This window comes from Emydura macquarii, unplaced genomic scaffold, assembly GCF_026122565.2.
Source record: "Emydura macquarii macquarii isolate MOO-44397 ecotype Brisbane River unplaced genomic scaffold, CSIRO-AGI_Emac_v2 contig_2207, whole genome shotgun sequence".
NCBI classification, from domain to species: Eukaryota; Metazoa; Chordata; order Testudines; family Chelidae; genus Emydura; species Emydura macquarii.
The window spans coordinates 307,514-426,200 of record NW_027132344.1 but is presented as its reverse complement, the minus strand read 5'-3'; the positions used below and the strand labels follow the sequence as shown (position 1 = coordinate 426,200).

General features: G+C 42.3%; 1 protein-coding gene across 1 annotated transcript; it reads right to left on the bottom strand.

Moving 5' to 3' along the window:
• Window positions 1-3,000: 3,000 nt before the first annotated feature.
• Window positions 3,001-62,680, bottom strand: TUBGCP5 (tubulin gamma complex component 5). Its single transcript, XM_067559963.1, has 23 exons — window positions 62,532-62,680; window positions 59,618-59,671; window positions 59,429-59,537; window positions 57,433-57,529; window positions 42,352-42,431; window positions 41,415-41,553; window positions 40,216-40,333; window positions 39,021-39,110; window positions 34,529-34,622; window positions 33,941-34,187; window positions 33,544-33,746; window positions 32,877-32,992; window positions 30,018-30,286; window positions 28,777-28,975; window positions 27,346-27,534; window positions 25,577-25,759; window positions 24,942-25,026; window positions 24,709-24,829; window positions 22,949-23,127; window positions 21,841-21,966; window positions 10,365-10,453; window positions 6,623-6,723; window positions 3,001-5,044 (listed from the first exon to the last, which is right to left on the bottom strand). The coding sequence occupies exons 1-23, from the start codon at window positions 62,678-62,680 to the stop codon at window positions 4,998-5,000; spliced, it is 3,084 nt and encodes a 1,027-aa protein (XP_067416064.1). The 3' UTR covers window positions 3,001-4,997.
• Between the last annotated feature and the right edge of the window lie 56,007 nt (window positions 62,681-118,687).

Here is a 118,687-nt window from a genome sequence, read left to right as displayed (position 1 = left end):
TTAATTGATTTTTATCCACCATTGACCAGATGCTTTCGCTGACCCATCCACAATATCTAGAGGTTACAATTAATTCAGAACCTGTACACGCAATTTTTAAATTGTTCCTCCCAAAGCTTATTCTTATGCATTTGTCTATGTAAAGCATAATCTGAGATTTTATCTTCTGCTAGTTATCCTCCTGGAATTCCTCAGTTCTAGTCTTATGAGCCTGCACATTTTGCAGCAAGCAATTTTTAACATCTCTCTTCCTAGTAACGGTTCCTGAGGCATCAAGCTAGTAACCTCTTTTGCTGAGAATCGACCATTTATTCATATTCTTGACCAATTTTTTTTCCTCCAACCAGATTTCCACTCTACTAAGTTTCCTTAAATAACCCTTTTGTGAAAGACTATAAAAATCCTTTGGAAAGTCAGAGTAAATTATCTATCAACCAATTATCCTTATTCTCAAATATTTTGTTAATGGGATCAAAGATATCTAACAGCTGAGAGAGAGACATCTCCTTTCAGAAGCTATGCTGGTTTGTCATCATATTAAAGGCATATCTATATGCTTCTAAACTGATTTTTCTGGTGCTGAAATAGGATTTACTAGTCTAAATCTGTCTCCCTCTTGGGTCAGGGACTGCCTACATTGAAGAGAGCTTTTTTCCTAAGATTCTTAAGTAACTACCAATAGGGATGTCTTTATAAGGCAGTTGTTGAGGTAAGGAAGACTTAGGTCTTGTTTTTCCTGAGGGCTTTTGCCACTACCTCTCTGTAGACAAAGAAAAAAGAGGAACACTGGAAAGTTTGTTGTTTTATTGTGAACTTCACCTATTGCAAATGATTGGGGTGAACAAGATAGGGAAACAAAAAATTAGATCGAAAAAAAGGCAATTGGTTTCATAGCTGTTATCACACTATTTCATTTTTAATTTATTTTGTAGGTCACAACCAGTTATTCTCTCATATCAGGTTTATTATGGTCTTGGACATCCTGACTTCATTTACACAGACATGCAGATTCCTTATTTATGATCTATTACAGCAGCTCTCTGCTGCTTTTTTTCTGGGTCTTAAAATACTGGAGATGTAGCCAGCTGTGGATGACACGCATCTCTGATAATTCTATGCAATAGCCTCTATTTTTCTCAACTCTATCGTTTTCACCAGTTGACTACCCTTTCTCTAATTAGAGAACTGCTTCTTCAGTGTCTTGCTTTCTACTTCTTGCTCCTTTTACTTTGGGTCAGTGTCGCTCAGGGTTCCCTCTTGGGCCCTGTGCTTGCTTTCTGCATCTTATCCCTGAGTATCCTCATCCACTCTTCTGTCTTCAGTTATCTTCTCTCTACTGACCTCTCCCTCTCTGTTCAATCCCACATTTGCCACTTAAACTAAAGTTTAAACCCTTGTCTAGCCACAATCGGTCTGCCAACTACAGCAGCCCTCTTTTACAAGGCCCTTTACTGCTTCACTTCCCCTTAAACATCAGTTTCAAATACTTTGTCTTCATTTTCCAGGCCCCACACAAATACTACTTCTGCATACATCTTATTTCTGGGTACTTGTCATTTTACTATTTTGATCCTATACTCAACCAGTTCCCTCTCCTTTTCTATACTCCCTTTCCCTCCCTATGCTCAGAAATGGCCTCTCTGGACCTATAAACGCTGTCACCTCCCTCTCCTCCGCCACCAACATTTTCTCAGTCATTCACACCATGCTCCTTTCACTATAAACTATGTGTAGTTTATAATAAATTCTTCTGGAGGTTATATTGTTAGAGTGGAAGCTTTTCAGGAGGCAGGTCTTTTCTCATGTTTTTAAAACACGGATTGGGACACTATAAAAACAATAGTCTCTACATACTCTTGAGAGGACTAACTGATCTGCACAAGCAAGTTCAGAAAATCAAATTCTGGCATCTAGTGGAATTTTCCTGGAACAGAGTGAGTTTCAAAATAGAAGTCACCTTTTGAAAGTTTGGAGTGTTCTGCAGATATTCTTTTTGAAAAACTTTCCCTTCCCCAGACAGGACCTTTTATGACATGGGAGGTGTCATAATAATTAGGCCTACAAATTTATCCCACTTGTGAGTCTCACTGTGGGAAAGTGGATAGACGTTTACTAAGTGTTTCAATAACCTATTAAAATAATAATAGTTGAGAGGAAGTGGTGCAAGAAAGGGAGACTAATTTAGACGTAACAAGAAGATCCACTGATGTAACACAAGGACTGCATTAAGATCATGCTTAGTAAACAAGAGAAATGTGACTGGAAATCAATGAACTAAAATTGGTGTAAGAAATTAGACCTATTGGTGGACAAAATAAATAGGGGATGAGCTCTTCTGCCCCTCACTCCCTTTTGGGGTTTTGAAAAGGAGACAACTTTTGGGGGGAAATTAAAAGAAGCTGTCTGCCAACAACTGCTTCGGTGACCTTCACTATCATGGCTTCAACCCACATACTCCTTGGACCTAGGGATCCACTGTGATGCCCAAGGACCATCATCTGAATGGCAAGAGATGTCTTGACCCAATTAGTCCAAAAAAAAAAAAAGGGACCTACATGACATCATCTCCACTGCCTCTGGCTGAAACCCAAACATCACCAGGGATGTGAGACTTTGTCACATCTCCCTCCCCTTGTATGTTCTTTTCCTATCCCTCTGTGCCTGTATATTTTGCAACAGTGCTATGAACCTGTAAGTAAAGAGGCAGTTAAAAGCAATGTCCTAAGTACTCCAGTGCTAGTACTACACTGAGATCTCTGTATACCAAACCCTGTTATCTTGCTTAAAAATTTCAGATTGGACAATAATAGAGTCATATAAAACACAGTTGATTCTGGGCCTATATTAATACAACAGAAGCCAGCCTATGAGCCAAATCCCTTTTTCATGGTCAGAGAGAGACCAAGCAAGCACACACAGGCACACCCAACTCTCCCTCTCAAAAAAAAAATAAAAAAATCAGCTCTAGTTTTTCCATGACTAGAGCTGTCCTATCTGAAATCCTATTTGAAGGGGGCATGGTGAAGCCTAATGGAACAAAAGGCCCTCACCCTCAAATGAGGGAGAGGCCACAGAGCCAATGAATCAGTTAAAGTATGGGACAACAAATGATGAAAGTGGGAGTTACAAGTGTAAATAAAGAGAACCAGATTGGGACACTGAGCAGAAAATCCTGCACAACACTCTCTGCTCTGCAAAGGAGTAGATATTTTGGCAGGGATGGGAACTCTCAAAGCAGCCACTCTCCACAATGCGCACCTGGGCTGCTCCCAATGATTTTTCCAAGGGAAGTTAGTGTTGACTGTGGAGGGGACTCAGAAGTTAATGCTGCATCAAATGTGGCAGGTAGTTTGGTTTTGTTCACCTACTTAGGTAAATGTAATACCTAAAGCAGATTGAGAGAAAATAAAGTTAATACTTGGGTGGAGCTAGGAGTAACCAACATATATAGAAAACCACCACCAGTCATATTCAGTCAAGTTTTTAAAGTACAGAATGCAAAATATACAACTACTAGTTATACAGCCAAACAGTATATGAATATACCTGAACCAGTGCAAGCAACTCCATATACAGCATGCTAAGACTAGTGTTATTAAACTGGACAAGCAACATTTATTGATATATCAAATACAAATACACTGTAGAGCAGAGTATATCCTGATGGGAAGGGACCTAGGTGAAACGACTGTACAAATTACCTTTGATGATACCCTAGCTTCAAAGGAGGTCCCTCCAGAAGTCTGAGACACAGTTGTAAAAGGGAAGCTGTGGTATAGGTTTTGCTTAGACAACATCCTCAGCCAAGTCACAAACTAACATAGAACATACTAGAGGGCACCAACAGTTTGCCTGTGTACAACACATAAATGTTGCCAGCTTTCTCGCTTCTTGGTGTTGCTCTTAAAGTCCCTGTCTCCTTGAATCATGTAATTACATGAACATTTCAGCTTTTATTTAAAAAAAATACTAAGTGTCTAGCCCCCACGTTTGCAGAGGAAAACCTGGAAATATGAAGCCTAAATGCTTAGGGTTGGCGAAACTGTTTTCCTATGCTCAGACAGACACAAAAGCCTTTGAAAACTTGGGAAGTCCATGATTCTGTTTCAGCAGAAGCACAGATGCAAAAGTAGCATTCCAGTCAATCTACAGGCTCTTCTATTATTATTTATTTAAAGAAGGTGACAGGACAAGGCTGCTATTTCCAGGATCAGAGGCTGTTTCTCTGCAGGTGGTAAGAAAGAACTGAGTGGCAGTTGAAGATACTCCACCTTTTCTGCCCTTGAGACAGGGTAGCACAAGGATATGCAGGGCACATGTGTGACCGTAATGAACACTACTGGTTAAAAGATCCTGATTTGCTGGGCATGAGGCGCATGCACATGAAGAGTGAGATCCACATTGACAGACACTTGAATTACCAGTATTAGAGGCTGGGTCACAAGAGACTAGGAAGCTGGAGAAAGAACAGGTCACTGTGAAAAGGACTAGAAAAACAAGGGAAGGGAAGGAGTTGTGAACAAAGTTTTCTTATCCTCTGCAGTTATAGTATATTATACATTTGTGCTTTTGATCCTAGTTAAAAATGGCAAGCATTTAACATTTCTTACAAAATTAATGGGAACTATTTTAAAGACTTAATCAGCAAATACTCTGTTTAACAAAATAGTAAATAATTCCTTCTTCACAAGAAGAAACATTTCATGTATTTTCAAATCAGCTACTTTTACATGACAGTATGAATCTGATGTTATAGCATACTAACACATAGGAAAAAATACATCCACAATCAGTACTTATTAAATACTGTACATCACCATTTACAGTTTCAAACATTTTACAGTTTCAAACAGTCAATGAAAGGAAATGATATCAACTGCCATTTATCTACATATACATGGATTTCAGTATAAAATGCTCATTTTAAATAAACAGTGTTGAAGGTAAATGCTGCAGGAGTTCAGTTCTTGAGTAGTTCAATGCACTTTGGTCTTTTGTTAACTTTGTTCCATTCCAGCCATGAGTGACAAGGCTAAAGACTCCACTGTGAACCAAAACATAAAAAAAATTAAACATTTAAAATATTGTTTATGTCACTCTGCAAAGGTTTACTGAAGTCTGTTTTATAGCTTACAAGGCATATGAGATACCTTTTATTATTCAAATTACAGAATCTGAGTTTTTGAGTCCCTGCATCAGGCATTTTCAATTTTATCAATTTCATTATACAATATCTGAAATAATGAGGGGCCAGCTGAAGAGAGTTAATTCCTTTCAGATGTTTGTGTGGAACCTTAGCCTTAGCAAAAGGTGCAAAACTGAATAAATGTATCTTTGTCCTTTGTAAATGAACAGTGTAAAAACATCTACACTGAGAATAACCCCACCAGTCAAAAGATCCAATAATATAGAATAAAATTCTGCTTTAATTTATATCAGTTCAAATACAGAATAAATTCATATACTAGGTCCACTGTTTGAAGTGATCTGCTCTACTCTCATATTTATGCTCTTGAAATTACAACCATGGCACCGTTTGTATTCTCTGTCACTGTGAGAAGCCAGTATCATTTAAAAGAAACCAATTTGTGTTATTCTTGCACCAGTACCCATATCATCACATATTTATCATCCAAATATGCACCTATTATTTAGGCAACTATTTTATTTCTAACTTTAGATATATTCAGTGGGTGCAACATTTACACTGAAAAAGTATAGCAGTAGTTAAAGGTCTGTGAGGCTGCTGCACAAAGATGATGTTCTCACTACCAGTTGAAGTGTTTAAGAATAGTGAGGTTCTGCCAATGTTTGTGGCATGTTAAAATTGTCATGGCCAATATAAACTGGAACTCTTGATTCCTATCATATGTAACCACTAAAATACAAGTTCCTAAAGCAGGCCCTGCCTTCATTTTCCTGTGAACCCCCATACAAAACTATAATGCTACATACAATATAATATACCACCACTAAAAGCTACTGAATTGCTAAAATAGAACTTGGCATCTTATGTCACCCATTTTAGGCTGCCCATTCTGATATCATAAAACAAACATAGTAATTCTGTTGAGCCTATAGCAGGCACTACAACATCTGAATTAATGAAAAGAATATGCAATCTATGTTTGACAGTGATTAGGTCTGATTACAAATCATCTTTTTGTCACAAATTCAACATCAGCCATTGTAAATTATGTGTAGTTAAATAACTGATCACCAAATACTTTTATTTTATTCTAAGTGGCATGTGAATTCCTTTGGCAACCTTAGGATTTATGATTGATGCCAATCATCATTTACATGCCCCTTCTCAGGGTATTAGGCAAAATGAAGGAAGTTTTGCTGTTCATAAACAAAGTGTAGCACAAATGCTCTAAAGAATTTTGTTAAATTGTTTTATTAAAAGGGAATAGAAAATGCTTTGCCAATCTCGGACTATGGACATGCACTTGAAACTTGTTCTTACACAAGATAAAATTCAATTTAAAGCACATTAAACATTAAAACAGCCTCACTACTCCTACAAACTCAGAAAAGCCTACTTTCCATAAGAAGCTTATCAATTTGAAGTGTTAGTATATGAGAAACCTATAGTTTTAAAATTGTTCTGTATACTCACAATGAGGAAAAGAGCCTCTACAGACTGCTTTGTTTAGAACTGTTACTAGAAACATGTGACAATTTTTAAAATCTGATTCCATCTTCTCTATGGATTCCATCCTAAGAAAGAAATGCAGTTTAATTTAAACAAATATAAAACTGATAAATACCTACATATATAGGTACAATAAGATGACGTATCCTTTCTTTCTAATAATAAATAAAAATGGGTGCTTTGTGTATTCTAAGCTCTTTCAGGCAGAAATCATCTTTCAGTTGTGTGTGTACACAGTACCTAGCACAATAGGGCCCCAGTACTTGACTGGGATTTCTAGGCATTATCACAACACAAATAATGAATAATGAGCTACCCCACCTTCTGATATGCTGATATGCTAACAGCTATTAGGAGTACAGCTACTGGTCCTGTGTAGGAAACCTATTTTATTTGATGTGCTCTCAAGTTCTACACTGCTTCAAAGCCCAAAGCTAGAGAACTACTTGGTGACTAGCTCCTCTTTTTCCTTGACATGGGGGATGGGTTCCACAGGCAAAATTTTAAAAGTCTTGATCTGCTAAATATTTATCCTGTTGAATTGTATTTGCTACTAGTATAGTACATGAAGTTATAAAATATTGTTGTAAATGCTACTAGAACATGTTGTGAGATGGGAACCACCTGAAACAGCTTTTCAGGTACCACAATGAAGTGGCCAGACATGCTGCTAATGGGCCATCAAGGAAAGATTCCACTACCAGGAATTGTTTACAGGCAGGGCTTCACTGTAGGACACAGGTGAGCAATGGGGTTGCTTGACCAATGGGAAGCAGCCACCACATCACATGCATGGACCGTTCTAGCAAGCTGAAACAGACTACAAAAGGGGGAGCATGACATCATCACTGGGCTCCATCCCCATTCAACGGAACACCTGAAAGGTCGTATGTAAGACAAAAGGACTTTGAAATGGGGAGGGAAGTCCCAGGCAGGGAAGGGTACCCAGCCTGCATTTAAGAAACTGCTTGTACCAGCTAAGGGTAAGACATTGCTAATTCAAGAGCTTGTTAGTGTGTAGAACTTAGACTGTGATCATATGTTTATTTCATTTGGTAACTACTTTCAATCTCTTTACACTTGCCACCTATAATCAATTAAACTCTATTTTTCAGTAGTTAATAAACTTGTGTAATGTTTTATCTTAACCAATGTGTTTTTGCTTGGTGTTTAGACAAACTACTCAGTCATAAAAGCTAGTGCATGTTCCTTCCACTTCGAGGGAAGGTGGGACTGGATAATCATCACTGGTCAGGCTTTTTGACCAGGGTAGAAGGTATAGTCCTGTAGTCCTGGGTTGAGGAGCCAGCTGGAGTTTCTCTACTGTTGGTTCATGAGCGGCTGGAAAGCGTTCATTGAACTAAGATGGATGTGGTCCCTGCCTGTGGAGGGCTGTGTAAATGCAATACCTGCCAGGAGTTTGTGGCCTGTCACAGCATCACACTGTGAGAGAAAGCCCAAGCTGGTCAGACAGAGGGCTCAGTGGTATCCCAGCTACCAGGCAGTACCCCAGGAGTTCTGCATCCCATCACAGAGTTGGATTCCCAGAGCTGGATAACTGACTCATATACACACCAGCACCAAAAACAAAGTCTTGAAAGTTAGGGGGTGGATTATGACTTCAATGGGAACAGTTAGTTCAGCACTGAGCCCTCCTGAAAATCCTGCCTTAGAGAAATTTCTCATCTTGTGCCTGAGAATACACAGTATGTATATGGGGGGATAAAAAAAATTGAAGTTATCTTCATGCAACGCAAGTATCTTGCTTAGAAGTTTGTAAGACTTAATATTTTTGGTACAATGGGAGTCCTGCACATTTTCAGTGAAATCCTGGCTCAACTGAAGTCAAAGGCAAAACTTCCATTGATTTTAACAGAACCAGGATTTCGCCTTCTGAGACCTAAGACGAAGTTACTCTCATAATCAGTCTACATCAAAAAGGAAGATTTACCAAGGAGCAAATAACAAAAGGAAGTTTAACTTTTTCTCCCTTCTCTTGCCTTTTTACCAGACCAGAATGAGTCCTTATTGGTTAAGCCCACAGTTCTCATAAACCAAGTAAATGAATGTCAGTTTCCAGTGCCTGTGATTTTAAGCTAAGTCTTATACAAAAAATATAAATACAAGCATGACCATTGAGACTTTCGTTTTATTAATCTGTAACAAAACTTGATGAGGAAAATAATACGACTTCCCTATGTTATTAGCCTACTGCAGTCTTACAAAACTTTTTTTTTTTTTTTTAATATACCGGCTGTCATGCTGTCTGGATAAGGGGGGCCCCTGAGGTGTATTCAGGAGCTCCGATTACTCCTTTCTACACCAGTCTCGCGTTGGGGGTGTCATGCGGGCTGGCTTGAGTGGGGGGGCATTTAGTATATTGGGTGACATCAGTATGGCAGAATCATAATAATCCATGTGGGATATGCCATGTCAGGTACTGTTGGGAAGGTTATAATGTGCTCAGTAAGATAATAATACTTATGTTCATGTGTGATATTTGAAATGGAAGTTATAGATGTATTTGAGATGTCTGTGTTTCAAATTGTTCTGCCTGGGCAACACCCTAGATAGGAAGGCTGCAGAACAATGGCCTGCATAATGGCCCATTAAGGCATTCCCAGAGGGAGAGGCCAGCATCACCACTGAGTCACCAGAACCTGCTTACGTGACTCTGGACTCCGGGGCAGGCAGCCTGCCTAATGAAGCATCAGGACTGTCCCATGTGACTATGGACCCCAGGCACACCGGAGGAGTCACCAGGATTGGCCCATGTGACTATGGACTCCATTTTGAGTCTTGTGACTGCCCACAGGCCGCATGGCCGGGGAGGGGGTTTATAAGATCAAACCACAGGATCCATCTTTGTCTTTGCTCCTGTCCAGTCTGCAGACACACACCTACCTCTGGATCAATTCATCTTGCAACTGAACCGAAGGACCTAGACCCATCCAGGTACTGGATGTGAACCAGAGGGGACTATACAAGCCTGCAACTCCACAATTCTTCCAGAAACCTGAAGTATATGGACTTTTAATCATTTGTACATCTGTGATTCACTTTAACCCTTTAACATTTCTCTCATGGTTTATTTCTTTCTTTTTACAATAAACCTTTAGTTTAGATACTAAAGGACTGGCTGCCGGCATGGTATTTTAGATAAGATCCAAACTTATATTGATCTGGTGCTGTGGCTGACCCCTTGGGGTCAGAGGGAACCTTTTGAGCAAAGAGCAGAGAGTTCTAGTAACTGGCCTCTTTGCTGGACCTGGTGCTGGTTTGGGAGCCTAGAGCTGAAATGCAGTGAAGGGGGCTGTGGGCATTTGTGGACTGGCTTCTTGATACCCAGTGAGGGGTAATCAGAAGCAGTTCGTGGCTGGTTGGGAAGCTGGGCTTCAGTGTCACCCACCAGCGTGGGGAGAATCTGCTCTCCTTTTGCAGCCTGCCCTGACCTTGGCATTGTCAGTTGGCTACCCTGGGCACGGGTTGTATCACACCGGCCACCTTTTTCACTGAAAAACATTCCAATTATACAACGAAAAGGTGCTTGCAGCTGATAAACTCCAGCTCAATCCTTATTAACAAAAGGCCATGTAATCTTTAGTCTCTTCCACTAAACATGCATCGAAGAAAAAGATATATACCCTCAAATATAAACACTGGAGCTGTGAAATCATCACATTATAAAACATTGACATATACCTACCTCCAAGCCCCCAAACCAGCCTGCCAACGATCTGCAAACATCAGCACTAAATTCAGCACTTTCATTATCGCTTCTTTCACAAAACTAACCTAAGATGATAATGGGAAAAAAATGTAAGTAACTGTGGTCAGGATTTTATTTTTAAATTCAGTAAGTACTTTACCAGGCCATGAGATGACAACACTCCATACTATTTAAATTAAGGTTCAAATTAAAACAACCTTCAGGATACACTCTAAATCTACCAGCTACAATAGGTGCTTTGTTTACTGGATTAACTGTTCAATTAATTCTGTGGTTGACTATTTTGACAATACCTAATGCACCTAGTATTTGGGACAAAATATTACAGTGCTACCCCATATACCAAGTGTATGACCTCTGAAGTGCCAAAGTTTCAGATGTTGACATTTAAAACACCATCAATGAGTCAAACTGCAGGTGATAATGAAATATTTCTTGGCCCTATTTATATTTTGTATAAATCAGTGCATCATATTAGTTGCTTTCCAACCATTGTAGGAAACTTTTAATTCTAGTTAATGTAGATTATACAATCTGATACATTTAAATACACTACTCATAATAACTAAAACTGTTGCAAACAGGTGTGGTTTTCAACCTTTTTTCATTTGTGGACTCCTAAAAAATTTCAAATGGCAGTGCTGGCCCCTTTGGAAATCTTAGACATAGTCTGTGGCCCCCCAAGGGTCTGCAGACCACAGGCTGAAAACCACTGCTCTACAATATAACAATTCAACAACGTAGTAGAGCTCTATCATGAGTGGCACCTTCCTTCACATTCCAACTTCATGCTACCCCAGTAGACATAATCTTGAATATTTTTTTAAACATCTCAAACAGCTTGTTTTAATCCATTAAGATTTTTTGGGGAGGGCGGGGGGAAGGGAGAACAACTTCCAGAAATGGTTACTCACCCTCTGCAGTAACTATGGCTCTTTGAGATGTGCCTCCCTATAGGTGTTCCACTCTAGGTGCACTTGCGTCCTACACCTTTGATCAAATATTTCTCATAGCTGTGTCTGTTCAGCCCAAACATGCGTGTTACTCAGTCTCATGCTCCCTGCTGTTGTTATATACCAGCACACAGGCAAACCACCCTCTATTCCTTCTCTACTGCGAAGCTCCGTAGTACAGAACTCCAAAGCACAGGGAAAGCACAGCAGGTAGTGGTGTACCCAGAGGGACACATTTCACTCTAAGTGACTACCAAACAGTTCCCTTTAAGGAGGAGGATCCTTCAGAGTCGAGTCCAGTATTGAAGAAAGTATAGCTAAGCCCCACACATCATCGGAAGTCAAGTTATGATTTATTTGCACAGCACTTAGCAAAGGTTTGTACAGAGTTCAAGTCGCAGCTCTACTTATTTCACTGATGGGAACATTTTTGTGAAAGGCTATAGAAGTGGAAACAGATCTTGTAGAGTGACTTCATATGTTCGAGTGTGCTTGGAGATTACAAGATTGCATTAGCTGTTGCTACCAATCAGATATCCACTTGGAAAGTCTTTGTATAGGGACTGCAGCCCATTTTGATCTATGTGCAATCGAGATAAATAATTTGGGAGTTTTTCTGAATGGTTTAGTCCTGCCAAGATAAAAGGCCAGGGCTTTTCTGACATCAAGTGTATGTAACACCACCTCTTCTTTGTCTAGTTGAGGTTTAGGGCAGGAAGATTGGGAGGTGGATGGGTTAAGTTAATATTGAACTCTGAAGATATTTTTGATAAAAACTTGGGATATGGTCATAATGTGACCTTGTCTTTGAAAAATAATGTGAAAGAGGGGCCCTTATGGCATACTCCTATTTCACCTAACTCATCAAGCTGATGTGATAGCTACCAGAAATACTGTTTTCATCGACAAATGGAAGAGTGAGTAGGTAACCATCAGTTCAAACAGAGACCTTGTAGGACATTTAAGGATCAGACTGAGGTCCCCTACTAGTGTAGGATGTTTGACTGGTGAAAAGAGATGGCCACGCCCCCTGAGGAACCTCATCGTCACTGAGTGGGTGAATACAGAATAACCTTCTATTGAAGAATGGAAAGGAATGGTTACTTACCGCAACCGTGGTTCTTCAAGATGCAATGCAGACTTGTATCCCATATAGATGTGTGCATGTGCAGTGCACCAGAGCCAGAAAATTTTACCTAGCAGTACCCATAGAGGGGTGGAACTCGCACCTCATGACCATACCCCCTCCTCTGGCTACACAAAGCAGAGCCTCCCCGACCACACTCAGTTCCTTTGCACAGAACACCCTCCGATGCAGGGGCGATGGAGGGTGGGTTGTGGAATACATATCTGCATCTGATCTCAAAGAAGCACAGTTGAAGAAGAAGAAATGGTTACTTACTTTAAGCAGAAGCAGCTATATATTACACTTAGGTGACTCACAAGCAGTAGCCACCATAGTAGGAGGGACACAGAGTCTACCTAAACAAGGATTGCAGGACCACTTACCAAAACTTACATCCACCCTTGAAGATGCAATAATGGCATAATGGTTTGTAAATGTATGTATGGAACACCACATAGCAGCCCTGCAAATGTCCTGTATTGAGATGATATTGAGGAATGCTATTGACATTGCTTGCACATCCATAGAACGAGCTTGTACCTGTTAAGGAGGCATAGACACAGCTATTTCATATGCAGTCTTGATACAATGTCTCCAAGGATACTTTGTCTAAAAGGAGACTCTGCCATTAGAGCATGCAACTCTCACACTCTTCTTGCAGATGTTATCATTACGAGGAATGCAGTTCTTGGACACAAAAGCAGAAAGGGACAAGATGCCAGGGGCTTGCATGGAGGTCCCATTAAAGCTGTTAGAACCATGGTAAGGTCCCAAAGAGGAACCAGCTCTCAAACCAAAGTATGGAGACAAAAACTCTTTTAAGAATCTTGTTACTACAGTATTGGAGAAGACTGATCTTCCCTGAATGGGGGAATGCAATACCAATATCACTGCCAGATGCACTCTCAATAAGCTAAGCTCAAGTCCCGACAACTGAAGGTGCAACAAGTACTGCAAGATGTCCTGGAAGGAAGTCAGGGTTGGTTGAATTCCAGGGGCCAACCACTACATCGAAAACAGCTTACATTTTGCTGAGTAGGCCATTCTGGTAGAGGGCTTTCTACTGTTGAATGGGACCTGTAGAACAACTGCTGAACACTGCTCTTCCTCCTCATTTAGCTAAGAAGCAGCCATGCCATGATGCAGGGAGCTGATTGTGGTATGCAAGGTGCATCCGTGACTGTCTGCAAGTAGGTCGAGATGGAAAGGAAAGGGGTATGGGAGGCTGAATTGACAATGCAACAAGGTTGGAGAACTAGTATTGCCTTGGCCACACTGGGGCAATGGGAATGACCTGGGGGATGATGGGATGGAGTGGGGGAAAGCATACAGGACCGCAGACTGCCAGGTGAGATGGAAACCATTGGATAGGGAGCTGGACTGAGGCTCTCTCTAGAGCAGAACAGATGTATGTTTACTGTTGTCCTTAGTGGCAAACAGGTCAATTGTTGGAACGCCCCAAGTTCAAAAGAGGACATTTGTTTTCAAAGACCACTTGTGATTCAGGGAAAAATTCCTGCTGAGAATAGTCCGCGAGATGATTCTAGACCCTGGACAAGTGGTTGACTATCAGTGATACTCTCTTCAATGCAGAACTGCCACAACCTGGTAGCCTCTTGGCAGACCACCATGGAGTGTTATCCCCTTTGCCTGTTCACATAATACATTGCGGTGATATTGTCGGTAAGGTAAGCATGTGAACCAATGAGCCCCCACTATAGTCCAGAATAGCGTGATATGTACTGTAGATGGCCCGAAACTCCAGCACTTTGATGTGCAGTAAGGCCTCCTGCTCTGACCACAGACCCTGCACTTACAGTGACCTATGATGGGCTACCCCCAACCCATCTGGGAGGCATCAGTAACAGACCTGTCCAAGGAGTGAAGAGTCGGACTGTAAACTGTCCTGAGCCACATCTGAAAGGGGCAAAGATGCAACCTTGCAAACTGGACCACCTGCATGTCAGTAGACATATAGCCCAAGAGCCTCAGGCACATCAAAGGTATCATGGAAGGCTGAGGTTGCAGGCTGAGGGAAAGGTGGTGAATGACTGAAAACTGTCCGCCAACAGAAATGCTCTGAAACTTGGAGAGTCTATTAGGGCCCCAGTGAATTCTATTTTTTGAGTGGGGACCAAAGGTGACTTTTTGGTGTCTAGGATGAGACCCAGATGGTTGAGCAAGCACAGTGTAATATCGATGTCCTCTCTGGACCTGCCTCTCAGTAACCAGTCGTCCATATCTGGGAAGATGCGGATTCCTTTCTTCCTGAGGTACGCTGTCACCATAACCATGCATTTGGTAAAAACCCCAGGGGCAGAAGAGAGGGCAATGGGCAACACCATATACTGAAAATGGCGCTCTTCCACAACAAATCAAAGGAACTTTCTGTGGCTCAGTAAAATTGCCACATGAAATTAGGTCCAAGGCAGCAAACCAGTCATTCTGAGACAACATGGGTAGGGTAGTTGATACAGAGACCATTTGGAACCTGTTGTATTGGATGGTGATGAAGGTTGAGAATGGGCCTTACCTCTCCCCTGGATCTGGGCACCAGAGAGCACCAGGAATAGAAGCTATGAGCCCGGTGTTCCAGCAGAACCTCCTCCACCACTCCCAAAGCCAGTAGAGAGTGAATCTGCCCAAGGAGCAGTATCTCATGAGAGGGGTTCCTGAAAAGCGATGGGGAGGGATGGACAAAACTGGATGGCATAGCCCAATCTGATAGTGTCTAGCACCTAGTTGTCAGTGGTGATCAAGACCCATGCATTGTGAAAGGCAACTAACCTGTCTCCAAACAGAAGGGACAGGGAGAAAGAAGTGATGACTGGAACACTGCTCTGAACCAAGGAATCAAAATGGATGATTAAGGAGTGCCAGGGGAGGGCACGTGGACTGGCCAAACCCCAGACCCAACCACCTCCTCCTACGGAATCTATGCCTCTCGCTGGGTAGTCCTGCTGTCTTAGAGGAGGGAAAGGGTGCCCAAATGTGCATTGCAGATGATTCTGCTGCTGCTGACTACCATAGTGGTGCCTCCACACTGCTGGCATATATACTCCCAAGGACCAGCGGGTAGCTCTAGAGTCCTTGAAGAAGCACAAAGTTTCCTCTCTCTTATCCAAAAACAGCACTTGGCCATCAAAGGGTAAATCCTCTATTGCCTGCTGCACACTGGGAGCAATGCCCAAATTCTGCAAGGAAGCCCTTCTCATGGTCACTGCTGAGGCCATCAGTCTGGCTGAAAATTTCGCGATGTCCAGCACGTACTGCAATGAAGTCTTAGTCACCAAGCAGCCTTTGGTGACACATATCTGAAATTCTTCTCTTGAGGTTTAGCGCAGCTGGTCTGCAAACTTAGACATAGCTGTCCAGTTCACAAAGTCATACCTAGCCAGCCATGCCCACTGGTTAGCAATCTGCAAGGAAGATAAGGTGTAAATCTTCCTGCCCATCAAGTCCATTCATTTGGAGTCCTTATCCTTGAGAGTGGACTTGAACCTGCCCTGCCAGCTTCTATCATTCACCGCAGTTACAACCAGGGAATGTGGGGCTTGATGGGAGTAAAAACCTTCACATCCCTCCACCCAAATGAAGTAGCAGTTTTCCATGTGCTGTGCTGCAGGCAGTACTGAAGCCAGTGTGCTCCAGATGCCCTCAGCAGGCTCAAGGAGCACATCTTTAATAATGAGGGTGACTTTCCCAGGGGTAGATAGCTGCAGAATATCCACTAACTAGTGGGTGTTCTCCTGAAAGAACACCACTTGAATACCCTGGAAAGCAGCCATGCACTGCAAAAGGACCTAGTATGACTTGAAATCCTCCAGTAACGAAAGGCGACAAAGAGCCAGGCACTGTGGAATCATCTAGGGACGAAGATGAAGTGGTTAATTGTGACAGAGCCAGATCTTGCTCCAGGACTGATGGACTTGGATGGGACAACTCTGGAAGCTCTGTGAGGGGAAGGCTCACTCGGTACCTGGGCCTGTGGCAAATCAACAGGTGCCACCACAGACCAGGTCAGGGCTCTCATTTTCAAGCAAGACAAGGAGTGGGAACTCCATGATCAAGAAGTGTGCGATGGATTCCATGGAGGGCCACCGGTATGGATAGGGATTTGGTGGCCAGCAGGCGCCAGGCCAGGGGCCCCCGTCCCAACTGCAAGGTGAAGGCCACTCCTGGTACCCATAGTGGTTCATGAATGGCCCCCGATGTGGCTCAGGTGGTGGAGAGCAAGAGGAGGAAGATCCTGACCTGGACGCTGAAGAGTGCTGGGCTTCAGGGGATAAAGGTGGATCAGCCCTGAGGATGCAAGCAATCGGCCCAACTCATCCATAGACCAAAATAAAGAGAGAGCTGGTGCTGAAAGCAGAAATGTACCTGCAGCACCAAGTACGCCTCCTTTATTTCTGGTTCTGAATGTGGTGTCGACCCCAAAGTTGGCAGTGGTACAGAGGTAACTGACAAAACTGAAGTGGAGGATAGTGAATGCTGACACGGTAACATTGGTGGCACCAGCTGCAGGGGTGCTGAAGATACTCCCAGTGCCAGAGAGGTCCTTCGTGCAGAACCCAGCACCAGCCCCATTTCCACTGACTGAAAAGGAAAAACAAGGTTACTTACCAGTAAATAGAGGGGTAGCCGTGTTAGTCTGTATAAAGCAACAACAACAAGAGTCCTGTAGCACTTTAAAGACTAACAAATTTAATTTCTGCAGGCATAAAAATCAAATCAGACAGAAAAAATAATAATATCCATAAACCAGTCAGAGAGCACTTCAATCTCCCAGGACACACTGTCATTGACTTGAAAGTTGCCATACTTCTACAAAAAAACTTTAAAAACAGACTTCAAAGAGAAACTGCTGAGCTAAAAATCATCTGCAAACTTGACACAATCAAACTGGGTCTGAATCAGGACTTGGAATGGTTTTCTCATTACAAGAAGTAATTGTCACTGTTCACACATTCTCACCTCCTAATCAATGATTGTGAATAGTTCTCAACTACTCTAACTGAATGGACTTTGCTTTTATCTACCTTCCCCATTGTTGTTACTTACCCTTGGATATGTATATATATAACTCCTATGTGATTTCTATTCCTTACATCTGACAAAGTGGGTTACAGCCCACGAAAGGTTATGCCTGCAGAAATTAAATTTGTTAGTCTTTAAAGTGCTACAGGACTCTCGCTGTTTTTACGAGTAACTGATGTTCTTCGAGATGTGTTGCTCATGTCCATTCCACTATAAGTGTGTGTACGCCGCCATGCACAGCTACCAGAACTTTTTTCCCCTTAGCAGATCCTGTAGTGCCGGCTCTGGTGCCCCCTGGAGTCCCGCATGCATGCCACGGTATATGAGGCACTGCCAGCCCTATGACCCCTCAGTTCCTTCTTTCTGCCCGTGGTGGTTACTGGAACTGCCTGTGCTTGCACTGCAAGTGCTTCATTCCCCATGTTTAAACTTTAGACAAGTTTTTTTGGGGTTAGTTAGTTACTTAGATATAATAAGTGCTGTAGTGGTAGTTAGAGACTTAAAGATAGTCTAGCTCAGACTTTACCAGGTGCAGGTATGCTCCGGTGTCACGGCTTCAAGCCATGCACGTTCAGCAGGAATGCTTTCCCGCTAGCTGGCCCCTGCTGCCTGAGGTGTGGAGGGGAAGCCTTTCGTGGAAGGAGAGAGGCTTTCAGACCCGGAAATTCCACCTGGAAGCCTGGCTCATAGAGCCCCAAGCTGGCTCCAAGCCATATATACCACAACATGCACGTGGGACTCCAGGGGGCACAAGAACTGGCCCTACGGGATCTGCTTAGGGGAAAAAAGTTCCGGTAGCCGTGCACAGAGGTGTGCACACACCTATAGTGGAATGGACATGAGAAATCACTCAAAGAAGAACATTGGGGTACAGCACTGACAGACCCACAGGTTGAGCAGCCTGCCTAGCCAACAGAGCTATAGAGAAAGCAGCCCTGGCAAAGTCCTGGATCAAGATGAGGTAAGGACAGAAAAGCAGAGGAGGTCTATTGCCACCTGATACACCACCAGCGTGAAAAGATACAGTGCCAGCATTGCCCTCATCAGTACTGAATTCAATAGATGTCCCAGGGCTGGAACTGGAGACAAGAGTACAGGATCTCTATCCTCCTTGTGCAGTACTAGGGAGCAGTTGATGGGACCTCCTCTATCCTGCACACTGGCATTCACCCCATTCTGATCTGCGCTCCTTCTGGAGGAGGGAACAAGTCCTCATGCAACCTGGAGTGGCCTCAGTCAGTCTTATGCAACCTTTTCCTCGATGCTCTTGATAGGAAATGACTCCTCCATCTCCTTAGAGGCACCAGATCCAGGAAACAAAGCAGAAGCACTCATAGAATCCAAGGGCAACCTTTGGTCTGACTAGGGCCTTGGTACCAAAGCAGGATGCATGGCCTGTTTGAGCACATAGTGCTTCAGACAAAGATCCCCCACTATCTGAGTCCATTTGGTGAATGATCTGAAAACTGAACCCTGCTCCTCACTGTAGACTTCGTGTAGGCACAGCAAGCATCTATGCAGGTATTGTTGTTGGGGATTGCTCACCCACACTACGGACAATTTTTAAACTCTGGTGAGGCATCACCAGGTGAATACTTAAACTACAGGTAAGTAACACTAAAAATCTAACTAACACTGTACTAAGGGTAGTAATTAACTATATACAACTAGAAAAGTCACTAAAATTAGAGGGATTGTGAGGTGAAAACCACACAGAGCTCCAACTCTAGCCACAGGTGATAAGAAGAAACTGATGGGGGTTGGGGCAGCACTGCTCATATAGCCAAAGAAGGGGCTATGGCCAGAAGGCACAAGTGTCACCCCTCTACAGGTACTGCTAGGCAAAATTCTCCAGCTCCAGTGTGCTAGGCACGCACACATCTAAATGGAATACACGGCTGCATCTGCTCGAAGAAGTCACAAAGATGAATGTCGACTGGACTCTAATGGAACTCAGTAACAGCCCCGTTTTTAAAGTTGTAGAATGTAGTTGACTATATCTGAAAGCAATGAGATTATCAGTGGAATGTGTTTAAGGCCACACCAGCAGGCAAATGTTGTCCATTTTTGTAAGTGTAGCACATAGATCGGGGGGCCAAACTTATTGATCTCCAGAGACCTCCTCCCCCCTTCCTGCTGGGCAGAATCCTCTAGTCCCACTACCCTGCCATAGGGCAGAAGCTCTGAGCTCTCCACCCCAGTCTGGTAGGTGAAGAACAGGGGGCTCTATGAACTGCACTTTAACTGTAAAAGAACCACATGCGGTTCACGAGTCCCAGTTTGGCCACTCCTGGCATAGATGGTTTTCTGCTGTGTAATACCACTGTCTACTTTCTCTGAACAGGTAACCTCTAATCCAATGGACCATTGACCAGCCATGCTTTGAGTTAAAGAATCCCAAGACAAGGGTGAAGGATCTTCACACCTTCCCAGGAGAGTAGATGAGGAGTGATTTGGAGAATGAACGATGAGTAAACAGCCAAGTGCACCAGTCTATCCCTGTGATAGGTGGTCCGAGGCCCCAGAGAATTGCTGGTGATAAGCTGCCCAAGGGTCCCAGTATGGCCAAGAAAGTGGTGCATAGGGCAGGGTGGAGGCATCCATGTGTGCTCATACCAGCGAGAAGGTGGTTGTGGACAGCTCTCATGAGTGAGATCAACTTCCTCAGAGACCTCTAGAAAAGACGATGGAATGAAGAATCTTGGACAAATATTTTGAGAGACCAAGGCAAGATCTTCATCAGAATCCTTTTTAAGTCACTCTAAAGTGGTGGAGCACTGGAAAAAACATGAGGTGAAACAGTTAGTACCTGCTGAATGTCCAGAGATCTGGAGGTCCTCAGTATTGAGTGTATATCAGAGCTGAGCAATGGTGAGGTGGGCATCTCGTACACAGTAAGGCCTCAGGAAAAGCAAAACTCCTGCAGTATTGACAGTGTTGTTGGTACTGTGTCCAAGGCCTGTGCCAAAAGGATAGTACTGAAAGTACCATGAATCTCAACTGCTCTGATGGGAGTCAAGATGGAGCCTGAGCAGGTTCCTTCGGTACCAAATGAAAAGAGATAACACTCTTCTTGCTACCTCACTTTGTTGATGGTATCTATGACCTCTCAGAGCCTGGGACTTTATAGTCTTTAGGCTTAATCATATTCTCAGTACCTGAGGGATCAAACAGCCTTATGGGTATTGGATTGGACAGCAGTAGGTGCTTAGGTCACTGAAGTAATTGGAGACTGCGACTCCTTTGAGACAGATTCCCTACCTGGAAAACTCAAGGAATGGTCTCTGGGAGTTTTATGAGAGGAATCTTAGGTTTACCTCTTAGCTGCTCTCAAGAAGTGCGGTTCAGACACAGTGGCTGCAGCAGACTTTACTCAGAGACCAGTGTACCGGAGGATGGGGGGGGCGAGAGCAGTCTCCCGACCAGCATCAGAGGCTGGGCATAGTGTGATCTCCATTGTGAGACCCTGAAGTTTGATGTTCCTGTTTTTTTCTGGCTTTAGATTTTAATGCCAGAGAGAAGTTGCACTTTTAGAAAATATGAGATTCCCCAAGGCATCTGGTGTACCAGGAGTGTCAGTCACTCCCCAAAACTGCTCCCTGGTATGACAGGCAACATCTGAAATCAGGAGAAGTGGGCATGCCCTCCCAGTAAAGTAAAAACTCCCAGAAGAGGAGAAACTATCAGTCATATATATAAAACAAAATTAAAAAAAGGCAAAAACAAAATATTTTCAAAAAAGCCAAAAACAGCTAAAACGACTACTAAGTACTAACTACTAACCATACTAAGAACAACTATAATAAACTAAATACTAAAAGAGCTAAGGGGACACAGTTGGGGTAAAACAATGCAGACAACGGATAAGGTTTCATCTCAGGCTGATGTGGGTGAGAAGGAAATGATGGTTTGCTCACGCAGTGTTATGTAACAGCATGGAGCAGGAGACTGAGTAACATGCTTGCACAGGCCAAATGAGAAAATCTCTGATCAAAGGCACAGGGGGGCGCGCAAAAGCACCTAAAGTGAAGCACCCATAGGGACACTACTCAAAGAATCATCATAAATTACCACATCTTCTAGCCATAGGTGACCCATGTACAATTTGAAATAGAACTGAACTTATAATTAGAGAAACAATTCTGAATGGGAAGCAAATGCAGGTTTACAAGGAAAATGAGTATCAACTGTACCTCTGGAAAGGCTACTGCCTCTCCATAATATCTATAAATTACCATATATAAAAAACAACATATACTGGATGATTTATAATGACAAACATTTTCTCCCTTGTTAAACTGAAAATACCATTTATTCAGTTTTACTTTACACATACCTTTTCTCTCAGCAGGCAGCGATCATGGATTGTAGACAGATATCTATAATGAATTTTAATCAGTTGATCTAAATCTTTGGCTTCTTCTACCTGGTGCTGAAATTCCAAACCTGTACTGTGAAGAATCTTTAAAAGAAAAAAGCCAGGAGTATTAACATGAATACCATACCTTCATGACTGGAATCCCCAGAGTTCTCTTCTCTATCCTGCCTGGGGATGTTCCAGGCTCTTAGAATCTGAACCTCAATTATTTCCTCACTCCACCCCTCTCCCATCATTACTTTGAGATTCAGCCTTAGGGTCACCACCCATATAACTAAAAACTCAACTCCCTTCAGCTTGTCATTAATATTCTTTAATGCAATAAAGATGCTGCTGTTGTACCATGGACTGAATATGCTACTTCAGTAGGTGCTGATTCAGGGCATGCTACCATTAGAAATCCCAGCTCCTGAAGGTCTAGAAATCAAGAGACGGATTGGAAATAGAACTCAGAACCTCTTGCATAGCACAGAGCATCATCATTAAGGAAGTGGGCCAGCTTCCATCTGTTCTCTTTTCAAAAAGTGTATTAACACAGAATTGCAATTCACATACAGTAGTAGGGTAAGTCTGGGTCTACGCAGGTTCTTGCTTCATTTAAGAAAATATAAACTTATGGAAATGGACATTAGTTAACTTCCAAAGACACCTATGTAAAGACACACAATTTTTGCAGTAATGCTATTATGAGAGGAGAATACTGAAATCTTACTGAAATCTATTATTTCTTTTGACATTAACACCCTTTCTTCATAAACCTTTGGGGTGAAAAGTCAACACTTTTCTTCAAGGCTACTAATATCAAAGAACTGTGCATCATAAAGACTCCTAAAAATCTATTTAATATTTACTGATTTAAGATGTCCTATTTAAAATTCAAACAACCAACATATTTTAAATATACATTCCTTTTTAGTTCAGATTTAAACACTGAACAAAATAGACATTAAGTGAAGACATTACTTATTTACATATGCTTAGTCCGAAGTTGTTTTGAATTATTAGCTATATTAGGACTACAGTTAGAAATTCCTACAATACATAAGATTATTGTAGAAAGACGTACCCTGGTCATGATGTAATTGTGCAAGCTGTTGACAAAATGCATGAGTTTTACTCTTAAGAGGAACATGCGATGAATTTGTTGTTTTATAGGCTCTGTTTGTGATCCAAACTGAGGAACTGTCTCTTGTTCTAATGGAGGTCCTTCCTTAAGCTGTGGTTTTTCTGTAGCATTTACTAGTTCTAAAAATAGAGAGAAAAAAGTTTGGGTGAATATTTATAAAATAGGTATTAACTGCATTTAAATATTAATTAAAACTAAAATGTATCCTTTTTTGTCAGTCATCAGATCAATATATTGAAATACCTTTTATCCTTTAATTCAAATACATTATCAGTAGCTACATAGCAAACATACATTAAAATAGCAACTGGGAGGGGATATTATGATGCAGTTAGTTAATGTTTGCTACATGTTAAAGATAGAAAGTGTTATGTAAGTGCCAATGTTTATATTTTTAAAATTACATGATCATAAACAGTTACTGCCACAAAGGGGAGAACACTTCAAAGTCCGGTCATACCCTTACAAATAAAAATTCATTCTAGCAAATTAGAAAGTACAGTTCTCAATACTTTCTATGATCCGATAGGGTTACAAAAGTCTTTAGGTGAAATCTGAGCCCCATCACTTTCATTCTCTGGATGACACAGTTATTCATTTTCAAAGATTAACCAGACTGGACTGCTTTATATAAAACTATGAACACCAAAAGGCCATGGAAGTGGAATATTGGAAAAATCCCCCCCTCCAACACTCCCACACACCCTACTGACCCCTGACCACACCATTAAGGAGCCCATAGCACTTTCTGCCAGCACAGTGAAATTAAACAGCAACTCCGAGTACGCATTCTGACCTACACAAATTTACTTTGTAGTTTCAAAAGGGTAAGTAACTCTTTTCACAACTATTTAGGACAGGAAGTAATGTTACTGGTAAAATCATGGGCTGTATTTGACTATGCATTAGAATATGATGCACAGGACTTCCTTCAGTAGCTATGGTTGAAGAATGAACTAGCAACAAGTCTCAGACATTTAAAAAACAAATGAAAAAACCTAACTATAGCTGACTTAAGTTATGGTAGATGGTAGGCGTCCTTTGCACATAAAGGTAGACTGACTAATTCTGTATTTGATGCCTAGAGATACCAGACCACAGTGACAGGTGCAAAATAAATGCCTTGATAAATATAGGCAGCTATGGGACTGAATTTAATAGGTGTGTTAAATAAGAAACAGATATGATGAATTCTGTAAAGCCATCAATGACTCAACTAGTTTACAATCTCTTATCCTGGATACATACATCCACTATCACAAATGAGAGAAAATTGTCATCCATATGGATGGACACTGCCCCCAGCAATGTCAATTTTACTTCAAAACTTGACTTCTAAAATCATTTAACTGGTATACATATCAGGAAAGGATTCTCACCATGGGCCTTATCCAAAGATCAATGAAGTCAATGGAAAGACTCCCATTTATTTTAGTGGGTTTAGATCAGGTCCCATGTGAGTTTCACACTGCTCCACTAAGCAAAATTAGTTTAGCAACTATCCTTCTCAGTACCTTGTAAATGCTACAAAGAGTAGCTATTATGCTGCAATACTGACTTTTCAAAAAGGCTGACATAATATTGGGTGTATTCAAACAGCTGTCAATAGCATGGATACCAATATACCATAAAACAAGACCCTTATATTTTCAGTTATACAGATTTAAGTTTAAATATTTCTTGTTCAAAAAATTTCTTACCATCAAATCGTAAAACATCTAAGCTATACTTGGCCCACTTAATTTGTAATAAGAGAAGGAACACTTGATTGTAAATTTTTTGACATTCTAAACTTATAACTATATCCACGGGCCAAGGGACCTAAAGATGGAAAAACACAAAAAAGAGAACTTAATTTGATGGAGCAATTTGTTGTTACTGTTCTTCAAACGTATTTTAAAATTAAAGCAAAAGAAACATTATATTATTTTACCTTGTAGCTCAACGTTAAGCCATCCAAAGTATGGACAGGGAGTTTCTTCTTTGTTGTATCAACATTTTCAAAAGATATAGACAGCCTACAAAAAGAAACAAATTCTCTAGTTGCCAATAGTTTGCTCTAAACTGATGGTTATCCTGAACCATTTTGTTTTAATCTGTTATTGCTAAATATCAATAATCAGATTTAACTTGGTAGGGAAAGATTTGTAAAGATACCTCTGCTCCAAGCTTTGTAAAAAGATTGTATAACAGAATTACTAATGAAGACACTATTGCAAATGAATATATAGGAGAGTTTATTGTGGAGGAAAACAAAAACAAATGTGTACAGGTAAAATTTGGTTCTAGCGCACAGATTAATTAATGCACTGATATTTTAAGTAGACAATAATCATATGCTTATTACACCATACTGCATTTTGAATACTCTACAAATAGTTTCTAACTCAAAACGTAGTGTCAGAATGACCCAAAGAGGTTGAAATTACAGCTATATTGATGACTAAGATCACAATAGAGTCTAATATTTATGTATTTCATAAACCTATCATTTTAACAGGAAGAGAGAAAGCATTTTATTTTTCCCCCCTTTCACTTTTACTCTAAACTTCATTCTATGCATTTTACCTTGAACTGTCGTCTGGGTAACGTTGTCCAACTGCTTCCTGGAGTTGGACATTTAGAAATGATACATTCTGCCAAGTTTCCTTTTCTCTTATTTTATCAAAAATAGATGTGTAAAAATCATACATAGTATCACCAGCTTCAAGCAAGAAAAAGTTTCTCATTGCCTGCAAGTATTCTACCAGCCTAAACAGGGAATACAAATACACAAATATCTCTTCAACCTGCATTATAAATCTTCCTTTAACATAAAATGCCATGTTACATAACCTTTAAAAGTCACCTCACAACAACTCCCGACTGAATTCCATACTCCACTGAAATCTATTATACATATTTTTTCACATATAAATCATTTAAGCCCCAGATGTAGCAAAATACTTAACCATGTGCTTAGCTCAAAACACAGAGTAGTACCATTGACTTCATTAGGACTACTTATGTACCTAAGCACTTTTCTGGATCAGGCCCTTAGTTCCCAAGAACAGCTTTATGAGGGGAAATATTGCATCTCTCTAACTGCAGAACCTGAAAAAATTCCATCTTTACTAGGAGTTTTGCTTAAGTAAGAGCTTGAGTATCAGTTCCCTATCTGTTAAAAAAAAAAAGGGGGGGGGGGGGGAAGGGTAATAGTACTTTCCTATTTCACATGAGTGCTGTGAGCATGGATACATTTAAAGACTGTGAGGCACTTAGATACTAGGGTGATAGGGGCTATATGAGTACCTTAAATAGAAAGGTGGTGACCTGGGACCAGCTGAGAGGTCATGAGATCAGGCCACTTTACTCAACATAGCATTAGTGTTAATTAGTGTTAATGTAAAGGCCAAATTCCAATTTAGGTAATCACATTCTGTCTTCCTAAAATTTCTCTTATATTTTCAGCTGACTATGTGAAACCCTGGTTTCACTGAAGTCAGTAATAGCTTTGACATTGACTTAAATTGGCCCAGGATTTTACGCATCGTTCTTTCTAGAAATATATCCATTTGTCAATTTTTTTACTCAATTTTAATACTTCTCTACATAGAAGTATTTAATACCATAATCTAGAGTATGAATTAAGAAGTTTGTTTCCCTTTAAACATTTTTTAATTAAAGCAAAAGCTGTATTGAAATAGAATGATTTTATCAATCTGCTACACTTTACTTTTTCCTTTGCTTATCATTATTATTTGTATTACGATAGTGCTTAGAGACCCAATCTAAGACTGGACACCCATTGTGCTACCTGGTGTACAAATATATAGTAAAAAATGGTTCCTATAAAAAAAGACCTTACAAACTAGGGGCTTGTCTACACTTAAAACACTATAGCGGCACAGTAGTGCATCTGTGCTTCAGCATAGATGCTACCTACGCCGACTGGAGGGAGTGCAGGTAATGCACTTCTCTGAGAGGTGGTAGCTAGGTTTTCCATCAACCTAGTGCTATCTACATGGGGATTTAGGTCATCTTAAATATGCCACTTCTGAGTGTGGATTTTTCACATCCGAGTGACACAATTATGCCAACATAATTGTCTAGTGTACACTAGGCTTAAGTACAAAGGAACAGAACACAAAAGAACAATGAACAGAGTGATGGTTTGAAAATGTTATAATTTGTTAATGCTTTTTGTTATTGTTTATCACAGCAAAATTAGAAGAGGAGGGGTTGTAAAAGTTTTCAGTTACAAATCAATTTTCTTAAAATAATTGGTGCTTTTATAGTACAATATACCAATGATAATGGAATACACCTTTTAAGTAGTACCTAATTTCATTTCTTACCTGTAATCCTTCTTTAAAGTTTGCATTAGATTGCCACAGCATTCCAGATATTGTTTATCTATGTGAGGATAAAGGCAAGATCTCAACGTCAGTTCAAATGTCTGGCATGTCACTGATTCAGAGGATCTATCCACACAAACATCACCACCAGTAAATTTCTCATGAAAGTCACTTTGCTCCAAATACAGCCTTCAATATAAAAAACACTGCTTAGCTGGAGAGGAATGTATCCATATGATACTCACAATGTGTCATACATTTAAAACTTCATGGTCTCATGTAGCTTTTTGCTTAAAAAAATGCATTGAAAAAAGTAGTAAAAATTTCATTCCAGTACTGGTAACTCAATGGATATTAGTATCTTAACTCAGGCAAGCCCATTATTTCGAGTGACTATTCATACAACTTTTGTATGACAAGGCATAAGAGTACTAGTTTGGATGATATGCTATAACCACTTAATCATTCACCGTGTTTATGCCAGTTTTTGTAGTAATTCTGAAAAAGCAATACCAGTACCAATACTGTAGACCTCAATAAATAAGAAAAATATTTGTTTTATATCATCTTTTAAGGCTAGATTGTGGTAAGGCATATCCCTAAACAAGGGGTTAATTGACACAAAAATAATTGTTCCTTTCTTCATTTAGAACAAGCAGTGTGTGATGGGGTAATGTGAGGGGGTGGGAAACTAACAGAGCCGCAATATGAAACTCTTTTTGAGAAACTAGAAAACTTATCTACCTATTCGTATGTAAGGAAAATAAATAACTAACATTCTCACCACTAATTATTACAACCTATGTAAGACTATTAGAGTCAACATACTGCTGCTTTGCTGGTTTCCCAACCCCTCAAATTACCTCATCACATACTGCTAGTTCTAAATGAAGAAAAGAACAATTATTTTTGTGTCAATTAACCCTCTTCCTGGAATGTTTGTTTTAAAGTACTATTAGTACCACATTAGGATTTTGCAAGATACATCTTTGTGATGATCAGCCAAAGAGAAACATGTTGATTCAAATGAAAGATATTTTACATAAGGTGCCATAAAGATTACATTTTACCACAGCATTTGTTCCATCATAATTCGAGAAATTGTATCTAATTTTTTGTAATAAAAATTGCTGTGCTAGAGACAGCTTCCATTTTCTACACTAGAAACATTTAAGTCCTGCTAGATGTAGAAGACATATACAGAACTGTTCTTGAATATTCATTTCAATAATTTATATTTTTAATTAACCCTTGGCCATCCATCAGTTGCCTAGGAGCAATGCTTAGTAGTGCTCTCCTTTAGGCTTGTTCCCGAGGTTGTTTGTTTTAAGCAGCAACAACAAAAGTTTAAGCCTAGCATATTTCACCAGGCTGCGTGTGGCTTCTGACAACACAGAGGTGAGATCAATTATCTTGCAAATATTCAATTACCTAGCAAAGTTAATAGCCAGCAATGGATCATGAACATCATCCAATTCTAAGTGCCTTTCTGCTATAGACTGCATCTTTATCAAACTCTCCTTTGTAGCTTGTTGTTCTGTAATAATATCTGGAACAGATTCTTCCCCGTGCCGCAGACGGGACTGCACAGACTCCAGAAATAGTGTGTACAAACTCTTTCTTTCTGCATCTGAAGCGGATAGTAAAATTTAAGGTAAATACTATTCTAAAAAACAATGTTGATTATACTAGAACAAATTTGAGCAGACTAACATTAAACCGGTTTTGCTTATTATATTTCCATATGCATCATCAACAGTATCTAGGTCATAATTCAACGAAATATTTAAGTACATATATAACTTTAAATATTGATATTAATAAGACTATTTATTGTATACTTAATGTTCGGTACATATTCAAATATCTTGCTGAACTGGGACCTAAAATATTAAATTAGTAATATTTCTGAAAATATTAAACCCTCAGACTATGGGTACAAAGTTAACTTAGCCATTAATACAAAACTTGTTTTTAATGACAGTTTATCCTCCCATGTCAAAAGGGATAACAGACACAAAAAGACATTGCAAAACAGTTCAAAGTCACCTCACAATACATTTAAACAGAAAGGAACTTGTATAACCTACAAATAACTAATTTATATTGTCCCATGTGAAGACAACAGACATCACAGCTCCCACTGCTGTCCTTTGCGTATCATCATTCACAATGGTTATTCCAAATACTCAGCATGCCTATAGTTATGTCAAGCTCATTGGGCAGATCACCAACAGGCTTTCCTCAATCAGGAATCCTATTTATTACCTATCATCCCTAAGCCAATGAACTACTCAGTAATGGGAACTGACTGATTAATCACATAATAAGAAAATAGTTTTATGGTTTGAACAAAGATCTTAAAAAGTGCAAACTTTAACAAGAGATAAATTAAAACAACATATAAGACTAACTTAAAACTGAGCAAAGCAAAGAAATTCTGAATTAAGGTAAAAACTCAATTCTTCTCAGATTGTTGTGTGTGTTGCATGTGTCAGGGGTCTTGGAACAGAACCAGATGTTTCAATCAAATGTGAAGTTACAAACTACATAGTGTTTCTGTTGTTTAGAGTATATAATTCTCCTTGTTATGCTTGCACTAATACATCCTAAATACACAAATGCTGTTAAACACACTGGAGAATAATATTTTACACAACTTCTGTTTTCACCTCTTGATGCAGCTTGCTGTGGAGAATCATCTTTGGATTGCAGGTTCTTCAACAATTGCATGGATTTTCCAGCCATGATTATTTGTTTTAGTACTGGTTTCAGAAAGGAGACCATAGTGTGCTGCCTGCTTGAGGGAGCCTGATCACTGCCAGAGCTGGCACTGGCATTATCACTCATTTTCTCTTCATTCTCCATCTTTTCTGACACACTGTATAATGTGTAAGTAGCATACCAAAAATCCCTGTGATTAACTGGGACATTTTTGTTTCTACAACAGAAAGAGAAAATCATTACACTTTATCCTTTTAAAAACATAAAGCTTCCCTATTAAACAATATAAAACTTTCATGTATATTTCACCTTCCCAAAGCACTACAGAAATGAGAGAATCATAGAAATGCAGAACTGGAAGGAACCTTGAAAAGTCACCAAGTCCAACCCCCTGCATTGAGGCAAGATCAAGTCAACCTAGAGTCTAGAACAGTGTTTCAATTAAATTTGACCACGGAACCCTTTTGGACTCCATAAATAATTGCGGAACCCCCCCGAACTCTTAACAGCATTTCTCACTTCCATTTTCCTTAACCTTGGTACTCTACGCCGAAAAATCCGGGACCTCATCCCTTTTTCGGCGGCGCCGAGAGCAACTGCTCTCTGCAGCGGAGAACAGCTGATCAGCGGCGCAGAGAGCAGCTGCTCGCGGAACCCTAACGGTGTTCCCGTGGAACCCCAGGGTTCTGCGGAACACCAATTGAGAAACACTGGTCTAGACCATCCATGACAGGTGTTTGTCCAACCTGCTCATAAAAGCCTCCAATGATGGGGATTCCATAACCTGCCTTGGAAACCTATTCCAGAGCTTAATTTTCCTCATAGTCAGAAAGTTTTTCCTACCAGCTAACCTAAATTTCCCTTGCTGCAGATTAAGCCCATTACTTCTTGTCCTACCTTCTGCGGACATGGAGAATAATTGATAAGTCTTCTTTATAACAGCCCTTTACATATTTGAAGACTTAGGTGTTCCCCACTCAGTCTTCTTTTCTGAAGACTAAATATGTCCAGGTTTTTTTTAAACCCTTCATCATAGAAGGTTTAGAAAACCTGACCTATCATTTCTGATACTGTCCTCTGAACTCTCTCCAATTTGTCCACATCTTTTCTGAAGTGTGGCACCCAGAACTGGACGCAGTACTACAGATGAAGCCTCACAAGCACCAAGTAGAGTAGGACAATTACCTTCTGTGTCTTACATACAACACTTCTGTTAATACATTCCAGAATGATGTTAGTCTTTTCCATAACTGCATCATGTTGTTGACTCATTTAATTTGTGATTCACTATGACCCCCGGATCCTTTCAGCAATACTACCACCTAGCCAGTTATTCCCCATTTTGTAATTGGGCACTTGATTTTTCCTTTCTAAGTGAAATACTTTGTAACTGTCTTTACTGAATAACACACACAAAGTAATCATTTCACCTATGACTGACGCAGCCATCTCTAGAATGATGGTAACTAACATATTACAGTATCATTGCACAATAGATTAGAACAAGAAACAAAAGACTACTATATAAACTGAAGTCCAGGATAAATGAAGGTAACCAGACCAAGTACTTAAACTGGAATTTATCCATACTGTTAATTATTCAAAGTGCCATGGATCTTTAATAACAAATGGTCAATGCTTTTTGCTTTTAGGGTTATTTAATAAATAAATAAAATAGAAAAACTATACCACCATGTAGGAGTCTCCACACAAATAACTAAAGTGAAACTGTATACCACCATAACTCATGTGTTTCTGCAATACCTCAAATTTAATACTCAACTATAATACTTTAATAGCTTCTGTTTTAGCACATCCTAGTAAAAATAGGTAAAATAATTCTCATGGGAAGTTAAATTTATAGATATCTATAGAGAAGAGTCCTATCCAACTACTGCTATTTAACTGCTAAACATCAAACAAACTGTACATTAATGCCATCTCAAATAGGTGAGAGGTTTTAATTGAAAGTCTTAGACCCAAAGGAAGAAAAATGCAATAAGACGTAAGAAGGATGATTAAGGATTCTGGTAAGAGTTCCGGGGCCAGCAGCTAACCTTTTTTCCACAGTAAACAAAATCTTTGTTTCCACAGGTCATGCAAAGTGCTTAGTTTTTTTTTTTTTTTTAAAGTAATTTCCCTTACTTGTTGAACAGCTTGAAAAAAGCTTGAGCAATGTTGCACAGTGGGAGAAAAAACAATGGCTATAGACAGCTATAACACAAAATTCTAGTACTTCTGCATTTGTTTTCTATTTTAAACTACTGTACTGTAAAAAAAGTGATCATCAAAATGTGATGTGCAAACAGAACTAATTCCTCTAACTGATGATGAAAGGAGTATGCACATAACTCAAGACATTGTTTTCTCTTGTGACACAAGTCAGAAGCATAATTCATGTTTCTGTTCCAAATGGCAATTGGTTTATATCACTCTTACCATGCATTAGGGAAAATGAAGTTATTGTATGTATTTATTTTTATGGGTACATTAATTTTGGAAAAGAGTTAATTGACATTTTTAAAGCTAAACATCTGTGGTTTGCTGGCCAACTTCAAATTTTTAATTTTTCAAAATAAATTTAACTTGTTTCTATACTGTATTAACTACTAGGGTCATTTCATTTCTCCCATGTAAACTAGAGACAGATCAAAAACGGTGGATTTAAAAAAAAGAATCAGATCATTTCTAGTTGCTTTATCAAATGAAATTATTATCATGCCACCATCCAGTTTGTGTCTTGTACAACAGCTATAATGTTTATGTAGGCCATTGTGTTTTGATCTTTTCAAAAACATCATCCCTACCTCTGAATTATAAACTCCTTAGCAGGATCAAACAAGTTACCATGGACAATCCACTCATCCACTGTCTGCAAATATGGCCTTACTGTTTCAACCCAGAGAGAGAACAGGAGGGATACCTGAAATAAATAAAAAGAGTAAAACACCAGTTGTGGGATTTTGTAAAAATTGGGCAAAATTACACATACTTTTTCAAATAAAATAGTTACTATACACTACAGAGAAGCCAATCCAAAGAAATTGTGCAAATATATATTTACAGTATGCATATAGTATACATAATTTTTTTTTTTTTTTAAAACATGACCGGATATAATGTTGAACTAAAAGCAACGCCTTGCAGTAAGTTAAATGTAAGCAGACACTGTGCAACCTTCTCCTTACTGCTTTCTCAATGTCCTTTAGTCCTAACCAGCAACAGTCACTATTTCCAGTCCTAAAGCTCTTTTGAGCACAAACTGCCAGTCATAGAAGATTGTGTGGTTATAATGTAGATAACTGGAAATGAGATAAGATGAGACCAGGACATTTATTTTATTTGTGACCTAACAAACTCTTAAATCAATTCTTCAGTGGTGAAAGGCTAGTGTATTCATCAGCCAATGCTTCACATAAAATCTTAAATTAGCAAATATTCTAGTAACTGTAAGTTTCATAGTAATTGACTTACTGTTTGCTCAGATGCTTCTCCAACATTGTCATATTCAAGAATAGCTTTGTAGAGTGTATTCAGCAAATGAGATGCTCTTACAACATTTCGAGTGTCAGGTGGTACTTCTGCTACCCCTGTGCTGAAAACTTTGTGAAGTACCTTAAGCTGTGCCAGTCGAGATGACAACTTGTCTACTACTATTGAAAGTGTGACTGTTTTATCTGCAAAACCAACAATATACAAAGATAACGTCTAACCAAAGACCCATTTTTAGCAAGTTCATATAATAAAGCTTTTAAAATATTGTATAGCATTTTACACAACTATTTTCATATAATTTAAACTTATTTGTACAAGAGTATATAATTCTCACACATTTCCCTATTATAAATATGAAATATCTTCTATACCGTACCTTTGTTGATTATGCATTTCTCAATTTCAGTAAGTTCTTCTTTGAAACTAATGAAGTACTTGTATAAGGCCCACATAAAAGCTTGGTAGGTTCTAAACGGGGGTTCTGTAGTTTTCTTGGGAGTGGAAATGGCTCCATGTATTACGTTTTCTGAGCTGTGCCCCATCACTTCATCAATGAACTTCTGCAGCCTAAACACAACTTGTCCATACGCTGCTATCTGCTCCAACACTGATCTTAAGCAGTTCTATAATATAAGGTTTTTCAGAATTATCTAATGAATATTAATCCTTTTACAAGACCAGAAATCACAAGATAAATTTAACAGTCATAAAAGATCAAATGAAAATAAGAGACAGTGGAATTATATTTATCACTGAATTATAATTTCTTAAATGGCATCAGCCCACTCAGTTGTGTTTTATTAAATCTGAATATGTTTGCTTAAGTTAAAAACAACTGTGGAAACATCACTACTTTTCCCATAGGAAGTTTAATTTCCTATCCCCCAAATATTCAATCCTTCTAAAGACAGACATATTAAATTATGACTGAATAAAATCAACCCAGGTTGATCAAATAACTTACATGGGTCAAATGAGTTACAACAATGTCATTTCTCACAGTCACTTTTCCTTCGTTCAGCTGAAATATAAAGAGCTTTTTCACCCCTGAAAGAAGCCTGGAAAGCAAGAAAAGGTGAACATGCCACATTCTTAAAAACAGATTAATCATAATTATATGGAGGTAATATACGTCAAATCCTTAAGAGGAAAAATTAGTCTGCTTACCTGAAAACTTCCATTTTTAGGGTAGGTCTACACTCTGAGCTGGATGTGTGATTCCCAGTCCCAGTAGACATACCCATGTTAGCTCTGATCAAGTTAGTGCTAAAAACGGAATATAACCACAGCGGTATGAGCAGCCCACAGTCCATGCCTAGCATCTTCGATGGAATTATACTGGGGGCAGCTAACTCTTCCCACCACTCACACCAATGTGGCTACACACTATTTTTTATGTGATAGTTCAGTCAGAGCTAGCATGGGTATGTCTCCTTAAGCTGGGAATCACATTCCACACTCCAAGTGTAGGAATACCCTTAGAGTCAGAGTTTAAGACCACAGGAGACCATCAGATCATCCAGTCTGAACTCCTATATAATCACAGGCCACTACATACCACCCAGCCCCTACCACATCAAGCCCAACAACCAGAATTAGATGAAAGTACTACAACCCTCAGGAAACAAGTAGAGAACAGGATGGACCAATGTGCACCAATAACCGAGACCCTTGGACTGGCAAGGAACTGATGTAGCGATATAAGTCCAGATGATCCTAGCAAGTGGCCCAGGCCCCATGTTGCAGAGGAAGGTGAAACCCCCCGAGTGTCCCTGCCGATCTACTGTGGGGTAAAATTCCTTTCTGATCCCACATATGGTGATCAGTTCAACCCTGAGCAGATGAGCAAGACCGACTAGCCAAGCACCTAATAAAGGGAATTCCCAGTACCACCTCAAAGCATCAGCCCACCCCATCCAATGTCCCATCTCCAGCAATGGCCATTTTTCTTCAAAGTAATAAGATCCACAGATCCATTACAATGGTACTTCAGCCTGTTTGCAACCTGGGAACAGAACTAGACTGTCAGTCACTGGCAGCATGGAAATGCCCAAATATACTTTGAGGAAAAAACAGGAGAAAATTTTAAAATCCACCTAATGAAAACAACCCGGATCCTTGGATGACAACTTCCATCTCTATTCTGGATGATCCTTTGGTCTCCATGGTCAGACAGATCTGTAAATCATATTACTCAAAGAAAAGATATTTTCAGCTAAGCAAGGGTCAATTTTTCTATTCTTCATGATGCTAAAATCCAGATATGTTACAATGGGATTTTCATAGCAGTGTTCCTCCAGAATGGGAAGTAGGATCATCCTTTAAATATGAACATCCAAAGCTAGGTAAATAATGCATAAATATCTCTCCACCTTCTCCTGGGCACTAAGGCATAGAGAGGACTTGAGCCAAAAGGAAACAAATGGCACTGACCAAGATTTGATAACCAATATGCAGACTTTGGTGAATTAATAGTTATCCAGCAGATCTCCCTATAGGAGACATAACTACTCTGCCTTGAGATTGCCACTGTTCCTAAACACTGGACTTTGATGCTCAGCTAGAGGAAGCATATTTCTTGAATATACTTAGGGAATGAATACTATGGCAGTTTGAGGACTAAATCTAAATTAAAAGTGCATTAGAGAAAGCTCCCAACTTCAAATAAAATAAACCCTCACCTGATTTGACATCGTAATCTGAAACCATGTTAAATTTTTGATTGGGGCACACTGAGGAACCTTCTCACACCAAAAAATGGGAGGCCAGGGCTGACAGTGACTGACAGATCAGGTTCTGCCCCCAACCTGCAAGCAGGCTGAATTCCACTGTAACCCATCTGTGGACTTTAATACGAAGACTGAGACCTAATCAAGGCTTTTTAAGAAAAAAAATGAACCTATCTTGAGCATTACTTTCTGTAAGACATACAATTTTAAAAATCATTTAAGTTTTTTTTTACATTATAATATATAAATAAATATTTATAAATTGGATTTCCAGCCTGACAACTGAGTCCCTAACAATAATTATAGCAAAAAAAAATTTTTAAATTAAAACCACCTGAAATCCTGCCAATGGCAAACCCTTAGGATAAGAAAAGACCTGGACAAACAAGTCTTGAACTTCTCTCTGAAGCTCAATAAACCCAGGTCTGGTAGATTGCTAGAAGAAGAAAGTTCCAGAGATGTGGGCCCTCCAGTGCACATCACAATGTCAGCCAGATCCGAAATGTTTTACATCAAGAACCAATGGACTGTTACTGCTGTGTTAAGACACAGCATAAGAGAAGCAAACCCTCAACTGGCCATATAGATGAACACGATTTGTTGGAGAAGAGTCAACATGGCTTTTGTAAAGGATATCATGCCTCACCAATCTACTAGAATTCTTTGAGGGGGTCAGCAAGCATGTGCACAGGAGGGTTATAGTGTACTTAGATTTTCAGAAAGCCTTTGACAAGGTTCCTTTCCAAAGGCTCATAAGCAAAGTAAGCTGTCATGGGATAAGAGGTAAGGTCCTCTCCAGGATCAGTAACTGGTTAAAAGATAGGAAACAAAGGGTAGGAATAAGTGGTCAGTTTTCAGAATGGAGAGAGGTAAATAGTGGCATCCTCCAGAGGTCTGTACTGGGACCAGCACTGTTCAACATATTCATAAATGATTTGGAAAAAGGGGTAAACAGTGAGCTGGCAAAATTTGCAAATGATACAAAACTACTCGAGAGTTAAGTCCAAAGCAGAAAGGGAACTTACAAAACTGGGTGACTGGGCAACAAAATGGCAGATGAAATTCAATGTTGATAAATGCAAAATAATGCACATTGGAAAACATAATCCCAACTATACATATAAAATGATAGGGTCTAAATTAGCTGTTACCACTCAAGAAAGAGATCTTGGAGTCATTGTGGATAGTTCTCTGAGAACATCCTCTCAATGTGCAGCAACAGTCAAAAAAGCTAACAGAATGTTGGGAATCATTAGGAAAGGAAGATAATAAGGCAGAAAATATCATATTGCCTCTTTATAAATCCATGGTACGCCCATATCTTGAATACTGCATGATCACCCTATCTCGAAAAACATATATTGGAATTGGAGAAGGTACAGAAAAAGGCATCAAAAGTGATTAGGGGTATGGAACAACTTCCATGTGAGGAGAGAGTACTAAAATTAGGACTTTTCAGCTTGGAAAAGAAATGACTAAAGGGGGACATGATAGAGATTTATAAATTCATGACTGATGTGAAGAAAGTAAATAAGGAAGTGTTATTTACTCCATCTTATAACACAAGAAGTAGGGGGTCACCAAATGAAATTAACAGGCAGCAGGTTTAAAATGAACAAAAGGAAGTATTTCTTCACACAATCAATAGTCAACCTGTGGGACTCTTTGACAGAGGATGTTGTGAAGGCCAGGACTGTAACAGGATTCAAAAAAGAATTAGTTAAGTTCATGGAGGATAGATTCATCAATGGCTATGAGCTAGGGTGCAAAATCATGCTCTGAAATATCCCTAGCCTTTGTTTGCCAGAAGCTGAGAATGGGTGATAGGGGGTGGATCACTTGATGGTTACCTGTTCTGTTCATTCCCTCTGAAGCACCTGGCATTGGCTACTGTTGGAAGACAGGATATTGGGCTAAATGAACCACTGTGTGCCAGTATGGTCATTATGTTCTTATAAGGTTTACTAAATTGTAACCTACATCTTAAATTGCACTTGAAAGCCAACAAAGTTCTGAATTGGCAACTGAATTGGCAACATGATGTAGAAATCTAACATTGATACTGCAAAGAATGGATCATTGTGACAATGTAACCATCAGAGAAAAATGGTTGCAACCACTAGGTCAGCTTTGGATGAACAGAGGCATGGTAGCATGACTACATGGCACTGCTGTCACCTGGGAATCCGAGAGCAATAATGGATCCATTGTAACCTAGACTGTAAACCATATTGCTGATGATCAGAAATACATCCCCAGCAGAACACATGATCATTGTCTCCATTCTTTCTTCTAGAGGTTTCCTCTTACCTCATAACTTGAATTAAATTGTGTTAATTGAATTAAAAGTGTTTTTATAGTCGTAAAAATAAAATGATATTTTCTTACTCAATAGATCTGCTCTTGGTTTGTGCATTCAGAGTCCTTTTCACTTAAGTGACAAAAATAAGTTTTTTGTACTGCAGAGCCAACACAGCTATGAAAGAGAGTGAGCTGGCTTATTTTCTCACTTCTGCATTAAAACGGTTAAGAATGTTGCAATTACAGAATCTTTATTACTTGTAATGGTGCACAGATTAGAAAGAACGGATCTCTCTCTTTTCTGGCACTGAAAGTCAACTACAAATCTGTCTCTGATAACTTTTGTATGTTATGATGCAAGATTCTTCTGACATTTGAATATTAAATAAACTTTCATATGCAAGTATCTTAGGGATTTCTGCTTACCAAAGCGTTTCCCGGATAACCTGTGTTTCAGTGACAAGAATTCTTTCTTCTGGCATATATAAGGGATCACTGCTGTACAAGTGTTGGTCCCTAAAAGAAGAATATGTACTAGTAATTAAAAAAGCTGAAATCACAGCTGAAATGTTTACAAATAAGAATCAAACAGTAATCTTAGGGATCATTCCACCCTGATTTACATCTGTGACTTCTAAGACTTCCGTGAAGCTGTGCAGGTTGTAAACAAGAGCAGAGTTTGACTCTAAGCCTTTCTAGAGACAAAATAATATTAAAAGCCATCAAAATATTATCCAATCATAGCCCAACAAACCATTAACTAGCAAATAGTTGAAGTATTAAATTAGAATTTGTTTATTTAGTATTCCAACTCTCAAATGTTTAACTACTTAATATCCAATACTGTACATAGTGGCTATTTTAAATACATTAAATCAAAGAGTAAATATAAATGTTGATAACTAATAATCCCAAAATCCCACCCCACCTCAAAATAATTTGTAAAGGGAATGGAAAGTCCTTCACTTCTAAAAAGAGAGAGATAGGATCAAAGGAAAAAGTTCTACAATTATTCAGAGCCCTTCCATGATTTCTTTATTGGTAGACAGTTTAAAAGATTTTAGTGTAATATGTTAGGATTATTGAAGTTTAGTATTTTAATTCATTTTTATCACTAACAGTATTAGTTATTTATACAACTTCTTAGCTCAAAATTCAATCAACCCAAATATGTTCACTGGCAGTGGATGTGTATGCATACCAAATCACAATTCAGTATTGTCACACAAATGCTAAATTTGTCCAAACTGAGATTTGGAATTTGTGATGGACACAAAAGCATTTGCTTTATGTCACTGAGGAATCCTTCTCAATGTGAGAATTTAACACGTAACACAAAACATTTTATGCATTTTTAGTTAGGAAGAGGAACGTAGCTATGACTGTTCAGCACAATAAGAAAAATTAAAATTATATTGGTTCGTTTTGCTTATTTAATTTTATACATATATATTTTTTAAACTAAATCAGTAATGAATGCTAACTGCATATTTTGGAAGAGCACACACATTTTACACTTTAACAGTATCATAGCTTAAAGAAAATCACTATTTAATCATTAAACCATTATCTGGCTTTATTTAATACAGCGGTGAACATGTAAGTGATCCTTTTTTCTTACCAGACAGCAGCTAAATTGGAATGTAAGTGCAAACTGTGAGAAAAACGAGGTGCTCTTCCTGTCCAGTACTGAGGAACCACGTGTTGTTCCAGCCAGCTGCGTGCATCAGGCTCACCCACTGGTAAGACATTTGATAGTGAGTGAAGAATTTTCATTCATGTAGGGAGGACTTATAAAAGACAGAAAGAAGTCCCACCAATAAGCATCCAAAAATGAATTAGCTTCAGGAGTACAGCTCCATTCAATTAAGTAGCTAATTACTCCTATCTGTTTGCACTTTATTGCATGTGCAGTCCTGGTAATTGCATGTATAAATTAGTTTACCCCAGACAGGTGCCTGACCTTTTGAAAATCAGGCCCTCCAAATAATCCAGAGGTATATTAATATTTATATATCTTTTCATCTTCAGGAAATGTACTTAATTTCAGATAATTGTTTAAACAATACATACAAAACCTATTCGAAAGGTGACTTAAAAAAGTAAAGTGCCAAATACCAGTAAGTTCATCCAATAGAGTCAGAGTGCCCCTAATACTAGGCACTCAGTACATTACCTAAAACTGTTATTTTTCCTAGTTCCAACCCCCATGATATCTAGCCTCATCACAGTTAACCAGCTTCTATTCTAGGTACAATATCCTACCATGCATACTCTCAGAATTTCACAGCTGTCTTGGAAACCTGCTGGAACCAATCTGAAGAGGAGTCATTAGGTGTCCCATTTATTACAAACATTTTTTTTCAAAAATGCTTCATTCATGGAATTATACTATATGCAAGACCACACAATTATTTTTCTTAATACCTGCTTTTATTTCAATGGTTAACATTTAATGACACAAGCTTTGTATTATGTCTAGGTGTATTTAAGTTGCGTTTATTTGATGTGCATTCATTCGTATGTCAGCACAGGCGTGCATGATGTTCACTCACATGGAAATAAATAGAAGTTTTTCCATTGATTTGAATGGAAATTGGCTCATGCTTTCATTACACCTAAAATGAGGCATAACCATTTTACTCTGTTAATGAGTAACTAAAATACACAACCAAAGTGCCTTAACTATAGTGGCAATACCAGAGTCCTTTAATAAAGGACAATAACTATGGAAGAGTTAGGCAGCTACACAAGTGAGTAATTTATTAGGAATCCATTTGTTATGAGATCCCACCATGAAGAGAATTTTGAACAACAAACCTTTCCATGTGACCTGAGATACTGTTTTCTTGTTTTGGTCTTGATCTTCTTGTGGTGTCCTGTCTACTTGAATGCCAGAGTCTTCCCTGCTCAGAGGTTGTTGAGCATCCTCCTCCTCTTCACTTTCTTCAGACCAATCCTGTCAAATATAAAAATATGAAGTAAAATTTTAGTGCAATATATATATGATGGAAGGAAGTATACCCAGTCCTTCTTTACAGGAAAGTCAGTGTAACATATTTATTTTCTGTCTTCCACTATAATAAAAGGTGTGAGGGAAATTAAAAGGAACCCTGAAAATCATTTGATTTTTCCCAAAATTTATTTTATAACACCGTCTAAATTATTTTAAGTTACAGACAACATCAAAATTGTAAGCTTTTTGGAGCAGTGACCTTGTCTTTCTATCTTGTCTTCTATCTGTAAAGCACCTAGTACACTTAAATTCTGCAGCACAAACTCTGGTTCCAGGTGCTTAGTAAGTGACTTCCACCAGTTCAGCAGTCTTGCTTTCTTTAAAATGTCAGCTGCAATCATGTACTGCTTAATAAAACTTTGTATTTAAATGATATCAATAGATTATAGTAAGTTTAGACTGTCAAATTCTAATTTAATTTTAAAATGGTTTATTTTAAAAAAATAAATCTGTATTTAAATTTAAAAAATAAATAAATAAACCTGACCAAAAAATCAGATTTTATTTTTAAAAAACAACTGATTTTGATCCACCATAATACAGTCTCCCCTCCTGTGGTCCAAAACATTATTTAGTTCACTTCCTGACTCTCCACTCTCTAGCAAGAATGTGCCCTGCCATAGCTATTGCTCCCTACATCAACAAGCCATAAATTATTTGCTTTATTGAACATTTGTAATCCTAAATATCGTATATACTGTCTGTAAAAGAGTAGTAAGTCACCTTTAAGATATTACTTACTGGTGTGTCTATGTCAGGACCAAAATCAATTTCTTCACCTTCCATCAAGTACTTTCCCCAGTCAAATTCTTCTTCTTTTTCTAAAAGGAATATAAGTGAGATTCAATATTTTTGTGCTTACTTCCAACTTCTCTAGAAAAATTTCCAAGTCTTGTTATAAAGGTGCAGACTGAAGAGACATTCTTTTCCATTTAAAATGATGTCACTTTCTTTAGCAATATAATATAATTTTCTTTGAAAATTTAAGTGGTGTGATGAATTATCTTCTTGTTTCTTTCCCTACCTATATACATTTCTCCTGAAGTGGTTTTCCAATTTTGTGTTTTATGCTCACACAATATGCCATATGGTGTAATGTCATCCCATTTGCCTGATTTCACTTCTTCCTGCAGCATGTTATATCTGTCTTAGGTCTCAATCTTGCAAAAGACTTGCAAGACTGCATAAACTTCACACAATGTGAATAATCCCATTCTCTTCAGTGGAATTATTCCTGGTGCATAAAGGTTATGTCTACATTCCAAAGAAAAACAGAGTCTCAGAGCCTGGGTCGTCAGAACAGACCAATATGATCAACTAGTCTGACTTCCTCCACAATGCAGGCCACAGAATCCCAACCACCCACTCCTGTAATAAACCTCTAACTTATCACTGAATTATTAAAGTCCTCAAATCATGGTTTAAAGTCTTAAAGGTACAGAGAATCCACCAGCAAGTGAGCCGTGCCCCATGCTACGGAGGAAGGCAAAAAGCCCCCAAAGCCTTTGCCAATCGGCCCTGGGGGAAAATTCCTTCCTGACCTCAAATATGGCGATCAGTTAAACCCTGAGCATGTGGGCAAGACTCACCAGCCAGGCACCCAAAAAGAATTCTCTGTAATAACTCAGAACACACCCCATCAAACGTCCCACCACAGGCCGTTGGCATATCTACCACCAGTAGTCAAAGATCAGTAAGTTGCCAGACTAGGCTGTCCCATCATACCATCCTCACCATAAATTTATCAAGCTCAGTTCTGAAGCCAGCTAGGTTTTTTGCCCCCACTGCTCTCCTTGGTAGGCTACTCCAGAACTTCACTCCTCTGATGGTTAGAAACCTGCACCTAATTTCAAGTCTGAACTTCCTGATGGCCAGTTTATACCCATTAGTTCTTGTGTCCACATTGGCACTGAACTTAAATAATTCTTCTCCTTCCCTGTTATTTATCCTTCTTAAACAATCATATCTCCCCTCAACCTTCTTTTGGTTAGGCTAAACAAGACAAACTCATAATATAAAAGCTCCTAAATAAGTGGGCCAATTTTCCAAAGTACTGAGCACCCAACAGATCCCAATGAAGTCAATTGGAGCTGTTGGATGCTCGTCACTTTTAAAAATGAGACCACTAAGTACCTAACTCCCTTAGGCACATTTAAAAATGTGACCAGTTTATATCCATTTGTTCTTGTGTCCACATTGGCGCTGAACTTAAATAATTCCTCTCCCTCCGTGGTATTTATCCCTCTGATGTATTTACAGAGAGCAATCATATCTCCCCTCAATCTTCCTTTAATTAGGCTAGACAAGCCCAGCTCTTTGAGTCTCCTCTCATAAGGCAGGTTTTCCATTCCGCAGATCATCCTAGTAGCCTCTCTCTGCACTTGTTCCAGTTTAATTTCATCTCACTTAAACATGGGGGACCACACATATTCCAGATGAGGTCTCACCAGTGCCTTCTATAACGGTACTAACTCCTCCCAACCTCTACTGGAAATACCTCGTCTGATGCATCCAAGGACCGCATTAGCTTTTTTCACGGCCACATCATATTGGCAAGCTCATAGTCATCCTGTGATCAACCAATACGCCCAAGACTTTCTCCTCCTCTGTCACTTCCAACTAATGAGTCCCCAGCTTATGGCAAAAATTCATGTTATTAGTCCCTTAATGCATGACCTTGCACTTTCCACTATTACATTTCATCCTATTTCTATTACTCCAGTTTACAAGGTCATCCAGATCTTTCTGTATGATATCCCGATCCTTCTCTGTACTGGCAATGCCTCCCAACTTTGTGTCATCTGCAAACTTTATTAGCACATTCCCACTTTGTGTGTCAAGGTCAGTAATACAAAGGTTAAATAAGATTGGCCCCAAGAATGATCCCTGAGGAACTCCACTAGTAACCTCCCTCCAGCCTGACAGTTCACCTTTCATTATGACCCATTGTAGTCTCCCCTTTAACCAGTTCCTTATCCACCTTTCAATTTTCATATTAATCCCCATCTTTTCCAATTTAACTTATAATTCCCCATGTGGAACCGTATCAAATGCCTTACTGAAATCTAGGTAAATTAAATGCACTGCATTCCTTTTGTCTAAAAAATCTGTTATCTTCTCAAAAAAGATCAGGTTGGTCTGGCATGATCTACCTTTTGTAAAGCCATGTTGTATTTTATCCCAATTACCATTAACCTTGATGTCCATAACTACTTTCTCTTTCAAAATTTTTTCCAAAACCTTGCATACTACTGAGGTCAAACTAACAGGCTTGCAGTTATCCGGATCACTTTTTTCCCTTTCTTTAAAATAGGAACTATGTTAGCAATTCTCCAGTCATAGAGTACAGCCGCTGAGTATACAGTTTCATTAAAAATCCTTGCTAATGGGCTTGCAATTTCATGTGCTAGTTCCTTTAATATTCTTGGATGGAGATTATCCAGCCTCCCCAATTTAGTCCCATTAAGATGTTTGAGTTTGGCTTCTACCTCGGATGTGGTAATTTCTACCCTCTATATCCTCATTCCCATTGTAGGCCCAAAGTTCAATTTTGTTATATTTTTATTGTTAAGGATATTTAAAACACAAGTTACTCTTTTGGGACGTGACAAACCACCACAGCAGTTTCTCAGAAACTTTGTATTTTGGCTATGAAGACCGATCTGCTAACTATTGATAACTTTTTTGAAACCACCATCTATTCATTTGATACCAACTTCTGGTCATTGATTATCCTGTTTGTAAAGTTACCAAAGATCATCTTGTGAAACTGTTGCTATTGTTGAAATACATGTGTTTTAAGATCATTTAAAGTAACATTAGTAAATGTCCTGAAACAGAAAGATTCATTGTTAAATGAATTTACTTTTGTAATAGTAGAGAATGTTTTAGATAAAAAGGGATGTTATTGCTTCTGAAGAACATCTGAGTCTCTCAGTTACAAGTTTTAGTTAAATGTTAAGAGATTAGTGTGTGAATGGATGAGTGAGTGATGTGTGTGCATGAGATGAGGGAGTGACCGAGAAAGGCGCTAGCCTTGAATGTTTAAGAGAATGACGACAACTTTTACGACCCAGCTGGCCGAAGAATGCCCACCCTGATAACCCTGGGGTCCACCTCGAAGGACGAAAACAAGATGAATTCTGATAGATAACAATGGTCAGGCTCGCAAAATATGGGTGGTTGATAATCACACCAGGACGCAGATGCAGCATGATGAAGCAGAACCCATAGAATGGCATAAGAGCTTACCCCTATGAAAAGGGGACAAAAAGATGAGGACTTTGATTTTGGTTCCACAGTCATCCTCCACGAACATCGGTGCGCACTGGCAGATCCCTGCTCCTTCCCTCATGTGTTAGCCATCTGGCCAGCAACTGAGGCTGGTAACTATACTTCATCTTTGTAGAACTTTGTGTGTGTAAGTGTGTGTGTAGGCAAATGCTTTTTGAAATCTTTGTATTCACAATAAACGTGGTGTACTACCTTGCCTCCCAGAATAAGATCCTGCTGTTTATTTTATAAGCATAACATTTTGGTGGAGAATTGCAAAAGGGGGAACATTGGCATACATCTCGATTATTGTGAATCTGGTGTGCACATCATTAAAGAAAGGTGCTTTGTTTTGAAAAATTGCCATGGGTGGGGCATTGTAGCTGCACCAATATTTGCAGTCACCACACGAAGGAGCTTGTGCTACGTGACGGTCACTGATACTCACGCGTTAGGAGTTCGCACTGCTTGCAGTGTGTGTGAACCTACACTGCCAGCATGACAGGAGTTTGCACTATGTGCTATCTACACATTGGAACCCAGGGAATCTGTGCAGAAAAATTTTCTTGACAAAACTGTGTGCACAGAGGCGGATTCACTGTGCAAAACCCTTTCTTTTGCCAAATCCCTGGTATAGGAGCTCATACTGTACCAGAGCTTCGGCAAATACAAAGTGTTTAGGAGAAAACAGGTTAAAAGCCCCTTTCCCATGGGAGAAGACCTTAATCTACCTCATTCCCTGCCCTTTGTCAAAGAAGATACACCTTTTCCCCATATGTTACATGAATTTGGTCACAACCCATGGACAGAACAGGTCCTAGCTGATGTCCATACCATATCCGATCTAGAGGATAAACTGGCACAGTATTTGACAGTATATAATACTTCCAGCTCTAGGAGAAGGGAATCTGCAGCAGTGTGGTTGCTATGCGAAGCATGCAACAATTTGGTCTGCACTTGGCAGAAAACCAGGAAGCAATTACTTCCCTTAATGAAAAAGCAGTTAAGGCAGGCAAGGAAATTGAGCATTGGAAAGCCTCTGCTACAGGGATGCAGAATTAGTTAAATTCCCTCCAAGAAATACTTAGGGAAGGAAAAGAGAAGGAAAGGATTTTAGAAAATGTAGTTAAATCAAAAAGCAGAACTGAAAATGAAAACCAAGCATTACAAAGCATGGTAAAGAAATTAACCCTAGAACAAGCGAGGATTCCTGTTAACCATAGCCGATGCAAATCCCTCATTAAGCATTTAAAGAGAAACCTGGGATTTGCCACCATACAAGTCGCTGCAGTAACCACCGGCAAATGGTCCGAAGGTCCAGGGGATTCCGATTGGGAGGATTTACCATGGGACCCCAGCGAGGAGTGGGATGGCGATATTTGGGAAGAGCCCCCCCAAGCTGACCACCCAAGAGAAGCAACAACAGCTGTCACCCGGAGAGCCACTACTCAAGCTGCCAATGGTAAAAGGTCTGAAACCGTCACCGTTATGCCAGCATCTAACGCCAACATCCAAACTTTGACCAAAACAATAGGACCTCTGAATAAAACAAATTTTTCTAGCTGGATATATCGGGCACTTCAAATAGTAGACTGTGAGAATCTTAATAATGAGCTTGGGTGACTTATGGTTGCAAGTGCCACTCCGGAGATACACGGAATGGCTTTCCAAGCCATCCAGACCCCAGTACCTCCATCTCTGTTAATTCAAAGGTTGGGCACTGAGATAGGTTGTAGATATATCCGAGCACAGACCGTTACTATGTCACAAGAGCCAGGAGAAGACCCGGATAGTTACTTAACTTGGTGGGATCTAATGCAGGTCATGACAGGACAGGTCCAACCAGGACCTGCAGATAGGGTTGATGCAGTGCCATTCGAGGTGGAATCCCTAAGGGATTGTGCTGTGACTCTAATCCCTTATTATTCCATGCGACTCGGGGCGTGGGCCCAGGAGAACTAGCCACCTTGGGAATGTTGCAAGACAGGGTCCTGCAGATTGCACAACACCTTGGACCTATGGACACAGAAGCTGTGGCTGCTATGGAGCCGGTAACATATTCTAATGAAAGTGGGACATGGGGCATTACAGGACAAAAGAAGAAGAATTCCCATGGGCATCCGCAAGAAAAGAAAGAACACAGAAGACAAGGAGGAGGACGGCTGTATCCCAACCTACCCCAAACCAACTTCGAAGGAGACAAGGACAGAGGTAAAACCCCTGAGGAAAGGAGGGAGGATGACATCAACATAGAGGCTCACCAACTAGCCTGGCGACTCCTCCTACAATATGTGGGAGACAAGGAAAGATGGGATAAAGCTCCCACAGAGGACCTGCTTAAAGAGGCACTCCATCTGCAGAGAGAATCTCTGGAGATTGCTGGCATCCTCCCCAGTGCCCCATTACCACCTCCACCCTCACCCTCCCTGATTGATTTTAAAGACTAGGGAGGCCCACTGAACATGGAACCTGCACAGGGAATGGGAGCACAACAGTGGAGGCTTATTGGCAATCATTTATGGGACCCCGGAGGGAGACCATGTGTATATGTTCAGATGGGTAACAAAGCTCCCATAATGGCACTAATTGACACCAGAGACGCAGTGTCACTAATCAAAACCGACCCGGAAGCAGGGACTAAGTCAAAAGCTATCGCTTTAAAATCCTTCCAAGGAAAAGCAAGCAGTGGATGGCAATGAGCACAATTCTCCTTTACAGTACAAGGATTCCAAACCACCAGAGACCTAATTCAAACCTCCAATATGACAAATGATATGATCCTGGGAACTGACTGGTTGTTCAAAAATGATAGTTATTGATTTGCCCAGTGGAGTACTTTGGATAATGGAAGTGCTTCCTGAACGTCAGCAACCTGAAAATTGAAACGTCAACATAATCAGAAGTAAGAAGGGGCACATCGCCACTCTTTCCACAGAGAAAATGGAAGAATGGCAATCCAAATTCCCTAATGTTTGGACCCAAAAGAAAACTGACTGTGGTAAGATTAATACATGCATGAAAATTGTGGGTGAGTTGGTACCGCCACAGAAGCAGTACATGTGTCCAAAAGAAGCCGAGAAACAACTAGTGCAAATCATAGAGGACCTAGAGAAGCAAAGGGTCATTAGAAAAATCAACTCCCCCTTTAATTCACCAATTTGGCCAGTACTAAAGGCAGACGGACAATCCTGGCACCTGACCATAGATTACCAATGAATCAACAAAGGGTCGGTACCCATGGCCCCTATCGTGGCGGATATGACACAGGTCATCCAACGAATACAGGCAACATCCAAGTATTTCTCAGTGATACATCTGGCTAACTGTTTCTTTGCTACACCCTGATTCATAGGATTGCTTCGCATTTACAATTAGGGACCAACAGTTCACTTTCCAGCATTTACCCAAAGGGTTCCAAGACAGCCCCACTATCGCCCACCGACACATAGTGGACATGCTTGACCACCTGGCCCCACAAGAAAGGTCATTCGTGTTTGCCTATGTAGACAATATCCTAATCTTTGGGGAAACTGAGGCACAGGTATGCGCTCTCACAGAGAGTGTGTTGAGCCTGATACAGGAGACGGGATTCAAGGTAAGCCTTGAAAAAGCTCATCTGGTACAATCACAAGCGTATACCTGGGCACAGTGACCAGGCAGGAAGGAAGGCAAGTGGACCAGCGAAAGGTGAAAGCCTTGCTCGAAATGCCAGCCCCCACTGATGCACACTTATAAAGAGTCTTGCTGGGAGGCTTTAATTTCCTCCCATCACACATTTACAAGTATGCTGAAATTACCCTTCCACTGTGGAAATTGCTTAAGAAAAAGACTCAGTGGGAATGGGGACCAGAGCAGGAAACAGCCTTAAGTACACTACTACAAAAAGCTCTGGCAGCCCCAGCCCTAAGGTTTCCCGATGAGTCAAAACCTTTTGTCATCCTCTTAGCAGCTAATGATGTAGCCCTGGCCGCCACATTATTGCAACAAAATGAGAAACAAACTGGTGCCAGTGGCATATGATTAAAAAAAACTGCAAGGTGCCCAGTTGAATTTTGATCCCTGCGAGCGAGAACGCCTAGCAGCTGTATGGGAGGTGCAATCCTTTGAACCACTTACTGGCAATGCACCCATTATGATCCAAAGTACTCACACCCCACTTAAGTATGTGTTGTCCGGAAAGTTAATGGGAGGAAAACACCCAGATGGCACTGTGGATCCTAATTCTGGTAAACCGAGGAGTCACAATGGAGACTATATCTAAGCTGGACATGATCACACATGCCCTGATTGAGAAGAAGTCCAAACACAAGTGCCTGGAGATCACACTTTAGCAAAGAATCACTTGAGTGGAAGCCCCCCCTCTAGAGGAAGTAGATACCATTGGGAAGGAGCAACACATCTGGTTTACTGATGGAAGCTCCATAGTAATCAATGGCAACCGATGGATTAAATACGCTGCCCTAAATTTGGAAGAAGTCATTCAGGGGTATTTGGACCATGGCTCCACGCAGCATGAGTTACATGCAATCTATCAGGTACTACAATGATACAAAGACTCTCCCAGGCCAGCATATGTATATTCAGACAGCAATTTTTGCGTAAAGGGCGTGCAGTAGTGTATGTTTGATTTGCAAAGAAATGATTGGAAGGGGGCAGATGGGAAAGAAATAGCGTATAAAGAAGAATGAAAGTAGATTTATTCCTGGGCTACTAGCCACCCCAAGCTATTAAAGATCTGGCACGTTAAAGCGCACAGAAAAGATTCCAATCCAGAAAGTACATGGAACAATCATGCAGATGCCATTGCTAAACAATACGACATAGCAGTTGTAACTTGGGGACAATTACAAAAAGCCCAGGGCGATAATCCAAAACTGTTTGCTCCCTGGCACACTCCAGGGAGGAGAGAGACAAAAACTGGTATGCACAACTCACCAGTTCATGCATGAAGGAGTAGGAGGAACCCTGAGGAGGTTAAAGCAAGTAGCAGAATGGGAGCGCATTAGAGATGATGTGGAAACCTGGGTCAAAAACTGTATTTGATGTGCCAAAGATAAAACTCGGCCCCCATACAGCCAACCAATGATGCACCAGCACCAGCTGGGACCATGGCATTGGATCCAAATTAGTTTAATTGATAAATTAACTCGGAGCAAAGAGGGATTCCGGTACTTACTTGTGATTATAGATTTATTTTCAGGATGGGTAGAAGCTTTCCCTACTAAGAACAACAGCGCGTGCACTGCTGCCAAGAGGCTGTTTACTGAAGTAGTATGCAGATATGGAACTCCCGAGGTCATTGACTCTGACAACGGAGACGCCTTTGTGGGTGAAGTATTCACAACAATGCTAAATGTTCCCTATCCCATACAGGCCACAGTCCTCAGGACAAGGAATGGTCTGACGCCAATTCCAGCGTAATCTTAACCCCCTAGGGGAACACTCATGTTTATGCATGGGAGGGATACACAGGACTAAAAGTAAACCTGACTAATCTTTCTACGTTAAATGACTACTGGAAGGTGGGAGTAAAAATGGAAGGTTTTCTTGGAGACACCATCTGGAGTATGCATTATCATCATTTGTCTTTTGAGTGGGACGAAGTGATAAAGGCAGGAACAACTCTTAGTTATTATTGGTACTGCCCCTTACCTGATGGGGGAAAATCTAATTTATGGTTCCCAGACACATGCATAGAAACTTGGACAAAGGAATTTGTTTTTATTAGAAATAGCCGTTAATGAAAAAACCTAAATTGTTTAAAACTCAACCTAGTCCCATAAAAGCCCTGGTGAATCCACTGGTAGTGGAAATAAAGGTTAACATGGACTGGACCCGGCTAAATGTATCCAAAATTGAACCTAGATGTTCACCTTATTCACTTCCTAGTCTATTGGCTTTGATAAGAACTCATCAATCCCCCAATGCCAGAGCAAAACGCAATGTCGCTGGCACAGTACTAGGAGGTTTGGGTTTTGGTACTGGACTTATGAACATTGTGGATTTGGAGGAAATTAAAAATAAATTAAGTTCTTTATCACAACTGCCAGATAGCTTGATACAAAGATAGATACACACCAACATAGATTTGGTTCAAATAGGTCTGGAAAACCTAAAAGCCAGATGGAACATGTGGCAATGGTTAAATACCACCACTTGGCTGTTATATAAAAAGCAGATGGAATTGGGGAACAAAACTGCAGCAGCCATGGGATGCCCTGAGATGTAGATTCTCGGTTTGGCTACACTTGAGCATGAGATGTATTGGGCCGTATCTGGGAATATGAGAGTACTAACCCATTTGTTAAAACAGCGAAATATCTTTATTTGATACATATAAACATTAATGGATGCAGTATGTTTCTAGCAGGGTAAAACCTGATTTGTTAACGGGAGAAATTATTGTAAAAATTGCTCACCAACAGTCTGTGGAGGCAGAGTTGTGGAAAGGAAGTCCCCTCCCAATATTGAGCAGGGGAGCCTTCTGATTACCCTAGGTTATGAGTCAGTGGGCTGGGAGAGAGGGAAAACTATTGGACACTCAAGGGTGTAGTGAATGGAGCCCTCAAAAATGGGTATGTTTATCCCTACCTGCCACCTCAGAACCATGCAGTAAGGATGTATCGCTGGGAAACTGTTCTGGGAAGATGGAAATACAAACCAGCCGCCAATAGATGAATGTAAATGTAATGTAATTGTACTTTACATCAGCAATCATACATATTATTTGCCAAAAATAAGAAACATACAAAGAGTTTTAATTTCCCATTTAACAAACTTTTCTGTAAATCTCGACCTAAATTGGTCTGACCTAACTGCCCACCTATTTAAAGAGACCACAGTGATTCAGTTTTTGCAGCAAACACAAAAGAATATTGAAAAACGCACCATCCAAATCTCCCACGCTAATGGAGATACGTTAAGAATTGCCACAGCTGAAAAAGACATCACAGCATATCACTGGTATGTTATTTTCACGGGTTGGTCTCCTATAACCAAAGGCATATTGTCTAGTGCTTTCCATCCATTGTTAATTGTACTAATTCTCAGTTGTGTTTGTTTAATAGGCATGTGTGTTATGTGCTGTTGGATAAAAAGAATGTACACCAAATTGGAACCTCATGCTGGAATCAATTCACAGTACATAACTTTAACACAATTAAAAATGACCCATTCCACTTGAAAAGTTGGAGGTTCAAAAATGGGGATAATGTAGGTCTAAAGTTTGATTTTGTTATATTTTTATTGTTAAGGATATTTAAAACACAAGTTACTCTTTTGGGACGTGACAAACCACCACAGCAGTTTCTCTGAGGCTTTGCATTCTGGCTATGAAGACCGATCTGCTAACTATTGATAACTTTGTTTGAAACTACCATCTGTTCATTTGAGACCAACTTCTGGTCATTGATTATCCTGTTTGTAAAGTTACCAAAGATCATCTTATGAAACTGTTGCTATTGTTGAAGTACATGTGTTTTAAGATCATTTAAAGTAACATTAGTAAATGTCCTGAAACAGAAAGATTCATTGTTAAATGAATTTACTTTTGTAATAGTAGAGAATGTTTTAGATAAAAAGGGATGTTATTGCTTCTGAAGAACATCTGAGTCTCTCAGTTACAAGTTTTAGTTAAATGTTAAGAGATTAGTGTGTGAATGGATGAGTGAGTGATGTGTGTGCATGAGATGAGGGAGTGACCGAGAAAGGCGCCAGCCTTGAACATTTAAGGGAGTGAAGACAACAACTTTTACGTCCCGGCTGGTCGAAGAATGTCCACCTTGATAACCCTGGGGTCCACTGCGAAGGACGAAAACAAGATGAACTGTGATAGATAACAATAGTCATGCTTGCAAAATATGGGTGGTTGATAATCACACCAGAACACAGATGCAGCATGATGAAGCAGAACCCATAGAATGGCATAAGAGCTTACCCCTATGAAAAGGGGACGAAAAGATGAGGACTTTGGTTTTGGTTCTACAATCATCCTCCAGGAGCATCGGTACGCACTGGCAGATCCCTGCTCCCTCCCTCGTGTGTTAGCCACCTGGCCAGTGGACTAAGGATGAGCAACTGAGGCTGGTAACTATACTCCATCTTTGTAGAAGTGTGTGTGTATGCGCGCACATGTGCATGTGTGTGCAATTGCTTTTTGAAATCTTTGTATTCACAATAAACGTGGCATGCTGCCTTGTCCCCCTGAATAAGATCCTGCTGTTTATTTTATAAGAATAACACCATTAGCTACCCTACCGCTAACCCCAAACTCATCATTAGCCTCATTAAAAATGGAGGCAAAGCATTTGTTTAGATATTCGGCCATGCCTAGATGATTCTTTACCTCCACCCCATTCTCAGTGCTTAGTGGTCCCACTTTTTTTTCCTGTTTTCTTCCTATTTATATGGCAATAGAATCTTTTACTATTAGTTTTAATTCCCTTTGCAAGGTCCAACTCTACTTGGCTTTTGGCCTTTCTTACTTTATCTCCACATGTTCTGACCTCCAAGAGGTAGCTTTCCTTGCTGATCCCTCCCATCTTCCATTCTTTGTAGGCTTTCTGCTTTCTCTTAATCACCAGTCTGAAATGCTTACTCATCCAGGTTGGTCTACAGCTCGTCTATGAATTTTTTCCCGTTCCTTGGGATGCAGGCTTCAGATACTTCCTGCAACTTTGACTTGAAGTAATTCCGACCCTTCTCCACCTTTAGGTCCACGAGTTCTTCAGTCCTGTCTACTTCCCCAACTAATTCCAATTTTTTAAAGTTATCCCTTTTGAAGTCCAAGACCCTAGTCACATCTATTTTTGTTTATCCTTCCATTTAGTTTAAACTGAATTAGCTGATGGTCGCTTGAGCCAAGGTTTTCCCCTACAACTAGTTCTTCTATGAGGTCCTCACTACTCACCAATATGAAATCTAAAATGGCATCCCCTCTTGTTGGTTCAATAACTATTTGGTGAAGGAATCCGTCAGCTATCATATCCAGGAAAATCTGGGCCCTGTTATTACTACTAGCACTTGTCCTCCATTCTATATCTGGCAAGTTAAAGTCTCCCATAATCACACAATTCCCAGTAGTACTTACTTCATTAAAAGCCTTAAAGAGCTCTCTATCCATGTCCAAATCAGATCCTGGTAATCTGTAGCACACCCCAAGCACTATCCCAGGGGAAACTCTAGTAGTTTTCTACCCCAATGTGAGTTTTACCTAGACATATTCTGTCTTATCAATTCCATCACTTCTAATTTCTTTACAGTCTACCTCATCATTGATATACAATGCTACTCCACCACCTCTGCCTTTATATCTGTCTTTCCTAAACAGCACATACCCTTCAATACTTGTACACCAGTCATGACTACTATTCCACCAGGTTTCTGGTATCCCTATAATATCTGGTTTCACTTCCTCTACCAGTAGCTCTAGTTCCTCCATTTTATTACCCAGGCTCCTCGCATTGGTATACAGACATCTTAATTTTTACTGTATGGCTTCACTCATGCTCCTTACCTCATTTGGCACAGTTATTCTACTGCCAATATCCCTTATTAGATTCATATCTATACTACCCTTCCTCTTAACATCCATTTTGCTCCCCACCGTGTCCTTTCTTACTTCATTTTTCTCTCTCTCAATGCTAAAAATCAGAATCTTGTCACGCCTTTGTTGTCCTCCTCTAGGGACGGGCAGAATCCTACTGAAGATCACCTGAGCCTTGATTTCCTTAAGAGCCTTCCCCAGCTGGGCATAGTCTCCTTTGATACGTTCCAGCGAGAATCTAGCTATATTATTTGCGCCCACATGAGGGATAATCAGTGGATTCTTTCCCGCTCCCGTTAGGATCCTCTTCAGCCTCAGGTCCACATCCTGCATCTTAGCACCCGGCAGACAGCACACCCTTCTGTTCTCTGGATCAGCTCTGGTTAAGGCCTGTCTGTTCTTCTCAGCAGGGAGTCCCCAATCACGTAGACCTCCCTTTTCTTGGACAGGTGGGGTTTGGGGCTAAAAACAGCAGCCTAGATATTTCCACTTTGGCTGGAGGCCAAGCTTTGAAACCTGGTGAGGATCTCAGAAGCAAGGCTCCAGCCTGAGCGGGAATGTCTGCACTGCTATTTTTAAGCACCACAAGGCCAATTGACCCGGACTCTGCGACTTGGTGCTGCATGTTTTTCTTGGTGGTGTAGATGTACCAAAAGTAACATATAGACAAGTCTTTGCAGGATCAGGAGCCCAGATTGCAAATTATTTAGGGCAGTGATCTTGTCTTTCATTCTGGGTAAAACAATATGCACAAACATAGTGCTATAGATTATTATTTTATTTAAAAATATTTATCACACAACATACATAATACAGTATACTTTAATATAATAGGAAAGTTACTCACCTGTAAATGGAATTCTCCGAGATCATCTCTGCACATTCACACTGTCAGGATGCGCTGATAATGCAGTCCAAGCTGCATCACCAATGCATTCCACGAGTGGGAATGTGCAGAGGCCACTCAAAAAGAATTTTAAGATAGGAGGGTTTTTTCCACTCCAGTTTCTATACTAAAATGTTGTTTCAAGCAAATTTTTTTGGATGGCTATTTTTCAGCATTGCAGTGAATGGCACAGGGAAGTGTGGTATCCCAAACACATTTTTCTCATATGTTCCATTCTTCTCATCCTTTTATTCTTGATCCATTGGGCATTGTCAATGTTCCACCATTTTTTTTGCAATCAGAAGCATGAGGATTGGAAATTGTACAAAACTACAAAATTGGGAGACTAAGGAAATTAATTGTTGGTAAGTTTAGCTGGATAACTAGATGTTGCCAAACTAAAATTGGTAAGAACAGGAAAGCAATATTTTTAATGTAAAATGAAATGATTACATAACTAACCAAACTGCATTATGTCAAGTCACTGCATAAATATCCCATATGATGTTATATGGAAAGTTGTTATTTTTAGATAAGATTTTATTTTTGTTTTTGGCTCAGTTTAATGTAATGAAAGATGTCAGGAAAGACAGTGATAGCAATCCAAGTCCTTTATTTCCTCATGCAGCAGATACAGCAGTAATGCAAGCTTCCTCCAGGCCCACCAATATGCATCAAACCTCACGTGGAGGTGCCTCCAGTGACAGAATATTTCAGTCACTGGCTCCTCTGCTGAGAGGGTGTCAACTGTGACAGTCATTTTAGCACTGTTAACACTGGTTCCCACTTGTGGGAACAGGATGCAGATCACAGGCTCATTTAATACAACACGCCAAACGGCCCTCAGATAGCAACCAACTGAGATGGATTTGAACAAGCAACCCAGATGAGAAAATCCCAACATCAACCATCCCCTGGGCCCCAAACATTCTAGTTTCCAGTGGGTCTTAGATATCTAAGTTAATTAGATACAAGATAGAAACCCAGAAATGATAACCAGCAGAGGATCTTGAAATGAATTAAAACAGCATGCTGTAAGATTGCAAGGGAAAAAGAGTCCTATGACATTGCATCATTTGGCTGTGTTTTTCATTAAAAATATAAAGATCTTGTAACCTACCCACTTCTTTATCTCTTGGCTTTTCCACATAGTTGGTGTTGGAAGGAGAATCAGACAAGCACAGTAAGAGAGATAGTATGGCATAATGAGCATCTGTCTTTAAAAACACAAAAGAAAAAAGTCAATAAGTGGAACAAAATGGTTTAAAGACTAAGAAACGAGAGACTATAACGTTGTATGCCAGAGTATGCAGTAATAGCCCTTACAGCACATCTCAAGTAATGGATATCCTAACTCATATTTTCCAATAGAAACTAAAAATCTAGTAGTCTAAAACTTTAAATTACGCTTAACAAATTTAAATTAAACTTGACAAATTTAAGCACTCCTTGTTCTTGCCTTCCCTCAACTAAAATCGTACACGAGGTTTTAAGGACTCCTCATCCTGTTATTCTAAATGACTTCTGCAAACTCATTTCCTCTATAAAGCCAATGGTTACACAGCTGTGCAGGATTACTAACAGGCCACTTACCCTTTGGGTCTGGAACCATTTGATGATTCCTGCCATCTACATATTTTGACCTTTTTCATTTAAAATAATACCTTTTAAAAGCTGTTTTGGGGCTAGAAGGAAACCATGCACTTCTGGCCTTAAAACTTTGACTCTAATAGAAGGTACCACCAGATCATTTAGTCTGACCTCTTGTATATCACAGGCCACCAATACCACCAGTTATCTGCACAATAAATCCAACAACTAAAATTAGACCAAAGTACTATAGCCCTCAGGAGACTAAACGATTGTGTTCCACAGGCAAAGAATAGGAGAGGGAAAAATATTATAATCAAATTAGTAGAAAAGCAGCCTGGCACTTACCAGGCTGTACTACAATATCACAGCCCTTTCTAAGGCTAACACCACTGCCCTTACAAGAATCTTCCAAAGTACTTTGCTTACAGAATTATCTTTGAGACACACAAGTTCCATGGAGCCAGGCAGCAAGACACCCAAGGTTACCTATTGACAAGAAGCCAGCTACGGTCACCCTAACTACCTTATATGACACTGCTGAGTCCTAAATATAACTTGACATTTCTGAGCATGTAGATTGGCTCGCACTTTAATGACAAAAACTACATAACTAAAAGTACATATGTGCTGAAAATTTCCAGAGGGGAAGTATAGCAATTCAGGGTACATTTGCATTGCTACTGTGTAGTTGTTCCTTTTTCCAAAATGGAGAAGCCTAAACTAGTCCAAAGAAAAGTCACAGTATAGTTAAATCAGAAATGAAGTTAAGGTTCTAAGCACAGACATTAGGAAAACAGAACACACAGCCCTACTAGGGAGTATGACATCCTACAGTGCCTCTAACCAGCTCAGGGGGCCTGCATTTCACAACATCAGCAGCTTTCAGTCTTGAAAGGTCAACCAGAACAGATTCAAAGCAACCACACTGGAACCAGACTGACATAGTCCAAGTGAGAACATACAGTTTTAATCCAGCAGAAGCCCTAAACTGATCTTGAACTCAACACACCAAAGACAGAACTCCTGGGGATGGAAAAAAGACATTCTAAGTAGTAGGGCTGCAACTCTGAAATTTGCACCATCCACAAATATACTCACTCAAAAACCTGGCCAAAATTAGAAAGAATTGCAGAATACCTCATTTTGACCAGACTTTTCCAACTGAAAATTATGAAATCCTGTTCTTTTAAGATGACTGACTAGATTCCCTCTCTGTCCTATCAAAAAGGTTCATGCAACACAGAGTGTAGTGCTCTGTGCCCCTTATCTGCAATATTAATGATATAATTTGAGGCAGGAAGAGTGCGCCCAGACACCATAGTGATGGATGTCCAACAAGTGCATATTTTAACAACAGGGAGAGGGTAGGTTATAATTTTAAAAATCAGCTCAAAGCAGCAATCATGTAGTTTAGTAGCAGTAATGTAACTCACTTCTTCTTTCCAGTCTAAAACTATTACAAAGTGACCACCATCAGGATAAGTGCAATGAAGTTAGAACAAAGAAGAAAAAAAGTTACACACCTTCATTTCTTCAGTGCTTGGAAGTGGTGAGTTCAGAAACTTTTCTATTAGTCTTTTCCAGCTTGCAGCTTTACTGAGGTCTGAATGAACAATCAGCTTTTCATAAATTCTGATTTAAAAATAAATCTCATCAATGAATGCTTCAAATAAACAGAATTAATCCATACAGTAATAATAAAACAAACTTACCCCTCTATTGTCCTCTCTACTTTGTGACTGCTTACATCAAGAAATCGATGAAATCTAGATGAGAAATTAAAACAGAATACAGTTTTTCCATTGTGCAAGGAAGTGTTTAAAAAAACCCTATATGTTAAGAAGAGAAACACCTCATTTGTCAAGTCATATTATATATGAATATAAATATAACCAGCTGAACAAGTTTTGTTAAATATATAAAAACAGGATTAATTCAGCAGTAATACTGCTTTCTACGTGCTTAAAAAAACCCAAGAAATATTTACTAAATATGTACTTTCTATTTCAATGTCCATGAGAAAAACATCTATAATTGATGCCTAAGATAGTAAAATGTGGTGAAAGTTACATTTAGCCATCACATAAAAATGGCTGAGTCCATATGGATATGTCTGATTTTAAGGGGATAGGGGAAAGGTGGGCATTCAGTAAAATGAACAATGGGCTACTCTGTACTTCTGCTAGGTTTTCCCAGAGCTTGAAACTCACCTACTTCCTGGCCAGTAGTGAGCACAAAGCTTTCCTTGATCAGCATGACAACCTAAATCAGAAGTTCTCAAACATTTTTTTGCTGCCCTGCCCCTTTGAAAATATTTCAGGCTCTGATTCCCCCTCCTCCCCCAAAAAAGTGAAAGCAAATTACTGTCCATACTTACAGGATCATACTCATGGTACTGCCACCCTTATTTCTGCACTGCTGCTGGTGGCGGCACTGCCTTCAGAGCTGGCCGGCCAGAGTGGCAGCCACTGGCCAGCCAGTCAGTTCTGAAGGCAGTCTGCTCCCCACTGATGTTTATATGGCCTACAAGGATTTAGGCATGTGCTTAACTTTACACATTGTATGTACTCCCATTGACTTCAAATGGGGCTACTCAGAATGCATTAACCTAAACACATGCATAAATCTTTGCAGAGGCAGGGATTATCTGACAGTAATGAGGAAAGAGCAAAACTGACTACATACTGTCAATTTGGGGAGAGGGGGAGAAATCCCTTTTAAGATTATAATAATTAGAAGAAGTTAAATGCTATATATAGCAATTGGTAAACATTTCAGATGGAAATGTGATTAAACTGACCATGCCTCTTTAATTTTCTAAGGGCATGTCTACACTACAAATTTAAGTTGACATACTTAATTACTGCAGTTTTTCATGCCCACACTACCTTCTTTCTGTTAGTGGTGCTCATCATTGCCAGGAGCGGATACACTGACTTAAACAGGGCAGCGAGGGGGGCTGAGAGTCTGGGCTCTCAACCCCCCGCTCAGCTAACCAGATGGAGCCTGGCTGGTGCCCCAGCTCTCCACCTGCCCCAGGGTGACTGCCCAAATTGTGAGCCTCATGTGGGGTTCACAGCATGGAGCCTACCAGCCTTTGTCAATTTCATGGCTGCCTGAGGCTCAGAGCAGCAGTGGGGTTCACAGCTGAAGCTGTGAAATTGAGAAGAAAGCTGGGGCTGTCAACCTGGGGTGGGTGGGTGGGGGGAAGCAGGGGCTTCCGCTATGAGCCTGGCACCCAGCTGAAAGCCCAGTGCCTGGCTCAATTTCATAGTAGGGAGCCTACCAGCCTTTCTTGTCAATTTCATGGCTCCAGCTGTAAGCCCCACTCTGCAGAGTTGATATGTGAAATTGACAAGAATGACAGCCAATAGCTAATGTTAGAGCTAGTCTACACTTAAAACTGTATCAGTACAGCTGTATCACTGTTAGAGCACTTGTGTAGCCCTGTTACGTCTACAGGAGAGAGTTCCCCTACCAACACAATAAAACCACCTAAACCAGCAGCGGTAGCTATGTCAGCAGAAGAGTGTCTCCCACTGACATAGCACTGTCCACACAAGCGCTTATGTCATCAATACATGTCATTCAGGGGAATGGTTCTCTCACACCCCTGAGCAACCACAGTTTTGCAGCTCTAAGTGCTAGTATAAACAAGGCCCAAGTAGGGCAGTGTGTACAGGGACACTGCATAGCCCTAATTACACCAACATAAGCACTATGTCTCTCGTGGAGGTGGAGTTATGATGTCAGTGTAGTAGGGCACTTACCTTGGCGGGAGCAAGGCTGTAGCATATATACTGACATAATTAGGTAAACATAAGGTGCCTTATGTTGACCTAACTCTGTAGTGAAGGCCAGGCCTCAGATTACAGATTAATAAAGATTATGTTGAACTCATCTCACAAGCATTAAGGTCACAAGCACGTCTGCCTTTTGGAGAGAAATGTACACTCATCTAGGCAGAGCAGTAATCTTGTCTGGTTGGCTTTTTATCTGACATTTCTCAATTTGAAATAGTTGCTTTTTTTTCAATGGGAGTCATTCCTTTTCTTCCCTAACACCATAATGCCTTGATCAGGTCAGGGTGTTGATAGTTTTCCAACATCACTAAGAAAGCAGCTCCTTCCTATGCTGACAGACTGATACAACACGAGGGGCAGCAAGAGATGTGCAGCTGCCTGAACAGCAGCCCCCGCTCCTCTGACAGGTCCCCGCACCTAGTCCCAGCGGGTAATGCCGGATCTGGCTGAGGGAGGAAGTGCGGACAGTCTCACGGGCGCAGGCCCTGGTTTCAGCAAACGGCGGCTTGTGACCGGGCCGCCAGGAGAGCCAAGGGGGTCACAGCAACCTCCGGCCCGCAGGGAAGTGTCGGGGCGGGCTGCGGCTGGCAGACGGCGGAGTGCGAAGGCGGCAGCGCAGACGCGCTGGAGCCGCCCCCCCAGCGTCCCCCACGCCCGGACCGCAGGAGGTCACCGCCCCACACGCACTGCGGGCAGGTGGGGGGAAGCGGAGAAGGGGTAGTAGCTGCTGCTGCTGCTGCCGGAGCCGGCAGGAGAAGCCCAGCCAGGGCGCACAAGCCCCCGCCCAGCCAGCGAGACTCGGAGACACCCGGAGCGCGCCGACCTGAAGTTGGACCAGGCGAAGCTCAGCGCCGTCTGGAAATCGCCGCCGGGCTCCTCCTCCCCGAGGCCGGTCAGGTGCCGGATGAGCGCCCGGACGTGCCGGTCCTGCTCCTGCTCGAAGCGGCTCCAGTGCGCGGGCTGAGCGGCCATGACCCGCAGGGAGAGCGCCCGTTGGGGGCGGGCGGCGGCGCGCGTTAACCGCCGTTTGTTTCTATTCCTCTGTCACCGCGGCATCACTTCTCGCGGAACGTCTCGCGACACCTCCCTTCCTAGTCTCGCGAGATTTCCCACGGTAAAAGCCCCGCCCACCCGATTCTAAAGCAAGGGCTGCGATGGCGTGAGAGTGAGCTGTGCGCATGCGTGAGTTAGGGGGCGGTGGTATAAGTACAGCAGAACATAGGCAAGGCAGCTGGGCAGGGGATGGTCATGGGTCGGGCCCGTGCCCTGCGCACTGATTGGCTATGTTGCCTGCTTAGATTTTTGTCTCCACTTTATCCCACCCAAAGGGACAGAGCTAACAGGACTGGGAAAAAATTGGGAGATCCAGGTTCTGGCTCCCTCAAGGTCTGACTGAGCAAGTTCCTTACTCCATCTGTGTCTCCCTGGCTATCTTTCCCATAGGTCAGGGACCTGCCCTTGAGCATCTCTTGTGGAAGGAGCTGAATTGGCTCAGTGCAAAGTATTATGAATGACAAATACAAAATGGAGTGTGCTGCCACCCTGCTCTTATTTATATGTGGAGAATGGGCTGTAGTTCAAGCTTCTGTTACCTGGGAAGACACCAGTCCTACTGTGCATTGTATGTGGGCAGGCCCCTGTTCCAGAATGGAGCTCCATGGACTTCAACAGGCTTCATGCAGCCCCAGGGCTTAGCCTATGCACAACACATTGCAGGCTTGGCCTCTTTGGGGCAGAGCTATCTCTGTTTATGTATTGGACAGACAGGAGCATGTTGTACATGCTAAAATAACAGCAAATAAGTAGAAATTGCTGTGAGGGAAAAATGAAAAGTAAAAAACAAACATCTGTAAACCTGTATAAGCACTATTAGCCTGATTTAAACTTACTGGGGTATTTTGTTGGTTTTTGTTTTTGTTTTTTTCCAGAGGCAGGAAGTGTGGTTAAAAGACTAAGGCATGTCTGTTTACACAGTTCCTTTGCGCACACTGAGAATTTCGAATTAGGCCTTAAACTTAGAGTGATGGGATCCACTTATGACTGGTGGTGCTTCCTCCTGGCCATCCTTGGTATTAGCTCAGCCAGGCATTGCACCCTCCCCTGGCAGTGTCTTCTGTCCTGTCTCACCCTGTGATCCCTCTTGTTTCAGGAACTGTAGCCTCCTCTTTGTCATAAGTGTTCCCCCTCCAGGTGTGGTGTAACAAAAACTTTCCAGGACATACCATCCCAAGCAGTCTGCTATCCTCTGCCTGGCCTGTGCCACATTTCCAGTGGCTAATAGAGGAACTTGGGCCCACCCTTTACTCCAGGTTCCATGTCGGGGCCCTCCGGTCAGCAGACAAGGCCTGCAGTGTCCTACCTTGCTGCTTTTCCTCTGAGTCTTTTCCTACCTTCTTTGCTGCCCTCCCTCTTTAGGTTTGCCAGCCTCCTAACTCCCTCCTCTCAGGGAGTAACCATGGACTACCCTCTCAGAGGTTCTCACACTGGGGGGTGTGCCCCATGGGGGGACATAGGATGTATTCGGGATGTGTGAGAGGCATTAGGGGAAAAAAAAATACAGTGCACATTTAGAGCTGGGCAGCTGGAGAGGGCGGCTGCTGGCCAGGTACCCAGCTCCAAAGGCAGAGCTGCCAGCTGCCAATACTACACCATGCCACCCTTACATCTCTGGTGCTGCCTTCAAAGCTGGGTGCCCCGGCCGCACTTGCTGCTCTTCACTCTACCTTCAGAGCTGGGTGGCCAGAGAGGTTAGTGTAAACTACTACAAACACAAAGACGGGGCACATGCTCAAATAAGTTTGAGAACCACTACTCTGGTCCCTAATGCTTTCCCTGCTCCAGAGCTTTATACAAGTCCCTTGTTCCCACCCAGCTGAGCCTCATTTAATCAATCCCTGCTCCTTGGGTCCCTTCAGGTGCAGTCCAGGGAGTTGATTGGCCTATGTGGCCACCTTCAGCCCTTCTAGTCCTGTGTGGAGGGGACACCTTATCACAACTGCTTGATGGCCAGCTTTTTGGATGACTTCAGTAACTCATTTCCTAATAAACCCCATCCATCACTTGAACCAGAGGACAAGGAACGCAAACTACACTTTCACCCTGAATTGTTAAGTCCAACCACTGCCGACAAGGGATCATCTTAAGTATTCCCTATTTCTCCTATTACTATGCCCTGTTACTCCTAAATAAATGCTTGTAGCTTTTACATATCTTTACCATTTTTGTAACAGTTCACATCAGTTCAAAACCTCATTGCAGAAGCTCAGCTTTATCAACATTTGGAAAAGTTCCAATGTAAAATCATTTCAATTTTCTGCAGTTGTTTCATTTTTAGTACAGGAAAGAAACAGGTACAGTACATGGAAACAATATTTTAAGAGAATGGATAAAACATCTATTGCAGTATTTTAACAGAAGTTAATGTGAAAATGTGATAAAGTAAAACAAATGTGGGGGCTACGTGCAATAGTAACTGTGTGTGTTTGGTCTTAAATGTATATGAGGAGCTAAACTGATTAAAGTTATGGGCTGTCTGTATAAAGATTAGTAACCACATAAGTAGACGTCAGCAAAGCAACAGGAAGATCCTGTATTTGACCTTTATTCATAACAGGAAGGAGACTGGGATAACATTCTACTACAGTAACTTTTGCAGCACATCATTTTGCTGTCTTAGGCATGACTTTTTTTTCTTTTACTAATAGAGGGTGATCTGGCTGGCAGCTATTGGGAGTATCGTGGTGGTATTTCAGCAATGAAGACATTATGGGATAGAGTTTCAAAATTGGTGCAGTTTACTTCTTTTTTTGTGCCTGGCATTTGCCATCATTTGCATTTACTGCTAGTTGGTTGTCTAAATAACATTTGGGGTCACTAATTAGACATTAAGTAACTGCAGGTCCAATGGAACATTTTTGTAGGGTTCACAAAGGGGAGGTCTGGTGAAGTGTCAGTGGAAAAAATTGGCTTTGTGAAATTAAGCAAGCACTGCCTTCCCATTTCATGGAGAGAGATGTAAGATGAGCTATAAAAAGGCAGAGGTATTTAGAAAGAAACTGTAATGGCCCAAAAGGAATAGGTGTACGTAATTCCCAGAATTAGCCCCACTATCTTTTGTTCAGATAATCAAAGGATCTTTTGTGCTCACCCTTCATCAATGTTTAAATGTGCAAAGTAGAATTTCTACTCAAATACATATTATTCCTGAACTGAAAGAGATCTGCCTCAAATCTTCTAATGAAATAGTTATGACCATTTTCAGCAAAGATATTTATTTTGCACTCTCTGCATAATTCCAAGATATTTGCAACACTCAAAGTTAATGGTACTTAAATATATTTGGACTATAGTTTAGAATGCTAGATAAAATGTTGAATATTTTAAACATATTCTTACAGATCTTATGGATAGATTTATATACCTGTTTATTATTAATACATCTATATGTACACCAATATATCCATCCCAATTAGTCATTCTTTTTATGTTTTCCATGCTTAGTAAGTTAGGACACTAGTAATATTACAGCTGATAAAATAGGTCTAAGTCAATTTGATTTGTATTTATTGAATTCTGGGAAAAGATATTCCTGAAAAATAAAGAAACTTCTATCTAAGGCCCTGTCTGCACTAACACATTTTATGAAACACCACACCTGTAATACACCACTCCCCATTGCGCAGACACCTGGGAGTTGAAAAATTAGGAAAAAGAAAAAGACAAAAATGGCTCTCTACATATGTTACCATCCAACATTAAACCCAGTTCTCTACTTACCTTTCTATGCAGAAATGGTCCCTGTGGTAATGGTATACGTCCTCTGTGGATCCCACCGCAAGGAAGATGAGTGGAGCTTGTTTAGCCTCATTAAGGAGCCCATCATAGTCTCTTTGCAATTGTGCCCCAATCATTATCATCCTAAAGAGAGACAAAAAAAGAGAAGCAAACCATTAGTTGTACAATAGGAAAACAACAAAATATAAAATTATAAGAGTAATAATAAAAACAAACACCTTCCCTATATGAGCATAGCTACCCAAGGGTAGGAGTGTTCATTGTCCTATACCTGGGTCCCCGGCACCGAGTGGATCTTTCATAGTTCTGGGGACTTGGGTTAGTGACTCTGTCATACATCTGCAATGTGAGTGTGAGAGAGTAATAGAAAGTTGCCCCAGCTCCAGCGAGCTGTGCTGGGTCTTGTGGGTGTGATTGAGTAGTTGTCCCTGAAGGGCAGTACTGCCTACTGGTCAGTCCTCTCTGTCACATGACATGGTCTTTAAGAGTTAGGAATGATCTAATATACAAAGCCTGAAGAGATATGGGGAGAGAGGAAAGGGATCCTGGGAAAAAGTGGCATTTAGAAGGAATCCTGTTATTGTGTCTTTAAGGGTATGTCTACACAGCAAAGAAAAAAACAGGGTTACTTACCAGTAACTGTTGTTCTTCGAGATGTGTTGCTCATGTCCATTCCAATATAGGTGAGTGCACGTCAGTGTGCTCGGTTCCCGGAACTTTTTTCCCCTTAGAAGACGCTGTAGGGCCAGCTCTGGTGCCCCCTGGAGTGCCACATGCATGCTGCGGCACATGAGGCACTGCCAGCCCCACACCCCCTCAGTCCCTTCTTTCTGCCAACTCCGGCTGCGGGGACGGGAGGAGGTTGTGGAATGGACATGAGCAACACATCTCGAAGAACAACAGTTACTGGTAAGTAACCCTGTTTTCTACTTCGAGTGATTGCTCATATCCATTCCAATATAAGTGATTAATAAGCAATACCCTAGAGGTGGGTAGGAGTTTCTGGTGAGCTGCCCTCAGCATGGCTCTGCCGAATCCCGCGTCCCCTCTCGCCTGCTGAACAATGGCGTAGTGGGGCGTGAAGGTGTGCACCGACAACCAGGTGGCGGCTTTGCAGATGTCCTGCATGGGCACTCTCTCCAGGAAGGCCGCAGAGGAGGCCTGAGTTCTGGTTGAGTGCACTGTGATGACACCCGGAAACGGCACATTTGCCTGCTCCTAGTAGCACTTGATGCAGGATGTAATCCACGCGGAGATGCGCTGGGCGGAGACAGGTGATCCCTTCATCCGGTCAGCCACTGCGATGAGGAGCTGCGTCGATTTCCGGAGCAGCTTTGTTCTCGATGTAGTGGGCCAGGGCTCGTCCCATGTCTAGCGAATGCCATCTCCGTTCCTCTTCCAAACCGTGCGGTTTGGGAAAAACACAGGGAGAGATTTATCTTGGTTACAATGACATTGGGAAATCACCCTGGGCAGGAAGGCTGGGCGTGGCATCAACTGCACCTTATCCTTATAGAATACTGTATAAGGGGGCTCTGAGGTCAAGGTCCTAATCTCGGAGACCCTCCTGGCTGAGGTAATGGCCCCCAGGAAGGCTACCTTCCATGAAAGCAGGAGCAGAGGGCATGAAGCCATGGGTTCAAAGGGGGACCCCGTGAGTCTAGACAGGACCTGGTTGGAATCCCAGGGAGGCACTGGGTCACGGACCTGCAGATAAAGCCTCTCCACCCCCTTGAGGAACCTGACCGACATGGGATGGGAGAACAGCAATCTCCCCTCTAGCGGCTGATGGAAGTCCAAATTGGCCACTAGTTGAACCTTCAGCGAGGTCAGCGCCAGACTCTGGAGCTTTAGCTGGAGCAGGTACTCCAGGATAGCCTGCAGAGGCGAGAGGCTGGGTAGCCCCAATGAATTTTATGCGTTGCACCAGGGTTAGAATGGACTTCTGCTTGTTTATGAGTAGTCCCAGCCTGCTGCATGTGGGGCAAGTGAGGGTCACACTCTTCTGCACTTGGAACCCGGACCTGCCCCTAATCAGCCAATCGTCCTGGTACGGGAAGATTTGTTCACCCTTTCGCCTCAGGTGGGCCGTTGCTACCGCTATGCATTTGGTGAACACCCTTGGAATATGGCCAAAGGGCAGGGCTGTAAATTGGTACTGGGAGCCAGCCACCGTGATGCGGAAGAAGCGCCTGTGGCTGGGGAGGATGGACACATGAAAGTATGCATCCTTGAGGTCGAGGGCGGCATACCGGTCTCCTGGATCCAGGAAGTATGGGTCGCAGACCCCCCTCTGCTTTTTTAAATGACTTATCTGCTGTCACCCAGCAGGAAATCAGGACTAGAACTCCGGTTTCCTGGGTCAGAGTCCAGTGCTCTATTCACTAGGTCACACCACCTCCCCTTGGGGATGCCCATATGGGATAGAAGGGCCTTAACCTGTTCAGAACAGGACGGGGCGGGTCCTGGAGAGCAGTAGGAGCGCCACTTTCGGGCGCTCTATTAAAATTGTCTCCTATGATTGCCCGACCCCCTGGGGGCCCCTGCTGGGGGGGTGAGGATGAGCCAGGGGGCTAATTCCGTCTCCTAAACCCCCTATTTCTGTAGGGTTGAAAGGGCCTCGGCGGAGGCCTTGTTGCCGCTGCGCCTGGGGCCACGACTGTCGCCTGGAAGCCTGGGGCGTGTACAGGCCCAGGGAGCAAAGCATGGCTTAGAGTCCTTCAGACTGTGCAGCCTTGCATCGGTCCGATCGGAGAAGAGGGCCGACCCATCACAGGGGAGGTCCTGAATTGATTGCTGCCCCTCCTGGGACAGGCCCGAGGATTGCAGCCACGAGCACCTCCTGATGGAAATGGCGGATGCTATGACCTTACCCTCCTAGTCAGCAGTGTCTCTGGACATTTGGAGCGCTGCCTTAGCCACCGTGATTCGTTCATCAGGTGAAGTCGGCAGCCTGGTCCTGGGGCAGGGCCTCAGCAAACCGCCTCAGGGAATCCCACAAGTTAAGATTCTCTCTCCCCGGGAGGGCCTGATGGTTGGCAGTCCTGATTGTGGAGTAATTTAATTTTTTTTTTTTCACAATTCCACAAATTTATGTTGTGTTTGTTCTTGGGAATGGCACCAGGCTGGCCATGCCCGTTCCACTGGTTGGCTGTGCCCACCACTGGGATTCCCGGGGCCGGGTGAGTGAATAGATACTTGAACCCTTCAGCCGGACATGATACTCTTTCTCGGGCACCCTCGACGTAGGGGTGACCGAGGAAAGGGCTTTGCCACAGGGCCTTAACAATTTGAGGACCTTATTGTGGACTGGTAGGGCCGCTCTCGCTAGGTCAGTTACCACCAGTACATTGGAGAGGGTATCAACGTCCTCCAATAACTCTTTGGCCTCCGGCCCCAAGCTAGAGGCCACCCTCTTGAGCAGCTCTTGGTGCGCCCCGAAACCCTCCAGAGGCTCTATGAGGTCCCTGGAGACCACCTTGTCTGGGGTATGGGGTCCAACTCCTCGTCCAAGGAGTGGTGATTGTGGGCCTTCTGCTGTGCCGGGGGCACGGACTGCACCCCTGATGACAGGGTGGATTGGGGCCCTGGTCCCATCTGGGTGCCCCATGGGGCCCAATAAGGCCATTGACCCTGGGGCCAAACCCGGGCTGACTGCCACCTGCTTTGACGCCTTGTGGGGGCGTCAGCTGTCCTGACAACTGTTCCCCCTGTGGGACCCCAAACCACAAGACAGGCGGTGCCGTGGCCGTCCTTGATCCCGGGTGCCGTGCCATACCGGGGACTGACTTCTCGCTGCCTCCGACATTGAGAACAACGAGGATCGCCTCCGTCACCGCGGGCAGTGCCCAGGGATGGAGGTGCACTCCGAAGAATTCTCAGTACCGGAGCCTCAGTACCAAGGACGTTTGCCGCACCACTTACCCCTTGTGATCGAGACCAGTGCCACTCCAAACTCCGCGGTGCCAAGTCTAACTCCGGCAACCGGGTTCCGCGTTGGGGCTTGCGCGGTGCGGGGTCCGCGAATGGCGACCGGGTTCTGGCCTCCTCGGTGTGGGCGAACCCCTCGATGCTGGGGATCTAGAGCAGGAGCTGTCCGGGTGCCGCCTGGCGGACCTCGGCTGGTGTCGCCCCTTGGACTGCGCTACCCCCGGTGGCCGGCTGATGTGAGATCTTCCTCCCCATACCGGGGATCTCCACCGCCCTTCGGGGGGACCCCATGCGGGCTTGCCCCCGGACACCAGCCCCTTCTCCCTTGGCGGGGGGGGGGGGGGCAGAGGTGGCATAGGCAGGCCAACAAGGCTCTTGCTGCCTGAAAACCTCCAGTGTAGACGGCGTCGGCAGGGGCACTCTCCCTTCTCCAGGGGTGGCTCCCTGCTCGGAGATGCAGGCACCGAAGAGGACTGGACGGGCCGTGGCTGGTGCATCTCCGCACTCAACCCTGCCCGTACCGACGGCACAGGGGAGTGTCCGCGCTCTACGCGCTCTCCTCGTCTTCAGCACCGGGGATGCTGCTCCGTGCCAAATCGAATCCGGTGCTCGCGGTGCGCTCTGCACCGAGGTGACACTTGGTGCCAAGGGCACTGCGATAAGAGCAAGGCTTTAAACCTGATCTCTCTGTCCTTCTGATCTCACTGCTTAAAAGCCTTGCATATCTTACTCTTGTCTTTCCTGTTTGCTCCTCCCCCAGGCACTTAAGGTACCGAGCGGGAGGCGGGTTTAAAACCAGGCAGCCAGGACATAGCCCGGCCACCTTAAGTCCCTCAGGGACTTCTTATATAACTGCACTACTTAACAACTACTTAAAACTAACTAGGGTACTTCGACTAACAAAGGGTTTAAAGAAGGGGAATGGCACTTGCAGAGAGCAAGTGCTAGTTCCTTGCCACCGTCACGGGCGGAAAGAAGGAACTGAGGGGGCGTAGGGTCGGCAGTGCCTCATGTGCTGCGGCATGCGCACGGCACTCCAGGGGGCACCGGAGCCGGCCCTACAGGGTCTGCTAAGGGGGAAAACGTTCCGGGAACCGTGCACGCAGCGTGCACTCACCTACAATGAGCAATCACTTGAAGTAGAACTTATGGCTGGCCCATGCCAGCTGACTTGGGCTCAAGGAGCTCAGGCTGCAGGACTGTTTCATTGTTATATACACTTTCAGGCTCAGGCTGCAGCCCAGGTTCTAGGACTCTGTGGTGAGGGAAGGTCCCAGAGCTTGGGCTCCAGCCCTAGCCTGGAAGTCTACACAGCAATGAAACAACCCTGCAGCCTGGCCCGAGTCTGCTGGCCTGGGACAGCCACATGTTTTTCTTTTTTGTGTAGACATACCCTAGGATTCTGGGACCTGGAGCCTTGCAGAGAGGGTGGGGCAAGGCTCCCCTCCCCTCCCCTCCAGTCAATAAGGCAGTGGTTCCCAACCTCTTCTCTGCCCAGGCACACCTTGCTACCTTTATTTATTTTGAGACTCATCACCATATTGTTGCCAAATAAACTCATGAATATTTCACGAGCCAATCCAGAACTGGGCTCGTAGGGTTAAAAATCAAAACAACCATGCATGTTAATATAAGATCGCAATCTGTCTTTTGTGCCAGAATTAACATCTTCAGCAGTGGAAACCAGCATTAAAGCTAAATATAAGAACTCTGGACAAAAACATGGTCAGTGGAGAGAGTGACGTGCACTTGAGAATAATATTTTTGGATGACAAGCACTTAATAATTAAGCATTCCTTCTCATTCCCAAAATAGTCTTCCCATGTGTGTGTAACTTTCTCTGCTGTTTTTAAATGCAATGTAATTAATTAAGTCTCGCTCAGACTATTGCCAACCTCAAGAGATCAAAAAATAAATGAGTTAGAGCACAACAAATCAGGACATTGGCCTCAAAACTTGTAGTTATTTACAAAGATATTATATTGTTTTTTTTCAGTCTGTCTAATGATTGGTGAACGGCCTCTGCCTATCTCAAGAAAGAGAGGGGGTTAGTGCTGCCCATGTTCCCCAATGGATTGACTACAAGGATTTTGGCCCCTGGTGCAGGAGTTCTAACCCCACATCTTCTCCTCCCCTGCTCAGCAATTAATTCTATCCCCCCGCCCCAAGCCTCCAAATCAATCCTGTGTCCTTAGTCTCCAAATTAGTTCTGTCCTTACCCTCCACCAGTCCAGCTCCCACCTCACCCAATTCTGCCCCACCCCCACCTCACATCAGTTCTGCTCCCCCAGCTTTCCCACCTCACACCCAGCCCCCACCCTCCAGTTCAGCTCCACCCCACCTCACTTCTGCTTCTCATAGGGTTCTTCCCCCTCCCAACCCTGGGGGCCTGTAGTGGGGTTCCTGCTCCCCTTCCAGGCTTTGGGTGGGGGTCCAGGCTCTCTTCCCCGTACCCGCTGCTGGCTGCTGCAGGAGGGAGGGGGAAAGGCAGAGGAGCTGATCCATTGCTCACAGGAGTGGAGGGAGGAAGGAGAGGAGAGGGAGATTAAGCTCTGATTGGTTGCTCTGCCCCTGGCAGAGGTAGGGCTGTGAGGCAGACAGCCAATCAGAAGGTGGCTTTCCCCCACCCCAGAGGACTCAAATTTGCTATCTTAACCTTGCTTTGGGGAATGGAATGTGACATATGCATAATATCTGAAAAGGGCCTCGTCAGGTGAGCAAAAGTACAGAATGTGATCCAGCTCCAACACTAATTAAAATACAAGGGAATGTTTTTTGTTCTCCCATGTCGTTTTTCAAAAAATGCGGCAGCATACCTGTTTGGGCCTGACAGTACACCAGTTGGGAAACACTTCAATAAGGAATGAGCTGGGAGAAGGGGCCAGCATGCTAGTCTCCTCCTCCATAGCAACCTACAGACACTGAAAGGAATAAGAAAGCTCCTGCAGTCCCTGACTTAGCAGGGAACAAATACCAGCAGGAAAAGGCAGCCAAATCCTCAGAGCCTGAGGAGTAAGTAGGGCCAGCTGAGGGAAATAAATTGCAACCCAGCCCCAGGAAGAGAGCTGGGGACTCTTGATAAGGACCTGAATAACAACTGTTTGAATTACCTACCACCCAGAAGAGAGCTGAGCCTATTGTAAGAAGATACAGAGATAAATTGCCATGCAGCTCCAGGAAGAGAGCTGGGTAATAATTGTTTGAATTACCCAGCTCTAGGATGAGAACTGAAGCTCCTGCCATGAGAAGCGACTTGAGACAGAGAGAGAACCTGAGGGGATTGGGCACAGAGCTTAAAGGGCAGGCTTCAGAGGAACCTGAGAGTCAGAAATACCTTTTATTTATTTGGTACCTTTTGTTATGGCCCAATTTTGTAGATTTTTGTAATAACCAAGCCATAAAGAGGGTATTATTGAATCAAGCATGCCTGAAGTGGAATTACTGGCTCCCTGAGAAAGGAAACTGAGGCAGGGAATGCTGCAGCACATGCTATCCCAGCAAGAGGCATTACAGTCAGTGCCCTACAACAGTGGGATATGTGCAAGGCCATAGCAGTTGCAGGAAGTGCTGCATGTGAACATGGTGCACCTGAAATACACTGTCTAATGTGTACCATTGCAGCTTACTACAGAGCAAGTTGTACTTTGCCTCCCTCGTGTAGACAAATTTTAACTGATCTGTGGAAATTAAAGGAATAAAATGACATTACCCACTTCAGCTCCAGCAGATAGCAAAAGTCTGACCATCTCCATTACCCCAAACTGCAGTGTCTTCTCTCTGTCTTAGTTAATGGATTTTGGAACCAGAAGTGAGATGCAACAGTTGTGTTCCACATCCTCGAGGATGTTTTCCCCCACCCCCCTACATACAAGTAAGGAGGGTGGCAGATAGCCTAAAGCTGTTATATATCAGCTCTGTGTCACCTGGGGACTTTCCATATATTGGGGGAATACCCCAGGGCTGGATTCACCATTCTCATTGCACAGCCTGTCACATTCATTTATATTCTGGTTTTGCTGTCATCACTTTCTCCACATTGGTTTTAGAGCAAGGACTGCCTCCTGCTCCAGGAAAAGCTTTCAAACCCTTCTTAAGCAAATTTTAGCACATGTTGAGGGTGGGTTAGTGAGTTGCTACAACATATAGATGGCTTTCTTTTCCATACAACCCTTCCTAAATACATTGATTTTGGTCTTTAAAGACAATCTTAAAATTTCTGTTAATTGTAAACCCTCTGGCTCAAGTTTCCATTTCTGATCCTCCTTCCTTTGGAAGTGTGTCTTTTCTCTGTTCCCTGTTGTTAAGATGACACAATTTTGTGCAGTAACACTGTGTCTTACCAGGCTAAAATAATGTGCCATGTCTTCATCTACAGGAGATCCAAAGAAACTGTTGTCAACAGATCATTTCCCCACCACAGAATAAAGTTTCCTATTTCCTATAAAAACAATTTTCTGTCCTCATATTTAGAGAAAGACAAGGTGGGTGAGGTAATATCAAACTTATATTCAGGACTCCTCTATTTTACAAATAGACTTGGACATCTAAACTTCCTCTATCAAATAACAGAGCATCTCCTCTTAATGGGTGTCAACTGATAAATTGTGTATGTGCAATTTGGTACTCTTGGTACTAACAGCAGGGATTCCATAGGCTCTATCCATCCCACCAGATTTTACATTCATGCTTGGTACTGTAGCACTGTATATTAGAGTATGAATCTTAGCAGAAAATGCCTTGCTATTCACAGGGGAGAAAACAACCAAAGGGCAGATCCTTAGTTGGTGTAAATTGTCATAGCTCCCTTGACTTCAGTGAAACTATGATATTTTATACCAGCTAATTATCATCCCGCAAATCCTTTTCTGGCTACTTCTGATAACATCATAGCACAACCAAAAATGAGGACACTGAGAAAGATTTTGGAACTGTTTGCACTAAAATAAATCTTTTTATTTTAGAGGTTAAAGAAGTTATGGCCTGATCTTCAAGGGTGCTGCTATTGAAACCACTGCTCAGTCTCACTCAGGTATAACACCTTAGGGTCTGATTCTCTCCTGCCTTATACTTTTGGATACTCATTTACATCAGTGCAAAGTGAGTGCAAAAGGAGCGTAACATACTACCACCTCCAATAGATTCAATGGTGCAGAATTAGGTTTGTAATGTGCAGGAAATAAAGCTACAGTGATAGATTTCATTTAAAAAATTCAGACTGGTACAAATAAATATTGCACTTCAAGTAAAGGAAGCCAATTTATAAGGGTAGCAAACAGCTGTGTCCTCTTCATCATACCCAGCCGTTGTCTCCCACTCCGCGACAATATCAGAAGTTTTCCACACTGTTTTTCCATGTGGGTCTGTCTGAAATAATCTTTTTCATGGTTCACAGAAGGAGTCCACATAGATTTGAATACATTCCAAAGACCATGATCTAATGCCTGTATTACAGCCACATTTGCTGATTGCTTACATGTATGGAGGAGTCAATTCAGAAATTGTTCTGGTGTGAAAAATGTGTTGTCTATTGTCATGGAGACATTTTTGATGCCACAATGTGACAACATAGAATAATACAGTGAAGGGCTTTTCTTTTTATTCAGCTGAACGGTAGAATCACAGTGTTAGTTAGGGCTCCAGTGCATCTATTTTTTAAACTAATTTCCAGCTACAGAATGGGAGACAAATATTGGCAGGATATTAAATAATTACAATCAAGAACAAAAGTAGTATCAGAGATTAGTTTGAGTTTGTCAACATGCTAACTATTGCTAATGAAAATCTAGCTAGTGACAGAATTGGTGTCTAGTAGATTAAATTGTGCAAATATTTGGTTTATTAAACTCTACACTGATTTAACATCATTCTGTCATGGGGCATAACCCCTGTTGGGCATTATGGCCCTGCAGCCAAGTCCAAATAACCACTCTTCTCAAGGCAATATGACCTAATGGTCAGAGGCAATGGGACTACCCTCCTGTATCAGGCAGTCTAGCCCAGCAGCCAAAGGAGAGTTGTCTGCCACCCAGAGGTCAATTGGCAGCTGGGGTATAGGGACCAAGGCCCTCCCTTCTCCACAAGGTCCCAGTCCAGGGTCCTATCAGCAGTGAGCATATCTGCCCCTGGGTCAGTGGGTATTCCTCCAAAACTTGATGACTTTGTTCTCAATACCACAACCAGATCACTGTCTGGTTCCCTTGGCCTACTTCCTACCCTATCTTCCTGCTCCATAGTCTGCAGGTCCCCTGGTTCTCCAAGGTAGTCAGCAGGCAAAATGCCCAACAACTCCTTCCCCTGGTAAGCATCCCCAGACAGCTGGGTATTCACCTGAGTCTCAGCATGCTTTGTCACTGTGGTCTGGGGCTTTAGCAGCTTCCAGGCAGGCGCCTGCAATAAACATCCTCTCTCCTCCCCAGTCCAGCCCAACTGAGCTGAGCTGAGCTGCGCCCTCTTATACTGTTCCAGTTGGAGCATGCCCAGCAGGTGAGAGGTGGTGTTGCTTCCTCAGTCGATAGTATGGGGTTAACCCCTTCTGACCCAATGAGAGGCAGGTATACCCCATCACACATTCAAACACTTGGGCCAAATTCTACACCTACATCCCACAAATTCCTTTTCAAATCAATGAGAATGAATTCAATGGATTGAGAAAAAATGCAGTTTAGCAAAGAATTGGGCCCCATAACTATTATCAGTAGAAAATAAAATACTTATCCTTTGCATCTTATTTTTAAATAAATATTTTAAATGTGTCATGATTATAGTTGTATTCTGTTCTGCACAAACTGACATTTGTTTTATGTTTTAAAATGTGACTGGCTTCCATATTTCATCCTGAAATTTTAATTTAATTGCTAGTGGACTGATCTTGTGAGTACGTTCTACCAAACACAGTGCTTACTTCTGTAACTGTTGCATTACCATTAAGGGGATTACTCAGTGTGTTTGGAAGTATGACCATTTGAAAGTTTTGGCCTTAAAACAGTAGGAACTTTTATTCATCTAAATGTGATTACTTATAGTTGAATTATAATGTCATTGATTGATAATGTCTTGTGATGCCACTATTTATGTAATATATTAAGATATAAAATTCAAAACATAACATATTATAGTAAAAAATTTACTGGCAAAGCAGAATACAATGGTCTTGGCATATAGGAAAAAATGTCCAAAGAGAAATGGAAGTATTTCTTCTGCATTTACAAAGAGAGTCCTGTAGCACTTTAAAGACTAGCAAATTTAATTTCTTCAGGCATCAGCTTTCGTGGGCTGTAACCCACTTCGCTTACATCTGACGAAGTGAGTTACAGCCCACGAAAGCTTATGCCTACAGAAATTAAATTTATTGGTCTTTAAAGTGCTACAGGACTCTTGTTGTTTTTGCTGTATACAGACTAACATGGCTACCCCTCTGGAACGCTTCTGCATTTAGTTATTCTTAAATCTGAGTTGATTAAGTAAATGGATTTTTTTTCTTGTGATAGTGAAGATTTTATTGATCCAGTGTGATGTAATATAGTGCTCAATAATTACAGCCAGAATGTGGGCTATATTATATAACATATCAATATTTCCACTTTAATTCTCTGAGGAGCTATCTGTATAAATCCTTTCTCTGATAACAGCTCCGGGTGTTTTACTTTTTTTATATACACTTTGGATTCAATCCTTCAAGGTGCTGAACACTCTGACCCTGTTCCAGTAAAGCACTTAAGTATGTGCTTAACGGAATTGAGTTCAGAGTGCTCAGTCCCCTCTAGGATTGAACCCTTTTTAAAGTCCTAATCTTCCTCCCACCAGTCATTTTTACTCATACAAACAGTCCCTGTGATGTCAGTGGGAGCGCTCCCATGAAGGATTGCTCACATAAGCAAAACTTGCAGGGTCAGGCAAACTTATAAGTGATTCCCTCTTGCATTTTAAGTATGCTCTTCATGCTGTGTTCATGAAATAGTCAGGTTGTAGGTTTTCTAGGGATTTTATTATAATTGTCTCAAATATTTGTTACCCTTGCATTTTGCTGTAATGCTGGGAGTACCTTTCCCAGACCTGAAGAAGGGCTCTGTGTGGCTTGAAAGCTTGCCTTTCACCAACAGAAGTTGATCCAACAAAAGATATTACCTCACCAACCTTGTTTGATTTTGACTTTTTTAAAATGTTGTATTATATTATAATAGAAAATAAAAAGTGCTTTCGAAACAAAATAAAAATGCTTCGTTCCAAAAATGTCAAAATGGGACATTTCGACAACACTGGAACATTTTCCCCCTAGTTTTCTTTGAAAACTAAATTCTGGCAAAATCAACTTAATTTTGCAAAGCATTTTGATTTCAACAAAACCACATGTTTTTCCTGACCATCTGTACTCCCCACCCATCCCTCCTGGGGCTGTGTGTGTATGTGAACCACAGTAATGGCTCACCCCACCCAGATATTCCTTCTCTGGCTGACAGAGTCTCTCCTGCCCCTTCTCCCTTATCACATACACTGTGCTGCATAGGAGGACTGGAGGACAGGGGCACCATGTGCATTCTCACCGTATTCCTACTGTGCCTACCATTATTTGGCTATAGGGAGCGTTTCTTTTGCCCCGGGGATGGGAGGAAATAGTATGGTATTTTTATAGGAAAAGGTAAAAATAAAAGAGGACTTATGCTGAATAGCCAAATAAAAAGGTCTGTTAGATCATTCTAGTTCATTCTCCTGCTAGTGCAGGATTGCTTCCTGAAATACTTGATACAATTCAAGATATGGGCATTATTCTCCACTCTTTCACTTCAATTTTACACCAGTGTAACTCCACTGAAGTGGATGGAGTTTTGCTGATGTCAGCCCTGGTAAAAGGGTAGAGAACCATCCTGTCTTGAGTGTTCCAGGAAAGCAACGAAGAGGGTAAACATAAATTTGACAAGAGTCAAGCTCATGGGCGGCGGGTATTAGAGGCTTGGTGAGGCTAAACCTCCCTAAACAGCTTCCTCAGGAAGCTCCTGCTCAGCCTCTGCCCCCATGGCCCCACCCACGCTGCTCTTCTTCCTGCTCTCACTCTGCCTCTTCCCCCTGAGCCCCACCCTCACTCCAGCTCTTCGCCCGAGACCCCACTACCCACGCTGCTCATACCTCTTGGCCCCCTCCCCCACGGCTGTAGTGCATCCTGCTGATGCTGGAGCAATTCAGCTAGGGTCAGTGACAGAGGTGGTGGAGAAGTGTGAGCGGTGGGCGGGGGGCCTCAGAGGAGGGAGTAAACCAGTGTCTTGGAAGAGGAGGTCTGGGGGAAGGTGCTGAGTGGGGCCTGAGGCAGAGTGGGGGTGGAGCTGGGGTGGAGTGTGGGCAGGGCCGTGGGGGAGGAGGCTGAGCGGGGGCAGGGCCTTGGGGGTGGAGCCAGCTTCCTGAAATGCAAGAAGCATGTGCCACCTACTATGGTCAAGCCGCATACATTCACCTTTTTCTCTCTTTCCCTAAGGACCATGGTCACAGAGCACTTATCACAAACAGCAGGAAGTCCACACTGGCTTATAGTTTCTCCCCACCCCGCTCCAATTTCCTCTTTGAAATGGCCTTGCATGGATTACAAGATTTTCATTTGAAAGTGAATGTGCATTTAGAGAATATGGATAAAAAATGCTATCCACAAGATTGGGAAATCTACATCACTCAGATGAACTGATGGGAAATGAATACCCCGAAGTGCACAGAGACACACAGACCCCTTGGTTATTGTACCTGTGTCTGAAGAGGTGGAGGAATCAAAAAAAATAAATAGAATTTTTTTCCAATGAGATATTTGAACCAATTGGGGTTGTGGAACTCTCAAGACCTAACACACTCAGAACTAAAGGACATACAAAGAAACACTGGAACACTCTCCCTTTTTCTTCCTTTCTCAGTCCCAACATTTATGGGGTGTGGAATCCTGCAATCCCTTCACAAGTGAATTTCCCATTATAGTCAATAGGAGTTGTGCATGTGAAGGTCCTGGAGGATCAAGTCCATTTGTTATGTAGTACTTTTTAAAAACCTGAGTCCCTAAAAGCTCTTCTGGTGCTCAACCTCCACCCACCTACCTAAATTCTCTGTTTCCCTTTCCTGCTGACTCAGCATTTTCAGAAATAATTGGAATAAATTTGATTGTTGATTTGTCAGCTCAGCTGTTAGTCTGAGATGGCTGGCATTAACATCTGCCTGAGTGGTTTGCCTATAATTAAGAGTCCTCTGCAAATATTGAAACAAATATGCTTCCTTTTTTCACAAGACCATGAAAACAACAAACAAGACTTTAAGATCCTTTTTCTGGTGGGAATTATGGTCCCCCTACAATTAGAGGGTCACACATGCTGAGGGATAGCTTAGCCAGCTGCATTTAAACAAACAAACAAACTTGAATCTCACACATTAAATCCCTGAACAGCACTAAAATAAATATGTTACATGCATGCCCATTTCCTTTAGATGAAAAGCAATTTACATAGTCATACATTTCTTAGCAATTATATATTGCATGCTAACAATAATCAGGGGCAGATGAGAGGGTTTTTTTTAACTCCATATTTGTTCATGTCTTGTCAGCTCACATTAGACAATCTTTGACTCATAGGGAACTATATTAACTGCATGCATTCCCCTAATGTATTTTTCATAGATTAGTGTGGGAAGGGGACTTTCCAGGCAAATAGGTTGATATAAAAGGCACTGAAGTGGGACTGGAAAGAGAAAATTAGATAAGTAGTAAGATGACAAGCTTGAGAGGAAGATAAGAGAGTGTAGGAGGATATGAGGGCAGAGGATGAAGATTTCCCTCTAAAAAGCTATCTAGGGCTTGATTCTGATCTCACTATTGTAAACCAGGAATACCCTGCTGAAATTGGTGAAGTTACACAGGTATAAGGGAGATCAAAATGAAGCCTGCGCATGTGTCACTGAACAGGACAAAATAGGCCTTTCTCCAGATCACTTCTCTACTTTTGCAACTTGTGTGACCTTTTGTGAGAAGGGGTGCAAATTAGATGTGCATAGTGGACAATTAGAAACAAGTGGTGATGTGTACTTATCTTGAGGCCTTCAGTTCTTATGCAACACTTCTGCCAGGGGGGTAATGGCAGAAAAAAGACCTGGATTCAATATTTTTCAAATCCTTCTTGACAAACAACTAAACCAGCTTGAGCCAAAACCTAGAAACCTGGGAAAACTAAATGCCCCTGTCATGCTGGCTGGATCAGGGGGGCCCTTGAGGTGTATTCAGGGAGCTCTGATTACTCCCTTCTACAACAATTTTGCATGGGGGGTGTCACGCTGGCTGGATTGGTGGGGAGGGGGCATTTAATATATTGTTTGACATCAGTGTGTCAAAATCATAATAATTCATATGAGATATGCCATGTCAGGTACTGTCAGAAAGGCTGTAATGCCCTAAGTAGGATGATGATGTTTATGTTCATGTGTTATATGTGAGATGAAAGTTATAGATATGTTTGATATATCAGCATTTCAAATTGTGCTGTCTGGGTAACGACTCAGACAGGATGGCTGCAAAACAATAGCCTGCTTAATGGCCCATTAAGACATTCCCAGGTGCAAGGGGCCCAGGGGGAGAAGCCAGGGATATACCTGATAAGTCACCATGACTTGCCCATGTGACTCTGGACTCCATTTTGGTTCCTGTGAAATTCCACAGGCAGCATACCTGATGAGGCACCAGGATTGGCCTATGTGACTCTGGACTCCATTTTAGTCCCTGTAAAATTCCACAAGACAGCATGGCCCGGACCCGGGGGTATATAAGGTGGGAAACCATTTTGTCTTTTGTTCCTGTTCAGCTACAGACATATACCTGCCTCTGGATCAATTCACTTGCAACTGAACTGAAGGACTAAGACCCATCCAGATACTGGATGTATGCCAGAGGAACTGTACAAGCCTGCAACTCCACAATTCTCCCAGAAACTTGATGTATATGGACTTTCAATTGCTTGTATGTATCTGATTTGCTTTGACCCTTTAACATTTCTCTTATGGTTTGTTTCTTTCTTTTTATAATAAACCTTTAGTTTTAGTTACTAAAGGATTGGCTGGCAGCGTGGTATTTTGGGTAAGATTCAAACTCATATTGATATGGTGCTGTGGCTAACCCTTTGGGGTCAGGAAGAACCTTTTTAGTAAAGAGCATAGAGTTTAAATAACTGGTCTCTTTACTGGACCTAGTGGCTGATTGGGAGCCAGAGACTGAAATGCAATAAAGGGGGCTGTGTATATTTGTATTTTGGGCTTCTTGATAACCAGTATGGGATATCAGAAGCACTGTTTGTGGCTGGTTGGGAAGTCTGGCTTCAGTGCCACCCACCAGTGTTAGGAGAATCTGCTCTCCGATTCAGAGCCTGCCCTGACCTTGGCATTATCAGGTGGCTGCCCTAGGCATGGAAGGGTCACAGCCCCCTCCCTGGATGCCCTTAACAGGCAGAACTCCTCCAAGTACTCCAAGACTCTGTACAAACAAGGAAATCCTTATTATGGGAAAGGGACATACATAACCTTGGAAAAACACAGTACCAGAATATATGCAAATAAAGAAAAACTTTGGCAGTAGTCCACCTATTTCTGCACCCATTGACAAGAATGCTTCAGAGATGACAGTTCCTTGACTGCCCCAACTCATCCATCCAAAAAACTACATTCAGAGTTTGGATCAACAAATAACAATAGTCCAAATAGCTTCATACAGGTCTGTCTCCAGTCCCATGGGTGCAGTCTGCGTGGTCCCACCAGGAGGCACCACCACCTATCCCAGTTTAGTGATGCAACTTTATTAAGGTGATGGGTAAGTGCGGCTACACCTAAGTCCTCTCCACTCTGTGTCTGTTTTCTATGCTATCTCTAGCTGTAAAGTCCTCTTCTACAATAGGACTCACTACAAAGTCCTCAGTCTGCATTGTTTTTCATAATAAAGTCCTCACAGGAAGAGCACCTAGAACCTTTGAGCAGAATTTTGATTGCTTAGAAATAAACTCCATGCCTGTCTGAGAACCTACAACCCCCCAATATCCAAGTACATGTCTAATTATGATGACTCCCCAAGTGTTACCAGAGTAATTGTGAGTAGGTAGCATATACAAATGAAGCTCTCTATAGCAACACTCTTCTTTTTTCACCATTAGAGGGAGTAGACAGCTCTTTTCTCCTCTGGAGCTTCTTGATATAAGGCTTTCACTTACACAGGCAAAAAGGTTAAGCAGAGCTAGTGTAAGTGGTAGGCTACTTAGGTAGCTGTTCAGGGACCTCATTTTAGAGCAGTTCCTGGATGGTTGGCTGATTACCCCATCTGGGATAGATTCAGGGGACCTGCTGCTTTAAGGCTGTCCATACATCACTGGGAGCAGCACCCTTCTCTAAAGCAGTCAAAGTTGAGCTGCTGGCTTATAGCGCCTCTGAAAATGGGCTGCTACATGTCTCAAGTTAAGTACCCAAAAACAAAGACACCAAAAAGCATTTAGAAAATGTTAGCCTAAGTGATTTGCACAAAACCACACAGCAAATCAGTGGCAGAGCCCACAAGTGGAAGTCTGGAGTCCTGAATCCCAGCACCATGACCCCATTTAAACATGCAGTAATGGTCTCATTCCAGAAATCTCATTATTGACTTTCATTTTAGGAAGAACTGCTGGGCAATGGTTAGCCACACATCTTCAAAATTAAATCCAGTTCAATAAAAAGTTCAAAACTAAATCAGCCTAGGTCCAGTGTGCCTTGTACTATACTTAAACCCCATACTTGATTAACAGATTAGAATGAGGGACACTTAAAAAATCCTTGCAGAATGTAACTGAGACCTGGTCTACACCACAGAATTACAACGCAAGGGAGCTTATGTCGACCTAACTGTGTAAGTGTCTACATTACAATGTTCCTCCCACCAATGTAACTTACCGTTACACTGACTCCACCTCCACAAGTGGTGTAGGGCTTAGTTCAACGTAAATAACTTACGCTGACTTTAATGACCTCCAGGAGGTGTCCCCCAATGCCCCATGGTAACTGCTCTAGCCACCATTTTGAACTCTGTTGTCTGGCAGCCAGGTGCACAGGAACATGCCCCTCCCCTTTTAAAGCCCTGTGAATTTTACATTCCATTTCCTATTTGGTTGACATGGAGAGTCACATAGCAACTGTCCAGCTGACCATGCCAGTTTCATGCAGCAAACGTGCTCCTGCCTGGAGTACTCAGGAGGTGGTGGATCTCCTGGGTCTGTGGGGAGAAAAGACTTTGCAGTCACAGGTCTGATCCAGCCACAGGATCTTCAACATCTATGGCCAGATTGGTCGGGGCATGAGGGAGAAGGGCTACAACAGGGACACTCAGCAGTGCCATGTAAAAATCAAGGAGCTGCGGCATGCTTACCAAAAGGCAAGGGAGTAAAACAGTCACTGTGATGCAGTGCTGCAGACCAGCCTCTTCTACAAGGAGCTGCATGCCATCCTTGGTGGCAACTCCATCACCACACTCAAGGGCCCTGTGGATACTTCAGGGGAGCTGGAGTCAGCAGAATGAATCCTGAGGATGAGGTGTTGGACAAGAAAGAGGAGGAAGAGGAATATGGGGACAGGCGACCGGGGAATCCAGTGGAGCAGTGAGCCAGGGCCTCTTTTTGACTCCTGAGCAGTTGAGCCACTCCCAGCAGTCCAGCACTGGTGAGCCTGATGCAGGGAAAAGAACTTCCAGTAAGTATGCAGTTTGCTTCAATATTGCAGGGACACATCTGTTCATTTACTATTCTTTTTAATCAGGCTAGAAGAGGTAGTGAAATAACCAACAGAGGTAGAGTTGCTATCTGCTTGTCATTCCCCTGTAAAGCTAGGCAGAAGGGGCCCTGCAGAATAGTTTGTTTATGTGCACTGGGATGTCCTGTAAATCCTCCATAGAGATTGAGGAAACTTTCTTGGAAGTAATCTGCAATCCTCTGCTGAAGGTTTCTGGGGAGGGCTGCCTTATTTCTACAACCGCGATAGGATACTATCCCATGCCAGTCAGCCGTTACTTCAGCAGGCACCAAAGCAGCGCACAGGCTAACAACTTATGGACCTGATCTACAGCCTGTCAAGTGCAGGAGTTTCCTTTAAGCCTCTGTTACTCTCAGGAGTGAGATATCAGCTAAAATTACCACTGCCTGTGGAAAATGGTGCCAGTCTTCAGTGCTGTTGCCCCATCCACATATACTGATGCCCCTGGGCTACCTCGCTCCTTATTCTCCCAACTCACTCCCAACCCCCAGGCCGCACTCACCATGGCTGGGACTGCCGCTGTGCTCTATGAATCCAAAGAAGAAGTGAGAATGTTGTGCTTGTAACTTTTGCGGCTCAAGGGAGTATATGTTCTCACAATAATACCTCTGTCTATGTTTCTTTAGTAGTTGCAAATGTGGCCTAGGAAGGTCTCTCCATGCACACCGGCAGAGTGGCTTGGCCAGATAAGGAGGAGAAAGAAGAGGACAAAGGAAGACATGTTCCTGGAGGTCCTGCAAGCCTCAGGAACTTCGGATTCCAAGCACAGGGCTTGGATGATCACGCTCAAGGACAAAATGCAGAGGGATACCGAGGACAGGAGAAACGGGCAGCAAAAGATGATAGCACTGCTCAGGGAACAAACATGCTGTGGTCTCTGATTGAACTTCAGACTGAACAGATCCGTGCTCACCTTCCCCTGCAGCCCATAGAAAGCTGCATTCTTGGACCTCCCTACACTCCCTTCCCCACATAGCACGTGGGGTCCAGGGCAGCAGCACTACCCCTACCACTCCAGCCCACGAGAGAGTACACACAATCACAGCCACACATACACTGTGAGAGATACACAGTATGTGTATGTGAAATGGAAATGACTGTTCTTTCCCCTTCAGAGGTACTTTCCCCTGTATTTATAACGTTTCATTCAGTTTTAAATATGTATGTTTGTATGGGTTCAGAAGAAAAGTCTATTTATGGAAACTTAGTTCATCTTTATTAGTCCACAACATACGGTGGCTAGGGCAGACATCATTCCCAGATAATAGCAATAGGTGCATTTGCAAAGTTCTATTACCACACACACAGCACTCATTACAAGGTTCACAGCAAGGTGCAAAAAACCACAAATGCCAGACACAGCACACTACAGCAACACACATTACTGTGACACATTGATAAACTGGTCCTTCAAAGCCTCCTTGAGCCATATAACTCTCTGTTGAGCTCTTCTTACAACGCTGGGATTTAGCTGCTGAAAATCAACAACCTTGAATTGTTTCTTTCCATGGCACACAGCAAGGAAGCCTGCAGGGCATCGTCATAGTCCGTCTTACAGCTCTGGAAGTACTGCAGGATCAGACGCATTGTGTTTGTAATGCTCATCACAATACTACAATGCAGTGCAGGATCCATTCATCTCACAGATGGCGGACGCACAGGCTTGCAGTGCTTTTGAAAACTGGCATGAAAAGTGATGGGATGCAGATAAAATTATGGATGGAGAAAACGGCGTCACAAGATGTTGAAACCATGTTCCAAGTTACCCCGGCATGACCCATTTGCCCCCATGAGGCATTGTAAACTGTTCCCAAAACACCCTGCACTAGAAGGTGGCAAATTGCACAGTGGGGTAGCTACGCATAGTGCACTGCTCTCTGCATGGATGGAAGCGCTGCTAGCGAGGAAGCACACTGCTGACACAAGGAGCGTAATGTGGATATGCAAAAGTGATTTAATTACCATGATGAGCTGTATGTAAATGTAACTTAGGTTGACTTAATTTTGTAGTGTAGACAAGGCCTGAGTATTATTAAAGGCAGACTTAGGCCCCTGCAGTCCTTATAACAGAGGGAAGCATTCAGTTCCCGGGTGTCCCTCTTAAAAGCAAGTCTTCATGTAGCATTAGTTTTCATGATCACGAGAAAAGTGTAAAGCCTCTAATTTGACATTTGCAGTGGTCCTATATTATTGCTATTATTTGCATTACAATAGCATCTAGGTTCTGCCTACATTGTAATATAAGTCCAGGCTCAGACTCAGGTTTAAGCCAACCCCTGCCTTCTTCTGTCTACACATAAAGCTGACTTGTGCCAGTAAGCCCTCTAGGACTGGGCCCTAGAACCCAGCACCAGGAGTGGGTCCAAGCCAGAATCCCACAATGACTTGGATCCACAGTGCAGTGTGCACACAACTCAGGCCAAGGTCCCCCAGACTTGTGTCCTGAGAGTTCGCCAATACTATCCCACAATCTGATATGGCAGTTGTGGGGCAGGTGACGTCAAGACGCTGGTGTGCATTCTGCCATTGGCGGATACATGCTGCTACCTGCAGCTTGTAATACATTTTGCACTGGGTCATAAATCAGAACTCTTCCACTCACATATTAATAACAAAACATGAAACAAACTTACCAGGCTCTGGGGCTACTTCTGCCTCTTCTGTTTTTGCTCCTGGTTCTACAGTGGGCCTCTCCTCCCAGGAAGGGGTGGGAGGAGGAGGGGGACCAGGACATCAAAATGGAGACCAGGAAGCACAAACAGCAGTTAAACAAATATTTTATTTTTTTTATTTGGTGCTCGCACATTCTTACAAAGACATGCTGGGGTGTCAGAAGGCAGTTGTTACTTCTTTTAGTACATTACACTGTACAAACCAGCCATGCCACAGCATAATGAGTCACCTGTAAACAGTAAAACTATACCTGGGGGAGAGTGAACTGCAGTGCAATGTCTGAAATACAGCTGGGGGTTTGTACACAGTCCAGAATGGGCTGGAGTGGGGAGGACAGGAAGTACAGTTCTTTGAGAATTTGTTTTATCATCTGTGTTTGCACGTAGTCCATAGGTAGGTGGGGTAGGTTCAGGCTCATCGCCTGACTTGGTTCCCTCTGATAAGACCACATCTTGCTCTATGGGAACATGCCAACACTTGCCCAGTACTTGACCTGTTTGCTGCCCTGGGACTCTATCTCTTCACCGACTGAAGTTTTCTTAATCATTGCCTGGGTCCTGCTTCAGTTGGGTCAGGACCCAGGTAGGATGTGAGCCTGTCATGTATCTGTAGGATAGGAGACAGTTCATAGAGAGTCCAGGACACCCGATTGACCACCCTGTACATCCCCTTGTACTTCTGTTGTAACTTGGCACTCACACCCCTCTTCCTTTTGAGATCCATGATCCAAAACAGCGCATTCTCCTTGTATATCTGGACAGACACCCTTAAATCATAGTGTCCCTTCTGTCTCTGGGTTGGCCTGCACTGGGGTTTGTTTCCTGCATAGCTGACAGTGCTGAGTATGCCTCCCAATGGTGTTAGGTAATGTGGGACTGGCATACACTTCTATCACATCAGCCCCATCCAGCAATTCTATCGGTGGGAGGGTAGTCTCATGCTAAAACATGCCCACATGTGGTGTATACCACCCTTGGATGACTGCACACTAATTCTGTAGGCCATCATGACATCGAGAAGCAAGCTGTCCCAATTCTTTTGATGGGCATGTATAAAGGATGACAACACAGCTGTCAGTGTACTGTTCAGATGTTCCACCAGCCTGTCTGTGGTAAAGTGTAGCGCGGTTCTTACTTACCTCAAGCAGGTCACACTCCTCTTGGAACAACCGTGTCTCTGAGTTTTGCCCTTTGTTAGCATGCAAGGAGTGCAGTGTGTACACGAAATATCTTAGCTCAACAATTAAACAACTGCTCAACAAATACCTTAGCAAATACTTGTGCCTCTTGGTCAGGCAGTGGTTGAGCAGACTACTTATCCAAGTGGACATTGGATTCAATGAGAGGTAGGGATTCCAGAATATCCATAGCTACCCTCTCCAGCACACAGACAAGTCACCCTCTAACAATAGGTGCTGTGAGTGTAGTATGCACTGTTTTATGGGCCTATAAGGGTTCTCTGCCACCCCCCCGCTTCAGCCACTCTCTTTGCCATAAATGACTCCAAGACCCTCTTGTTTAGCACTCCAGTGAAGTTTATTTATAATGTGCAGTCCCGCCACCTTCTTATCACATACAGCTTGGCTAGTTGCCTCAGGAGCTTCTGGAGCAGAGCAGAGCTTAGCTTCCACTCCATGGCTTCTTCCGACACCTGGGCCTGTTTATAGCCCCTGGTTAATTAGGCACACAGCTGTTTCCCCTGCATCAATCAGGTGCAGGTGTCCCTAGCCAGCTCCAATTTACCTCTCTCAATTGGGGCTGGCATGACAGAGAGCTGGCTAAGGGACTGCTGTCCAGCACTCTGTCACAGGGCCGCACAGGTATAGTAAGACTTTACCTAGTCCTTAACAGACCTACCCCATCCAGGCCCTAGTACTGATGCTCAACCCTTTGGGTAAGCTTCTCTATTCCCCAAAGTCCCCCAGTCTTGCTGCTATATCACACTTTCAGAATCTCAGGCATCCATCCCCTCGGGACCACTAGTTGAGTGTAACAGCCCATGTTCTCCACTGCCTTCTCCACTGTCTTTGAGTGCTTAACCAGAAGCCCTTGCTCTAGGTATAAGTCAGGCCAGGCTTCTCTGTACTGGTATATTCTTGGATCTGCTTGTGCCTCTTCTGGCAGATCTGACAGTCTTCCTTCCTTCCAGCACCATAACTGGGAACTGTTCCTTGTCCTTTCTATCCCAAGACCAGCCAATCAACTCCCAGGAAATGGATGCAACCACCCCAATTCAAGTACAGCTGTTTGGTGTTTAGCACTTTCATTTTATTCTGATGGCTAAGCTGCAAACAGAGTGAACTGTCTTCTGCGTTTGATATGGCCACCAAAAAGAAGTAGTCTTTTGCAAAGCACACTGGTCAAGGGACCAACACAATACACCTATCTTCTTAAATCTAAACTAAATTAGTGTAGATTATTTAAAATGTGACATATTTCAAACTTCCCTACATATAAGTATATATTCCTTCAGGGAGTCCCCAAGTAAATGCTGCCTTTATTTTCTTGGCACATCTTGTTCTTTTATTAGTGACAGGGCTGTGTGGTTATAGGATCACAAAGTTCTGTTTAGAATATTAATAAAAGAAATATATTAGGCCAATATAGGACCCAGCTCTGCAAGATGTGTCCTATCCAGGATGCAAGAGGTGTGCTGAGTCCTTCCTGTGAGTTGCTGAGTATTTTTAACTCTCACAAAAACAAAAACAGGGAGTTGAGGGTGCTAAGTACCTTCCACGATTAGGCCATGTGACATAGTCAGGTTGGATGGCTACAAGAGGGTGCATCTATTTGTGTTCTTGGACAGGTGCAAGCCCGCTCACGGCTTAAGGCTCCTCCCCCAACCTAAGAGAGGAGTCACTGGGCCCGGGACTCAACTGATTACAGAGGACAACAAATGAGAAAAAAGGAACAGGCATGGAGGTTACAAGAGAGTGCCAGAAGGCCAGTATGTCAGTCCGAGAATGTTAAAGGCCCTTTTCCCTACAAGCTGGGAGGAAGTTACCTCAGGCCAATTAGAGGCACCTGAGCCCAGTCAAAGGCAGCTCCAGGCTTATTAAGAGCCCCCACCTCTGGTAGAAAGAGAGGGGCAGGGAGATAGACCAGGAGACTGTGTGTCTCCCTGCAGGGGGAATCACCAAAACTGAGCACCAGCTTGTGGGGAAGGACTGAGCCGCACCACCACGACTGCAGCCCCACTGAGGGGGCCAGGGAAAAGTATTCCCTGCTGGGTCTGGGTTTTATAGACTAACCCTTCCATCCCATGTGTCAGAGAGGCATTCCTCAGGCCCGAACCAAGGCCCACCCTGAATGCTCTGAGCTGGGAGCGCTCAAGGGAGAAGCTAAAAGACTTGTCCAGGTGGGGCAGATTTACCCCAGGCCTGTTTCACCAGAGGAGGGAGCCCTAACCCAGCAGGACAGAGGGGGTGCCATGCCACAGTCACTAAGCCTTTGGAAGATTATATACGTGGTAGGTAGCCGCAATAAGACATTAATATTATTAAAAATCTAAAGACCAGTTAAAAATGCCAGAAATATCATTGCACAAGTATGTTTAATATCTATATAAACAACCAGAGCATTGTAAGCCAAATTTGCATTTCACAGCTAAAAGTCAATGTCTCGCTGCACAGATATGAGAATACATCAGAATAACAATGAGATACTTTAGCATATTCATACATTTTCAAAACATTAGGTAAAGCCTCTCTCGCTTTTTCAGGTGAAATCTTGTAGCGCCAGCTCTCTGTTTATGCTGGTTAAGCCTGTCACATATCTCCTATAAATCCATCTGCACTAATTATAAAGCTGCACTGAGTGAGGATTTTCAGATTTACATATTTAATTTAATATTTCAATTTAATTACTAATGCAGATCCCCAATGCTGCAAACTAATCTGCAAGCTGCATCTGGGTGAAATTCCATTGATTTTTGTTGGGTCTCTGCTCGCATGGATCAGCTTGCAGGATCAGGACCTTCATTATTGCCACAGTGAAATATAATAACTTAGGCCCCAAAATTATGTGGTGTGACTATTTTAAGAATTGCCCACATATCAAGGTCTTTTGGAAAATATAGAACAGAGCACCAAGAGAATAAAAACCTAAGGTCTAACAAGTTAGATTCCTTTGATAACTCAGAGCTGTTGTAGCCTTTTGCAAGAGTGTACTGTTGGTACATCTAAAGAGACATCCTGTTTTTCCCTGTCTTTGAATGAATTAATTAAAAATCATATTACATTAATATCTAACATTGATATTAGATGTACCAGATGCATAGCAAAATAAGAATCTAATATTAATTAGAATGTGTATAAAAGGGACATCAACTATAAACGATACACTTTTGGACAAAATATTGTAAACTTTAATGACAGGTTCCAGAGGGGTAGTCAGGTTAGTCTGTTTTCAGAAAAACAACAAGCATTCTGTGGCACCTTAAAGACTAATAAATTTATTTGGGCATAATCTTTCATGGGCATAAACCCACTTTGTCAACTAACAAATTTATATGGAAAATTTCAGTCCCAGTTGAAAGAACACAAAAGCTGATATCTTGTTCTCTGAGTGAGAGAGGACAACATTCATTTTGGTTGGACATTTCAAATCTTCAGAAGAAGCATGGATCACCATATGACTGGTCCATGCCAGTACATCCAAGAAGAGGAACTAAGTTGGACCACCCTGCAGAAATAGGATAAAGCAGCCTATTTCTTTCAGCACATTGCTTCCCAAAAACCTGAGACACCTGGAAGGGAGAAGACTGAGGTCCTGGACCATCTCCCTGGGAGTCCTCCTGATGACATCAAGTACCTATCTCAGGCCTGGTCTATACTGGAGACGGAGGTCAACGTAACGTCACTTACATCGATCTCTGTAAACCTGCGTCTACACTGGCACTACAGTTCCGTCGACTTAAATCATGGCAAAAGTCTACTTAATAAAACCACCTCTGCAAGTGGCGTAGTGCCTAATTTGAATTTATTGGTTCGATTTAGCGTCAATTTAGACAGAACTTTACTTAAATCGACGTTATTGGCCTCCGGGAGGTATCCCACAATGCCCTGTTGTGACCGCTCTGGACATTCATGCTCTGCTGTATGTGGTCATGCTACCCAGAAATGTCCCCTCCCCTCATGTCCTGGGAACATTTGAATTTTCATTTCCTGTTCAGCCAGCATGGAGAGATCTTTGTTGTTGTACTCCTCATGGCTACTGCAAAGCTCAAACGTGCTCCAGCATGGAGTCGACCATAGGTCTTAGATCTCATCGGTCTGTGGGGTGAGGAGTCCGTTCTGGCTCAGCTCAGAGCCAGCAAAAGGAATCTGGACATTTACGGGAAGATATCTCAGGGCATGCTGGAGAAGGGACACAAGAGGGACACGCAGCCGTGCCACGTGAGATCAAGGAGCTGCGTCAGTCGTATCAGAAATCCGGGGAAACTAACAGCCATTCTGGCCCCTCACCCAAAACATGCCACTTCTATGAGGAGCTGCATGCAATTCTCAGTGGCGATCCCACCACGGTGCCACCCTGCATCATCGATATCCCTGCTAGAACACAGTCCATGGACAACGATGAGGACTCCATGGATGAGGAGGAGGAGGAGGCTGAGGAAAGCAGAGTGCAGGAGAGTGAGGTGTCCATTCTCCCAGACAGTCAGGACCTATTCCTGACCCCAGAGCAGTCCAGCAGCACACAGGACAGCAATAATGATCCCGGAGAAGGCACATCTGGTGAGTTTCTTTTCTTCTTAGCAGTTCTGTCCTTTTACATTGGGGGGAGGGGCAGAAAAGGGATTTCAGGCATATAGCGGACTTTACTGGGGGGTTACCCCTGGAAGAAATTATTTATGTGCAGAGATATGCTCCGATAATCATCAGTTGATATCTCACGGAAACTTTCATGTAGGTAATCTGTTATCCTTTGCACAAGTTTCGGGAGAGGGCAGTCTTGTTCCTTCCTCCCCAGTAGGATACTTTGCCGTGCCACGCTGCAATCAAGGGAGCCGGCATCATGGTGGAACACAGCATAGCAGCATATGGGCCAGGCTGTTACCCTGCTGCATGCAGCAAATCTTCCCATTCCTTGTGCATTACCCTCAGGAAACTGATATCGCTCATGGTCACCGAGGGAAGACGGCACATGTTTAAAATACCCGAGCTGTACAGCAGATACCCAGTACCTCTGTATTCCCCATTGTAGTGTCCTACCAAGTCACTTTAATTATTTTGATTTGGTTTCAGAAGAGACCATTAACTCCCCCGCGCTGTCCGCAGATCCCCTGTGGCTGCCTCAGGACAAAGCGGTCATCCAAATTAAACCATGTTGCCCAGGCACCCCTCTAACACAGGGCATTTGAAATGAGCTTTTTAAAGATCATTAATCCTCTCTATAACACAGTAAAGTGCCCCTGGCTTACCATCTCTGTAAGGGCACAGCGAGCCGACCCTTCTGGGATGTTAGGAATGGAATGAGGGTCTGGGTTTGCCTTGTGCACTGCAAGGGGCGTATTTTATACATTGTTGCAGTTGTTTCATTTTCCAGCGTCTGCTAACAATGGTAACCTTGTGCATTTCGTTTCATTGTGTAGACACCTCGGCCTTAGCCCAACCCTCTAGAAATGCTGCGGAAAGACTATCGCAGATTAGAAAGAGGAAAAAAAAATCAAGAGACAACATGTTTGAGCTCATGAACGCATCCACAGCTGCAGAGACAGAGCTCCGAGCGTGGCGGCTGACCTTGTCCCAGAATATGGACATGGACAGGGAGAGTCGCAGAGAAATGCAGGAGCATGATTGCAGTACCACTCAGGAGATGCTGCGAATCATGCGCGATCAGGTTGACATGCTCTGGCAGCTTGTGGAGCTTCAGGAGGAGCGGAGGCCGGACAGAGTCCTGCTGCAGCTCCTCCATAATGCTTCTCTGCCTATGGTTTTGTTGCCCTGCCTCTCCCCCACCCCCAAGAGGTCTTGGAGGAGAATGGCTAGGCTGCAGTACGTGCTACACTCCACCCCGGTGGAGGTGAGCAGAAAGCAGCGGTGGCCCTGCTGACCTGCAAGAAACCACACTACCCTTTGAGACTGTGAATGAACACTTCCCCGCCCCCGATGACTTGAATGTTCATAAATAAAAGTTTGCATAATTTAAACACGTGTTTCTTTATTAAATCATATCTTGTTTGGGAGGGATTTGGAGGGTACTGATATTGATGGTAGTGGGGGATGTTGAGCAAAGGCAAATAACATACAGGAACAGAAATCAGTCCTGCATCTCATTGCAGAACCTAGTTTTCAAAGCTTCCCTAATGCAAAGCGCTCTGCGGTTAGCTGTCAGCGTACTGCTGGCATCTGGCTGCTCATAATTGGCAGCCAGTCTTTCTGCCTCCACAGCCCAAACCTGGGGGAACTTTTCCCCCTTCGCTTCACACGCATTATGAAGAACACAGCATGCAGATATCACTGTCGGGAGGTTCTTTTCACTCATGTCCAGCCTAGTGAGCAGACTCCTCCATCTGCCCTTTAAACTCCCAAAGGCATGTTCTACAAGCATTCTGCAAGTGCTTAATCTGTTATTAAAACACTCCTTGTTGCTGTCAAGGTGCCCGGTGTAAAGCTTCATTAGCCAAGGAAGCAAGGGATAAGCAGGATCCCCCAGGATCACTATTGGCATTTCCACACCCTCAATGTGAATTTTTTGGTCAGGGAAGAAAGTGCCCGCCTACATGTTAGAGAACAGCCCCAAATTACAAAATACACGGCGTCATGCACCTTCCCAGACCACCCAACATAGATGTCGGTGAAATAACTCCTGTGATCCACAAGGCCCTGCAGGACCATGGAAAAGTACCCCTTGCGGTTTATGTACTCGGTTGCTAGTTGGGCAGGCGCTAAGATAGGGATGTGCGTCCTATCAATGGCCCCCCTGCAGTTTGGGAACCCCATCGCGGCAAACACATCCACTGTGTCCTGCACATTTCCCAAAGTCCTTTGTAGCAGAAGTCTATTGATGGCTCTGCACACTTGATTCACAGCAATGCCCACTGTAGATTTACCGACTCCGAATTGATTCCCAAGCGAGCGGTGGCAATCGGGGGTTGCCAGCTTCCACAGAGCAATGGCGACTCTCTTCTCCACCGTCAGAGCTTGTCTCAAGCGAGTATTCACGTGCTTCAGGGACAGGGGCAGCTCCAAGCAAAGTTTGAGGAAAGTTGCCTTTTGCATACAAAAGTTTGCAGCCATTGGTCATCATCCCACAGCTGCATAACGATGCGGTCCCACCAGTCTGTGCTTGTTTCCCGGGATCAGAACCGGCGCTCCACGGACTGCAGATGATGCGTTACAGCCTGCAGCAATCGGGAATTGCTCTGCTCGATGGCTTGTAGGAGGGCAGCCTCAGTGGCATCACTGTTGCCTGTGCTTCGGCTTCTTGCTCTACTTCAAAAATATTCGATGATAAGTCACGATGTATTTGTGATGCTCACAATAATAGTGCAGAGTTGAGATGGCTCCATGTCTCCGCAGCAATGGCGAATGCGTGGCATAAAAAAAAAAGGCGTGAAAATTGGTTTCCTGTTTGTTCGGGGGAAGAGGGGAGGGGGAAGCAGCGTTGCATCATGGGATGATGAAACTCGTCCCAACAGCCACCGCGGCTAGTTGTGGATAGCAACCTACAGTGCACTGCTTTGAATGTCAAAACAAGTGTGGTGAGTGTGGACACACGAGACCTGCGCAAACAGCATGGTGTGGACACGCTGCAGCAACTTCTAAAAATCGGCGGGTGAAAGTCGACTTTAAATAAGTTGACTTCACTTGGAAGTGTAGACATACCCTCAGATAGGCACCTTTAACTGCCTTTCTATTTTCTAGCACTAGGTTGCCTGTTAGTGCACTGGGAAAAAACCTGTTAATCCTTTGCTCCACTTGTGACCAATAACTGAGCTGATTGCTGATGGCTGAGTAAAGATTTGCTGATAAGTAACACACAAATATTTTCTTGGTGGTGACAATACAGATCAGTCAATTGACCACTTCCTGAACTGGGTACTTATGGTAAGGATGTAGTAGTGTAGATGCTTGTATCATATTTAAAGATTGCCATAGAATGTCTTTTTTTTGCAACAGGTTTCAAACAAGATTGTTGTAAACGTAGAATATAAAAGAATAGTTAATGGGTTTATGCTTTAAGATAGAATAATAAAGTAAATAGTTTGGGAAAAGGGCCGGAAGGACCTAATAAGGGCTGTTCGGATGCTAGCACAGCACAGATAGAGGGCAAAGCTGACCACACTCAGATGAGTGACACCTGGAAATGCAGAAATGTTACTAAATTGTGTCACATGAGGTGACAAGCTGAACAAGTACAAGAACAAACTGATCAAAAATGTTACTAAATTATGTCTCAAGATGAGGCAACCTGACAAATAAACTTGTCAGCTTGGTCACTTTAAACTGCAACAAGTAAACTTGTCAGCTTATTCAGTTTGAGGTTATTTAAACCCCCCAAAATCAGTTGCACTTTGGACTGCAGCCTGCTGGGATCCTCGGTAGCTGGACTGAGCCCTTCTATGAACCAGCAGCATCCAAGGGACAGCTAATACTTCTTAGAGTCGACTCGGCCCAGGGGGCTTAAGAATAGAAGCACTTTTTGGTAATGTATGGAAGTACACTTGCTTTAAGATAGCTGAGAATTTACAAACGACCACCTGTCTGTAAACATTGGAATAGCTGAGAGTTTATAAGCGACTATCTGTCTGTAAACATAAAAAGACCTATAGTAGAATTGTGTACTGTGAGGAATAATTGCATGCATAGGAAAATATTAGGCCTTTATATCTTTCTCTGGTTTCATGTTTGTATTATTTACATTTATGCGCTTTATTTAATACTTATGACTAAATAAATGAGCCATATTTCTTCAGTTAAAGCTCTGTTCATATTCTTGTTTGGTTGCCCCCGCCTCTCGGTAGAGACAACTCCTCTGCTTCCGAAGACCCATGATCCTAAAGCTAAGGCCTTCCAGGCCGCTCTGAGTCCACGGTAAAGTACCTTTAAAACTGAACAAGTTACTGTTGTCAACTAAGGCCATGTCTACACTACATAGTTAAGTCAATGTAAGTTATGTTGACGATCATAAGTCACTTTAATAACATTGGTTGAGCATGTCCACAATGCTCCTTGTGTCAGTGAAGAATGTCCACAGTTGTTGCTCTTGCATCAACAGAGAGAGTGTTGAACTGTGGGTAGCTATCCCTCTGCCTCTGGTAGCTCTGGAAACAGATCACAGTTAATCATGGGGATGTTCTTGCCATCCCATGATGCTGTTTTTTCAGTCCCATCATACCATGTGCTTCCTACTTTGTTTCATGCTGTTTTTGAACAGCCCTTGTAAACTATGTGCCCGCCATCTTTGCCTGACAGTATGGATCCTGAGCTGCTGACCAGTTTGGTGATGAGCATTATGAACACAATGCGGCTGGTCCTGCAGTATTTCATGAGCTGTGAAACAGAGAGTGAATCAGTGATGCCCACCCTGCTGTCTGCCATGGATCTGGGGAACCATAGGGGATCACAAACTAAATGAGCGAACAGTGTAACATTGCAAAAAAAGCAAACATCATTCAATGTATTAGCAGGAGTGTTGTAAGCAAGACACAAGAAGTAATTCTTCCACTCTATTCTGCTCTGATTACATCTCAACTGGAGTATTGTGTTCAGTTCTGGGTGTCACATTTCAGGAAAGATGTGGACAAACTGGAGAAAGTCCAGAGAAGAGCAACAAAAATTATTAAAGGTCTAGAAAACATGACCTATGAGGGAAGATTGAAAGAATTGGGTTTGTTTAGTCATGAGAAGAGAAGACTGAGGGGGTGACACGATAACAGTTTTGAAGTACATAACAGGTTGTTAGAGGGAGGAAGGAGAAAAATTGTTCTTCTTAATCTCTGAGGATAGGACAAGAAGCAATGGGCTTACATTTCAGCCAGAGAAGTTTAGGCTGGACATTATAAAAAACTTCCTAACTGCCAGGGTAGTTAAGTTAAATTGCTTAAGGAGCTTGTGGAATCTTCATCATTGGAGATTTTTAAGAGCAGGTTATACAAACACTTGTCAGGGATGGTTAAGATAATGCTTGGTTCTGCCATAAGTGCAGGGAACTGGACTAGATGACCTCTCGAGGTCCCTTTCAGTCCTATGATTCTATGACAAGCAGTGACTGCAGAACCTTCAGATGCTCAAGTCCACCTTCCTGGAACTGTGTATGCAGCTTGCCTCAGCACTGTGGCGCACGGACACCAGAACGAGAGCTGCTCTCACTATGGAAAAGCGAGTGGTGATTGCTGTGTGGAAGCTGGCAACTCCAGACTGCTACCAGTCAATCGCAAATCAGTTTGGAGTCGGAAAGTCCACTGTGGGGGTTGCAGTGACGCAAGTGTGCAAGGCCATTCAACTCTTCCTGCTATGAAGGATTGTGACTCTCAATAATGTGCAGGAAATAATTGATGGCTTTGAGGCAATGGGATTCCCTAACTGCCAGCAGCCAAGAGTTCCCACTGTGGGGGGAGCAAGATCATCCAGCCCCTCTGCCCCCACACTGGGCACAAGGAGGGAGCCACAGGGACACCGGCCGCGCATGGTCCAGGCAGCCAAAAGCAGAGCTCCAGGGCACAGCCCCCCCACCACCGCCAGGCGACTCAGGGGCATCTTCCCCTGTCACTCCCACTCCCTCTGCCCCCACAGAGGGGGGCAATGGGGGAGAGCGGGAAACAGGCCCACAGAACCCCTTGCCCCACGGGGTGCTGCTGCTGCTGCCGATGGGGGGCACAAATGTAAATAGTGGCCCCTGGGCCCACCTAGCTAAAGGGACTGCTCAGTGACATGCGCTGGGAAGGGGTACTGGGCTGGCTCATCCCCAAGCCCAGCTGATTTGCCCCGGGACCCACGCCCTCCTAGGGACGGCCCTGTACCGGAGTGAGATGGTCTGTTGGTGTGGAGGAGTGGGTCCTCAAGAGCACATGTACAGAAGCCAAAGAAACAATGAGCAGAGACAGTATTGTGAGTCACAGCCGTGAATCACAAACATTACACTTGCCTGTTCCTCACTGTCCCTTGGCTAGCACACAGGTCAAGTGCGAGTCTCAAATATGGTAAGTTCATGGGGAGGGGAATGGGAAAGAAGGGACAAAGGATAGTTTGTGAAGAGGGTTACTACAAGCAACTAGGGAGCCTATTCTGAATGTTGGTACCCTTTTCCACAGGCTAGGGTAATTGAATGCGATATCTCACTCTGAAGGGTAAGCCATGATGCAAGGGTGCATCACCTGCATGCATGTGGTTTCAGACCAGCTCCATATGGCGCTTGCCTGTGTGCTGTTTTGGTTCCTACAGAAATAATTGCCTGGTGGCAAGGCAAAGTTTCCTCCAGTGGGGTCAGAAACAGGTCCACTCTGCCAAGGAACCTTCGGCAGAAGATTGAAGAATATCTACAGGAAAGTTTCTTAAAGATCTCTATGGAGGATTCCTGGGACATCCCCATGTACATTAATACATTTTTCCGCCATGGCCACACTGCATAGATGGACAGGCTCTGTTGTTAATTTCTGTCCCTTGTCCCACCTCTATCATATAACAAAGTACATGAGAGCTCAATCTCTTCTCACTGTGCAGTATCGAAGCAAAATGAGCACTTACTAGCGCTCCCCTCTCCTGCAGCCTGCGCGCCTGAGCTGGAATGCTGGGACTGGCTAGACCCCTCCCGAATGGAAAAGATATCCTGATTCGCTGCATCACCGGATGACCCTGCTGTGTGCTCTACATTGTCCTCCAGCTCCACTTTCTCATCTACCACTTCATCATCAGAGATAAATCCTCTGGCTGCTGCCTCCAGTCTCCCTGAAGTATCTATAGGGCTCTTGGCAGTGGAGGTGGCGTTGCCGCTGAAGATGGCATGCAACTCCTTAAAGACGTGGCATGTCTTTGGCACCGCACCAGAGCTATGGTTGACCTCCCTTGCCTTCTGGTGTGTCTGCCTCAGCTCCTTGATTTTAGCATGGCACTAAAAATCTAAACAAAGTCATCTTCCCACGGTAATTATTGAGTGTGTTATTTTCTTTTGTTATATAATTAGATTCTGAAAACCAAAATGTTTCTATCAGCCAATTTTCTAATTTATGTAGCCAAAGTTTAGTTCAATTCGATTTTTGCCTTGTTATATCTTCTACTATTATTTGCTATTGTTAAAGATACTGACTAAACTCTATAAAACTAATTTCAACTCTTGAGTCCTTTTTCTTTAGTTAAGCAACTGAAATTAAAAGACCCCCTTAAAAAAAGGTAGTACAGGTTATCAGCTAAAGCAGTTGCTTAATGAAAGTTTGTTTTATACCCTATCTTTCTTATAGCATGCTAAATGCAGTTATCCATACAAATATGTGTGTGTGGAGCATCGCTTGTATGGGTGTGTGTGTGTATATATATATATATATATATATATATATATAAATACACACCTTATTTAAAATTTTATATGGTAAATGGGTTTAATCTTGATGAACCTTAAAGTAACTTTTCTCTTTCAAGTTTTAGATTTTAGAAGATAAGCTGTCTGACAATAGTCAAGTTTCAAAACAGGAAGGTAGGTTACTGTGATTTATGTTTGCATGAAGAATAAGAATATTTGTCTGCTTTTAGATTAGTGATGAGTGATTGAGTGACTGGTTTTGTTGTTGTATTTGAAAAAGTTACTAGTTTTTATGAGAAAAAGGATAAAGAAGATAGCTGATCTGGATACAACCCCTTCAAGGGAAATTGTCATCTTCGCTCAGGAAACATGATTGACGAGGGGCTTCACTGGAAGGCAGGAGGACGGCATCAAGTGATTCACTAAATAGCATCTATGCTCTTTAATCTGGTGCTGAACTAGTGTTAGAGGGTAGAGAATTATCTGCCCCAAGAAGGTGGGGTATAAAGGCTCAGGCAATAGGACCCCAACACACAAGGAGGCTGTTGAAAGGTAAGAATTCAGGCTGTAAAACTTGGGATAAGAGTTAAAATATAAAAACAGATTAAGAATGAGAGGTTTGAGACTAAGCAACTTGTCAAAGCAGTGGACAATCAACTGGATAAATGTGACTTTATGACTCGCCAGGCCACAAGTAATGTGACAGCTGGGGCACGGCACCAAGTTCTGGGTCTGGGTTGTCTGCTCTGGAGCTGTGCCTCCCAGAGCTGACTAGAGCAGAGTCTGATATGGATTAGGATCTAGACACTTTCAATTTTTTTCACAAAGGTCTGAGAGCAGTAAATTCAGTCATTTATTATTTTGGATTTACATGAAATTGAGAGAACTGTAATCTAAAGAATGAATGTAATTTGTTTCTCCACTCATCAAAGATAAACAAATATTTAGGACCAAGAGCAGACAAAGGACAGAACAGTATTTAATAATCTTGCAATAGTCTGTGAATCAAAATCCTTAAAAATACAGAGAAGTGATTTTAAAAAATGAATTATTATTAGATTAAAAAAATTTTGCTTATTCTATTTACTTAAACAAAATTTTATGTAAATATTTTTCAGAAAACTTGTTTAAACCCAACTTATCACCCATGATTGATATAAAAGTACTACCCACACATGCTCTCTCCCCCAAGATTTTTGGAATTACTGTATTTTATTTATAAACTACAATTCTCATTTTCACCTGCCAAAGTGCTCAGAGCACTGTACAATAATTTATCAATTATTTATAAGTGCATAACTATAAAATTCAAAATTACAAACAAATAAAAAAGGCAACGTAGAAAACAGAGAGAAGGGCCACGCATCTTAATAACAGGGGTGACAGTGGTTATTATAAAGAACATTTTTGGAAAAAAGTGCATTGTTTAAGAAAAGGGAGGAGAATAGATGGATTTCAAGGTGGAGTTCCACACCCTAGAGACCATCATAGCAAAGATATGAGAGATTACCAACCGAAGCCATAGAGGTGGAAAGATAAGTGCACAAATATCCACCAGGACCAAGTTCAAGAATGCAAGTCTAAAATATAGCAAGGAACTTCACACTTAAAGGTTTAAAAAAACCAAAAAACAACAGAGACTATTTAGTCTGGAAGGAAGAGAAGCCAGCTGGGAAAGGATTCAATCATCTAAAATAAATAAATAAAAACAGAAATTTGAAAATTTAAAAGGCACAGTTTGAAAATGTAGGCATTTCCTTGGAACAAGGTCAAAGTATGGAGGGTGAGAGCTTGGGAAAAGAGAGTATCGGAATAGAAAATGAGAGTGAAAGCATATGTAGAGTAGCTTGCGTAACTCCCGTTGACTTCGCAACATCTGTTTTGCGCGCCGTCTCCACTGCACTGTGCTGATGGGAAATGTGTACCCATCGATGCAACGCTACGCTTTTTCTGGAGGTGCTTTTATTAGATCGACTTCCGGATCGATTGAGCGGATCTTCACTACTGCTCAATCGATCCGGATAGATTGATCTGACGGTGGCGAATTTGCCGCTGTCATTGTAGACATAGCCTAAGACTTCTCTCCTGGGAAGAACTTGAGGAGTTAAGAAATGTATCATCTCAGTTGGGATCAGACCAGAGCACAGGTTTCATTGCCAAAAGGGCAATGGGGCAGAAAGAGAGTACATTATTTGGGAGTGGAGTTGAGTCCCACAGAGATTTGCAGGCAACAAAGTGCAGGCAATTCAGGAGATGTCTTCAACAGCTCCGAAAGAGCTTAGAAATTTTCCAGTTTGTAACTCCTCAAGGCAGTTCATTAGTAAGTACTTTACACAAATTATTTAGCCACTTCTTTGTTGCAGAAAGTTAAATCATGGGTTTGCGGACAGAAACAGAAAGAAATGGTACAAGAGTTACAGAAAGAAATATCCCAGGACCTACACCTACCTTACCCTGAGAAGGGAAAACCCTCCTATATTGAAGTGGGACATACTGAACACTGTGTTAATGCTGTATTGTAGTAGATGAATGTAATAGATCACTAAGTAATATCCTATGCTACTGAAATGTAAAGAGAAAGTATTTTGGCTATGAGAAAGGTCTGTTTTTTACTGTTTTGACTATGCAGTATTTTCAGGCACTGTCGGTGTAGAGAAAATCATGAAAGACACCTGCCTTTAGCCTATCACCTTTTTGATCAGTTACAAGATAAAAAGTGGTAAGGTCTCAGAAAGCCATATTGTGGCCTTGTCACAGGGTCCACTCACCACAGGTGGCATCTCCTCCTGGCCGCTCTGAGAATTAGCTCTTTCCAGGGCTGAGGCCCTCTTCTGCTGCTCACTGCACACCTTGCTGCCTCTCTCTCTCTCTCTCTCTCTCTCTCTCTGCAGCCTCCTCTTTGTGACTTGGTCCTCTGGCCGGGTCACTATCAGTGTTTTCCCCTTCCAAGGTATCAAAGTCTCTCCTGAAAAATGGGCTCTGTCAGTCAGTCTTCCCATTCACTGCTCAGCCAATGCCACTTCCTCAGCAGCTGATAGAGGCTTGCCCTCTACTCCACGTTCCAATTCAGGGGCCCTGTAATCAGCAACCAAGGTCTCCCCTGAGCCTTTCTGGTTCCTCCCTCATGTCCTGGGTTTGCCAGACCAAACTTCCTCCTCCCAGGGAGTAACTATGGACTACCCTTTATAGTCCCAAACACACCTCCCTCCACCCAGGGAGTGACTGCAGACTACTTCCCTGAAGCTCCCCCTCTGCCATCAGATCTCTGACTTTACAGAAGCCCCACTTGTTCCCACATATGTGAGTTTCCCATAATTAGGGCTTTCCTCTCAGGCTTAGTTCTCCCAGCCTGCCGATTAATTGGCCCTTCAGGGTGAGTGTGGGGTGGGCACCCCATCACAGGCCTGGACTTTGGCACTTTATGGAATTAGATCAGTTGTTCCAGCAATAGAAGACACCTGGCTGTGCAGGGATTCACTAAGGTTCATGTTTGTGCTGCCACTAGGTAGGTGAAAATCAGCTAGTCGTTTATATTGTGACAAAGAGATGTGTGGATGTTGGAATTATTGTTAGAGATATTAGTAATACAGGTTACCATCAGACATTCATTAAACCATAGATTCCTTTATTGACTCCAAAGGCCAAATGATACTTATACGGTTGCACCAAACATGTCTAAAAGTTTAACCAATAAGCAATTATTACACCCATACAAAACATTCATAAGTACTATGCAAAAGGTAGACCATGCCAGACCAACCTGATCTCTTTCTTTGAAAAGGTAACTGATTTTTTCAGCAAAAGAAATGCAGATCTAATCTACCTGCATTTCAGTAAGGCAATTGATACAGTTCCACAGGAAAAACTATTAGTTAAATTGGAGAAGATGGGGATTAATATAAGAATTGAAAGGTGGATAAGGAACTGATTAAAGGGGAAACTACAACCAGTCAGACTGAAAAGCAAACTGTCACGCTGGAGGAAGGTTACTAGTGGAGTTCCTCAGGATTCAGTCTTGGGACCAATTTTATTTAACATTTTCATTCATAACCTTGGCACAAAAAGTGGGTGTGTGTTAATAAAATCTGTGGATGATGCAAAGTTGGAATGTATTGTCAATATGTAGGAGGACTGGAATACCATACAAGATCTGGAGGAACTTGAAAACTGGCATAATAGAAATGGGATGAAATTCAATAGTGAAAAGTGAAAGGTCATGCACTTAGGGAATAACAAGAAGAATTTTTGCTATAAGCTAGAGCCCTGTCAGTTGGAAGTGACAGAGGAGGAAAAAGACCTGGGTGTACTGGTTGATCACAGGATGACTATGAGCTGCCAATGTGATGTGGCTATGAAAAAGGCTAATGCAGTCCTAGGATGCATCCAGTAGAGATAGGGACGTGTTATTACCATGATGTAAGCAAGGTCTGAGTGTCTGAGTAAAGGGGGGCACATTATTTGCATGGGCTTTGTATCTGCATGAGTACAATTAAGTACTTAGCATAATTTACCTAGGTGCGGAGCATAATGGGAAATGGTTAGCAGGGCTGGGTTTGGGTTACAAACCACTTTTGTGTTAACTGCTGGGGTAATGAAATGTTGTCCTTCAATTGTATGAACAGATGTCAGCAAAACTGTGCTTAGTCTGTTATGATAGAACACTTCACACTAAACTAGACAGAGCTCCCCAAGGGTGGCAGGCCGATGTTCCCAGCCTGGAAAAGGTGGAGGAGTCTCCTATCTGGATTGTAGGGGTTAAGTGAAAGCCCCCCCCCCCCCCCCCCTTTGCGCGCGGCAGGGAGTGACTCTTGCCTCCCATTGTTAAAAGATAGACTTAAGGACTCACCTTGGAGTCTTTTGTCTCTTGAAAGCAGGTACATTTCCTGAATGACAGCAGAAGGTTCACCTATGAGCTGAAATCACTAAGAGCTGAAATCATTAGGAGCTGAACCAGTAGAGGATCTGGAAAACTTTGCCTGACCACTAACAAAGCTGAGTGGGCAACAAGCAACTCTGGTGGGAGGCTAGCACAGTCGGTGCCAGCCCAGCCAATGGTCGGCGGGAGCCCGGTGCGGTCAGTGCCAGCAGTCGGTGGGAGATCGGTGTGGTCGTTGCCAGCGGTGGGGGACTCAGTGAGGCCCACAGGTGATAGGAGACAGCAGCAGAGGGGGCCTGGACAAGCCTGTGTTGGACCGGTGCGGCATACAGGGCGGAGTCACACCTGAGAGGTGAATATTGCAACTATGACAGTCAGTACAGGGGCAAGAAGGAAGGGAGAGGCGAAGGACACGCCCTGTACTCTGGGATGGGTTTGGGCTCATTGAGTTCATGAACTCTGTTTGCACTGTTTCCCAAACCAGTGCGGTGTTATCTCTGTTTTGCTATTAAAAGGTTTCTTTCTACACTCAGACTCTGTGCTTGCGAGAAGGAAAGTATTGCCCTTTGGAGGGCGCCCAGGGGATAGTGTGTAATTTCCCAGGTGACTGGGTGGGGGCTCGAGCCAGTTTGGTGTTGCATCATTTACAGGAATCCCTAGATATAGAACCCAGCCCTTGCTGCTGCCGACTTGGTCTGGCAGAAGGGTTACAATTATATAAGGCACTGGTGAGACCTCATCTGGAGTACCGTGTGCAGTTCTGGTCTCTCATGTTTAAGAAAGATGAATTCAGACTGGAACAGGTGCAGAGACGGGCTGCTAAGATGATCAGAGGAATGGAAATGAGAGGAGACTCAAGGTGCTTGGCTTGTTTAGCCTAACCAAACTAAGACTGAAGGAAGATATGATTACATTCTATACATACATCAGAGGGATAAACACCAGGGAGGGAGAGTGGCCAATGTGGGCACTAGAACAAATGGATATAAACTGGCCAAAAACAAGTTTAGGCTTGAAATTAGACAAAGGTTTCTAACCATCAGAGGAGTAAAGTTCTTGAACAGCCTTCCAAGGGGAGCAATGTGGGCAAAAACCCTAACTTGTGTCAAGGCTGAGCTTGATAAGTTTATGAAGGGAATGGTATTATGAGACTGCCTACAATGCCATGTGGCCCATCTGTAACTGCTAGCAGCAAATATCTCCAACAGCCCGTGATGGGACATTAGTTGGGGAGGGCTCTGAATTACTACAGAGAATTTTTCCCCAGGCATCTGGCTGGTGGGTCTTGCCAACATGCTCAGGGTCTAACTGATCACCATATTTAGGGTAGGGAAGAAATTTTCTCCCAGTTACTCTACAGCAATGGCGCGGGTGACTGCTAGTTTAAACTAGTGTAAATGGTGGATTCTCTATAACTTGAAGTCTTTACATCATGATTTGAGGACTTCAGTAACTCAATAAGAGGTTATGGGCCTATTACAGGAGTGGGTGGGTGAGGTTCTGTGGCCTGCGCTGTGCAGGAGGTCAGGCTAGATGATAATGATGGTCCCTTCTAGCCTTAAAGTCTATGCATCTATGCTCAGAATACCCATGAAAGGATTGGTCCCAGGAATGACTTGCTCCAGTATGATCATGTAGACCCCTAGCAAGCCTGGTTCTTTTATACAGTGCAGCAAACAAGTGATGTCATACTGACTATTATTATCTTAGCTAAAACCGGTTTTGGCCAGTTTGGGGTTGACCCTTTAGTCAAGCTAAACTAACTTTAATCTTTTTTATATCTTCTTTAATTCTACAGTGGAAAATCCCAAAAGTTTATGTGGATGGGGTGCTCTTTTCATCATGAAGGTAAATTGACATCTGTATAGACTCTTTGTTATTTTTAAAATCCTTCTTTTCTAAATGCTTTGTTCCTACTGCTAAATTAAACAATGTTTTGGTTTTAAGAAGGCCATCTGATCACTGTGTACCACTGGTCACAGACACCAGAAAGGAAGAACTACAGACCTGCAGGTTCCAGAACTCAATCAGACCTGCAGGATAAAAATGGTTGATACCCAGAGTACTGTAGTCAGGGGCCCAGTATAGGAGTGGGAGAATTCTCGCATTCTATCACAAAAGATGTAAAAGACATGACTCTTGACACCTGAAGGGGTGTAACTCAGAGAAATCAGAAAGGGGACACAGATGCACCCAGCACTGTAATTGTAACAGTACTAATATAAAAAAACCCAGAAAAATAGTGTTTTTAAATAAAAACGACCTTTGTTAAATCATCTTTGTACATCATAAAGTGGCAGGAGCATGTTTATTTTTGCTCTGCTGTTCAGTCCAGATCCTCAAAGGTATTTAGGCACCTAAAGCCCATTGAAAGCTAAGTGGATGGGTGACCTTTCTGCTGAGTCAGATAGCTGCCAATTTCAGTTTAGGGCACACAAAACCAGGGCATGCAACTTTCGGTTGACTATGCCAATGTTTATTTAATTCTTAAAGCAGAAGATTCTGTAATATAAACCAAGTAAAACATACACTTATTCCCTTATGATAAAAAATATATATATATATTATATCCTCATAACATCTTACATTCAAGTAAGCCATTGCCTGAACTCCAGAGTGAAGTTGCTTACTTCAGCTGTGCAGAATACAGTGCAGATAACACACCTGTCCTGCCATGCAGAAAATTAGCATTGCTATGAGGGAAATTATATAAAATGTTATGTAAGTCATTGAAACTTGGATCAGGGCCCGGAAAAGGTGTTGATCTGAATTTATGTTAGAAATAGAAACTTATATAAGACTTTATAAATAAGTAATCTCATCTCTTTGACTATAAACAGTCTTTGTAGAATACAGTCAATGGCTTTAATGAAAGTGTCAACTGTCCTTGAATATGAAATGCAGCATTTATTTTAGAACCAAATTTCTCTTCGTCCCATACAAACCTAGTATTATCTTAATGTTTATTCCTGTAAATTGTTATCATTAGAAATTCTGTGTCTACAAAATGAGGTTCTAAAAACTCCATAGGACAAATATATAAACACAGGACTCACTACACCTTATAATCTGTTTTTTTACTGTAAAGGGTTATTCGTCTATAGGCATTAATTTGTCAGAAGCATGATGTTATTTTTAATCAGCTTCGTTTATTTAGTAACAGAGATCTTATGACAAGGGAAGGAAACAAAAAAAAAAAAAGAATGATTCCTGCAGATAAAATTAATGTTTTGATATGTCAGCTTATTTGCTCATAGCTAGAACTGTGAGACCTTGAAAGACATCTCTGGTGAGGAAATATTCTTTTGTTCACAAACTGCAGTAAACTCTGAGACCTAGGGAGAGCTTAAAATATTGTCTGTTAGTTTAAAATATGCCTGTTCCTACCCTGAGGTATTAAGGAATGCCTGGACAAATTCTGAAGGGAAATATCTTATATACTGATTTCAAAGTTACACCAGGGAAGAGTTTGATCCATTGAGCCAAATCCTGTTATCTTATTCCAGTGCAACCTCCTTGATTTACCTGAGTCTGCACTAGTATAACTGTGCTTAGAACGTTTCCTCTGGACTTCACTGTGTCCCTCAATAAATGCACATATTTCATCTACTTTTCTCTGCCCTCCACATCTCACACACCTCTGCCGTATTGCTAATTAGTGTTTTCTAACTTTCACATTAAATAGGAATCTGGCGGCACCATTCAACATTATCTTTCTTTCCCCTAACTAGAGGAATTAATAAGGCCATAGATAATATATGAGATCATGAGCTCACTGCCCAAAAAGACTTTCATTTTTTTTTTGCACTTCAATGTCAGGATCCAACTCTTATGAAAACTGCTTATTAAGCACTCAGCCAGAAGTACAGAAGAATAAGCTAAGACTATATAGGCTCCACAGCATGTTACTTATTTACAGTGAATCACCTACAGATTTCTAAATTGTTTTTAAAAACTACATATATTCATGTAAAGCACGAATATATTTTTGGCCATGCATATATCTGAGGTTTTGAAGGTATCATTAACCACTGTCTTCCTTTGGACTGAATCTGCTACTGAACTTGCATGCAAGTGTGAAGTCTGTTATCAGACAGGATGTTTGAAAGATGCTTCTTCTAAAACACATTTAGTTTGAGTTAACCTGTTCTTTTTAATCACACAGTGTCCTTTGTGTGAGTGAGAGCGTACAAGACACTAAAGCGTGATAAAATTAAAGAGACAACTAACACTATTTAAAACCTCTGATGAGGGAAATATGAATAATCCTGAGATCCAACAACATTGTGCCAACACATGCCTGTGTTCATCTCAACTGTTATGCAAATGGCTGGGGAAGAGGGGAAAATTCAGTTTAAAGAGACAATACACAGGAAGCCAATGCTTTATTACAGAAAAACAGACAGTCTCTTTTATAATGAACTTGGAAACTAGAATGGAAATACTGCTATGTTTAAGTGTGCAGAACATGTACTTAAAATAATGCTCATAGAATTTTTTAAAAAACTTATCACCTAAAAACTGTTATAAGCCAGTTCAGGCCAAACACTCAGGTTGTTTAGGACATCAGTGAGGAGAAATCTGACTGGATTTTTGGTATATTGAATTTTTATACCCTTGGAGTTAAGTGCAAAGGATCATCTTGCATCTGTGGTTAATGTCTCTATGGCTACATTTACACTGATGGTGGCAAAATTGGCACCGCCAGATCGATCTTTCAGGATCGATTAAGTGGTCAGTGAGACCCGCTCAATCGATCAGGAAGTCGACTGAGTAAGTCCACCCCCTCAAGTAGCATAGCGCTGCTCAGCACAGTGTGAACAGCACGCAGAAGGGAAGCTGAGCAGTCGACGTCAGTTATGCAAACTACTCTGTGTAGCCCTACAATTCCTGGAAATCATCTTTTTCTTCTGCATCTAGCACAGTGGGGTCCTGGTTCATGATTAGGGCTCCTAGTCATATACTAATACAAATAATAAATAATAATAAAAAGGCTGATGAGAGAAATCATCCCTCTCTCTCCGCTATTAGGGTTCAAGACAGAGAGTGAATCAACATGGCAAGGAAAAAAAAAGAGAGAACTTTCTACTGAAAAGCTAAAGCTGTTTCCTTTTCCCTACAATACTAGACCAGTAATCCAGGTCAAGTTACACGATCTGATACTTCAAATGATCCTCTGTGAACCCTGGAACTAAAATATTTCCATTATACCCAACTACCTGAAAATTCATAAGATTAAGTAATATCTATTCTAAGACTTGTCCTTTCCAGGGAAACTGCAAAGTAAAAAAGCTGCATGCTAGCCTAGTGTCAGTAGAACCGTTCACATGGAAAGGCTGTACAAAGCTGTCCTGTTGGGGTAGATTATTCTGAAAACTTCTTGTACTTTTACATTTGGAAAAAATTTACTATATGGTAAAGTAATTTCTGTGTCTTATTGTTTCTTGAAATAATTGCCATAGGAGCTTGTAGCTTTTATTGTTATCTGAAAAATTTTCTGTATAAGATGTATGTATTTTTATTACTACAGTTTCCTATTTAGTTTGGTAGGCCTTATTTTGTAAAATGTTTCCATTCTTTTTAGGCTGGCTTTTATTTTGTATACATAGGTGGCTATCCAGCCTCCTTTTATAATTTTATATAGTTTGATGGCTAGTTTTCATACTCAGCTCCAACTATGATGCTTGTTACAGAAACCAACAGCTACATGTATAGTATGTTCAGATCTCATCTGCCTAAACTGTTGGTTGAGCTTTTACAGCTCTGCTTGATCTGTCAACACTGGTATTCATGTTAGGGGAGTGTAAACCCTGCAACCTGGTATTTACCTAGTCACATTTATATTTCTCTGAATCACTTCTAGAGAAGTCAAGCTTACTAAATCCTATTTAATGGGATTCTTTTGCACATTCATATCACAGAGGACAATTAACCCACAGATGTCACTTCTGAATGCCAGAAGGGCTTACATACTGTGTCTTTTTCACCCTATGGTTCAATATTTCCAACAGTCTAGTATAGTTCTTACTCTCCCATACTTCTTTTTTTATTTGTAGATTATTGTAAGCTAAGGTGAAATCCTGGTCTTACTGAAGTCAATGGCAAAAACTCACAATGATTTTATTTTGACCAGGATTTCACCATAGGGTTTATTGAACTCAGCAATGATAATAAATAAAAACCATAAAATGCACGTAATCAAAGGACTCCCACTTAAATACTATTCTCCTCCAACCCCCCGCTCACACACACACTGTGATCTGCAAGTCTTGTTTGCTGCAATCCTGTCACTTGACACTTCCTAAAAGTGCAGGATGTTATCACTGTAATATTTTCCTGATACAGGTCCAGGGAAGGCTGCAGGAGACCAGACTTTTGCCTCACTAACAGAACAAAAGTATGTGTTGTTTGTTTTGACTCCACTTCTTAATAGTTTTGTTAATCACATATACTATATACACACACCCACACACAAAGTGCAATATTTTTGTTTAAAGTAATTCCTGCAGAACCTGACAGAATACTTCACGGCAGATTAGAGATTATACATAAAGTTGTTTAGAACGTCTATGTAATAGGTCAAACTCTGCTGTCAGTATGTGGGTGTAATGTTGCTGATTGCAAAGGAGTTATATGTGTATCACACAGCGGAATCTGATGCATATCTGTTATAAGTGCTAAGACAGTCAGGAATAGAGGAACAATAGCTACATTTCAGGGACCAGGATTACATGAAGAAACAGATTCAATTAGTCAAATGAGATTGTTTTGTTAGAGAGAGGGGAGTGGGGGTGGGGGGAGGGAGGGAAGGAGAAGAGATGGAGCATAAGAATGGTAATCGAAGTGTCAAGGAGTCAATTAGCCAGAGACAGGCTATACCAGATGGTGGTAGGCAACTTTGGAGGATCTACCATGCTTTGTGTGGAGACATCACCCAGGGACAAATATTAGGCGATGATGTGGCAGGGAATGAGCTCAAGGACATTAAATATAAGGTTCATCAATTTAAAATGGTGGATGCAACAGTCAATCAATACAGAATAATTGAAAACATTGTATCCCACATTTATTCATTAATTTGTTAATTAGTACTGCATTAATTTAATGGTATCCTCCATTTTTTATTAACTGGTTTGTTATGCATCCATTTTCCACAGCTGATGAAGTAGGAGAAATTACCTGTCATAGCATCGAAATGTCATCTGAGTAAAGCCAAGTTTTCAGGTTATACATGTTCTTTGTTACAGCAGCCACAAACTGAATTTATCACTTCAAATGCCTTGTGATTTTGCCTGTGTGAATAAAGGAAATTCTTGAAAAATGATTAATTTAATAAAATGTAGCAGCAACTCTATTAAAAAATGAGCCCCTAATTGTGCAAAGCTGTTCCATGAAAGTAGACCCCTCTGTCATGTGGAATCACATTGTTTTCAGTAAGGTTCTGCATGGCCACAGGGTCTGCTGTATGGAAGAGGTTTCATGATCAGGGTCTAAATGAAATGAACAGCTGCACTTTGGACAAACTGAGTTATACAAAGTTAACATTAGGGAGACCATAACAGAAGGAATTACAGGAAGGAGGAAAGGTGAAGACCTTTATACAAAAGTTTCAACCAAATAGTCAATCTCTAGGGGAAAATTTAGCCCTTGTATAAGTGACACAAATTGTTTTCCCATATAAATTCATCTTATGCATCTTTTCCAGGGTGGGTGGAGTTTCCTCTTTTCTCTCTCCAGTCCAAATCCAAAAGGCTGATGGATGTGAATCAAAGCACAACATTCATTTCTCACTTGGGCCCAGATCCTTCACTGTGATCCACTACTGCAGAATCTTTACTTCTGCAATTAGGACCACAGTCTTCACATAGACTGTTCATAGCCAACTATCCTTTAAGACAGGTCAGGCTATGCCTGCTATTGTAAGTAACAGTAGACGATACTACTTGTGACTGTTGTTCAAAGTGGACAGCTACACCTGGCTCTCTCTGGACAGTCTTCTCTGGTAAACCAGGTGGTCAAGTAGATATGCTTATCTCCCCAGCTGTGAAGCTGGATGGTAAGAGCTTTGTGGACAGCCTCAGGCAGCATTTCAGATGCAGCAGGACCTGATGGCCTTCCACTGCACCCAGACCCATCTCTAGACATCTCAACATTGACGTGCCATTGGATTCAGACAGGCCTGGATGAGAGAGTGAGGGAAACACTGCACAAATTTCCCTCACTTAAATCCAATTCACGTGCTAGTCATGATATCAACTACTCATCCCCCCTTCAAGTCTTGTGGCGATGGGTGAGCAGCAAAGCAGCAGGTGCAAATACACTGAGAGCTGTAGCTGCAGACCTGCACACAGGCAGCTCAGGGTATAGAGTCATTTTTCATTGGACTGAAGCCACTGTGGAATTCGGCAGCTCCCTGGATGACTGAGCAGTCCTATTTAGGATCACAGTGCTCACCTCTGTAATTTGAAGAAGGGGCTAGAAAAGTGCCCTAAACATTGTCTGCTTCACCTTGACCCTGGTCAGCATACAGCAGCTCATGGGGATCCCGCTACAGTGGTTGAAAAATCACACAAAAAGACAAATAATAAAAAAAGACAAAGATGATACCACTTATCATTGGTTCTTGGAATGTGTGCACATTAATGGACTACATAACAGCAGATAGACCAGAGAGAACAGCTCTAGTTGGTACAGAACTGGCCAGATGTAACATCCAGATAGCGGCGATGAGTGAAACTTGCTTAGTAGAAGAAGGACAACTTACTGAAAAAAGAGCTGTCTATACCTTCTTCTGTAGTGGCCATAGTAAAGAAGAAGAGTGATGTGAAGCTGATGTTGGGTTTGCTATCAAAATACAGCTAGTCAGCAAGCTTATGAAGAGGTGTGAATGATAAACTCATGCTAGTGAGATTCTCATTGTTTGGTAAAATGTGTGCAACTATCATCAGCATCTATGCACCAGCCATGATCAACCCAGATGTGATCAAGGACAAATTTTATGAAGAGCTGGGGTCCCTTATCACAGCAGTGCCAAAGGCAGGCAAGTTCGTCATCCTCAGTGACATCAATGCTAGAGTTGGCACAGATTACCAGGATGGCCAGGTGTGATTGGAAAAAATGACCGTAGGAAATGCAACAGGGCTCCTCCTGCTGAGGAAATGTGCTGCACAGGACCTCCTTATCACCATACAGTCTTCTGCCTGTCAAACCATAACATGACATGTTGGATGCATCCATACTCAAAGCACTGGCATCTCATTGACTATGTCATCATCAGGAGAAGAGACGGACAGGATGTTAGTGTGATAAAGGCCATGAGAAGTGCAGAATGCTGGACTGATCACAGGCTAATAGTCTCCAAGCTGAATATCTGGATACATCCTAGTAGATGACCACAAGGTAAAAAAGCACCCAAAAAGCTTAATAACTCCAAATTGAAACAGGAGAATCTGAAACAGCTTTTATTGAAGAGCTGTGCAACAAACTTATAACAATTGATGAAAACTTCAATAACATCAAGGAAAATTGGGCATTCTTTAGAGACTGTGTACTCAGCTGCATTCAACACCCTCGGTTCCATCACATGTAAACATCAAGATTGGTTTGATGAAAACAATACCTATATAGGGAGAATACTGAACAAGAAACATCGGCTCCATAAGGCCTGCTTAGGAGACAGCACTTCAACATCTAAGAAGATAGCCTTTAACAACATCAAGAGGACTGTCCACCACAAACTAAGAAATGCAAAATTCATGGCTGAGCAATAAGGCAGATGAGATTCAGTCCTATGCAGACAGGAAAGATATGAAGAATTTCTATTTGCTCTGAGGACAAGCTATGGGCCTCGGTCATCTTTATATCTCCACTACTGAGTGCCAACGGCACAACACTGCTCACTGACAAAGAAAAGATACAGCAAAGGTGGGCAGAACATTTTAACAACATCCTCAAATCAACCATCATCTATTAGCGAAGAGGCAATTGATCAACTGCCCCAGATAGATATCAACGTTTCTCTTGCTGATCCCTCAACGCTTACTGAAACTGTGAAAGCGATTGATCTACTGTCAAATGGTAAAGCACCTGGAGCAGATGCTATACCAGCAGCAGTCTAGAAGGCTGGCAGTTTGCACATGGCTTTAAAACTGACTGAATTTTTCCAGTCAATGTGGACTCAAGGCACTATGCCCCAGGAGTACAAGTTTGCATGCATCATTCACTTGTACAAACGGAAAGGTAACTGCCAATCCTGCAACAACCATCAGGGCATCTCCTTTTTGTCAATAGCCGGCAAAATTATCACCAGAATTCTGCTGAATCTCCTTGTGCAAGGCATTGAACAAGGGCTTGTGCCTGGGAGTCAGTCAGGCTTCAGGAAAGGTCGCAGGACCACAGACATGATGTTTGCAGCTCGTCAACTTCAGGAGAAATGCCTGGAACAGAACTCCAACCTCTATATGACTTTCATTGATCTGACAAAAGCATTTGATAGTCAGTTGAGAGGGCCTTTGGAAGATCATGGCAAAATTTGATTGCCCAGAGAAATTCATCTAATTGGTTCAGCAATTCCAGGATGGCATGCTTGCTTGTGTTATGGATGAGGGTGAGTCATCTGAACCATTCCCAGTCACCAATGGAGTCAAGCAGGACTGTGTGTTGGCCCCAACCTTCTTCAGTATGACATTTTCTGCCATGCTTACAGATGCCTTTTGTTATTGTGACACAGAATTGGCATCAGATACCAGACTGATGGCAAACTTTTCAATCTGAGGTGACTACAGGCAAAGATGAAGGCACAGGAAATGACTGTTTGTGATCTTCTGTTTGCTGATGACTGTTCTCTGAATGCCAAATCTGAGTCTGACATGCAGCGGAGTATGGACTATTTCTCTTCAGCTTCTGACAATTCTTGATGTTGATTGAGAGACCAAAAGACAGAAGTGATGTGCCAGCCTGCACCAGGGAAGCCTTATGTACAGCCTACTATCACAGTGAATGGCCAAATCCTCCAGGCAGCGGACAAGTTCACTTACCTTGGTAGTACGCTGTCATGTGCAGTTCACATCGATGATGAAACCAATGCCAGAATTGCCAAAGCAAGCGTGGCCTTTGGCAGACTACATGTAAATGTGTGGGAGCACAGAAGCACTAGTCAACAAACAAAACTGAAGGACTACAAAGCTATTGTGTTGCCAACTCTGATGTATGCATGTGAAACCTGGACAGTGTACCATGTTATGAAGCTGGACAGTGCCATGTTATGAAGCTGAATCACTTTCACATGGGCTGTCTGAGGAAACTGATGAGGATAAGATGGCAAGACAAGGTTCCAGATACTGAGGTTCTCATACGGGCAGGTATTCCAAGCATCCATACTCTGTTGATGAAATCATGATGAGATGGGCAGATCATGTCACCAGAATGTCAGATGAGCAATTGCCAAAGATGATCTTTTATGGTGAGCTAAAGGAGGGAAAGCGCTCTCAGGGAGGTCAGAAGAAATATTTCAAAGACTCCCTCAAGTTATATTTGAGGTGTTTCTACACAGACCCAGAGTTTTGGGAAGATTTTGCTCTGGATCATTCTACCTGGTGAATTCTCATTCATATTTTAATCCACAGGTTATGAGCAGAGGAGAACTACTGGGAAGAAGCAGAAGCACCAGCAGCATAAATCTCATAACAGCAGCATGTCCTCTGTTAATCAAGTAACCCATAGCGGCATCTCTTGTTCATTGTGCCACAGACAGTTCAAAGCTCAAATTGGCCTGATCAGCCATTCATGTGTTCACAGAAACCAAACCAATCAGTGATGTCATGGTCATCTTTGAACTCCAAGGACAAACAATAACAACAATCGGTTAGTACAAAATTCTGGAACTGCAATAACAGTAGCAGATTTTTTTTCTGTAGGGTTGAAAACCCCCACAATTCTCTACAGTACCAATCAAATATTTTTGCAATCTGTTGCAGATATTCTTACTTCTGTGTACCCAATGCTGTTTCCTAAAAATAAAACTAAATTTCATTACAATTTGGAGAGGTTTTTCCCATGCTTTTGCTGAGATTGAGAAGGTCTCCTGAGTGGGCAGCACAAGAGCAACACTGCTAGAGATAAATATGTGCTACCTAGAAGCACACGCTTGCATTGCCTCTTCTGTCTCATCTTTTTGATTGCTATCCCTGGGATAAACATCCCTTTGAAGGGCCTAAGGGAACAGCATGCAAGTGAGCTCCTACCAGTGTAGTGTATGAAACAAGAAGTGCAACAGGCTAAAAAAAAAATGTTTCTAATCTAGAATCTAATAATATAGCTGTTTATTTGTAACAATGGTTACTCAATTTTCAGATGGAAATGTTATTTTTACTTAAAAAAACCACCACCTTCTTGACATTCTTCTGTACATCCCCTTTAGAGAGTCATATGAGTTAGAAAGCTCATCTCAGGATCTGAACTTCCCCTAAATTTGCTGTTGGT

Excerpts from the sequence above, each read along its gene's own strand:
- TUBGCP5 (XM_067559963.1), bottom strand. The coding sequence starts at position 62,680 with ATGGCCGCTCAGCCCGCGCACTGGAGCCGCTTCGAGCAGGAGCAGGAC. Across the intron at positions 39,111-40,215 it reads TCCAATTTAGCTGCTGTCTG|GGACCAACACTTGTACAGCA; the intron begins GTAAGAAAAAAG and ends TTCTTCTTTTAG. Across the intron at positions 34,188-34,528 it reads TTGTAACTCATTTGACCCAT|AACTGCTTAAGATCAGTGTT; the intron begins GTAAGTTATTTG and ends CTTATATTATAG.